Source organism: Myxocyprinus asiaticus, chromosome 49 (assembly GCF_019703515.2).
Source record: "Myxocyprinus asiaticus isolate MX2 ecotype Aquarium Trade chromosome 49, UBuf_Myxa_2, whole genome shotgun sequence".
Lineage (NCBI taxonomy): Eukaryota > Metazoa > Chordata > Actinopteri > Cypriniformes > Catostomidae > Myxocyprinus > Myxocyprinus asiaticus.
Window position 1 is genome coordinate 24,499,048 of NC_059392.1, and position 121,896 is coordinate 24,620,943.

Here is a 121,896-nt window from a genome sequence, read left to right on the forward strand (position 1 = left end):
CAGCATTGAAGGTCCCAATGAGCACAGTGGCCTCCATCATCTGTAAATGGAAGAAGTTTGGAACCACCAGGACTCTTCCTAGAGCTGGCCGCCTGGCCAAACTGAGCGATCAGGGGAGAAGGACATTAGTCAGGGAGTAACCCGATGGTCACTCTGACAGAGCTCCAGCATTTCTCTGTGGAGAGAGGAGAACCTTCCAGAAGAACAACCATCTCTGCAGCACTCCACCAATCAGGCCTGTATGGTAGAGTGGCCAGACGGAAGCCACTCCTCAGTAAAAGGCACATGACAGCCCGCCTGGAGTTTGCCAAAAGGCACCTGAAGGACTCTCAGACCATGAGAAACAGAGATTGAACTCTTTGGCCTGAATAGCAAGCATCATGTCTGGAGGAAACCAGGCACCGCTCTTCACCTGGCCAATACCATCCCTACAGTGAAGTATGGTGGTGGCAGCATCATGCTGTGGGGATGTTTTTCAGTGGCAGGAACTGGGAGACTAGTCAAGATCAAGGGAAAGATGAATGCAGCAATGTACAGAGACATCCTTGATGAAAACCTGCTCCAGAGCACTCTGGACCTCAGACTGGGGCGAAGGTTCATCTTCCAACAGGACAACGACCCTAAGCACACAGCCAAGATAACAAAGGAGTGGCTCCGGGACAACTCTGTGAATGTCCTTGAGTGGCCCAGCCAGAGCCCAGACTTGAACCCGATTGAACATCTCTGGAGAGATCTGAAAATGGCTGTGCACCGACACTCCCCATCCAACCTGATGGAGCTTGTTTTATGTCCTATTACATGTCTATTTATACTCTTTATACTCTTTTAATATTATACTAATTTAATCAACTAAGAACTAAGCTATAAATAACTGAGGGTTAATTTATACCAGATTCTACCTGTAGAATGACCAAACACAATTTAGAATTTGGGGTGGCAACAGGGGTGGCCAATCAAATTCTAGGGGGGCCAGGGCCACCCCATGCCCTCCATCTGGACACGCCCCTGTTTCAGCCCATGAGGAGAGTTAATCTTCTGTAAGCCACACACAGCTAAACAATCTGTCACAAATCATTCTCCCCTGCAGCAGTGAGATCATGATCACATCATTTTAACTTGAACATCGACTGTGACCAAAGCCATATAATAATAATGTCAAACAATTGGGCTTTTAGCAGTGTTGGCCTTGTAAGTGTAGGTCTTGTAAAATATGTCATACATTTATGTTTCTGCACTTTGGTTCAGGAGACACTGTGTTTTGTTTCCTCCCTTACCACGTAGGAGAGAGATGACAATAAAACCACTTGACTTGACATGACATGTTAAAGATTTGCTAATGTGTAACTTCTCTTATACATCTAAACTTTTATTTCATACATTTTGTAACACTTTACAATAAGGTTGTACTAATTAACATTAGTTAACTAGATTAGTTAACATGAACAAACAATAAACATCTCTGTAGAGCCGAGGAGGGCTGGGCCAGGCTAGAATGACGCACGCCCAGTCCCCAATCAAACTGATGGGGCGTGCGAGGGATAAAGGCGGCAGGGGACGACAGTTCGAGAGAGAGAATTACAGGCAGCTGTACTGTGTGTGTGTGTTTATGGTTGTGTGGTTTTGTTTAAGTTTATTATTAAACTATTATTTATATTCTCAAGCCGGTTCTCGCCGCCTCCTTTCCACTGAACCCCCTTACAATCTCAGTTACGTACTTAACCTCGGTTCCCTGAGACGAAGGGAACGAGACTTGTTAATGCATATGGGGGAGTGTCCTTCCACACGACCTAGTTGAAACCTCTCTACAATAACGGCAATATTCTAATATTGGCTATGGTGTTTGAGTCCTGCCCTTTTTGGCACGAAGCTGTTCACTATAAAAGCAGGCACGCAAACATCATTCCTCAGAATTTTCTCACTGAGGTACAAGGAGCGCATCACTCACACCTCAAAAGAACTCTGAGTCTTGTAGTGCAGCCAGCGTTGGCAATGTCATGCTCCCATCGTCTCAGGGAACCAAGGTTACGTATGTAATGGAGACGTTCCCTTACGACTCAGTACACTTGATATTGCGTTTGCTAATGCATATGGGGAAAATAATCCCATCACGCCGTAATACACGACATAATCTTCCAGGGAGGAAACAAGACGCTGCAGTCCCGGAGTATGCCGCAAGTGAGGAGGGGAGCACTCAGAATGAATATATGAACTATAGTCATATAGTATGAATTAACCCCTTCACGAACCCAGTCGGGAAAGGAGTTTATTTATAATGAAAGAGCTTGTGACTTTATGGTAAATTACAATGGCCTGAATGCAGGCGGTTGTGTAAAATGATGGGGAGCCCGTACTTAAAGGGAGGAGCATATGTTTGGCAATGGAAATAGCAAGCGCTCTAAACAGAGAGGACTTTTGAAAAGAGAGACATTACGTCTAGGTTGTAAAACCTTGCAAATGTGTTTTGAGAATACCATCCTGCTGCAAAACATACACTATATTGCCAAAAGTATTTGCTCGCCCATCCAAATAATTGAATTCAGGTGTTCCAATCACTTCCATGGCCACAGGTGTATAAAATGAAGCACCTAGGCATGCAGACTGCTTCTACAAACATTTGTGAAAGAATGGGCCGCTCTCAGGAGCTCAGTGAATTCCAGCGTGGTACTGTGATAGGATGCCACCTGTGCAACAAGTCCAGTCGTGAAATTTCCTCGCTACTAAATATTCCACAGTCAACTGTCAGTGGTATTATAACAAAGTGGAAGCGATTGGGAATGACAGCAACTCAGCCACGAAGTGGTAGGCCACGTAAAATGACAGAGCGGGGTCAGCGGATGCTGAGGCGCATAGTGCGCAGAGGTCGCCAACTTTCTGCAGAGTCAATCGCTACAGACCTCCAAAGTTCACGTGGCCATCAGATTAGCTCAAGAACAGTGCGTAGAGAGCTTCATGGAATGGGTTTCCATGACCGAGCAGCTGCATCCAAGCCATACATCACCAAGTGCAATGCAAAGCGTCGGATGCAGTGGTGTAAAGCACGCCGCCACTGGACTCTAGAGCAGTGCAGATGCGTTCTCTGGAGTGACGAATCACGCTTCTCCATCTGGCAATCTGATGGATGAGTCTGGGTTTGGCGGTTGCCAGGAGAACGGTACTTGTCTGACCGCATTGTGCCAACTGTGAAGTTTGGTGGAGGGGGGATTATGGTGTGGGGTTGTTTTTCAGGAGCTGGGCTTGGCCCCTTAGTTCCAGTGGAAGGAACTCTGAATGCTTCAGCATAACAAGAGATTTTGGACAATTCCTTGCTCCCATCTTTGTGGGAACAGTTTGGGGATGGCCCCTTCCTGTTCCAACATGACTGCGCACCAGTGCACGAAGCAAGGTCCATAAAGACATGGATGAGCGAGTTTGGTGTGGAAGAACTTGACTGGCCTGCACAGAGTCCTGACCTCAACCCAATAGAGCACCATTGGGATGAATTAGAGTGAAGACTGCGAGCCAGGCCTTCTCGTCCAACATTAGTGTCTGACCTCACAAATGCGCTTCTGGAAGAATGGTCAAAAATTCCCATAAACACACTCCTAAGCCTTGTGGAAAGCCTTCCCAGAAGAGTTGAAGCTGTTATAGCTGCAAAGGGTGGGCCGACATCATATTAAACCCTATGGATTAAGAATGGGATGTCACTTAAATTCATATGCGTCTAAAGGCAGATGAGCGAATACTTTTGGCAATATAGTGTATGTCTTGTGCATATGTTCGTCTATGCCCATGAGGACGCCATGCCTCTAGTTGAGTGTGCTTTAAGACCAATTGGGCAAATCTTGCCCTGCGACTTCTAAGCCAGGGCAATCGCAACAATGATCCAGTGAGAAAGTCTATGCTTGGAGATGGACATTCCTTTTGTGCATCCTCCATAGCACACAAAGAGCTGATCAGACAGTCTGAACTGGTGGATGCACTCAACATATGCTTGTAGCACCCGCACAGGGCATAACAACTGCAAGGACTGTTCCTCATCTGAATTAAATGGAGGAGAGAAGGCGGCTTGAAGGTGAACCACCTGCGCTCTGAAGGACGTGGTTAGAACCTTAGGCACATAGCCTTTTCTGGGTTTGACTGTGGCTTTGAAAGACTGGGCCAAACTCCAGACATGAATTGTCAATTGATAGCGCACGTAAGTCACCGACCCATTTTACTGAGGCCAGAGCCAGCAGTAGTGCAGTCTTAATGGAGAGCATGTGCAAATCAACAGAGTCCAAAGGCTCAAAGGAGGGCCCTGTGAGTGCTTTTTAGGACCAAAGTTAGGCCCCAAGTCAGGACTGTAGCCGGCTGAGGTGGATTTAATCATCTTGCTCCTCTAAGAAACTTTATGATTAAATCATGTTTGCCTATAATGGTGCTGGCTTCAGGTGCGTGATAGGCAGATATAGTCGTCACATAAACTTGTGTTGACAGAGTGTCGAAATTCGGGTGTCCATTACACAATGCGCCCCAACCTGTGTTGGATGCATTTGTGGTCAGCACTTTCCTTCTGAAACTTGACCCAGCATAACACCTTGTTGGTGGCTGGCACTGTCCATGGTGCTAGAGCAGCCAGACAGTGGCGAGGTACGCTTAATGCACATGAAAATGAAATGACTTCAGTGGTTGTTTTTTCAGTTTGAACTGAAACAGACAAAGATCTGTACGTGGGCTGTACACGCTCGTTCATGAGGTCAAAAAAGATTTACTGGCTGGGGAAAAGTGTGCTTTTTGCCCAGTTGACATTAGACCAGATTTTCTATGTGGCAAAGCAGCAAGTCTCTGTGTTCGCTCAGTAGTACCTCTGATTGGCTATTAATAACCAATCACTGAGGTAATTCCAAAACACACACACACACACTGTTCATTTTCAATGGGGCGAGCGCCACATCGATACATTTTGTGAACGTGCGGGGAGCCAGAGACAGACTGAAATTAAAGGACTTTAAATTAATATGCAGTTCCCTCGAATGCGAATCTAAAAAGCTGCCTGTAGCATGGTGCAATTGGTACATGAAGTACGCGTCCTTCAGATCTACTGACGCAAATCAGTCCTGAGGATGGATGTGCGAGAAGATCAGTTTCCGAGTTAACATTTTGAATGGGTGCGTCAGGAGCGCGCGATTCAAGCGTCTCAGAACTAGAATGGGCCGAAGCCCGCCGTCCTTTTCCAGAACGAAGAAATAACGGCTGTAAATCCCGCTGTGTGTGTCGCAGTCTGTGCACATCGGTCGGACCACAGATTGTGCTCAATCGTTGTAAATACCAGCTCTGACACGCCCATGAGGACTTGCCATGCATTCGTGCAGTGGGACAGCAGGCTTATTAATTCATATGTAACAACCTCTATTGGATTCTGTGGCTTGCGCTGGGCCACGGCTTGTGTGGCTTTACCAGCGGCTCGTCGGCGACATTTGGCAGCGCTGAGGCAGCTGGTGTGGGGTTTTTAGCTGGGTGCTGGACCGAGACAGAGCAGATTAGCAATTCCATTCACAGAGTCTCCGAAAAGGCCGGCTGGCGACACTGGAGCATCAAATAGAGCAGCTTTTCCTGTGTCACGCATTTCCGTGAGGGTCAGCCAGATGTGACGATCCAAAAACAGCAGGTTGATCATTGACTTGCCAATGGCCTGTGCAGTGACTTTAGTGGTTCGCAGTGCTAAGTCCATTGTGGTGCAGAGCTTTTTGAATGTCTCTGGATTGTAGCCTTGCTGAGAAACGTGGAACCTGTGGAACGGTCATTAAGGTCACCGTTATAAAAACTTAGGACACTAAAGAGACCTTTCTACTGACTCTGAAAAACACCAAAAGAAAGATGCCCAGGGTCCCTGCTCATCTATGTGAACATGCCTTAGGCATGCTGCATGGAGGCATGAGGACTGCAGATGTGGCCAGGGCAATAAATGACAGTGTCCGTACTGTGAGACACCTAAGACAGCACTACAGGGAGACAGGAAGGACAGCTGATCGTCCTCACAGTGTCAGACCATGTGTAACATCACCTGCACAGGATCGGTACATCCAAATATCACACCTGCGTGACAGGTACAAGATGGCAACAACAACTGCCCGAGTTACACCAGGAACGCACAATCCCTCCATCAGTGCTCAGATTGTCCGAATATAGGCTGAGAGAGGCAGGACTGAGGGCTTGTAGGCCTGTTGTAAGGCAGGTCCTTACCAGACATCACCGGCAACAACGTCGCCAATGGGCACAAACCCACCGTCGCTGGACCAGACAGGACTGGCAAAAAGTGCTCTTCACTGACAGGTCATGGTTTTGTCTCACCAGGGGTGATGGTTGGATTCGCATTTATCGTCGATGGAATGAGTGTTACACTGAGGCCTGTACTCTGGAGTGGGATTGATTTGGAGGTGGAGGGTCTGTCATGGTCTGGGGTGGTGTGTCCCAAGCTCAGTTGATGATGCTGATGTCATTGCAAACAATATCAACGCTGTGTGTTACAGGGAAGACATCCTCCTCTCTCATGTGGTACCCTTCCTGTAGGCTCATCCTGACATGACAATGCCACCAGCCATACTGCTCGTTCTGTGCATGATTTCCTGCAAGACAGGAATGTCAGTGTACTGCCATGGCCAGCCGAGAGCCCGGATCTCAATCCCATTGAGCACATCTGGGACCTGTCGGATCGGAGGGTGAGGGCTAGGGCCATTCCCCCAGAAATGTCCGGGAACTTGCAAGTGCCGTGGTGGAAGAGTGGGGTAACATCTCACAGCAAGAACTGGCAAATCTGGTGCAGTCCATGAGGAGGAGATGCACTGCAGTACTTAATGCAGCTGGTGGCCACACCAGATACTGACTGTTACTGTTGATTTTGACGCCCCCTTTGTTGAGGGACACATTATTCCATTTCTGTTAGTCACATGTCTGTGAAACTTGTTCAGTTTATGTCTTAGGTGTTGAATCTTTTTATGTTCATACAAATATTTACACGTTAAGTTTGCTGAAAATAACAGCAGTTGAAAGTGAGAGGACGTTTCTTTTTTGCTGAGTTTACAATGTCAAGTGTACTGAGTCGTAAGGAAACAATACTTTTACAGCACTAATTAATCTTGGTTAATGTCATTTCAAAATATACTGGCTTAATACATTTTTACAGTTTAGGTATTGTACTCATTAACATTAGTTAACTTTAGTTAGACAGAAAATGAACAATACTTTAACAGCATTTATTAATCTTGGTTAATGTTAATTTCAGCATATACTAATATGCTTTTTATTATTAAAATGTTGTACAATAACATTAGTTTATGATTTATGAACTAACATGAACTAACAATGAACAAATGTATTTTCAATACCAAGAATAATTTATGCTGTAAAAATATTGTTCATAGTTAATGATATCTGATGTATTTACTAATCTTAACAAATAGAAACTTGGTATACCATTATCAACAAGTTTTGATTTTATGACTACTTAAAATAAAAATGTCAAGTGGTGTAACCACAAAGTTAAAAGTAATAATTTTTTTCTTACATATTTAGTGTTCACATTTAAATCATTTTCAAATCATGAATGTGGAGTTTTATTAGGGTTATACCATTTGACAACCTGAATTTGCCATGTCATAAAAAGTTCAGTCTGATATTTTAAGAAATGTACTGACCTTGACATACAGTACATGGGGTACTCTTTGTGATGTAATTTCACATTTTGCTATTTTCTTGTCAGATGACAACAAAATTCATGCATGCAGGTTGGTTTAAAACAAAACTACTTTACTACTTATTTTAAGAAATAATAATAAAATATTTTCAAACTTCTTAAGAAGTTTTCATTACATTTCAGCATAAAGGTTTTACTTTTTTGTTGTTTATGTCCTTAGAGGATCATACCATATTTAAAAAAAGTTTTTTTTTAATTTATTTATGCTCCACAAAAATATTATTAAAAAAAATGACACAAGACACAAACAATTAGCATCAGGTTACTGTCCCATAACTAGTATGAAACACAGTCATTCAAAATGTTAGCCGTGCTACTGATTGGAATTTAATCTGCTGCAATGTCTGCAAAACAGGGTTTTAAACAACAACCTAAAAATACAGATTTATAAAAAGACACTACGAATTCCCATCAAACATCTCTTCTGTTAGTTCCTGTTTTAATCGTGCTCATAATTATTGAGAAGAGCCTTGTTTTTGTGCTAAAGAGTAAACCCCTAGAGATGAAACTATGTGCTGAGGAAAGTCTAATTAACCTCTCAGACAGCACACACACTTGATAAATCAAGAAAAAAGCCTGGCAACATGAGAATGCTGTTAATGAATTGCTCAAGCTGTGTTTGACTGTCATTAAATCAAAGACTTCAACCAAAGACAATTTTTTTACAAAGTACCGTTGATTAGAAACCATATTTGAAATCAATTCTCAAACCAGAGTGAACATTTTCTGTATACAGTGAACTATTATTCCATATTCTGGTACTCTCAACAGCCAGAGATAATGGAAACAGGAAAGAACAGAAAGAAAGGGGGAACTGGATTATGAAATGCCAGATTTGAACTGGGGTCTTCCATATGCAGGAGCACATGTACTACCCACCAGGCTGAGATGTTTTAAAATGCAGAGTTGCAATCATGTCCATTTAATGAAACTGCACGTTGGCGTAAAAGCTTTTCCTTGACATCCAGGATGAACTCCATCAGAGCACAGAAGCCTCTTGCTTAACTAGAGATTAATAAATTAATCATTGAATTGATATAGTGATTTCTTAGTGAAGCGAAGTTTTGAAGAGGTGTTGCCGATGTTGTGGTTGGTTGTAAGGGCATTGCTAGTTGGTTGCTTGGGTGTTCTGGGTGGTTAAATTGGTTAAAACCAAACTTTGTTCCTCAATGGATTGATGATTTAAAAAAAAAATAAATAAATAAAACTTGCAGCAAATTTACCACTCATTATTTTCACATGCAAATGTACTTTGCGGCAAACTCTTCATTGTTGCCAAAGGTTTGCTGCAGGTTCACCACTACCAAAGAGCTTTAAACTTCTGGCAGTAATTTGTGGCGAATCACAAGCTCATTTTCATGTTCAAATAATGAGTGGAAAATTTGTGGTAAGTTTAGCAGAACTCTAGATTTTTGTAAGGTAGCTCTTGCCACTTTAGCATACAATGTGATCCATTGGCAGTCATTGGGTAATGTTGATACTTGGCCGGCACTGACCAAATATTAGCTGTTAGCTGCAAAATGGAGGAGAGATTTAGCCGGGAAATAATTATATGGAGCTATTTTAACCCTGTGATGCTGCTCACTGTTGTAATATTACAACATCAATTTTAGCTCTACTAATATAAACCTGCACATGATTTTTTTCTCTATCTAAGACCACTTTTACACAACTAATAGGTCCTATTGTTAAGCCTTGTAATGCTATTGGATGGTAGATTTAGTAAATAGGCCTGTTCACCTGGCCATGAACTCACACAACCTGCAAACTTGCCTTGAAGCACATCATCTTGTTTTACTGGACTGGATAAATCAACATTCAAGTAAGTAAAATGTCGATTTAGTAATATGTCTAGATCATGCAGATATTAAGGTACTGTTGAATGCTTTGATCATATTAGATTTTGAGCTTGTTATGTCAAAGTTGTAATTTTACAACACTGGGTGAAAGGGGTGGCACAATTTGCCTGTGCACCTTGCACATTACATGGATGAATTGTACTTCTCACCTGTTCCATGTGAAAAAAAATACTAATAGAAATACTATTTTTGATCATTCACAAATTTAAAATGTCTTCTTTGTTACCATTTTGAGTTTCAATCAAAATTAAATGATTATTAAATGATAAGTTCAAGCTGAATTAAAGAATAAATTATTTATTTGAGAATTTGAAAGTATTTGTGTAGCAATATTTGAAACTATCTGTATCTTATCATTTATAAAATATACTTAACTGGTCCTGTTTTCTTTTCTGGGCATTGCTTGTTTTCCCAAATATCTGCTCGCTTCATGAGGGACAGGTGATAATGTTCTGGAATGTGGGGGTATAAGTGCTATTAGCATGATAAGTAGAGGGCACAATAAGATAGCCAGACAGTATTGTGTGAATTCTGTGGAATGGGTTAATTCTTTAAAACGTGTAAGTATGATTGGGATTTATTTGCATTGAGATTATTTTGCCTGGAAAATAATCAGTGATTTTTTTTTACATTTCAGAATGCCACCAGCCAGGAAAGACCGTCTTATCTACAATGTGTATGATGTCACTGATGCCATCCTGAATGGGAACAGTGACTTTGAGAAGGACTCTGATACAAGTGATGAAGAGGAATGTGGAGATGCCTGTGAACTGGAAAAGGAAAATAAAAAACCCAATGACCGCCCATCGGATGATTATGTTGACATCATGCCAACAAAACCAAGCCATTCAAGAACACAGACCATGCCCCGAGACAGGTATCGTTGGCTGAAAAAGGATTTTATCAGTCCCAACACTGATTTTTCAGGTCAGGGCTATGAACAGAGCTAAACATAGTAAATGCCAAAGTTTTCATTCAGTTCATCAGGTTTTGTAAATACAATCTGAACATATGTTTATAATAAACAATTTTTCATAAAAATATGACTTGTCTGATTATCGTTATTGTGTGATTATTAGTGTATAGATATATAGGCTACTGTTATGGGGCTACATAAGCAGTACACCCTGCAAATGAACCATTAGATGTTCTCTACATTTGTTCAGACAGTGAGTAAAATCACTGAAATTCTGCTACCCAACAGGCCCAATGTTGCAATATTACAACATTTCCCTAAAAACATACTAAAATGTAAAAAATGTAAAAACCCATTTATTTCTGCATTAGAGGCCTCCTACAACAACATATAAAAGGTGAAAAAAAGTTTCTATATTTGGGTCTCACAGGGTTAAACAAGGCTATTTTGAACCAGGATAATCAAAAGATATTGAGGTTAAAGCACCAGCTCTATGTGAGGGAAGCCCCAGGACTTAATATCCTTAAAGCCAAGGCATCTCATTTAAAGATCAGACTGGTCAGTTATTGTGCAAGTCAAGTCTAAAATGATTGATTTTGAACACACGATAGTAAGCAATCATTTAGCATATACTTCTATCCAGTTATTTACAGGGACGATCCCCTGTAATAAAGCTTAAGAATCTCGCTCAAGGGTACCAAGATGCTAGTGTGTTGTTCAGGATAGTTGCTAGGTGGTTGCTTACTGGCCCAAGTCAAAAGAGCCCAGCCCAAGTCTGTACATTTGGCTAGATATCCCTAGATATGGCTCGGGTCCCTCTTTCAAATGTAAATCTGTTGGATTTGTTTTACCCATTTTATTGTAAATATAATTTATCATTAAAGTAATAGGACAGAAAGGTGTACTAGTACCACACCAAAGGTTGTAGTTTAAGGCTAAAACTTTTTGTTACCACTAGGCCAAACAAAAGTTACAGGAGGTAGTCAACCAAAATGATCCTCACTGCCGCGTGCAGTCCCACTGCATTAACACTGTGAATTCTCACATGTGAGACTCATTCACACTGCGATAGTGACCAAGTCCTTGGGGTTGCCTCTTACGTCATACTCCATGATTCCCCCAGAGCACTTGAGCGCAAACGTGGATGCGAGGGACAGTAGTCAATTTTTTGTTGATGTGTTCTGGTGATTTGTTTGGACAGTTCATATAAATTAACCAGTTAAAATATATATTTAAAAAAATAAAATAAAAATCACAAATGCACTTGAGCCCTTGCGTAAGTCAACAGTGTCTTAATTAAAAAATAATAAATAAAATTGCAGCCGTTTACCATGTCTGACACATTTACAAAATGTTTTTGTGTTTTATTACTTTTATATTTAATACTTTTTTTTTTTTCAATTAAAAGTTGCTACTCTAATCGATCATGTTTGATTTTGCCTGGCAACTTATCACCGCCAATGCAATAAAATATGAATCCAACACAAGATGCAGGGCAATCTGGTCTTAATAGAGCAGAGGCGATCATATTGAGGGATGCGTGTACATTTTATTCAAAGCTTTAATTTGTGTAAAATCCCAGGTTTTCCTGATCCACAGAACCATATGAAAATCCAAACAAGTCCAAATCTCCTACGGTCATTTGCAACCGGAGTGTCACAACCCCCCACGCAGCACCTTTTTCACCACAAAGATCGAAATAGCTCCCTCCCCCACATTGGGCAGGCAAAGGCAAATGGTAAAATGTTAAATCACTGACAATGAGTGTGTTTACATGCACTTTAAAAGTTTGATTTCAGTGTCAAATTTTAGATTTTAGTCCGACCGAAATCGTACAAGTCAGCTTTTTGCTAGTCAAACTAACAGACCTAGATAGTGTGATTGTAGCTTGGCTTCGTATAGAATTTCCCCATACATTTTTTGACTGAACATTTAAAATGTGCATATCTGCTAAAAGCTAATTTAATCTACTAGCATATAGGTGGCTTCAAAGCTAACAGACCATTTTCATTGGTCTTTAAATGGAGGAAATGTAAAACCAAATATAGTAAAGCCAGTACAACTTTCTAAATCAACAGTGAAAGCTACACTCATCTTTCACAATCGTACTACCATAGCAAAACCTTCTGTTGCGAATGTTTTTTCTTATGTCTGATAAACTTACTGAGCATGCAACTCTGATGAAATACACTATTATCAGTTTGCATTTTGGCTTTCAATGTGGTTTATCCAATCAAAAATGCCCACTTGCTAAACAGATAAAGTTTATATTCTTGTCACTATTTGAATATCTCCACTTAAGACGGATAGAAATTAAGCATCTTTTCAAGGGTGGGTGGATCTGGAGCAGGAAAAAGACTGACTCCAGTTGTCAATGCTGCTATGGCCCCTCTGGCAAACTTCTGACAAAATCTCAGGTTTTATTTTTTGGAGGCTTGATCTATTTCAGCCCTTATTCACCATGATGATGAAAACAAATTCTTGAGTGGAAGGCTGAATTTCAAACCACCTCTATGGCCATATTTACACCTGGTATATAATAGCTGTCTCTTAATATACACACAATTCGATTTGCTTGACATCAGCATGCAATGACACGACAGATCATGTGAAACACCATTTCTCAACTAAAATAATAATGAACAGTCTTCTCAAAATAATAAAAAGTGTGCTGTTTTTTTTTTTTTTATCAACATGCAGTGACACTACTGTCCACTTGTGATGGGACGAGATGGAACGGATGTTAATACAAGGTGTAAACAAGGCCTACTAAACCTTCCCTCACTTGTAAGAAATTAATGCAAACATTTGACTTGCAGAAGATATTAACAAATCTACGATGACAAAATAATCACAACAGCATTAAACATGGTGTGTTAAAAGGAGGCAAGTTTACTAAAGCTTTTAAAAAGAAGTAGGTCACAGCAAACCATGTACTACCAAATTAATTCAACAAGTCTGCAGAGACACTTTGCTGTCGTAAACTGCTCCAGCTTTCCAAGTAATCCTGTCAAAGATATCTGACAAACTCTCAATTGAAAATGACAGAGACAACTGAGGCATTAAATGAGAGAGCACACGCATAAGGAGAATCTGCAGGCACATAGTAAAACACATCAACCGAAAGCACAAGTTTAAATATGAACATAGCGCCACCTTGTGGTGATTGACTGCTGGAGCACCTGAAAAGGCAACTTAATTTATTTGCAAAAAAATAAATAAAAAAAGCCTCACAAATGTCCAGTTTGCATTAAGTCGGCATGATGTGTGTTTCAAAAAACATGTTGGGGAACTCCATATACTAAGAGTAAACCAAATGGACAAGCAAGCAGAATGGTAAAATAGTTGATTTCTGATCATATCAGCTGGAAGTAATAAGAATGATTGCTGGGTTTTGTAAACTAGATGAATTTGTGTGTCCTACACAGATGTGCCTGGTGACACATTATAGTGCAGAGGACACCCAGAAAACTAATTGGAAAGTGATTTTATCTAATGCAGAGGCTTCTTGATACTTAATCTTGTCCAACAGCACACCAGAACTCCTAAAGTACGAAAGGATAACAGTTCTCTTCTGAGTGCACTCCTATAACATGGTCCACATAGGCCACATCCACACTAATACTGTATGTTTTAGTTTAAGAAGGCATTGATTTTGCTACGTTTACTCCTCTCATCTACACTGGAACAGTGTTTTCCTCAGCCGGAGACTTTCAAAAACATTCTCTAGGAGGCCTAGAGTTAAATTTGGAAAACTATGATGTTATTAAACGTAATATTGAGGCCACATCCACACCAATGCATATTCGTTTGAGAAGGCATTGATTCCAAAGTGCAATCGCTGCGACAGACACAAGGTCAAATATGACCTAATGATTACTGTATTCCACCATGGAAGATCTATGGGGACCCCGTCTCCACCATCAGTGTTGTGAGGGTTACTTTTGAAATGTATTCCACTACAGATTACAGAATACATGCTGTAAAATGTAATTTGTAATGTATTCTGTTAGATTACTCAAGGTCAGTAATGTAATCTAAATACTTTGGATTACTTCTTCAGCACTGGTAGATTTTTTCTCTTGTTTTGACTATAAAAACTCTGCCAGTACAGTAAGACAAAATACACATGTTAAAAATACATTCTCTGAAAAACCGAACAGACTGTTATCAAGTTTAAATATTGAATATGATGATAGTCAAGTCAAATACATGTCAACACGTCAACTTCTGGCTAGGGTTGCAACGGTATGACATTTTCACGGTACGATAACAGTCTCAGATAGATTCTACCTTTACATTATTTCATATGAAACTATAACATTTAGTCAAAATGCAAGTTACTTTTACTCAGGTAAAATCGTGAAACAATTTTGTAAAGGTGATGTATAATGAAAAAAAATTAGCACATAGCACAGTGTTGCTCTTTTCCTCCTCAGTGCTGTTTGGCATGTCAGGGCTGCCTACAAGGTTCGACTTGACTTTCTCCATAATGCTTTAAACTAGAAAAGTCTCGCTATAATTGAAATTGGTCACATCAGTTTTGAGGTCTGCGCTACGCAATATCGAGGGAAGCCCGGTTGTTGCACGCGTACATCGGAGAGAAGACCAGATCATGATCGTGAGCTGGTTCCGTTACACTCCTGTGAAAGTGCAGATGAGAAGCCTTTAGCTGATTGCGAGATTATCATTAAATCTGCCTCGGCAGTCCTAAATAGGCTATCACTTGGACGGCCGCCGAAATATCTTCAATGGGAGAATCATGGTATTGTTCTTTCCCTGCTGTCCGCGAGCCAGTCCGAATAGACCTGTGACCCACTTGTTAAGAAACACTGCTTTAACTCACTTATGTCAGACCCCTCGCCTTGCTTCTCTTTGACATTTTCTCCGCTGCATGTGTGTGTGTGGTGGCGCAAGTTGACGAGTCTGACAGACAGTCGAGGAGGAAAGGAGATGCGCATGCGCAGGTGAGATTCTCCGTGGTGGCACTTTTTTCTCAATACCGTTGATAAGCAAATGTACATGGTATGATAACAGTCAATTTTCATACCGTGGTATACCGTGAAACCGGTATACCGCTGCAACCCTACTTCTGGCTCAACCAATGACATGAATTTGAGGCGGGACTATCCGTTTACTGACCAATGGCAGAATGAGGGAATCATTTGGAAAACTGCGTATGAAAATTCACTAGCTTAGTCCCGATTTGCATAATTCAGTATATGTCCTGGATTTCATCTATAACTTATTCCTTGACTACTAAAAAAGTAGGTTCTTTAGGTATGCAGGTATGTAATATAAATATATTTCTGGTCATACTATACCGAGGAACGTGGGCAATGTGACACATACAGTATTTAAGGATTTTTTTATAGTACAATTTAACCTCAAGGAACAACTTTCTTGTTATATATAATAATATCCTGTATAGTAGTAGAGTATAGCTGAAAAGAACTGCCAACTCATGCCGTTGAATACCGAGGATTCAGATGCCCTACTCATTTCATACAATTCAAAAGACTACAACAGCACGATACTGCGAGCTGATCTGAACAGCCCGCGGCGACTCGGACCGTAAGTGCACTGAAGTGTGCAGTCATCTGTGTGTCTCTCTCCCACTAAAGGAAGGAACTCATCAAAGTGGAGATTAGCAGTACGGCCCTGATTATTCTGGGTGCTGTAATATAACGGTTCAAAGGTGACATTAATCTTCATGCTCAGATGCACATCTCATTTGCAAGAGTCTCCTTTATTCACTCACAAAGAGAGACCATTCAGTGTTTGCTAAATTGCTTTTTCACTCTGCGGCTCTAAACAGACTCATCTAACGACAGTAACCTTCTCAATATTAAGCCCACAAATAAATAAAAATACTGAATACATTTTAATTATTCTTATGTGTGTGTGAAGTATGCAGATAGTATTTTATTATAGTATGCATTGGATATGTATTAGCATACAGTAGGTAGTCAACCAGTAGGACCCTTACCACCACTGTAAATGTGCTGTATATGTACATGCAAAGGTACAGTGGGGTCTAAAATTCTAAGAACAAGAGTGTAAATGCTTTCATTCTGCAATTTGTTTTTATTAATATAATTAAAAATGAAAAGAAGACACTTTTATATATATTTGTTTCATAAAGTTTAATCATGGGCATAAATCACAACAACCCACTTCAACATCATATATGACATAAGAGCGCACCCTATTGGTCAGTTGTGATTGTGTATTTGACTGACAGGGTTTCTTTTACTGCCATTCATAAAACAAATGCCCTCCAGGGGTGACCTGAACCCACAATTGCTCTGAGCTCCTGAAAAATTAATCAGCCTGTTAACACATCAGGCTTTGCTTTTGCTATCCAAATCATATGCATCATTCAAATTCCTATATATGAAATGTCAGAATGGAAAATCTCTTAAAACATCATACTGAGCATTTTTGTAAGCAGAGACAAGAATATGTGCATGTATAAATGATGTGCATTTGTGTGTATACATGTGAAGTTTATGTACAGTATATGGATCCAGTAATGGAATACATTATACATTCGATTCATTAGCATGCATTAACAATTCACACAAAAGATTACATTAGCTAAGCGTTGCTACTTAAATACTCTACAGTGTTTTAATATGCTGAATACGTTTTAATGTGTTATATAAACAAACATTTCAGAGTTTAGACTTTTCAGTACTGTAGTACAAATGTGGTAATTTGGACCCTATTACTTCAGCTTTCAGTTTTGTAGAGGATTCCTATAAAGAAAATTGAGTTTGTGGTACCAATTTACAGTAAGATTTTATTTGTTAACATGAACCAAAAAAAAAAAAAAAATGGTTGCACTTTATAAGGTTACATTTATTAACATTAGTTAACATTAGGTGTCAAGAATTAACAATGAGCAATATATATTTTTACAGTATTTATTAATTTTGTTAATGTTAGTTAATAAAAATACAATTGTTCATTGCTAGTTCATGTTAGTTCATAGTGCATTAACTTATGTCAACATATACAACTTGGAAATGAACATTAACCAAGATTATCTTTACCGTAAGGTTCCATTTGTTTACATTAGTTAACAACATTAGTTAACATGAACTAACAATGAACAATAGTATTTTTATTAACTAACATTAACAGATTAATAAATGGTGACACTAACATATTGTTAATTGTTTGTTCATGATACCTAATGCATTAACTAATGTTAATGAATTGAACCTTGTTGTAAAGTGTTACCATAAATGCTGTAAAACTATTGTTCTTTGTTAGTTCATGTTAACAAATGTAGCCTTATTGTAAAGTGCTACCAGTGTAAACAAAAGTTAAAGTTGTTATCATTAGTAAATGCTATATGAACTAACATGAACAAACAATGAATAATTGTATTTTGATAAATTAACATTAACCAAGATTTAATATGGGATTATGCAAGACATTAGTAACTAATTGTAACTTAGACATAAGTTTTGAATATTTAGTTATTTGGACACATTTATGGTGAAGTTGTCTTTACTCAACCAAGAAAAACTCTAGAAAACTCAAACTCAAATAAATAAATAAAATAAATATTTATTTATTTTAAATATTCATTATACACTTTTTTTTTTTTAAGCTTCAAATGTAAAAAATAAATAATTTTACGTACCCAAGAATATATGCAAAACAATATGAATTTAAGATTTTTAGTTCATAAAGGTGATGTAATTTTATTAAAATACTTTCTTGTTTCCCATCTGAATATGGAGAGTCAACTGTAAATGAGCTGTTTATGGACTGACTGGTCTGAAAATTGTAATACTGTGGCTCTGAGGTAGGTAGGTTTGCCACTTTTGAAGTTATAAAATAAGGGACACTGAGTTATTGCTGGCTGAAGTTTTCAGACGGTCCCTTAACACCCTTCCCAATTTTAGCACAATGTGAGGAATTTTCAGACAGTCACTTACCTACCATAGGCACAATTTCTAACGAATATCAAGGTTAAATTAACAATCTTGAATGATTTCGCCGTGACGCCATTGGACTGGCTTAAATACGGGACAAATCACGTCCAAACAGGTTTTGCTGAGAAACAACCCGAGTGCATGAGAGAAGCACCTTCACAGTGGAATGTGTGATTACGCAACATATGAGTCACTATGAACGAGTTTCTTCCATAGCATATAAATTAACAATTATGATAGGATTTTCATTTTTGAGTGAACCATTCCTTTAAATACAAGCAGAGCGAATTTCTGTGTAAATCTAAAAAAAAGTTGTCTTAAGTTGTTAATGTAGTAAGTAAAATTGTAGGTGAGACACGGAGGCAGCTAAACGATATATTTATATCCAAAGTACAACAAAAAGCTTTGGCGATTACAGAGGATCTTACCCATCCTCTACACAGTCACTTTCAATTTTTACACTCAGGAAGGCGTTTTAGGCAACCGCGGGCTATCAAGAATGTGTATCAGATGACATTTGTGCCAACTGCAGTCAGATTATTAAATACGTAGCTGTATATGTGGGTAAATATGTGGGTACGTATTTGAATATGCCTGAAAAGGGAATACTTTTAATGGATTATATTTATATTTTTATGCTGTTTTATGTGAAGTGTTGGAGTTTTTTTTTTAAGCAAACAAAACTTTTTGAATTTCAATGAGACCAATCAGCTTTCACAGTGATTGATGCCAACCAGTTTGTTTGGTGACCTGCACAATACACCACTGACATTGCAGCTAATAACCATGCAAAACCCTACATGCTAAATCTGCTCTATAATCTGAGCGTTAAATATCCCACTCTCTACCACGTCCCCATCAATGTAAATGAGTTCTGCTTAAAAAAACAGAAATTGTACCCAAGGTATTGTTGAGATATTTCAGGAAGCAGTGAGCGTTGGTGATAATCTCTTACCCCCTCAAAGACACATGCTAGAATAGAGCAATAGAAGCGTGGCTGCAGGTTTAAGGGTATTAGAAGACCAACAAAGGCAACTTTGTTCACATAAGAAATCCCAATTTTTGTCTAAGAGTGAAAGAGAGGATAACAAATCCATCAGTTAGGTGGCTGTTTACAGAATAAAAGAGAGAAAGAAAAAACAACAACTGCCTGACAAATTTCCACGGTCGAAGGTGTGGGTGGATGTTGAGCGTGAGTGAAACCAGCAAAAAACGAATGGCCAAGTATCCTTTTTTTTAATGCTATGCTTTACACTCTGTGAGAGTGAAGTTAAAAAGTAACACCATTAAAATGATATCCTTGTCCATTGTGAATATTCAGTGTAACTGTATACGAAGCACCGCCCACACAGAGGTCAATGCCAAACCAAGCAACGTCCTATTAATTACCGTGGTGAATTCACCTGCCAGAGTTCACCAAACTTGGAGTAGAATACAACCAGCCTTTGTGTTTTACTCAAATATAGTGAGTAATAGCTACTGCAAATACATGTCTTTGACATACATGCTACAAGTAAACAGGTGTTGCTTATAAGTTTATTTTTCGCTTATGACTTCACGAAAAATAAACAGAACATATAATATCACATAAAATTACTTAGAGGAGGAGATTCCCGTTAAACAGAGCCCACACACAACGTATTTGAATGCATAGATCATTCGATAATCTACACGAAGTACAATGTGCACAAAGCACATAATGTACTATCTGGCAAAAAACACATTTATTGATTTATTTACAATGAATTATGTTAACTGTGCTGGCGAAGACTGGAGATCCCAGCACTGGCTGCAGTAGAGGGAAGGAGTCTTGTGAATGAGTGAGCGCCGTAATCGCACAATGGGCAGATATGTGAAGAGTGTGTTCGTAGACGAGTGTGTGCGTTGTGGAAGTCAGGAGCAGATCCATAGGAATCCTCTGTAGAAGCATAGTGAGGTGCAGAGAATAACGTCCAGCAGATTTGAAGCTAATCGCATTCCCGACACGCAGGCATAGACGGGCAACCAAACAGATACACGAGACAGGATCAACTAGGCAGAGAGAGTGAGGTAAGTTACTTCACTTTAAACAATAATCTAGCAAAGACTACTGAGAACACGAAGGGTTTAAGTAGGGAGTGAATTAGAGAACCAGGTGTTGCTAGCGCACTAATTAGTGGCATGATCAGCATTCCCCTGGGGACAATCAATGCTCCCATGGAAACACTGATCATGCATGCTGGCTTTGCCTGTGAAACATGAGGGAGAGAAAATAACAAAACACAGAATAAACCAACCAACTCACCAGAGCTGTGACAGTCAAAATTCAGTGCAGGTGGAGGTGAGATCCGTCAGAGGAGTGGCTATTTGGCTGTAATTTCTAATAAACCTCTGATAAATGTTAGTGAACCTCAGAAACCTCTGCAATGCCTTGTGAGAATCTAGGGTTGGCCAATTGAAGATGGCTGTGACCTTAGCAGGGTCCATGCACATTCCCTCGTACAAAACGATGAACCCCAGGAACGGAACCGACTGTGCATGAAAAGCGCACTTCTCTGCCTTGATGAATAGCCGATACTCTAGCAGTCTCTGAAGCACCTGACTAACATGCTGAACATGGTCCTGGATATTCTGGGAGAAGATCAGAATATCATCAAGATAAACAAACACAAAACGATCTACCATGTCTCTAAGCACGTCATTTACAAGCTCCTGGAAGACGGGGGGGGGGCATTGACCAATCCGAAAGATATAACCAAATATTCAAAGTGCCCCTTATGGGTGTTAAAAACAGTCTTCCACTCATCCCCCTTCCTAATACAGACAAGGTGATAAGCATTGCGTAGGTCCAACTTTGTAAAGACGGACACTCCCTGCAAGAGTTTGAAAGTGGAGGACATCAACGGCAAAGGTTAGCGATTCTTCACCGTGATGTCATTCAGCCCCAGATAATCTATACAGGGTCTAAGCGAGCCATCCTTCTTCTTCATGAAGAAGAACCCCGCCCGAGGAAGGGCGAATGAGACCGGCTGCCAGAGAACCATTGATATACCTGTTCATGGCCTCCTTCTCGGGATCCAAGAGCAAATACAGCCGTCCCCGAGGAGGCAAAGTGCCAGGATTCAATTAAATTGCACAGTCATACGTGCGATGGGGAGGAAGGGTCGCAGCACGGGACAGGCTGAACACTGCCCAAGTCTTGGTTTGTCAACGGTACTCCGGATAAATCCGCCGGTTCATCCTGCAACAAAACACAAGACTGGACAAGGGAGACAGAATTAAGACAGTGTGACAAACAGTAAGGACTCCAAGCATGAGAGAGGGCGGAGCAAAGAGTAGATTCCTCAGCTGGGTTCATACTTGGCTAGATTATTCTGTCGGAGAGCGAGACAAAGGGACCCAAAAGCAGAGGAACAGTTCAAGAGATTTATTTACAATAAATTATAATTTTAACTGTGCTGGCGAAGACTGGAGATCCCGGCACCGGCTGCTGTAGAGGGAAGGAGTCTTGTGAATGAGTGTGCGCCATAATCGGACAATGGGTAGATCTGTGAAGAGTGTGTTCATAGATGAGTGTGTGTGTTGTGGAAGTCAGGAGCAGATCCATAGGAATCCTCTGTAGAAGCGTAGTGAGGTGCAGAGAATATCACCTAGCAAATTTGAAGGTAATCACATTCCCGACACGCGGGCAGAGAATCCTCCGTTGAAGATCCATACGTGCAGAGAACAAGCGCACAGCAAGCTGGAAGTTAACAACACTCCCGACACACAGGCAGAGACGGGCAACCAAACAGATACATGAGACAGGACCAATAATCTAGCAAAGACTATTGAGAACATGAAGGGTTTAAGTAGGGAGTGAATTAGAGGAGAACCAGGTGTTGCTAGCAAGCTAATTAGTGGCATGATCAGTATTCCCCTGGGAATGATCAATGTTCCATGGAAACACTGATCATGCATGCTGGCATCGCCTGCAAAACATGAGGGAGTGAAAATAACAAAACGCACAGAATAAACCAACAAATTCACTGGAGCCATGACAAAGCTTTCCTGAATCCGATGGCTTGATTGGGAATGATGTAATATGTTATCCCGCACCATGGAATGTTAAACCAATTGTATTAGGATTCAGATCGCTGCAACCAGAGGTGTAAGTCATCCAAATATGGGCAGAGAGGATTGTTCTCTCTAATAAAATATTGCCACCAAGAGAATGCGCCAAGTATATGACACAGACTCAATGATGGCTCAGATGACACAGAATGGAACTGAATGAGATATCGTTACTCATGCCTGCATGCTTTGGAGAACTTACCATTAGTCAATGTTTTATTTGCATGTGTAAGATTAGTTTAGATATATTAGATATATTACTTTTGTAATGCTATATGTTTTGATTGCTTTTTCATATCATTTTAATCAGTTACAGTTAACATGATTGGAAACAAAAAAGATGGCTCCAAAAAACTGCTTATTTACAATCTGAAATATATAATGTAAAATCAGAAAAAATCTGGAATAAGTACATTTTTGGCTCAAGGTTTTTTGATGTTTCTAAGGCTGAAGGTCTCATAATTTAACATAATATATATATCATTACAAATTTTGAAAATTTTCCCTGAAAATGATACCAAAACAATTTACCCTTTTTTTCTGCAGTTATAAGCCTTTAATTTTGGGCATGCCACTGAAACAGAAAATCTTTCAAAACACTTTCAGAGCTTAAAGGGTTCAGTAATTTGCAAATGATCTTCATAGGACAAAACGCTCCATTCATTCTGCTGAAACAGTGTGAAAATCCAGGCTGATGTCTTCGTTCCTCAGCAGACCTGACAAGGTGGAATCTAACAATTGGCCTTAAGCAAACATTTTGAAACACTTTGAATTCAACCTTGTAATATTTGTTCTGGATCCATTTGACTGCATTTTCTTCCATTCTTCCTGTAGGGGACATGTTGTTTAAATTTAAATAATAGTAGGCCCTGAGGTACAATAAAATTCAATTTGTGGTCGACATTGCTTGTGTGTGAACAACTCCACATTGAGTAGCATTTAATTTCATAAACGGAAAGAGCAAAGACTGTATTTCCACACTGTGAATGGGCTGCAGGGATTACCCAAAGATCCTCTCAGTGGACAAAAATAGCAGCCGAAACCTGCAAACAGGAAAGACTGAGGAATGTTCATGAAAATGTGAGGAGCTGGATGAAATCAATTGATGTCTTAAAACATACAAAGTACAATTGAACCAGGATATTGTGGTTACTTTTATCAGTAAAATCTAAACATGTCCATTGGAGCACTGATCTGGCATTGGTCATTACAGGTATCGCCACTGGTCATTTTTAGCCTTATTGGAGTATCACGCATTTGATATAGTTGACATTGTCTTTTAATTTCTTGGGCATTTTACCTTTTTTTTTTTTTTTATTGATAGCCTTCAACACTGGAAGGAAGTTCCAGACCAGGACAATGTTTTCTACAGTGCATTCAGAAAGTATTCAGACCCCTTCATTTTTTTTTCCCACATTTTGTTATGTTGCAGCCTTATGTTAAAATACTCTAAATTATTCATTTTTCACATCAATCTACACTCCATACCCCATAATGACAAAGTAAAAACCATATTTTTGATAACTTTGCAAATTTATTAAAAAGAAAAAACTGGAATATATCACACTGACATAGTATTCAGACCCTTAAATCAGTACTTAGTTGAAGCGCCTTTGACAGCAATTACAGCCTCAAGTCTTTTTGGGTACAACGCGACAAGCTTTCCACACCTAGATTTGGGGATTTCCAGCCATTCTTCTCTGCAGATCCTCTCTGTCAAGTTGGATGGGGACCGTCGGTGGACAGCCATTTTCAGGTCTCTCCAGACTCCAATCAAAGTGTAGAAACATCTCAAAGATGATCCAGAGAAATGGGATGCACCTGAGATAAATTCCAAGTGTCATAGCAAAGAGTCTGAATACTTATGTCAGTGTGATATTTCAGTTTTTTTCTATTTAATAAATTTGCAAAGTGATCAAAAAAACTGGTTTTTGCTTTGATATTATGGGGTATGGAGTGTAGATTGATGTGAAAAAAACAAAACAATTTAAAGCATTTTAACATAAGGCTAAAACATAATGTGAAAAAAATGAAGGGGTCTTAATACTTTCTGAATGCACTGTATGTTCAACCTTATCCAAAACAAATAAAGATCTACTTAACTACCTAAAATTAGTAGTCAATTAATTTGAACTAATTAATTACATGATTTGATATGTAATTAATCGAATTAATTGCAATTAATCACATATAATCACTATGGTCGTAATAAAGTCTTCTGCTGTTGTAGCCAATCCGCCTCAAGGTTCGATGCTTTTTGCACTTTGAGATGCTATTCTGCTCACTACAAATGTACAGAGGGGTTATATGAGTTACCGTAGCCTTTCTGTCAGCTCGAACCAGTCTGACCATTCTCCGCTGACCTCTCTTTTAAACCAGGCATTTCCATCTGCAGAACTGCCACTCACTGGATGTTTTTTTGTTTTTGGCACCATTCCGAGTAAACTCTAGAAACCGGTGTGTATGAAAATCCTAGGAGATCAGCAATTAGAGAAATACTTAAACCAGCCCCCCTGGCACTAACAGCCATGCCACGGTCGAAATCACCAAGAACACATTTTTTCCCCATTTTCCCAGCTCCTGACCCAAATGTGCATGATTTTATGCACTGCACTGCCGCCACATGATTGGCTGATTAGATAATCACGTGAATAAGTAGGTGTACAGGTGTTCCTAATAAAGTGCTTAGAGTGCGTAGTGTTTATTTCCATACTATTAATACATATCATTGCCTACATTCCACAGCAAACTATTTAGGGCCAAGCACTGAAAGTGCAAAGGCCCTATTGTTCTTCTAAGGATTATTATTGTTATTAGGGCCCAAGCACTGAAAGTCTGGAGACCCTATTGTTCTTCTAAGGATTATTATTAGGGCCTAAGCACTGAAAGTGCAGATAGACCCTATTGTTCTTCTAAAGATTCTTCTTCTTTTCAAGGTTCCTCTGGGCAAAAGTTAGCACATGGGCATGGCTGGGGAGCTCTGTAGCACCACCTTTTGACAAAAGTGGTGGGGTTAGTTTCTTCTATGGTCACCATACTTGCTACATATATTGTTCTCATCAAGCCGGACAACTTTCAAAATTACAGTCATTAGCTCCGCCCAACAGGAAGTCGCCATTTTTGATTGAATGTGCATTTTTTAATTTTTTTTATTGCAGGCCCTGAACTTCTGAATAATACTCCTAGGGGATTCATGTAACTGGTACCAAACTTATGCAATATTATGCCAAGACTTTGAAGATGCTAAATTGTGAAAGGATTTTTGATATATTGAACAGTGTTGTCATGGTGATGCAATCAATTAAGGGCACTATTGTGAAACAGGAAGTTCCTTGTATCTTCTGTGTGCATTGTATGATTTTGATGAAAATTAAGCTGTATGTATGGTAATGGGGGCTCATCACATTTATGTAGCTTTTATGGGTCACAATCATAGCGCCACCGACTGGCACCAGGAAGTAAGGCAATTTTATCAGACTTTGAAATAGCCCTCGTGTTTACATGAATTGCTTTAACAGTCTTTAGAATAATGTCAAGACACTGCTGATGTAAAATTGTAAAGGGATATTTGATATCTTAAATACTGTTGCCATGGCAATTTATTGAGCAAGTGAAAGCGGGTTTTAAAGTGAAATAGTAAAATGCTATTGAAGTTTAAGTTTATTGTACTGAAAATGTACTGCACAAGCTTTACATTGGTGAATGATTCCTAAAAAAAACATTTGCACAACAGACCTTTTTCACAGACTGTGGCTGTGTCTCGTTTGGAAGGCTGCATGCTAGGTAGTACGCATCCTTTGAAGGCTGCAGTATACCGAGTGTCCTCCTTTAAACAAGCCTCGTTTAAACAAGACAGCCTTCGTAGGACAAACGGAAACTGAACATAACATGGTTGCTATGACAACACGCCACTCTTTAACAAGCGCCAGCACTTTGAGTGAGAAGGTAACAAAGTCACTTTAGAAGTGAATGTATGAGGTAAATTTAAGGAGAGTTATAAAGATGTAAACAGAAAAGAAAATAGATTTTACAGGTGTACTTTTAGTCTAATACTTTATTTTAATTATATATTAATATAACTATACATATTATATACTCTGCACTCATCTACTGAGGTACTTCAACTTGGGAATTAATATTACTTGTGTTTGAACATCATATTTACGGGCAAATCGGTGTTATTTTTTTTTTAGACATTTCCGTTGAAGCAAACAATTGTGGGTTGTGAGTGCCCATGAAGGATACACCTCATGCATCCTCCGAATTCCCGTGAAAGAAGGTCGCATTCAAAAGGCTGCATCCGGAGTGTCCTACTCGCTTTTATGAAACGAGGCAGCCTCGATGACGTATGCGGCCGAGAAATGCGACCTCCGTAGGACACAGCCTTCCAAATGAGAGACAGCCTGTGATGAAGCGTTTCTGCCTTATCAGCATAAATCTCGCAATTTTTTTATATTATAATTTTTTTTAAATATTGAGTTTAAATTTATAACATTATGCTTATTGTTAGATTACCCTGAAATTAGTTTTAAAAATTGAATTACCATAGCTGTGAGGGGGTTTTGATGACAGCTGCTTAGAGAGGGACTGTAAATGTGTCATCTTCTCCCATCCGACTTGCTTAATCCACCACTCTATTTTTTTTTTTTTTTTTCCTCTTCTGGAAAGTCATTCAAATGGAATAGTGGATTTTTTCTTTTGGTCTTGGGGCAAACAGGTAAGTGAAAATAATATTTGCTGTGGTCTCCCATTCACCGCTGTTGAAGTTTACCCTGCAAATGTTTACTTCTGTGTTCCAAAACCCAGAGCGTGAAAAAGGTCTATTATCTAGTAAACACGGCAGGAATTGGCATAAAAACACAAAGGAACCAAAGCCACTTGTCTGACCATGTCCTGATATGAATTTGAGAACAATCAGTGCTTGAAGTAGGGTGATACACAATACCTGCACTTCTATAATTTACTCTACAGCGTAAATTATAGACATATGCTACCAACGCTATAATCTATAATCTCCGTCTCCAGGCAGGGTGAGTGAGATACTGGAGTCGACTCGAGTGCAGGCAAGACGTAAAGAGGAGAATGTAAAAGTTTCACTGTTCCATATCATTTGTCTTTAACCACATACATAGTTATGGCCTGATAAAATGATGTGTGGAAAACCGTGCCGGCATTCTGAGTGAGTTTGATTCATATATTGATGTAACGTTCATCTTGTTTAATGATATGATGCATTAATATGAAGGTTATATAAAACGCTCTCCCCTGCAGAATGTGCATTTTTAGAGGCAAAAGAACTGATTCCTTGTCAAATTAGTATGATATCTTAGTTTTATCAGCAGTATCATCTGTAAACAGCATTTCAAACACTACTATGGCCAGTTGTGCAGTCCACCAATAACGTCAGAGCGACAGCAGCAGTAGGAACGCCCACCAGCGACACAGATTGCTAAGTCTAGTGACATGCCGCCTGCGGTGTGAACGAGGCTTTAATCAAAACCTATTTGTTAGTTGAGGGTGTGAGGTCATGTTTGTTCTTCAGCCAGATCTTAAGGAATGTTAACCCTTGATACCCCTTGTAATGTAATACCATACTATTTTAATGTAAATAAATGCATAATATTAACAGTTTTATTTGTGTGTTAGGTAAGAAATTCCCCCCATCACCAGCCCTCAAGGAGAGTACCTGCACTTTTTTTCTTCCACTTCAAGCACTCAGAAAAATAATACAAAAAGTTCAGTTATATGAAAGCTTTTTATAAGGACAGGACTAGGCTTTATATATATATATAAGACATAATGGTGGGACAGTATGATAAATAAAGTTTGGGATCTATACAGAACTAATGTTAGAAACACCTCTCAAACCACATGTGAAGTGACAACATTTTATTGCACACATTATGCAAGACGTTTCCAAGATTAGAAATAATATAATAACTTCTAAAATAACTGGTTACAATCTAAGTGCTGTTAGCAGTAGGAGCCAGCAACTATTTTCATTTTCAAAAAACATATTATATTTTTCTGCCATAAATTATACAAGATAATTCCTCTGAAACGCTTGAAATGATCACGTGGTTTATGTCGCTTTCTAAACTGAGAAAGGCCAGCCCATGTAACCATGGAAACCTCACACTATTGCCTAAACAGAATGAAGATTTATTGTATTAATATATTATTTAATAAGAATAACAAGTAAGGCCTAATGCCCGATTGCATAAACACCTTAAGTTTGTCCCTTAAGTACAACACTTAAGTGTAATTTTCCCTTACCTAACGAAATGACATGAGGGTGTTGCATTTAATCCCTTACACACTTCTCTTAGCTAAGGGAAACCATTAAGGGATTTACTACAGTGAGCAAGGTTTTACCATAATAAAATTCTACTGTTACCATGGATACAACATGTCCCTACCTACTTTCAGAAGATCAGAAATGTCCCGACCAACATATGGGCAATTTTACCACATAGAAAATACTTTAACTTTATACTATGTTTTTATTTTCATTTAAATGACTATTAATAATGATAGTGAGAAAGTTTAATATGCAAATTATTGTCCGACCTCTTCTGAAGCAGCGAATAAATGCACAAGGGGAACATTGTCACGTGACAACTTTTCCTTTTCTTGTCGTTTTGCAGAGGAATGAAAGATTTTTTCAAACTAATTTCTAGAGGAAACACGGGCGGATTTCCATTTGTACGATGTACAATCCTGGAAATGAATAGATTCAAACACTTTGAGTTCAAATCTTTCCTGTGTAAGTAACAAAAGTTTTTTTGCATGCAGACCAATTAATGAAGGATTCTGCTTTTACAGCCAGTAAGAGCCCTCTTGAGAAAGGCACCTCTGAATTGTAATGACTGTGCCAGGTAAGGGGTGGATGGTGGTGCAAGATGTTAAGATGCTTGTTTAACTGGGCAGAGAACTGATTGCCATCCTAAATTAAGAATATTAGTGGTGGTCAGTAAAACTGTAAGATATATAGCCTATATACATATTTGCGATATATCGCAAATGAACTTGCGTCATGATTTTAATGCATCCATTTATACAGTTTATATACATGCAGAGAGCAGAAAATACTAGACACATTTCTGTGTGTGTGTTCCTATTAGATCACCCTCCAGCTTGTTGGCGATTTCTCTTATGTGATGGTCAAATATGTACTCCTGCAATAGTTTTTCTATTGCAAAATAAATCGCCTTAACCTACTGTACTCTTCAATTGGTTATATAAACTAAGCCATCTTGTTTTTTGAAACCTTCAACTTCCCAACCTTAAGGTTTACTTAGAAAAATGGCACTTAAGGGGCTTTATGCAACACTTAATGTGTTTTAAGGGCGTTAAGTAAAAAATAAATACTTAAGGGAAACCGAAAGGGATTATGATGTTTTATTATAAACCCCTTAAATAACACTTAATGGTTATTTTCTGCAACTCCTTTAATTTTAAGGGAAACTTTAGGGCATTCTTAAGGGAAAATTACCCAAGTATTGTAAAAGTTCATATGTGACGTTGTTTCTGTGACAGCCCCAGAGCTCCGATGCTCTGTGTATATGTCAGAGTCCGAATTCACTCATTTTGTTCAGTCAATGCTGAGATATAGTGCACTCACTGCCATTCACTACATAGGAAATAGTGAATGAGTGAACAATTTCGGACACAGCGGTCAATTTTGATAGCATAAAAATGAATTAGTGTCAATATTTTGTGGAAATCATAAAAACATAACATAAAAATAGAGGATCAGTCAGGTTTTTTGCCCATTTACCCCCAGTTTTTGATGTTTTGGATAAAATGGTTGAATCCATTTTCATCAGTGGACTCTCATGTTAGGCTCATTTGAGATGCCAAACGCCTCTCCTTGAAAGTAGACGAGAGCAAGCTGGTGCACTCTGGGGAGGAGTGAAATAAGAGCTGTCAAGTCGGACAGTTCTCACTTCTCATAGTGGATCAGCCGCTACGAGATCAAAGACAGATATCGTGTGATTCACCTTCAAGTGCTTTGTTGTTAATAAAGTGGATGCAATTTCAATTATGTTGCTTAATGAAAAAAATATAATGAACAAAACACTCAATGTACCTGTTATTTAATTCCCCCCATAAGACATGTCCTTTCATACATTTTTAGATTAATAAAAAGACACCTATTTTAGATATTTCAGAAATATGATCCCAATCACATATCCCATACAGTGATTGCTCTGTCAGAATGTTGGGAATATTCACATATCATTTATAATCAGAAACAAAAAAAATCTAACATTTTAAGAGAACAAAACATCATGGATGTTTAAGCCTGTGTCGTCAGCAATTTATTTGCGATCGTGCTTGCAGTTCACGCAACTCAGAAAAAGCAACTGCGCCGCCTGTCTGCTACAACTGCGGCCGCTTTGCTCTCGTGGGAGTATTTTTGACATACATGGTCATGATATCACAGCAAGTCAGACAGATTTCTAACCGGCATGCACCTGTCGGTGATCACCGGTGACTAGCAAGTTCTGCACAGAACCAATCTCAAATGAGCCTAATGAAATGCATGCTGTTTTTTCTTCAATCACCGGATTGGATCATAAGCAGAGGACATGAAACATAAGTAGCCTACTGTCGCTCACATGTTGCATGTTTTAAAAAATGCACTCTTAACATTTTAATATATGTTTTTCACTATAATGTTCTAATTGCAAAATAGACTGCAGAAGATTTTTAAGCTTTCATTTGATACCAAGTATGTGAATATTGATTAAGGTTTTGATATAAAACAAAGCAATTGTTAGCCACACTCAAACGGCCCACCTGTTGTCAAGTGACAGTTAAAAGGTTAAAAATGGGCATGTAAAACGGCCTTTGTAGCACCCCCATTTTCACCTAGTCACCAAAATTGGTACATATATACACAACTTTCATAATTACAGTCATTAGGTCCACCCAACAGGAAATCTGCCATTTTGATTTTTTTGAATAATGCAGTCTCTGAACTTTTAAATACTCCTCCTAGGTGATTCATGAGAATGTTACCACATTTAGACAACATTATTCCAAGACACTGAAGATCCTAAATTGCAAACAGATTTTGATATATCGAACAGTGTTGCCATGGCAAGGTATTAAATGGCAAAAAAATGGGAAACAGGAACGGTCTCATATCTTCCGAGTGCAATGTGTGATTTAGATGAAAACAGAGATGTATATTTAATCTTGGGGGCTAATCACATGGATTTGACTATTTTGGGTCACGGTCATAGTGCCACCACCTGGCAGCAGGAAGTGTGGCCCTTACAACAGACTTTAAAATAGTCCTCTTATATTTACTCAAATTGCTTCAAAATTGTTTAGAATAATATCAAATGCCAAATGCATGTGTCACCTTGCATTGTTTTCCGAAAGCTACCGGATGAAAATGGACCAGTTGTGCTTGGTCCTGTCATCGCTGCTTGCAGTTATATATTTTGCAATTGAATTTGTCATTCTGTCCAAGGTAGGCTTATTATAAGGGCTTATTTAAGGATGTGTCTATGTATACATGCATCCGGCAGTGCTTTTGGAGCATTTTATTTTGGCTGCATCAAGAGAGAGGGGAGAAAAAGACTGAATTGTTTGACTGATTTAAGGCCTATGGGAAATCCAGTCTACTGTCATAACGCCCACAAGGAGACAGACAACTACTAAAGGACATCAGTGTCCCCAGAGACACCCAAACGCATACAATCTACAGTATGTGAAAGAACGGAGTTCTCCATAAAGGAGTGAACGTCTGAAAATGTGGAAAGGTGTTTTTACACCCTGTGAGAGATGTACAAATAAAGAATAAATTGATTAAACTATGCAGTATCTTCTGGGGAAAACATCTCTGACATCAGCAGTTCATTATCAGCAAACTGAATCTCACTTCATCATTATGCAGCCTTCTTAGATACCTTGTTCATGTGGTAGGTTTAGCAGAGAAGCCAATTCCAGAATACTGTCAACAAAATTGACAACAAATATGCTCCGATTTCATTTTATGCTTTTATTCTTATTGGAAAAATCACAGAGATAGCTTTGCAACGTTGCTAACATCAAACACAATTGGAATCAACTGCGAGCTGAGTTTTGTGTGTGATTCACATGTTGAAGCAATTTTTTGTGTGGAAGGAAAATGAAACAAATGAGAATGAAGAAACAAAGGAAAAAAACAAAACAAAAAGTAAAATGATAAATGAAAAGGAAGAAAGGAAAGGAGGAAGAAAAATGAAAAGGAGGAAGTAAGGATGGGCGATATTTCTACAAAAATTGTATCTCAATATTTTTCAGCCAATTTACAATATTCAATATGTTTATCTTGATAATTATGTATTTACTCTGAAATGAATTAGCAGTTCTTTAAATGGCAAACTGAATCTTTCAGTTCATCGTGATGCTGCCTTCTAAGAAACCTCATTCATGTAGTAGCTTCTGCAGAGAAGCCACTTCCAAAACGTTTTTTTTTTTTTACGAAATGACGACTACAAATATGCTCATATTTCATTCAACACTGAAACTTATCGATAAAACAGTTAATTCTGAATCAAATTTAGCCAGTTTACAAACTATTGTGTATATCATGTAGTTTTATGCTTATTGGAGAATCACAGTAATAGCTTAGCAACATGCTAACGACAAACCCGTTCCGAATGTTTCAAACCCAACTGGAATCAACTGCAAATCAAGTGTCCTGTGCGCGTCACGTGTTGAAGCTATTTTTTGTGTGACACACTAAGTTGTTGCTTATAAACATAATTCCAAATCAGTCACTTATGAGGTTCCACTGTCCATGTATCTAAAAAAATTCTGCACATACTGTGTTGATAATGAAATTGGCATCATGCACACTGTGTGCAAGAAGTACCGACATGTGGAAAACCGAAGTATACTATGGCCTTTAGGGACCTATGTCCAAACGCGTTCTTAAGACAAGTTCTTTTAACTTGACACGGCATCTTAAAAACATGCCGTTCCATGCAAGACGCAGAAATAACAGTGAGAAGTGGCGCAATGGTCAAACACGTCCATCTAGCACGTTTATATAGATAACCAAAAACACAATCATTTGCAAAAGGCCCCTTAGAACTTAGCTGCCTTTGTAGACGGTAGAGAGCAAGGCAGCTCTCTAGAATTTGGAACAGAGCCGTAATTTGGCCAATCGTGGTATGTGTTGCATGTATTTTGAATGTCAAGCACTCACGAATGCCCTGAAATGTTTCACTGCAGGGTCAAATATGCTATGACTCTAAGCTCTTTTGGCATGGAAGGGAATGAACTGCATTTTGTAAGGAAAGATTAAGTTGTGCTCATGGGCTGTTGAGTAATAGGCCAGTGGAGTGAGACAATGATCATGAGTAACATTCAAAGGGCATGAATAATGATGACAAAACCAAAAGCAGCCTACCCAAAGTCATCCACTCTTCTGGTCATTAGCATAGATTTTCCAGAGAGCAATTTCCTATTGTTTGATCTCAGAATAATAAACTGCTTTCATTTAAATGGCACCAAAACCTGGAAACTGCATCAAAATGAGGACCAGCCAATAAGAGGGTACAAAATAATTAAATAATGTATGCAAGGTCTTTTGTGTACTTTTTCTAGTATATATTTTGACAAAAAAATTTCACATTTACAATAATAGTTGGAAATTTGACAGCTATGATGCAACATTGTGACAGCTATAAACTTCATAAACAGTTTTTTTTTTGGGGGGGGGGGGGATTATGACATGCTGCACATTTTCAAACCATTTTAACTGCTGTTTCCATGACTAATCACAAGTTAGGCCTACTCTTGCAATTTTCACAAAACCACATCTGTCAGACAGCTAGATAATGTTACCTTGGTGACATTTAAATCAGCAGAATTAGCAAAACAACAATGTTCAAAACATGATAGAAAACCAAATGTTTAAAAACATGATCAAAGAATGGTGGAATGTAAGCATCAATACTCGCAGGCCCCACATTTTAAATACATTTTAATACATTTGAAATGTTAATTCAGAAGCTCTGCTTAAGCCTTGAATATCAACAAAACCATTGGTCTTTTAAATATTCACACATTTGAGCTCTAAACATATAATGCTGAATTTGACTGCCATTTGTAAAACTGCTTTTATTGTCTCTCCAAAGTATGCAAACGATTAGCTGAATAAAATAATTGCAAGGCCCAACAAACTGGCAAATAGATACTTGGCTGTCACTCAGCTGTGGAAATAACATTAGGAGAAAAACACAGGGTGAAATAATAAATGGGATAAAAAGCTGGTACTGACTGAGGAAAAACAGTGCAAAATGAGGCGATCTGTTAACATGGAAAGATATTTGAAATGAAAAGATATTTCAAAACTGCAGGGTGCGCCCTACATGAGCACTCTAAAATTCATTAGGCATTAATTCAACAAATAAATTATTGATTTGAAAACAAACAAAAAACAAACAAAGGGAAAAATAGAGAAATAACATGTACGTTTATGAATTTGGCAAAGCTATAACAATGTATTGAAGGTATACACTTTACCAGTATGTGTGTTCCTTGGAAAAACATGGCTTTGGAGTTGATATCACAGTGCTCTACAGGTTGAGCCAAAGAAACAGTACATACAGATATTTATAGGCCACAGGCATTGTGATGCAGATAATCACAGCTGTGCTGATATTCAGTACAACAGCACTTGCTTGTGTGATACTGCTTTTATACAACTGTTCTAAAAGTAACTTATATTTTAGACACGATATGGCCAGCTATTTTGTTCACTTTTTTCTCCACTAACAAAAAAAGTTCCAAAAGAAGCCAAAGCAGGATCAACAATTGTGTGTCACTGAGCGCTGCACAGACTGACAGCCTGTCTGGAACACAGTGAAGCGTTCCTGTGCTGTTACACTAAATATCAACACTGAATGTGCTTTCAATCAGATTAACAGAAAAAAGAAAATGAAACAACATGAAAAAGGAGGAAGGAAGGAAGGTTAAACAAAATGAAAAGGAAGGAAGATAAAACAATTAAAAGGAAGGAACATGAAACAGACTTAAAAGGATGGAAGGAAAATTATACAAAATGAAATTAAATGAAACCAAAAGGAAGGACGGATTTTTTAAATAAGAAAAATATTTTTTCTATAAGATGGCTGGTACTGAGAATTACCGGTATCTGACAATACTGATATAAATAGATTGGGATGCAAGTAATCGGGGTCTCCCATTATGAATTTAAATGGCCCAGAGTGCAACACACAGCCCAAATTTACAAACTGATAAAAATTGATGTATAAAGGTGGAACGGAAATTTCACACTTGACGTATGAGCAGAATTAATTTTATCTCACAATAAGCAGACGAAAAATCAGCTTGTTTTAGCATCCCTAAAAAAAGATTAAATCAACCATGCAACAGACTTGCCAGAAGCCCAAAAAAAAAAAAAAAAAAAAGGCTTTAGTAGAGACAGTCTGCAATTCAGTCAAAACAGAACGCAGCCATTCAAAAGGTCAAACGTTCTTTAAACAGAGCTTAGCCTGAAGAAAGACATCCAGATATATCAGTGTTTGTACAGAGATAAACCCATATTTAAATTGACTGAGGGGGTTATAATTGGCTATGAAGGCAAGCAAGAATTGGTTGTCAGTGTTGCTATATCTTGCTAAGCTTTAAAAACATAAAAGATGGTATGCTGGTCTTAGCTGGTTTCAGCTGGTCACCTAGCCTGGCCAAGATGGTGTTCAGCTGGTTTAGATGGTAGACCAGCTGGTCTCCTAGTCTGACCACCTCAGAAGTGCCAAAGTCCAGAAGTGCCAAAGAACAGCAACATTAGTCTCCATCCATCACTTAAAACACAATCGAATTCAGGTTTATACTGTCAGTTCAAATCAAATCCCATGGACAAATTTAGCTGTCCATTTGTCACAGAAGAAATGCAGCAGATAGTACGAACACTGCTTTTCCAATCTTTTAAAGTGGAACATTCTTGTGGAATTGTATTAGTTGAAAATATGAGATCATTGTCAATATAATGCTACAAGCACAGATAAGCGTCAAGTCATCACATGGCTCTCCCACTATCAGGAGCCCGCAGCTGTTTGGAAATGTCGAAAGAAAATAAGCTTTCCTTTATTCTTCACTCCAATGGCTTAAAATTTCATTAACACCTGGTAGCGAGAGTAGTTAATCTATTTTGAGTTGCCACGTTCAATGTTTGCAGTACTATGTGTTGTTTTTTTTTTTAAATGCAAAAACAGGACGATTTAGGACATCAAGCTCATTTATAATAACAAAGAATTTACTGAAAAGCTCTAACATCAAGTTACCAATAAACAGCCACCCAACAATGTTGATTAGAACTGGAGAGAACCCCTCAGACCTTTGTGCTAGAATCTGTTCAGTCAGTGACAGTAATGTATAACCTCTGGAAAGGAGTGCTTCAACTTGCCCATCAGACCTAAAAGCAGGGCTTTAGCAGGACTAGACCTGGAAAAAACAGAATTAGATTTGGCATCTCCAGAATTAGATCTGGAACCTATTTTAGTGGATCACCCACCTCATTCGTCTTCAAATATATTCTGATGTTTCAAGAAAAGTCAAGTATAATAGATTTTTACATTTTACTAGGGGATTCTGGGTGGTTGCCTACTGGCCCAAGTAAAAAGAGCCCACGTCCAAGTCTCTAGGTCGATAATTTGGTCCCTAGATACGGACAGGTCACTCCAATGTACTGCGCAGCTCGCAATCCCTGTAGACAGGGTGTCAATAGCCGCGTTTCCACCATCGAGCTAAATGAGGGCATGCTAGCGAGTGCCAGGGCCAGTTGCATTCACACCGTCACTTCCGGGCTTCACCGTGCCTCCTCAAGGCTTTCTCGGGGCCAACGGCCAGCGGTCTTTGGTCCGCCGATTACCCTTGTGCCAAACAAGTCCAACCAGGGATTGAGGCAGGTTCAATGTCAAAGGTGAAATTCTGGCGAACTACACAGATTGTGTATCCAGCACACAACGGTACAGCTTCGGGAAAAAAAAAAAAAATTACAAAAATGTGGGCACAGTACAAATCCATTAAAACACCCAATGGACAAAGCGGTGCCCAAAAAAAAAAGACTTTCCATGGTTCGGTGAACTTTCATAGACAGTGTGAAAAAAACATCGTCCCGCTGTTAGTGGAGAGACCACTCAAGACACCACGGCAGTTAAAGTCGATGAGTTGTCAACGCCAACTTATCTTGCCGTTTACATTCGATATAAAAAGCTCAATATTCTAGATAACTAGATAACATGATCCCTCTTGCTTGTTTAATGGGTGAGATGTGTGACATGGCACCGCAGCAGCATTTTAAAGGGGGGGGGGTTGGGAAACGCTGCAGAGTTATTGGGCCGATGGTGGGAACGCAGATCGATTTTGGTCTTTTGGCTCGAGGTCCGAGGCTATTGGCCCAAGCCGGCCAGTTGATAGCCCTGGCTCGCACTAACCCAACAGTGGAAAAGCGGCTAGTATGTTGAGTATTCTAACTACTAGGCCATGACTAAAACAAATACTGTCCTGATTTGTCAGATAAATTAGGTGGAGTTTCAGTAGAGTAATCATTATTAAGTTAAAGGTGATGTTGTAGTTGCACATACAATGATGTGTTTTCAGACCCTCCTGCCTGTGGGACCCGAACTGACTGACATTATTCCCAGGCATCCATGTGGTACATTAAGTACTAGTGGTGCTCATGTAACCGCACTGGCTCCCAGCGGTGCAAACATGCATGACTGACCCCAGAGAGTGCAGCCATATTGTGTCCATGAGAGGCTACTGACAGTCACCACTAACATGTTACATCTGAGCATTAGACTTCCGCCTCTACTGCCTGGACTCCCAGGAAGTGCTCAGTTTGTAAATTATGAGGTTGTGCAACAAGGGTTGTGCAACAATCTGAAAACAGATCTGGCAGGTTGGTTGTGGAAGGGGGAGGTCACATATATGAACATTATATATGAAGGCTACATTTAATAAAAGAGCCACAGTGGCTTCAACATTTCTATTTTGCGGCAATTTCATCAGAAGTAAAAAAAAAAAATTTTTTTTAAATCCACCAGAAGTGATGCTGCTTTATTTGCAATTGTTTTTGTGATATTCCGATTTTGTGCGTAAAATAAATTCAGAACTTGGATGGAAACATGACTAGTGGTATTGAGTTTCCAGAGTTTTCATGGGGATATTGCACATTATTAAAAAAAAATATTCCGGGTTTAATACAAGTTAAGCTCAATCAACAGCATTTGTGGCATAAAGTTGATTACCACAAAATACATTTTCGACTTGTCTCCCATTTTCCCTTAAAAAAAAAAAAAAAAAAAAAAAGCAAAAATTTAGGTTACATTGAGGCACTTACAATGGAAGTGAATAGGGCCAACTTTTGGAGGGATTAAAAAAGCAGAAATGTGAAGTATATAATTTGATAAAAGATTTAAAAAATCTAAATACATATTTCTGGTATTCAACATTATGCCACAAATGCTGCTGATTTAGCTTCTTATATTGAACCTGTAATATTAATTTAAGAATAGATACTGTAAGAATAAGGCAAGAATCATTTTTACTCTTGCTCATACTTCAGTATGGATTAATATACTCAAATGTGTTATATGCCAAAAAGGCACCTTATTATGTCTTTAAAAATAAAAATAAAAAATTGGCTTGGAATTGTTGGCATCCATTCATTACAAACCCCAGTGCCAAACTACAGACATTTAGAAATTCTAATTCAACTCTTTCGAAAGGCTATATAAAAACATCACTACCAGCATGAACTGATTTGGGTGACCCACTGTGAAAAATTCACACCAGTGAGGCATTTATTGGATTTCTGTATAGGGGAGAGAACAGCGTAACCGAAGGGGCAGGATACAAAAGGCAACAGACATGAAGGCCAAGTCCCTTAACAACAAAGCCCTGAAGAGTAAAGTAGCTTTTGTTGGTTGAAGAAAAAAAAAGCAAGAAGGGACAAAAGCAAAGGCAAAATAGAAAAGACATTAAAGTAAATATTCATGGCCAAAGAAATCCTTTGTCAGCAGTTAGTTTCAATCCAGAGTGAAAATTGCTCGAGACTTCCAAGAGTGAAATGAACGGCGAGGGCTTTCAGTCAGAATAATTGATATGATGGCAAATAGATTGTTCAGACGAGCACTATTGATTACATAAAAAGTTGAAAGTTTGAGAGCAATCATCTGTCATCTTCCTTAGCTCTAATCTGGCTTGGCGAGAGATGGCTCAGTAATCACAGGAATTGGAATGGATACTGTGTGTCTACATGACACATCCTTATCTTGAGCTAAAATTTCTCTTCTACAGAGTGAAATCACACACTACAAAAATGCATTTGTTTTTAAAATTGGTGTTGAACATTGGGCACGTTTGAGCTCCAGTTTCCAAGTGAAATGTCCACAGAGTGGCGCCAAAGGAGAGTTGTAGAGTTGTTTTTAGTTGTAAAGGATGTAATGCAGTCAACAGGCATGCATATTGTATGAACCATACAACCCAACCCCCACCCTTAAACCCAACCGTCAGTGGAGCAAAAATGTCATTTTAGAGTGAAAACGCGGTCTCCATATCGTATTATTTGAACGTGATTACTTCCTGGTTTCTTCCTGTGTCTCTGAGGCTGCTCGTGTGACATGCTATCAGTAGTGCCACAGGAAAAGGCAAACACTTCTGATGGGGGATGCCGCTTTTCAGTAACTCGGCAGAATGGGGTCGATATCAGTGTTTGGGAGCAACTAGGGCAGTCGATTTAATGCGTTGATTCATTGCAATTAAGTATATAAAAAATAAAACATCAAAAAGTTAATACAATAATCATTCCCCTGGACCGTAATAAGGAACTGCTTGTAGTACAAGCTTGTTTTACAAGTCACTGGCAGCAGGGGGCAGTAAGTACAACTCCAGCTGTACAGGCTATGCGCACCTGCCTCACTTTACTGGCAGCAGACAGCACAAATGAGGATACAGTCTTGCATTCAAAGATGGTCGGACCACAACTCAGAATGCAGGTGTCTTGAGACGTTTTTCTAAGTTTCAAACTGCACACACACCCAAAGTTTTGAAACACTTATTCTTTATTATAATTTATTTTCACATTTTAGAATAATAGTAAAGTCATTAAAACTATGGAATAACGTAAATGGAACTATGGGAATTATGTTGTGACTAAACAAAATCCAAAATAAATCAAAACTGTGTTATATTTGAGCATCTTCAAAGTAGTCACCCTTTGTCTAGAATTTGCAGACATGTACTCTTGACATTTTCTCAACCAACTTCTTGAGGTATCACCCTGGGATGCTTTTTAAACAGTATTGAAGGAGTTCTCATCTATGTTGGGCACTTATTGGCTGCTTCATTACATTTTAAAAAATTAAATTTTAGTTTTATAAAGGAAATAAATTAATATGGTGGCACAATTATATTTTTGTCTACAAAACTAATTTCAAACATTTAAGCATACGCCTTCAGATCAAAAGATTTTTAAGATCATGAGAAACATTTCAGGCAAGTGTTTCAAAACTTTTGACCGGTAGTATATATGTGTATATATATGTGTGTATGTATACACACACACACACACACACACACACACACACACACACACACACACACACACACACACACACACACACACACACACACACACACACACACACACACACACACACACACACACACACACACACACACACACACACACACACACACACACACACACACACACACACACAACGGTGAAACGTCTTAGGCACATACGATGCTTCACAAAAACATTTGTCTTAAGATGGTTATTCATATCTTCAGCTTTAGTGTGTCAATAAGAAAAAAAAATGTTAGACTTCCAAACATTCCTTTTGCAAGTAGAAAAGGATAGAACAGAAGAACAGGGAGCCCTGCAACAGATGGCATGGCCCCCACAGAGCCCCCCACTGCACATCGAGTCAGTCTGGGATTTCATGAAAAGACAGAAGCAATTAAGAGATCCTAAATAGATAGAAGAACTGTGGTGAATTCTCCTAGAAGCTTTGAACATCCTATCTGCCTACAACCAAGAAAAAAAAAAAAAGCTCAGATGTGTCCAGGTGTACCTAGGAGAATTGGTGCCGTTTTGAAGGTAAAGGTGGTCACACCAAATATTAATTTAGCATTTTTTATGTTTACTGGACTTTGTTTGATGATAACTGATAATGAAAACCATTAATGGCATTATTTTCGAAGAAATCCTCACTATGGAAAAATGTTCACAAGTGCCCAAAACTTTTGCACAGTACTGAGATATATATATATATATATATATATGTATGAGAATTGTGCCTCATACAGACCCATTTCTGTCTTTAATTTAGATTATAAGCTATATCCTTAAATTTTAGCAAAAAGTGTTGAAGCTATTCTGCCAGAACTTATTGGTTTTGATCAGACCGGTTTCATTAGGGGCAGATAAACCCAAGACAATATTAGGTGGACTCGTTGCATTATTAATCACATTCAGGATAGTAACTTACAGGCAGCACTTTTAAGCCTAGATGCCGAAAAGGCTTTTGATTCAGTTAATTGGCTTTTTCTTAGTAGGGTGCTAACAAAGTTTACATTTCATGATAAATTTAAGTTGTACAAAACATATATTCTAAACCGTCTGCAAAAATTAAAATAAATGGCGATTTGTCAGGGACATTTATACTGGAGTGGGGCACAAACCACGGGCGCCTTCTGTCTCTTCTTTTTGCGTTGTTTATTGAACCGCTAGGCCAATGGATTAGGCAGAACCTCAAAATAAATGGAATTAATATAAAAGGAGATGAGCATAAAATAGCATTATTTGCAGATGACGTATTAATGTATCCAATAGACCCAACACATTCATTTGGTGGACTCATGGAAACATTAAAAGTCTTTGGATCTTTTTCAGGTTTCAAACTAAGTATTCCAAAAACACAAGTATTGACCTTCAATTATAACCCTCCAAATGAAATGATAAAAGGAACATAATTTAAACTGGCAAGGAAAATGCATTAAATATTTAGGAATAAATCTCCCTAAAGATTTAAAAGACCTAAAAATGGTTAACTATGGACCAATTAATACAAAAATTAAATCAGATATAGCAAGATAGGATATGCTCCCCTTTTTTCAATTTGGGATCTAGAATAGACTCAATTAAACAAAATATACTTCCACGACTACTTTACCTTTTTCAGTCCTTACCAATAGTTTTTTTAAGTTTACAGAATGGGATAAATTAATTTCCAGATTCATATGGCATGGTAAAAAAAAAACAAGGATAAAATTTAAAACACTCCATTTGAGTAAAGAAAAAGGTGGAGTGGCACTACCGTGTTTACAGAAATATTACTATGCAGCACAGTTAAGGCCTATTTGTTTGTGCAATCCTGATTATCAAGCTAGATGGAAGGACATAGAGATTAGGTGGTTTGGAGAGATTCCTACACAAACAGTTATTGCTGATAAAAGACTAATAAAAAAGAAAATCAGTGGATAAAGGTATCATTGGAAATTTGGTACGAGATTATTAAGACATAAAATTGAGGATTCAGTTAAAGTACTAAAATGGTGTACATTTGACAGATTTTAAACCAAACACAATAGATAATTGCTTTAAAACATGGGCAGAGAAAGGGCTTACAGCCTACTGTACTTTTATGAATACAGGAGAACTGCTCGACTTCCAAACTCAACTTTCCAAAGACATAATCTTGAATCAAAGGACTTCTATAGACAGCATTTTATCAGAAAAAACAAAATAAAAGAAAAATTGTAGCAGACCCAAACAAAAATGCCATCATAAAAATATTTGCATCAGTTTATAATTCCCAGTTGACAGAGAAGATCGTCTCCAGATTGTATAAAGGTATGACGGGTTTAGATGTAGACTCAACCTCATATATTAAGGAGAGATGGGAAAAAGAGAGTGGTGCTGTAATAACTATGGAGGAATGGGGAAATATCTGTAAGCTACAATGGTCAACCTCTCACTCTTCATACTGGAAGGAATTTTGCTTGTTTCTTTGTTACTCCGAAAAGTAAATTCTTAGGTAATTCATTATGTTGGAGACAGTGTGGGTCTCAAAATGCCAAGCATCACATATTTTGGGACTGTCAGTATCTTGAGATATTTGGACAAGACATACAAGGCATTAGAAAAGTTCTTGGATATTTTGCTTGACTTCAAATTTGAAGTCCTTTATCGGTATGGTACACATGGACACATGGGAAAGTCGGAATAAATATATGTATAAAATCCTTCTTGCGTCAAGCAAGAAGGCTATAACTAGATGTTGGTATAAACCTAATTCTCCACAAATAAGCGACTGGATCGAAGTCTTAAAGGATGTCTTCACTATGGAAAAAATAACATTTGGTTTGAACCTTCCGAGAGAGAGATTTATTAAATATTGGATTAAATGGATTGAGTATGTAACCCCTATTGAACCAAATGCATTTTTGTTGTAGATTGACTACAGTAAGAGTATTTTTTGATTGATGTGATATCCTCCCTCACTTCTGTAAACAGTTTTGTGTTGGGATAACAAACCGCTTAAATATAGTACATTGCTTAAGCTAACTGGATATTAAAGTATGTTCAATGAAGACTTAAAATATGTTGGAAAAGCTGTATCTGTGGCAAATGTTGTATCCAGATGTTGTCAATTCTATCTTTTCAACAATAAAAACTAAATAATTAAAAAAAAAGAAAGAAAATCCCTTATGAGTACACCTCATACAAATTAATTAGCAAAATGGATTGCTGTGGACTGTAGGCCAATTATAGGCTTGTGTTATATGATATGGAAATAAACAATGAATGGCCTTGCATTGTCAAATCAATGCTTTCCTCATCTGCCACAATAATTTACTGTATTTTAATTATCTGAATTATTATACAGATTACATTTATAATTATTTAAATATAATTATTTAATCATTATATATTTACTTATTTTTATTTAGGGGCTTTTCTCAGCAAATATTGATATACAATTCATTCAATTAATTATTCAGTCATTATGTCATTAATTCATATATCATTATTTTTTCCGATTGACAGTCCTAGTAGCAACATGTTGATTTCGCATGTGATCGTGTTGGTCACTGCAAGCTAAAGCTGAGAATTTTTGCCGCAATGCACTCTTGACGTAGCCATCTGTTGACCAATACGAATTTCAGAGGGGTGGGTCCATTTGTGCTTTCGGAAATCCAATTTGTTGTATTCCCGCTTGATTTTGAACTGACTGCGAAAACAAATTGTACACATTTCTATTTGTCAAATGCTACGCCATAGCTTTCTCTAGTGTATATAGTCACCATAAACACTTTTTTTTTTAAATCCCTAAATGCTCTTTTTCACCTTTCGCAACAATACGTTGGAGCCTACTGGTGCATTTTAGTTAGGCTAAGAAAGCTACGCATCCAGAAAGATTGCTTACGCTGCAGTTTCCGTGGCCTCCTGCCAGTTTCACACAACGGTGAATGGGATTTGACGCTTGCAGTCTCAACACAAGCTTTCATCTTGGATTATATTCTTCATTTCACCGAGTGGATGTCTGCTATGGCTGCCCTAAAGCTTTCTTTAACATCCGCCCACCACCACATAAAAAAAAAAAAGAGAAAAGCTCCCCACAGACATCTCTCTTGTGAATCATCACGCTGATAATTGTCCTGCTCAGATACCTCATGTTCTACTTGTGTGGCATGGGGCAGATCAGGAGAGCGTGAGTGCTCACAGCAGACAGATCTGCCAGTTTGAGTCAAAGGTTGAGAGGGAAAAGATCCTTTCACACTCCAATGGGCCGCACGGAAGCTTTGCACATATCATAAACCGTTAAAATCAAGAGAGCTATGATGTATTACAATGTTTCTCTGGTAGCATACCTGCAATGTCTCAAAGTTTTATTGGAAATTAAATTTTGTGGCTAATCATTTGATTACCAGGCGTGCAATGGATTAACCAGAACCACCACTAACAAAAAGGAAAAAAAAAAAAAAAAAAAAAAAGTGTGCTATTGTAATACCATAGTCTGTTTTTGGACATCTACATTTTATTTTGTTATTTTTATTTTATGAACATCCACCATAATAAAACCCTGTTTTTGGACATGTACCATGTTAATACCGTGTTTTGTTTTTATGGACATGTTGAATAGACTAAAGTAACTGCTCACCTTTAATTTCGAGGTGCAAGTTATGGCATAAATATATACAGGAAAAAAAAAAAATAACTCCAAAACTCAAAATACAAGCTTATTTAGTAACAGACGTTTCAGCTAACCAGCCTTTTTCAAGGTTTTTTTTTTTTTTTGGACATGGAATGCATACCAGGGTGTGCCAAGATCCTGAAAGTGGAGCTGTACTTTTTTACAGTGTATTTTTTCTTTGGTGTAAGTTTTTTTACAGTGGACAACGTGCACATTAAAAGCTGAAAGTATAGACTCGGCACAATTGAGAAGGAACAAAGAGATGGAGATAAAGAAACAAAAGACAGGAAGGGGATATAGACTGTCTATAAATTTACAAATGGAGACATTTATTGTCTATGACTGACACCCAGTGTCATTGGATTTGGTCGCTGGGGAAACTCATTTCTCCGCAGATAAATGAACTGAGGCAAACTTACAGAGCCATAGAACGTGTCAAGCATTAGTATCTGTGTTTACTATATTTCACAGTGTCCTTACATGAGATAAGTTTCTAGCCATTGAAAGTAATTTGTGCACACCGAAAGCGAAAATGCTGAGCAACACGTCAAAATCACAGTCAATCAGAAAATATTAATTATGAATTAATTTCTTAAAGCAGAAAGAAATGGTAATAGTACTACAGTATTTGACTGCACTGTAAATTTGGCAACAATCAGTCAAAAGTGCATACCGAAATTTGAACCTCTGCCCCCCCAGTGGCCGAAGCTGGAAGTGTTGTTGAACGTATGGGCACGTATGAGCTCCAGTTTCTGGGTGAAATGTCCACAGAGTGGCACCAAAATTAGAGGTCTGCAACCTGACCCAAGCCCGACAGGACCAGAGAACAAAAAGGGTTTCGGGCCGGGTTCGGGTCAGTTTTTCCAAGTAGGTCTTTGGGTTTGTAATTAATGAAAAAATAAACAGGCCTACCGAACAGACACGTGCAAGTTAGGGGTCGTTCACACCGAACGCGTTTTTGAGCATGTCTGTTCTGTTTTCCCATTGCTTTAATATGTAAAACACATGTTGGACGAATGTTTTTGACTGTTGCGCCGCATCTTGCTGTTCCTTCAGCATCTTATGCAGGACCGGCACATATTAAACATCGTGTCCAGTTAAAAAGAACTTCACATTTTTAAAAACGCATGTCGAGACACCCGTGTTCTGTTTCATTCGTTGTGTGGTGCCTAGATTCAAGTTGGGGGGCCTGGGTAGGTCTCCTAAGCAACCAAATTAGCCTGGTTGGGTAGAGTCATGTGGGGTAACCTCCTCGTGGTCGCTATAATGTGGTTCTCGTATTATAAAGAAGAAATTATAAAGACAGTGAGTGATTTCGGGTTCGGTCCTCAAATCTGTGGGGCCACGTGTCTCGGGTACTGGTCGGGTTCAGGTTTCATTTTAAGGCCCATGCAGGCCTCTAGCCAAAAGCAATATGTATTTTAAGTTGTAAACGATGTAATACAGTCAACAGTACTGCATATTTTATTAACCCTACCCCCGAACACAAACATCAACCCTAAACCTCCCCATCGTTAATGTAAACTCGATTACTTCCTGGTTTCCACGGGACCAGAACCCAATGGGGAGTTGGACAGAACAAGTGTTATGTAATGGTAAAATGAGGAACCTTTTCTTTACAAAGAGAATAAAAGCATCAAATCGTAAGAGAAAACATTTTAAAAGGTCAAACGCTGTGTCTCAAATATAACTCAACATAAAAGGCTGCAGACGTCGCAGCGAAAGAGCACAGCCATATATTCTTGAACTAGCTCAACCCCTGATCTCTGACAAAGTGAAAAACACCAGACTGTCTTTCACAGGAGCTGCCCTCCCCGTGGTCGTCTGCATTCACAGGCCACTGCACCTCAGAGCAATCAAGTCCCAACAGGCTTTACTGCACAAAACCAAGCAGGCCAAAAAGCGCATGCTTGAAGACACTGTGTAGATCAACCATCGGGGTCACTCAGCACAATGTCATGTACAAGTCATAGTGAGCAATGTTTACTGTCAGGAAATATTTTGAGTACCACACAAAATCTCTCATGGGTAAGAAATGGGAACAATCTCTACAAGAACCAAACATTCACAGGGTTATAGAGGAGGCCGGGGCAAGTTGTCACTCTTTTTTACTCCAGTGAATATTTCTTACAAGGGATTTGAACTAGGTGTTTGAAATCAAGATACAAAACCACATCTATAGAAAACACATTTTTATGTCAAAGGACTTTTGACTAGGAATCTATAGTTAATCTGTACGTTGAAGGCCCAGATATACGTCATATGAAATCGAAGAACGAACGGGTATGACCTCATTTAGAACAAAATCTGGCCAAAAAGAAGGTGTTTTTGCGTTCGTTCTAGTGATTCGTAACAGCTCGCCTAGGCGAACTTTTAGGAAAAATTCGTTCTGGCTGCTAATCATCTTACTGCCATTGGTCCATGTCATCGGTATGTGTGACCTGAAGCTCCACCTACTACTTTGTTTATGCGTTTCATTCAGTATTCAACTGGCGTGCAAGACCATGTCATGCAATTTCTTAGTATAATTAGTCTACAAAAAGGAATCAAATCCACTCAAATACTCTCAAGTGCCCATTCTCAAGTGTGCCCTCTGCAGCGAAAGCCATTCACACATCTGCCCATTCTTTTGTCTGTTTTCCGAATATTTTGAAGTATCATTGTTATCATAAATTACAATAACAGTGTAATTGGTGCATATATGGCCGCTTATAGCATGTTAGCGTATAAGCGTTTCTGAATTCAGAATGTAAACAAGACAAATTAAACATTTTATACTGCATATATATTACTTTAAATCATCATCGAGTGGTTAACGGAGCTTCTTTTATTGACCTCATGTGAATTCTACTCATAGAATGAGGCATAAAGTGATTGATGACATATTTTAATGTCATATTTGTTTAGGTTTTACATGTAGCGTCCCCACAGCCATATGACCAGTGTCTGAATGTTCGCAAACAGTATACTATTGCTCGGCTGTTTAGAACTTTTTACCCCTGAACAAAGAACGAAGAACATCATCTCCGGAAGTATATCGGGGCCTTGACAGTACATACACTTTTAAAAGTTCGATTTCAGTCATCTTAAAACATCAATCCATCTTTTTAAAATGTCATGTAAATGCTTTAGTCAGACTGAAATCGTACAATTTTTGTGAAGCCGGATGTGACGAGGAGGGGGGCATGGCCGGATTCAGCTGATCAGCGGGAGAGCGAGATAAGGGAGAGCCAGAGACACCAGTTCGAGAGAGAGAGACGCACGCTGCCGCATTGTGTGTGTCTGTGTTCATGTTTGTTTTATATTGTTTTAAGTTGAGTTATCATTAAAATTTGTTTAATGTTCAGCCGGTTCCCGCCTCCTCCATGCCCACCTTTACCTGTTACAGTGGTGCCGAAACCCAGGAGGGAGGAGGGATGCGCTGTCACGGAGTCCTCGCCGCTGCCATCCGGCAGGGGAGCAGCCGCGGCTGTCTGCCTGGAGACGGAGGGGGTCGCTGCCGGCCACTGGAGGAACCGCTGCCGTCCGCCGAGAAGGAGATGAGCAGTTCCGTCTGCCAGGGGTCGGAGGGCTCGCTGCCGCCGCCAGGGGAGGAGCAAGCTGTCATCCACCAGAGGGTGAAGGAGTGTTTGAGGACCGGGCGACAGCATGTAAGGGAACCGGCGAGCAAGTTTTTCTCTCTCTCTCTCTCTCTCTCTCTGTGTGTGTGTGTTTCTCGCTCGCTCTTTCCCTCTCCCCAAGCTTTGTCTCTCCCCCAGTTTCTCAGAAGGTGGGGTGGACCACCGGCCGACACAACGGCCGGAAGTGCAGCGTCTCCCCTCCAGAGATGGGGGGGGGATAGGTCAGTCCGGTGGTCCCCTGGCCTGAATCGGGTGACGAGGAGGTGGGCGTGGCCGGGCTGTGATGGTGCACGGCCAGCGCTGAATCAGCTGATCAGCAGGAGAGCAAGATAAGGGGGAGCCGGAGATGCCAGTCCGAGAGAGACACACAAATTCATGTTGGTTTTATATTGTTTTAAGTTGAGTTATATCATTAAACTTTGTTTACTGTTCAGCCGGTTCCCGCCTCCTCCATGCCCAGCTTTACCTGTTACACCGGACTAACCGACCTTGATAATGCACTTGTAGCTCAGCTTCGTCCAGCATGTTTACACGTAAATCTGACCACAATTGGCCTCGGCTCTAAAAGACATGACGGTGACGCACAACTTATATTTTAAAACTTCATCAGCTGACATCCTTCTTTCAAATATTTGATTACAATTTTGTCATGCATACTTGGACAGATCAAGACTCGACTACCAAAAAACAAAGCAGATTGATTATAACTTTGCATGTGCACTGAAATGTATGCTACACTTGGCTTGTTCTGCATAACACACAACTGTGGCATTCTTCTGAACATAAGATATGGTGAGAGAAAATGAAGCTATTTTTTTCTGCTTTGGTGAGTCATCAAATCACATTACCCACATTTCCAATGAGTGACCTAGATGAAGATTCACTAATGCGCTGGCACACGCGTCACTTAACATGGTCTCGTGGCAAGCTGCATTCAGCTGACAACAATCTGTTTTGAGGTTGCAGACATACAGTATACAGCCTCCTCACATCCTATAATGCACTGAAATAAGCATGGATGTATAAATAAAATTAAGCTCAATGAATTTCTCAGAGTTGCTTGATGATCCCAACTGTTATCTGCTTGATAAGCATGCAAGCGGCAGCAAAGACAATCTGCCAAAATGCCAGGCTCAGGAAAAACCAGCCAAGAAAACTAATTAAACACTTTACCACATGCTGAAAAAAAAAAAAAAAAAAAAAACTAATATGATTAGGAAGATTCTGGCCAAGATCAATGTGAATATGGTAATTAAGTAAAAAAAAAAAAAAAAGTCTAGCTTTTCCGTTCACATAAAAAACATGATATAAACATGCAGAGGTGTAAGAATGATCCGAAAAGGGTGAAGGGCAAATTACAACCCTATTAATGTTGTCCATCAATATTAACTGTGACATTCACCCAGTAGTCCTACTTGATTTGTTGTAAGATGTACATTGGTAAATAGGTGCTAGCCATTGTGAGATTGTAACCCATTGTAACCCTGCTGTTGAGCACAACATCACCATTCAGCTGGGTTCATCTACAATAACACCATCCAAAACAGTCAGAAATGTAGGTGTAACCATCGACATCCAACTCTATTTCACTGACCACATCTAAAAAACAGACTGATCTGTTGAGAGTTTTGCACTCAAAATCAGAAAGATAAGACCCTTCCTCTCTAATCATGCCACACAACTCCTTGTTCCGTCTCGTCATACACTATATTGCCAAAAGTATTCGCTCACCCATCCAAATAATTGAATTCCATGGCCACAGGTGTATAAAATGCAGCACCTAGGCATGCAGACTGCTTCTACAAACATTTGTGAAAGAATGGGCCGCTCTCAGGAGCTCAGTGAATTCCAGCGTGGTATTGTGATAGGATGCCACCTGTGCAACAAGTCCAGTCGTGAAATTTCCTCGCTACTAAATATTCCACAGTCAACTGTCAGTGGTATTATAACAAAGTGGAAGCGATTGGGAATGACAGCAATTCAGCCACGAAGTGGTAGGCCACGTAAAATGACAGAGCGGGGTCAGCGGATGCTGAGGCGCATAGTGCGCAGAGGTCGCCAACTTTCTGCAGAGTCAATCGCTACAGACCTCCAAAGTTCATGTGGCCTTCAGATTAGCTCAAGAACAGTGCGTAGAGAGCTTCATGGAATGGGTTTCCATGGCCAAGCAGCTGCATCCAAGCCATACATCACCAAGTGCAATGCAAAGCGTCGGATGCAGTGGTGTAAAGCACGCCGCCACTGGACTCCAGAGCAGTGGAGACGCGTTCTCTGGAGTGACGAATCACGCTTCTCAATCTGGCAATCTGATGGACGAGTCTGAGTTTGGCGGTTGCCAGGAGAATGGTACTTGTCTGACTGCATTGTGCCAACTGTGAAGTTTGGTGGAGGGGGGATTATGGTGCGGGGTTGTTTTTCAGGAGCTGGGCTTGGCCCCTTAGTTCCAGTGAAAGGAACTCTGAATGCTTCAGCATACCAAGAGATTTTGGACAATTCCATGCTCCCAACTTTGTGGGAACAGTTTGGGGATGGCCCCTTCCTGTTCCAACATGACTGCACACACCAGTGCACAAAGCAAGGTCCATAAAGACATGGATGAGCGAGTTTGGTGTGGAAGAACTTGACTGGCCTGCACAGAGTCCTGACCTCAACCCGACAGAGCACCTTTGGGATGAATTAGAGCGAAGACTGTGAGCCAGGCCTTCTCATCCAACATCAGTATCTGACCTCACAAATGCGCTTCTGGAAGAATGGTCAAAAATTCCCATAAACACACTCCTAAACCTTGTGGAAAGCCTTCCCAGAAGAGTTGAAGCTGTTATAGCTGCAAAGGGTGGGCTGACGTCATATTAAACCCTATGGATTAAGAATGGGATGTCACTTAAGTTCATATGCGTCTAAAGGCAGATGAGCGAATACTTTTGGCAATATAGTGTATCTAGACAGGACTACTGAAATGCTCTCTTAGCCGGCCTTCCTGTATGCGCAATTAGGCCTCTGCAAATGATCCAGAACGCAGCATGGCTGGTCATCAACGAAGAGAGAGCATGTTACACCCCTCCTTGTCTCTCTACACTGGCTGCTAGCTGCTGTACATATCAAGTTCAAGGCTCTGAAGGTGGGATACTGAACAGTCACTGGGTCTGCGCCAGCTTGCCCAAAATCATTCCTGCAAAGCTACATTCCCACCAGAAGGCTCTAGTCTGCAAATGAGCGGCGCTTTGTGGTACCAAAGAGGCACCAAATCACTTTCCAAAACTTTCGCCTTCACTGTACCTCGATGGTGGAATGACCTTCCCAACTCCATCCATGAAGCAGACTCCCTCTCTGTCTTCAAAAAAACGGCTAAATACACAACTTTTTCGTGAGCACTTGATAATACATTCAAAATAATAATAATAATAATAATTAAAAAAAACAATACTAGTTGCACCATAACATCTGTCTTGGCTAGTACTTTTCTAACGCAATTGAAACTTAGTAATGCAGCACTTTTAGTGTAACTGTTTCCTTAAGTTGAATCGCATATGCTGTATCCTTCCTCAAATTGTAAGTCACTTTGGATAAAATCTGCTAAATGACTAAATGCAAAATGTAAAATGTAAGAATTAAAATTTACTTAGGGCTGCACAATTATTCAAAAAGTAATCGAGATTGTGATTATGGCTGCAAAGGTTAACGATTACAGCATTCGATTTAAGTCTACTCCTGTTGCATTAACGGTTTCTATTCACAATGTGTTTTTACAGTGGTTGGGTATTCTAGACATGCCCATTTAGCAATGAAATGGCAATGGCAAATCAGAGATGCTTAAATTAGTCTATAATCCTCAGTAATGACAATCGATCTAAGTTTTAAACAGGATGATCCCCAGATGCTTGCTTTACATTGCACCTGTTTCAACTGACACTCAAAAACTAGCTTTAGAACAGAAGCGAAGTAATTTGCTTAGTCTGTCATTTGAAATTTTTTCAGATTTGTAATTTGTAACAATTTTGAACAATTAAAATAAGGTTATTTACCAAAAACTGGGGTGAATGACCAATTATAATGATTGCTTGAAGTGATGTCACTACGAAGAAAGATTGCGAGTCATTACACCAATGGACATAAAATTGACCATACACATTCTCATTACTGTTTTATCGTTTCAGCTAAACTGATTAGCCTATGTGAATTGCAGTAAAGATTTAAACTGGGGAAACTTGAAAGCTTAATGGATGAGACTGTCCAACAAGAATCCAGAATTAGACCAATATCCTCAAATTCAATATAAGACAAGCACAGTTTAAGAGTAAGGGTTAGGATTAGGGTAAAACCTGTTAGAGAAGAAAAACTGCTGTATTCTGCTTGTACTAACCACCCTGGTAATATTTTACAGAAGATCTGCGAGATCGGTTTACGTGCTGAACTATACCAACCATGCTTTAAACGCCAGCCTTTGGGGAGCGTTTCATCCAAGGCTATCTATTTAAAGCATCTTCCGAGGAGCTCGTCAAACCAGAGAATCAAGATATCCCATTGTCACCCATTTTCATTAAAAAATAAAATAAAATAAATTCCGTGCAACACATCTCTTCATTACTGCTTCTGCGTGTCCCAGAGATGCCCCAGAGTCATCAGCATTCCCAGAGAGTGACAGCAAAGCTCGGAAAATTATTTTAATGGAACATCAAGTGCTTCTGGAGATGAGTTGAACAAGTGGAAAATCTAGCTTAAGATAGTAGCTGTGTTTTGAAACATGGTAGGGGGTTTCTAGCTGGTCCAAGCTGATAAACCAACTTGAACCAGCAACAAACCAGCAACCAGTTGGTGATATACTGTAGCTTAAGGAACCAGCTACCATGTTTCAAAACACAGCTGCCAGCTTCAGATGGCTTGAGGGGCAGCAATAATTCAGGTGAAGCCAAGTGGTTGCTCGTTATCAAGACAATGGGCCTTATTCATGAAAAACAAGCAGAACACTTGGATCTCGCATTATCAGAACTTTTACTACTGTTTCAAATAAAACTCAAAAAAGAATAACCTTATTTGACTGCCCTCAAGTCTGCCCTCATAATAACATTTTCATTACACACAAGAAACTGTGATGACTTCAGACTTCAAAGGGTCATGGCTTGACTTAAACAACGTTTGCTATGACTGGACTTCAGCAACGGGCCACATCCTTTGATATTTAACATACATGCAATTCCAGACTGTTCTAGAAATAGCAGGAAGAAAATTACGGCTGTATGGCAGAGGGCTAATGAGCAGCATTCTGCTCTTAGAAACATGCAAGAGAAATTATTTCTGAACCTCCATTTCAAAAGAGTACTGCATACAGAGCGTAGCACTAATTTATTAGAAAAAGACTTATAAGATGCTTATTATAATCCCTAATAAGACTGAACTCAGAAAGTTATTTTCTTAAAATACAAAAAAGTATAAATTGGTTATTTAAACCTCTTGTTCTGTTTAGGGTCTAGCAGTACACCAACAGCATTTTCAAACTGACCCCAAACAAAAACAATATTAACACATTGGATAACAGTCACCTCTCTGAAAAGTACACGCCTATTTCATGTTACAAGGGAGTGCAGTTTTGAGTGTTTTATTCACTTTTCATTCAAAACCTGGTCAAATGTTCTTCCGGCGCATCCGTTTTCAATGGATGCTATAAGCGATGTCTGAGATGTGCACGACTCATATGGACTACTCTAATGGTGCTTTTGTGGTCCTTTTATGTTCTTTGGCTTGATGGTAACAACCATTACTCCAAAGGGGTATCAGAATTAGGATCGGGCTAGTCGGACCTTGCCCCAAATTTAACATTCAAATGAGCTTGCGATTCGCTGCAAATATTTGCCAGAAGTTTGCAGCTCTTCACCGGTAGTTGTGAATCTGCAGCAAACATTTGGCAACAATAAAGAGTTTGCCGCAAAGCTCATTTTCATGTGCAATTATGAATGCCGAATTTGTGGCAAGTTTGCCAAAATTCTTGATTTTTGTAAGGGTTAAAAAATGTCAGTATTAATGCCGATAGCAATCCAGGATCGGTGTATCTCTAGACATTGGCATCGGCTATTAAAAAGAAAAAGAAAAAAAACATCTGTCAATCACTACAACAGTGGGTTAAATAATGAAAATAATATGTTAGTTCAAAGTTCCTTTCAAGGCAAGTCAGTCCACTCGGTGGCCTTCTTGGGAACAGCTATTTTCTATGGATACAAGCGGCATAAAAGTGCAGCTCCTATCTAGTTAAATGGGGAAAGACTGAAAACTCCAAAACGGTTAGTCAAGAAGATCATGATCAAAGAATACATTTCAAATCAGTTGTAAAATCTGACAACAATGGTAGTATAATTTGTTCTTTAGCTGCGCCTGCATGTTGTTGAGTTGACTGAAATGTGATGTCTGTATCTAAAAGTTGATTGGTTCTTTCACCTGTAAGGCAGTACTTCCTTTTCTACACCCGCCATATTGGGCATTCCAATTTCTCCCATTCATTTTAATACAAAAGTGCTATGTCTCGGGCTTTATAGTCTCTGGTTAGTTTCAAAATTAATTACATTATTGTACACAGAGCAACATAAAGACAGTAAATTACATCTCAATGGAACATGTGGTTTAAAAAGCACCACAACTGCAAAATAAGGAGCGCATAAATGTTATTTTTAATTTCTTAAAAATGTAAAAGGATACATTACTGGCTGATGATCTGCCTTGTTCCTAGTTTCCTGTTACTGCTTTACTTTCCAGTCTGAAAAATGTTTCCACATCAGCTAAGTGAGGACAATTTCCAAGAAGTAACTTGCACTTTCAGTTCTCCCACTCAGAGAAGGAGCCAAGGTGAAATGTTCAGATATAAAGATGTGTGTTATCTTTAAGGTTCTCCTTGTCATTTTTACTATAGTAATTCACCAGCTATTTTTGTAACAGTTGGAATCAAAGAGGTTTTCTTGGAAAGTGTTGCTCATCACAAGTGTCTTTGAAAAGGTTCACCCTCGATTATCAAAAAATATGACTGATATATATGTAAATCACAAACTCACGTCACCATAGGATCACAATGATTCTTGAAAAAGTTTACCAATAAAACATCACTTGAAAAGATAGGTGCCTGATCAAATCAATACTTTTGACAGAAAACCAATTAGTGCCTCTTTTCAAATGTAGCCCCTGCTGAAAATGCAGCTTAAACCAGTCCCGGCCAAGATGGTGTTTAGCTTGTTTAGTTGCTCAGTTAACTGGTTTCCCAAATAGATCAACTGGCAAGTGCTTAAAACCCCTCTAAAACCATCAGAACAGACTAGCCTAAGCAGTTTGGCAAGGCTGAGACCAACTTTAGCTGGTTTAAGCTGAGGTTATATTTCCACCAGGGATAGGAAATATTGGACATTACTGCTCAGAATTAGGAAGCCAATGGCTTAAAATCTGGTGCAGAAATTCTGCTCAAAGTCTTGAGTCATGCAGCTACGATCAATCGTGCTGGAGCCAAGCGAGGGATTGTGTCCAGATATACCGCAGCAGCCACTACAAGATATGATCAGCCAAGCCTCTATCAGTACTACAACTTCCTCTAAATGCACACACACTTGGCAAACTGCAAATTCATCCCGCTTTTCGAATGTATCTCGGTTCTTAAGATTAATGAGATCTCCTGTCTTTGAGCTCAAATTCTGATAAGGAAATGGGATGTGCTTCTGAGTGAGCGACTGAGCATTTTTGCCTTGTTCTGCTGATTCATTGCAAATGTTTCAATTACACTTCCAATACAAATTAACTTTTTGTCATGTATGTGGAAAGCGTCCCCTGATAGTGGCCAATTTCCAATTTTAAAGGGATGGTTCACCCAAAAATGAAAATTCTTCCATTATTTTCCCCGTTTACTTCTTTCTTCCACCACAAAAAGGGGCATCTTGAAGAAGCTTTGCACAGTTTGTCCAAAAAGGACAAATATGCTCCATGAAAGTTGTCCATACTACTCATGCACACTATTCCAAGTCTTTTGAAACCATAATGCTTAATGCAAGGGAAAGACCAAAATGTAAGTTATTTTCCCACTGTTAATCTTCACCTCCGCCAAAGCACCGAAAGTGTTCAGATTTGAAAATGCCGCCTTATAAAATTGAACTATTTTACCATCCGTGATGCCAAAACACTGTTGTTTCTGGCTCTGCAAGTACTAGGATGTGATCTTTGGTGGGGCACTTATATGTTTAGGGGGGGAACGCTGATTGTTTCACTGTCAGTCAGGACGGGGGCATACAAAGCTTCTAGGGGGGCTCGAGACAAATCTAGGGGGTCCATGCCCCACTTTAAGCCCAAAGTATAATTTGATTTTGACGCGAATACTCAGCGTTTGCGTACAGTCGAACACAAACCTGTCAAAGTACACTTCATATGACTGTGTGTGCATACACAGGTGGTTGGCGCATGAACGCTAAGACTGATATTAGACACCGGACTATTTCTCTTCAGGAGTTTAGACCCATAAAGATGCCTTTATAGTCCTTCAGACTCGAGTTATACAAATGCAGGTATCTCCTGACTTCCTCTCACACGCGCTCTTGACTTGCACATCCACTGTTGTTGTCGTTGTTTTCACCTTCATCTCCTGAAGTTTAGCTGCAATTTCATCTTCTATCACTTCTTAGTGACAGCAATGCTCAAATGTGAGTGTTGCTACCTTGTGGAACCACTAATTAGTGCACATAATTCCAGGTGCATGCGCATTCTGCGTGTTCAAAGACACGTGGTTACAATAATCTTGCTGTGCACGTTCAGTGCTCGTGCACTGCTGATGATGACAGTTGTGTCATGCTTTCAGTACATGAACGCTCAGCGTTCGTATCTGACTGAAGTATACTTTCGGCTTTAGACTCTTCATGGTTTCTAGCATGTGTTGTAACCGAAAGCAAACGTAGCAAATTAGGTATGAGATTTGAGAGTTATTGGGGTTAGTTTTTTGGGAAATAATCTAAATTTCAGTCTGTTCCTCACACAAAGCTATCATATGAGTCTTCACAAACCTTATGACATAGTTCATGAGTCATATGGACTACATATATGGTTCTTTAGTTGTGTTTTTAATCTTTTATGGAATTGACAGCCATGTTCACTATGAATTGTTGTTGTATGGGTGATGACAGAATTTTCATTTTGGGGTGAAATATTTCTTGTTAAGTAACTGTGCTGCAATGTTTTCACACAATGCCTTCACAGCATGACAATCACTTCTACATGAACAATTCACGAGATCTTCTATGAATAGAAGATCAGAGATATTATTTAAACAATGGCAAGAAAATAACTAACAGGATGGAAATAAAAAGCTAAAATTAGCCATTGCTCAGTGTGGGATTGAGAGTTAGCTTACATGAGGAGGTCAGTTTGAAGTTAATTTGGATATTTTAGCCTCACTCCCTTTTGAAATGTTGAAATTATTTGACAGATTTCTGTAAATCTATCAGAGAAGATGGGATGTTTAGGAGACAACCCAACTATCTAATACCACAAAACATCACTGAATACGTCAAATCAACCGAATAATCGTGCTGATGTTTTCCCACCTGGTCACTTCCTGGAGGATGATGTCATTAAGGTTATTATCATTTATTTATTTATTTTTTACAAATTGAATTACATGGTGTCATGTTAATTTATATATATATATTTTTTATTTATTTTTTGTACAAGATACTATTGATGGTTAACATATTTTTTAATAATAATAATATATATATATATATATATATATTTTTTTTTTTTTTTTACTTAGAAAACATCATATTCATGTGAAAACAAAATGGGCTAAAGCCAATCCAAATTTTCAATTTTTTTTTAAAGAATTTAATCAGTTTGGCTCTGCTTTGAATGGAATTAGAAACAAAAAACCATGAAAAGACTTTAAAATTATTGTCAATTTTATTTTTACCCTCGGCATAAAGTAAATATATGTTCATTTATATATGTATGGTTTACATTTGGTGCGAGTTGTGAGTTTGTACAAACCTTGCATATGTATTTTATTAATACAAATAAAATAAAAATAAAGGGATATTACACATGACGGATGGAAAGTAATATTGAGTATTAAGGAGAGAAAAAAAAAAAAAAATATATATATATATATATATATATATATATATATATATATTACCAAAACAATATTTGCAATAAAATATGTTTGGTTTAAAATATATAAATTATAGAAAGGTGAAAATGAATACAACACCAGGAATATTTCTTGATAAACTGCCAATTTTTTTATTTTAGAAGTTAGTTCCAGAACATTTTTTTTTTTTTAAAGTCACTCCTACGTACACTTAATTGTGATAAAAGAAATCAAACGAATATGATTTCCATCTTTAAAACGGTGCGTTAAACATGATATCCAATATATAAATGTCCAGTACACCTCTTTCCCTCACATCATGTTAGTCAGGTGAGTACTTCATGGCTTCAGTATGTTCTAGGGCACAACTCATTTAGCCTAGTCCATCATTATACAACCCATTATATTCGCAAAACAAAGAAAAAAAAAAAAACACATGCCACCTAAGAAACACGTGCGTTGGAGCACCAAACGCAGTCGCACGTGGTAAATTCCCATGCCTGATCCCTGTTACGCACATATTTGCGCACATATACTACGCGTATATGCAACCGACCCTCGATGTAAATCGCTTCACTTACCTTCATCGTGCATTCTCTGCAGACAGAAAGTCAGGTTTCTCCTCCAGCTTGGCATTGCAAACAAGTAAGAGTAATGCGTTATGCGGCGCGAGGCAGAAACAGGCGTTCAGATATAATGATGGTGATGGATACGGAGGACGCAAGAGATGTCTTGGTGATCAGGTGTGTCGTGGACAAATCCTGTAGTGTTCATGCAATGGTCCATGAGCGGGGATCAGCTGTCACTCCGTGTCCGAGACCAAAGCGCAAACGACTCCAGGGGTTAGTTGTCAAGAGGGCTATATCTCAGTAAGGGTTTGAGTCAAAAGTTCAATAACATAAACGTTTGCTTTAGCAGGGGTTTTGTGCAGTATGATTGATACTTGGTTTCAAACACACAGTGAAGTAATTTCTGCACCACTAGCTTAAACAGACTGCTTAGCATCACTTGTTTAAAAAACATATTCAAGAAAACTACCCCAGTCTGTCATAGGTTATCCAAACAGATCACGCCCCAAACACACACCATTGGTCAAGATGTTGCTGTGTCAGCTGTTTTGGACGTTTAAAGGTGCACTCAGTCATTTTTTTCCTCATAAAAAAGTTTTACTCCTTAAGAAATGAATAGTTATTTTGAAACATATGTATAAAACCATGAGCACTCACATGAGATGAAGACTCCAGTCATATCAGTAACCTCATAAAAGCTGTTTTATTCTACATGGAGAGGGTCCCCTCATGGGGGCGGCCATGTTAGGATCACATGACCAGTCGAAAACTACTTCCTTAATCACTGTAACCACCCTGTCATTGGACACTCTTGGATTAAATTAATCATGAATTTCTACAATGGCACCTTTAACTGAAAACTCTTGCGTTTGGATGATGCTGCATCCACACCACTTGGTGTCAGTGTCAGTCCAATACGACATGAACCAAAACCTTTATACCTTTAAACCTTTTTATAGTGCCACACAGAAACAGTGTTTGCAGTTTTAAAAACATAAGCCTACAAATGGCTTACTTCTAGATGCCCCTACATATTAAGCTGGGATAGGAGAAAGTATGTTAACAGTGAAAAAATTACTCTCTTCATCAAAATTATTCAACCCTCTTGACCAGCAATACATTCTGGTGAGGTGAATTAAAACACATCAACTAAAACCTCAGTAAACAGTCACAGTATGTTTTTAATACACATTTGAGTGATTCTGAGAACAGAGTTCAGTTTACCCAGATTTTAAAATAAAAAATAACTAATTCTCTCCACAAATGTCATGTCAAAACTATTCAACCCCCAAAGTCAATCATTTGCGGAGCATCCTTTACCCTTAATAAAAGCAAATAAATGTTTCAGGTAAGTGTTCTCAGGCTTCGGACACCTCTCTATTGGAATTTTTACACATTTCTCATGAGCAAAAGCTTCCAGCTCATTGACATTCTTTGGTTTCTGTGCTGCCACTGCAAAGGTTTGCAATGGGATTTTAATGATGGACTGAAAGGGCCATTTAAGGACATTCCACAACCTATCCCTGAACCAGATTTTGGACAGCTTGGATGTATCCTTTGTGTTATTGTCTTGCTGGAAAGTCCAGTGATCACGAGCTTCAATTTACACACTGAAGGCATCACATTTTTCATGCCAAAATGGCCTGATACCTGAAAGAATCCATGGTGTCAGTCACACAGTCAGGATAGCCGTTTCCTGCAGCCGCAAAACACCCCCATAACAGGACTGACCCACCTCCATGCTTGACTGTGGAGATGGTGTCGTTCTTGTCATCACCTTGTCATCTTACTCCAGACGTACTGCTGACCCATAGGTCTAAAACTCATTTTCAGTTTAGTGTCATACGTCTATAACACCTTCTTCCAGGAATTCACAGGTCTTTCCTAATTACTTCTTGAATATTCAAGTCAACATTTCCCTTGGTGAATTTTGCTTTCTTCCACAACCCAAGAAGGTTGCTGTTGTACCATATTTAAAATATGTATGAATGGTGCTGCCAACTTTGTCTGCTGGAAATTGAAGTGCCTTGGAAAGGTACTTTTAGCCATGACCTTTCTTGTGTAATGAAATTATCTCCTCTATTAGCTTTTGAGACAGCTTATTTTTAATTGCATTTTTTGCATAGAAATACATTTTTGCTTACAACGCTAAACTTACATTTTAAAACTTAAATAAGTGCCATTGCAGATTGATGACTTAATTTTGTTTTAAAACAGTTACTTGAGTAGCCTTACATATTTAAGAAACAGCTACATGCAATAGGGGTTGAATAATTGACATGGATGTATTTAAAAAATAAATCCTGCTATTTAGAAATATTAGGTTATATATTCACACTATGACTTTGAATGCATCACTCAGCTGATATAGATGTAAAGTTTACAAATTCTGGGTCATCAGAAAAGCTTACCTTTGTAAATCCTTACTGTCTTGGGGGGGTTGAATTATTTCAATTGCAACTATATATATATATATATACTGAGTGATTTGGCTCTGTGATATGAGTTAGATATTAGTCGTTGAAGTTTTTGGAGTAGATGTGCAAACTTCACACAATTGCAAGTGCTAAGCTGATGTGTAACTCATTCTGTAATACACATTCCTCAAAACAATAAATCAACACATTAATCTTGGTGAAACTTCACTTGCATTTGTTAGAGACTGGCACACGCGTTGTTTTCATCATCCCATATGTGAACACATAACTAAAGGCTGAGAGGAGGTTGGCAGGTCTGTGCGTCGATCTTTTGAACCCTTGAGCCACTCTGTCAAGCCTGTAACTGAGAGAGAATTTTATGCGACAGCAATGGAAAAAACTGCCATAGTGCATTCGTGCTAGCTGTTTAGATGGCTGTTAATTTAGCACAGATTATTCAGGTGATGCAAGCAATTTATTTCATGGTTTCAATGTGTTATGATCAAGGGAAAGAAGAAATTACGTTTGTGTGGACCTCAATAAAAATGGATGGGCCGAGTTTTCTGCAAAAACAATTTTTTTTACCAAGTTGTCTTTGACAACAGAGAACCGGCGCATTCAAATAGTTCTTTCACACTTTCAGAAATCAGAATTTATGCTAATATATATATATATATTCTAAATATATATTCAAAGTCAAAGAATAATCTCTAATATTATGGGTGCCCACTAATATTATGCCCAACCTTGACTACGCCACTGATTATGATACTCTAGGAATTAAATGAACAGTTCCTCCCAAAATGTAATTCTGGGAATATAGCGTACAAGTTATATGGATCACTTACTGAAAGCTTCAGTGTCAGGTCATTGTAAACTGTTTTTAAAAAAGACCACAAAAACATCATAGAAAAGAAGCAAAACATGTTCCATACCATAAGGGCATGTAATTACATTCATTTGGGTTTCATTGGCATATCCAAAATTAAAGGCTTATAAATCAATAAGAAAAAATAAATAAATAAACAAACAAGGAGGGTCAAGTGTTTGTTATAATTGTAAAGAAAACTTTAATGATATAAATTATGATAATTTCTGAGACTCTAAGACCCTAAGAAACTGCTGCAAATCACACGAGTAGCTTTTTTTGTATTTTTCCTGATTTGACATTATATATCTCAGGGTGTAAATAAGGTTGCTTCGAAAAACTGCTTTTGTTTTTTTCTCAATCATGTCAACTGCAACTGAGTAAAATTGTGCTGATACGACAAAGCAATCAAAAGTTATAGCATTACAAAAACAATTTATCCTGGTGTCCAAAACATCTCAAAGTGTCCAAAAGCCTCTCCAAACAAACAAAACATAATAAATGTACATAAGAACTAATTACACTTGCAAACACAACAATGACTGAAGGTTTGCATAGCATGCAGACATGATTTTAGTTGAGATATCACAGAATGAGTTTCATTCTGTGCCATATGAGTCATCATTGACTCTGTGTCATGTACTTGGAGCCATCTCCTGGTGGCCATGTGTAACAGTCACCAATCACGTCTCTCTACCCAGATATGGATAGCTTTTTGCATCGATCTGATTCCAATCCGATTGGTTTAGCATTCTATGACACTACCTCGTTTCTGATATTTTTCAGCCAGATTGCAAGATGCCAGATAGCCAGATGCTGTGTGCACTGTGCACATTGTGCTTCGTGTCAATTATCCAATGATCTATGCATCTGACTACCTTTTGTTTGGGTCGTTTGAAACATAATCGCCTCTGAGTAATGGTATGTGATATTTTATGTTCTGTTTATGTTTCGTGAAGTTATAAGCAAAAACACAGCATGAGCAACACCTGTTCACATGAAACAAATGTCAAAGACATATACTTGCTATATTTTCACCTCTGATTATTCTACTCTTTGAGAGCTTTCCAACAACATCTGACACATAGCTATTTGATGAGTCTGATGTTTTTACTGATCATAATATGTACGGTGCAAAATTTTTAATAAATTGTCAAAATAGAACACTTCTGACTTGTCTGCAAATTTCAAAGCACTTGTTTGAATCGTTCATATTCAGACTAGGAACGTACATTAAGAAAGAAGGGTCCATTTTGGTTTAATGTCGACATTATCAGTTTATTTATATTAAATAAATGAGAGTTGTTGTATATGCTTTTAATATGGTGCATAACTAAAAATCACAGCTTTTTTATAGTTTAGTTTAGCTAATTTTATTCAATGGTTTTGCGGATCTTGAAAAACTGCGATTTCCACAATTGCCAACATATTTGGATCATGTTTGTCCATTTTGTCCTAGATCTTTATCAGCACACATTAAACAACTTCTCCATGAATTATTTCTCTACATCATTTCACATGTTAAGAATATTTTTACAAACTTCAGAAATCATCTCAAACCTCCTTTTTTAAATAAACTAAAACAACATAATTTCATTTTGGTTCGGCAGCCTGGAAATCCTTGGGAGTGAGATGCACTTCAACTTTCAAGAAAAGTCTTTGAGGGTACGGCGATGTCACCCTTTGCCGATTGGAGGTCCTCTATCCTGGGTGTCTGATCGCTATGGGAGAAAGTACGAGACGAGCTTCACTGCTCGCTCTGTTGGGTGTCTGTGATGGAGGATACAGCCCCCTGGCCTTTGTTGACATCACTGATACACGCCCACTGTCCATCAACAGACTCTTTCCAAAGGGTCACCTGTGAGCAGAAATCAATGGAAACATCAAGGCAGCAAACAGGTAAACTTTAAGATCATGTATTATGGATAGCATGTTACATTCTGCTTCAAAAAATTGTTCATAATAATAATAATAATAGTTCAATAATTCATGCGTCCTTCTCAAAGACAAATCTGCCTGATTCCAGCCTTGCTGAAGCACCCTCAGATCATCATCGGTCCTCCACCAAATTTCACAGTGGGTGTGAGACACTGTGGTTTGAAGGCCTCTCCAGGCCTAACCATTAGACGACCAGGTGGAGGATTGGTCATGATCTGGCGGTGCTTCAGCAAGGCTGGAGTCGGGCAGATTCATCTTTGTGAAGGACGCATAAATCAAGCCATGTACAAGGTTATCCTGGAAGAAAACTTGCTTCCTTCTGCTCTGACAATGTTCCCTAGCTCTGAGGATTGTTTTTTCCAGCAGGACAATGCTCCATGCCACACAGCCAGCTCAATCAAGGTGTGGACGGAGACCCTGTCATAGCCAGCCCAATCTCCAGACCTGAACCCCATTGAAAACCTCTGGAATGTGATCAAGAGGAAGATGGATGGCCACAAGCCATCAAACAAAGACGAGCTGCTTGAATTTTTGCAGCAGGAGTGGCATAAAGTCACCCAACAGCAATATGAAAGACTGGTAGAGAGCATGCCAAGACGCATGAAAGCTGAGATTTGAAAATCAGGGTTATTCCAGACAAATATTGATCTCTGATCTTCTTCCATCTAGCATTAAAACATTAGTATTGTGTTGTTTATAAATGAATATGAACTTGTTTTCTTTACATTATTTGAGGTCTGAAAACACTGCAACTTTTTTGTTATTTTGACCAGTTGTAATTTTCTGCAAATAAATGCTCTAAATGACAATATTTTTATTTGGAATTTGGGAGAAATGTTCTCCGTACTTTCTAGAATAAAACAAAAGTGTTCATTTTACTCAAACACATACCTAAAAATATTAAATCCAGAGAAACTGATCATTTTGCAGTGGTCTCTTCATTTTTTCCAGAGCTGTATATACAACAGTTAGATCTGGTCAACAAATCTGATTGGACGAGAGATGTTCCATGAGCACTGATTGTCTCATATCATCAGCACTCCGACACTTCACTGTGTGTATCAATCCACTTGTGTTTGTACCATTCTAAACAAAAGTGTAAGAGCAGTGCATATGTGTTAAGAGCTATAGCTTTCTCTTTACCTTTAATTTTGTGACTTTACACATTTTAGCCAGCAGGTGGAGGCAAAAGACCATTTGTGTGTATAAAATGAGCCAGTTTGTTGACCTGAAGTAAGTGTTTTCATTCATCAGCACTACATGATCGCTCGTATTACTACTGCACTACTAAAGCTAGGAAATACCTTTAAACGGCTTTAAACTAACAACTTCAGCATTAAGGCTCATCACAGCTGAAAGATATAACAGACTGATTCATTAAACAAACTCAAACTCCGGAGTTTCTACACTGGAGAGGACATACTGATCAAAATGGAGGAGGAGATTGCGGTTTCTATAGTGAATGACTCTTGTGCACCAGCTACTGTGAAATAGGGAGGAATACTGGCTATTTTTCCGCTGAGAAAATAGGATGAATTTGACCAAAATGCCATTATCTTCAGAAAGCTGACTAACACACTATAGCATCTATGCTTGGGAGTGACAACAGGTGATCTCTCTCTCTCTCTCGCTCTCGTCTCTCTCTCTCTCTCTCTCTCTCTCTCTCTCTCTCTCTCTCTCTCTCTCTCTCTCTCTCTCTCTCTCTCTCTCTCTCTCTCTCCTCAGTCAATCATGTGGCAGCAGTGTAGTGCATACAATCATGCATATATGGGTCAGGAGCTTCAGTTAACGTTCACATCAACCATCAGAATGGGGAAAAATGTGATCTCAGTGATTTGGACCATGGCATGATTGTTGGTGCCAGACGGGCTGGTTTAAGTATTTCTGTAACTGCTGATCTTCTGGGATTTTCACACACAGTCTCTAGAATTTACTCAGAATGGTGCCAAAAACAAAAAACAACCAGTGAGTGGCAGTTCTGTGGACTGAAATGTCTTGTTGATGAGAGAGGCCAACGGAGAATGGCCAGACTGGTTGGAACTGTCAAAGTCTACGGTAACTCAGATAACCACTCTGTACAATTGTGGTGAGAAGAATAGCATCTCTGAATGCTATTCTGAGATGCGGGTTGGCACTGTTTTGGTGGCACGAGGGGACCTACACAATATTAGGCAGGTGGTTTTAATGTTGTGGCTGATCGGTGTATATACTGTATAATATATATATGAATGAATAAAATATATTAAAATATATCAAATTTATTAAAAAGTCAGTGTAAAACCCACTATATGCAAGAATTAGTTTTCATCATTTGGTAAAAGACTGCAGAGGACAGTTAATCCAATAATAATTGAATTTCTTATTTTCAAATGTGTCTTCCTAAAAAAATTCTAAATGAATCGTTAAAGGAATCGTAATCGTTTACTTCCTTACGTTTCCCATCCCTGCTTCTAAAGCCATACGATACCTGCAAATCTTGCCCCTCTTTGGCGTAGCACATATTCAAGTATGTTGTGTGGAGATGTGTCGTGCCTGGTTTGAGGTCAATGGACTTTTATTATACATTTATGGTGTTTTTTGTCCTTGTTTTTTTGGGGGCGGATTAACTATTCATTTAAAAATCTCAATTAAGAGATGATGCATTTTGATGCTTGCCATGAACGTGTGAAGCATAAGAACATTAGGAAGAGAAAAACATGCCATCTTCCAGCTCCAGTGACTGCAAAACAATCTAAAGCTCATCTAGGTGGCATAAGATAATTACACCAAGCTAATGAGTCACCCAAAGACACCTTCAAGAATCACTACAATCGCATCATTAACGATAATGCCAAAATAATGCCAGCTTCAGCAATCTGAAGCTCCCTTTAACCACCCAGTCTATTTAACCTGTGCTTATTTTCAAAGCCCTTTTGCATTATTAAGCTGACAGATTGCATCTGGTTTATAAATGCATCAGCTAATGGTATGTTCATCTGCGAATAAATGGCTCAACCCTGTGCCTGCCGTTTTGAATAATTACAAGGCAGAGCATGTCACCAAAAGCACAACAAATCATTTGAGTCTTTTTTAAATGAACGGTGATGGTAAGAACAGATTTCCTCACGCCATGCCAAGTGCTAGGTGAAACAATCTCAGTCATTAATTCATGACCCTGAGAGTGCTTTATTCGCAGCTCTGTCGTGCTATAAGCTGCTTCCATACTCAAATTATAGCATTTTTGTTCATTAATCCGACAGGGATGAGAGCCAAAGACTGTCAACATAAGTTTCAAGGTAAAACGTGTATGAATCAATGGAGTGTCCTGTTGTTGGCGACTGCATTTAAGGGTTGCCTTCCTCTAATCTCACAACACAAAGTGTCAGAGCTGTGACCTAGCGGTTAAATTGTATTTTGCTCCAGATTCAAACTTGCAGCACCCGCATGAACATCATAAGTGAAAAACAAAAATTTCAAATAAATGACGCATTGTGATCGTACTTTGTTGTCCCCGCCGGACACAGCCAGGATGTTTCCAGTGATGGACCAGCTCACGTGCCACACCACGTCATTGAATTTGTGGAGAAGTTTGGCTGTCCAGGTGTTGCCCATTGGGTCGTCACATGTCCAGATAAACACACGGCCGTCCTGTGGAGAGATCACAAAAAAACATGCATGTTTTGTTTAGCTGTTTGCCAAATGAATTTAGAATCACAGTTGAGTTTTTTATCAATCAATATAGCATACGCAAAGCTCTAATTGTGAATCCTGATTGAATTTATTTGGCTGATTCTGATAAAGCACGCCAAGGTCAAATTTCACATCTAAATCAAAAGAAAAATAAATTAAGCATATTTATAGGACCACTAATTGCCGGGTTAGCGGTTCGATTCCCGGCCCACATGACTCCACATACCGAAGTGTCCTTGGGCAAGACACTGAACCCCAAGCTGCTCCCAATGGCAGGCTAGCGCCTTGCATGGCATGTGAGTGTGTGTGTGAATGGGTGAATGAGACACAGTGTAAAGCGCTTTGGAACCGCTAAGGTTAAAAAAGGCCCAATATAAGTGTAGACCATTTACCATTAAGATTTTTTGCATTATTATTTTCATGACAATCAAGCACATTTTACAGTTTTCTTGTAACTTCTGTTATTTTCAATGGTGATTCTCATAAAATTTTCATTACTGCAATGCAGTAAGCTTTTTGTACTTTATTATAAAGCTATAATACAAATAAAAAAAATCTGCATAAATGAAAGGCAGTACAAACACTACCATTATGTATAAATCCGTTTTATATAAATATATATATATATATTTACACTGATCAGGCACAACATTAAAACCACTGACAGGTGAAGTGAATAACATTTATTATCTCGTTACAATAGCACCTGTCAAGTGGTGGGATATATTAGGCAGCAAGTGAACAGTCAGTTCTTGAATTTCATATGTTGGAAGCAGGAAACATGGGCAAGTGTAAGGATCTGAGCGTCTTTGACAAGGGCTAAATTGTGATGGCAAGACGACTGGATCAGAGCATCTCCAAAATGGCAGATCTTGTGGGGTGTTCCCAGTATGCAGTGGTTAGTACCTTCCAAAAGTGGACCAAGGAAGGACAACTGGTGAACTGGTGACAGGGTCATGGGTGCCCAAGGCTCATTGATGCGTGTGGGGAGCGAAGGCTAGCCCGTCTGGTCCGATCCCACAGAAGAGCTACTGTAGCAAAAATTGCTGAAAAACTTAATGCTGGCCATGACAGAATGGTGTCAGAACACACAGTGCATCGCAGCTTGCTGCATATGGGGCTGCGTAGCTGCAGACTGGTCAGAGTGCCCATGCTGATCAATGTCCATAGCCGAAAGCGCCTACAATGGGCACGTGAGCGTCAGAAGTGGACCATGGAGCAATGGAAGGTGGCCAGATCTGATGAATCGCGTTTTCTTTTAGATCATGTGGACGGCCGGGTGCGTGTGCGCCGTTTACCTGGGGAAGAGATGGCAGCAGGATGCACCATGGGAAGATGGCAGGCCGGTGGAGGCAGTGTGATGCTCTGGGCAGTGTTCTGCTGGGAAACCTTGGGTCCTGGCATTCATGTGGATGTTACTTTGATATGTACAACCTACCTAAAGATTGTTGCAGACCATGTGCATACCTTCATGGCAACGGTATTTCCTGATGGCAGTGGCCTCATTCAGCAGGATAATGCACCCTGCCACACTGCAAAAATTGTTCAGGAATGGTTTGAGGAACATGACAAAGAGTTCAAGGTGTTGCCATGGCCTCCAAATTCCCCAGATCTCAATCCGATTGCTGGTCCAACAAGTCCGATCCATGGAGGCCCCACATCGCAATTTACAGGACTTGAATGATCTGCTGCTAACGTCTTGGTGCCAGATACCACAGGACACCTTCAGAGGTCTTGTGGAGTCCACGCCTCGACGGGTCAAAGCTGTGTGTGTGTGTGTGTGTATATATATATATATATATATATATATATATATATATATATATATATATCAGCCACAACATTAAAACCACCTGCCTAATATCGTGTAGGTCCCCTTCGTGCCACCAAAACAGTGCCAACCTGCATCCTAGAATAACATTCTGAGATTATATTCTTCTCACCACAATTGTACAGAGTGGTTATCTGAGTTACCGTAGACTTTGACAGTTCGAACCAGTCTGGCGATTCTCCGTTGACCTCTCTCATTAACAAGGTGTTTCCATCCACAGAACTGCCTCTCACTGGATGTTTTTTTGTTTTTGGCACCATTCTGAGTAAATTCAAGAGACTGTTGTGCGTGAAAATCCCAGGAGATCAACAGTTACAGAAATACTCAAAGTAGCCCGTCTGGCACCAACAATCATACAATGGTCCAAATCACTGAGATCTGAAGATTGAGATTTTTTCCCCATTCTGATGGTTGATGTGAACATTAACTGAAGCTCCTGACCCGTATCTGAATGATTTTATGCACTGCACTGCTGCCACATGATTGGCTGATTAGATAATCGCATGGATGATTAGTTGATGCCAGACGGGCTGGTTTGTGTATTTCTGTAACTGCTGATCTCCTGGGTTTTTCACACACAGTCACTAGAATTTAATTAGAATGGTGCCAAAAACAAAAATACATCCAGTGAGCGGCAGTTTTGTGGACTGAAATGTCTTGTTGATGAGAGAGGCCAACAGAGAATGGCCAGACTGGTTTGAACTGACAAAGTCTACGGTAACTCAGATAACTGCTCTACAATTGTGGTGAGAAGAATAGCAAACGGGTTGGCACAGTTTTGGTGGCACGAGGGGGACCTACACAATATTAGGCAGGTGGTTTTTATGTTGTGGCTGATCGGTGTATACACACTGGCAGCCAAACGTTTGGAATAATGTAAAAATTTTGCTGTTTCGGAAGGAAATTGGTACTTTAATTCACCAAAGTGGCATTCAACTGATCACAAAGTATAGTCAGGACATTACTGATGTAAAAAAACAGCACCATCACTATTTGAAAAAAGTAACTTTTGATCAAATCTACAGAGGCCCCATTTCCAGTATCCATCACTCCATCCATCCATTACCTTGAGTAATCATGCTAAATTGCTAAATTGGTACTAGAAAATCACTTGCCATTACATCAAACACAGTTGAAAGCTATTTGGTTCGATAAATGAAGCTTCACATTGTCTTTGTGTTTGTTTTTGAGTTGCCAGAGTATACAATAGACCGGCATGTCTAAAGGTCAATATTAGGTCAAAAATGGCAAAAAAGAAGCTTTCTCTAGAAACTCGTTAGTCAATCATTAAAAAAGGGGGGGACATAAAATGCGAAGGGTCTGCTAATAACTGGTATGCTTTTCACAAAGTACAACATTCACAGTTAGAATACATGGTGCAGTTCAACTGTAATATTACCTGTGAGCAGCTAGCGATTGTGCTGGTGGGCAGACCAATGGAAGGAGCCCAGCCGACATCTCTCACCCAATCACTGTGTGCCTCCAGCTTCTGGTCCTCTTTCCATTGGCCATCCTCCTCTCTGAAAACAAAATACCAAGTCAGCATGTTATTCTTCAAGATTTTCATTGACTCAGTTCTCCTAATTTCAATTATCAGTTCAATCAACAAATTTAATGAGACAAAAATCTCATTCAAAGACCAGCAATCAATTAGTATACAATGCAGAAAACATGAAAACAAAAACAAAACAAACAAAACAAACAAAAAAAAACAACACAAGTTTTGTGTAGGCCAAGTCATAAGCAGCTGCCATTTGTCATTTGTTCAACTTTCAAATACTGTTCATTAACTTGAATGATCAGAGCTTCTGTACAGCTTCTGCTTTTAGTGTCTAACATAGAAGCATTGAAATGTTTTGGTCCCAAGAGTGAAAGATGTTGAGAATCTTAAGTGCAGCATAAGTGATGAGGCAAAAGCTGACAGCAGGTGACCAGAGGCAGCGAGCGCTGAAAAGTAAGGGCTGTACTCACTTCCACAGCTTGACCAGATTGTCACAGCCTCCAGACACAAATCTCTTGATGTAGTTTGGCTTCTGTCCTGTTGGCTGCTCAATCAGACTCCCTGGAACAACAGCTGGGGCCCAACTCACTGCATTACAGCCAATCTGCCATTCAGAAGAGAAAAGTGTGGAATTCACAGACCTCAAACTGGAGTTTTACATGTTTTGTGTGTATTTTAAGATTGTAGATGCAAATTCATTTTGTGGTCTTTTTTACAGGGAATACTCACTGTATGTGCATTGTTGATCTTCTTAATGTCCCAGTGTCCATCACCAGAACAGGTCAACACTGAAATCGCACCATCTGAGCTGCCACAGGCCAGAATCAAACCAAAGTCATATGGACCCCAGCATACAGAATTCACTGCAGGAGAACAGATCACGTGATTATCCACAGCATGCTTAATTTCTATAACTCAGCACACTTGCACACTAGAGCTTTTGGTGCGTATCCGAATCTGTATGGAGTTTGGTTCGTTTAGATAGTGTGCAAGCATATTTCTGTACTTGGGTGCTAAGCCTGTCAGGAAATCACCTGTCGGATATACATATACAGTCATGAGAAAAAGAAAGTACACACTCCTTGAAATCTATGGTTTTGCATATCAGGACATAATAAAAATAATCTGGTCCTTAGCAGGTCTTAACATTAGGTAAATACAACCACGGATGAACAACAACACATGACATATTACACCGTCATGATTTATTTAACAGAAATAAAGCCAAAATGGAGAACCCATGTGTGAAAAACTAAGTACACCTTATGATTCAATAGCTTGTAGAACGAACTTTAGCACCAATAATTCAAGTAATTGTTTTCTGTATGACTTTATCAGTCTCTCACATCGTTTTGGAGGAATTTTGGCCCAGTCTTCTTTACAACATTGCTTCAGTTCATTGAGGTTTGCGGGCATTTGTTTATGCACAGCTCCCTTAAGGTCCTGCCACAACATTTCAGTCAGGTTGAGGTCTGAACTGGGCTGTGCCATTGTAGTGGAATTGACTGGGCCATCGTAACACCTTGATTCTTTTCTTTTTCAGCCATTCTGTTGTAGATTTGCTGGTGTGCTTGGGATCATTGTCCTGTTGCATGACCCAATTTCGGCCAAGCTTTAGCTGTCAGACAGATGGCCTCACATTTGACTCTAGAATACTTTGGTATACAGAGGAGTTCATGGTCGACTCAATGACTGCAAGGTGCCCAGGTCCTGTGGCTGCAAAACAAGCCCAAATCATCACCCCTCCACCACCATGCTTGACAGTTGGTATGAGGTGTTTGTAATGATATGCTGTGTTTGGTTTTCGCCAAACGTGGCGCTGTGCATTATGGCCAAACATCTCCACTTTGGTCTCGTCTGTCCAAAGGACATTGTTCCAGAAGTCTTGTGGTTTGTTCAGATGCAACTTTGCAAACCTAAGTCATGCTGCCATGTTCTTTTTAGAGAGAAGAGGCTTTCTCCTGGCAACCCTTCCAAACAAACCATACTTGTTCAGTCTTTTTCTAATTGTACTGTCATGAACTTTAACATTTAACATGCTAACTGAGGCCTGTAGAGTCTGAGATGTAACTCTTGGGTTTTTTGCAATTTCTCTGAGCATTGCACGGTCTGGCCTTGGGGTGAATTTGCTGGGACATCCACTCCTGGGAAGATTGGCAGCTGTCTTGAATGTTTTCCACTTGTGAATAATCTTTCTCACTGTAGAATGATGGACTTTAAATTGTTTGGAAATGGCCTTATAACCCTTCCCAGATTGATGGGCAGCAACAATTGCTTCTCTAAGATCATTGCTGATGTCTTTCCTCCTTGGCATTCTGTTAAAACACACCTGAATGCTCCAGACCAGCAAACTGCTAAAACTTCAGCTTTTATAGAGGTGGTCACACTTGCTGATGATCAATTAATCAAGGGCATTTGATTAGCAGCATCTGGCTACTACTTAGCCTCTTAATTCCTATGGAAGCAGTAAGGGTGTACTTAGTTTTTCACACATGGATTCTCCATTTTAAGATCATGAGAAACATTTCAGTCAAGTGTTTCAAAACGTTTGACCGGTAGTGTATATATATACACAGTTGAAATCAGAAGTTTACATTCACTTAGGTTGAAGTCATTAACACTCATTTTTTTAACCACTCCACAGATTTCATATTAGCAAACTGTAGTTTTGGCAAGATGTTTAGGACATCTGCTTTGTGCATGACATGAGTAATTTTTCCAACAACTGTTTACAGACAGATTGTTTCACTTTTAATAGACTATATCACAATTCCAGTGGGTCAGAAGTTTACATACACTAAGTTAACTGTGCCAACTGTGTGGATGTATTTTAAGGCCTACCTTCAAACTCAGTGCCTCTTTGCTTGACATGGGAAAATAAAAAAATCAGCCAAGACCACAGGAAAAAATAATGTGGACCTTCACATGTCTGGTTCATCCTTGGGAGCAATTTGCAAACACCTGAAGGTACCATGTTCATCTGTACAAACAATAGTATGCAAGTATAAACACCATAGGACCATGCAGCCAACATACCACTCAGGAAGGAGACGCTTTCTGTCTCCTAGAGATGAACGTAGTTTGGTGCGAAAAGTGCAAATCAATCCCAGAACAACAGCAAAGGACCTTGTGAAGATGTTGGAGGAAACAGGTAGACAAGTATCTATATCCACAGTAAAACAAGTCCTATATTGACATAACCTGAAAGGCTGCTCAGCAAGAAAGAAGCCACTGCTACAAAACCACCATAAAAAAGCCAGACTACAGTTTGCAAGTGCACATGGGGACAAAGATCTTACTTTTTGGAGATATGTCTTTTGGTCTGATGAAACAAAAACTGAACTGTTTGACCATAATGACCATCGTTATGTTTGGAGGAAATAGGGTGAGATTTACAGGCCGAAGAACACCATCCCAACCATGAAGCATGTGGGTGGCAGCATCATGTTGTGGGGGTGCTTTGCTGCAGGAGGGACTGGTGCACTTCACAAAATAGATGGCATCATGAGGAAGGAAAATGATGTGGATATATTGAAGCAACATCTCAAGACATAAGCCAGGAAGTTAAAGCTTGGTCGCAAATGGGTCTTCCAAATGGACAATGACCCCAAGCATACCTCCAAATCTGTGGCAAAATGGCTTAAGAACAACAAAGTCAAGGTATTGGAGTGGCCATCACAAAGCCCTGACCTCAATCCGATATAAAATTTGTGGGCAGAACTGAAAAAGCGTGTGCGCACCAGGAGGCCTAAAAACCTGACTCAGTTACACCAGTTCTGTCTGGAGGAATGGGCCAATATTCCAGCAATTATTGTGAGAAGCTTATTTGACCCAAGTTAAACAATTTAAAGGCAATGATACCAAATACTAACAAAATGTATGTAAACTTCTGACCCACTGGGAATGTGATGAAAGAAGTAAAAGCTGAAATAAATAATTCTCTCGACTATTATTCTGACATTTCACATTTTTAAAATAGTGATCCTAACTGACCGAAGACAGGGAATGTTTTCTATGATTAAATGTCAGGAATTGTGAAAAAAAAATAAAATTTGTTTAAAAGTATTTGGCTAAGGTGTATGTAAACGTCTGACTTCAACTCTGTGTGTGTGTGTGTGTGTGTGTGTGTGTGTGTGTGTGTGTGTGTATATATATATATATATATATATATATATATACACACACACACACACACACACACACACACACACAGTACTGTGCAAAAGTTTTAGGCACTTGTGAAAAATGTTGCATAGTGAGGATGTCTTCAAAAATAATGACATAAATAGTTTTCATTTATCACTTAATGTCATACAAAGTCCAGTAAACATAAAAAAGCTACATCAATATTTGGTGTGACCACCTTTGCCTTTAAAACAGCACCAGTTCTCCTAGATACACCTGGATACAGTTTTTCTTGGTTGTTGGCAGACAGGATGTTCAAAGCTTCTTGGAGAATTCACCACAGTTCTTCTATTTCAGCTGTCTCACTTGCTTCTGTCTCTTTATGTAATCTCAGACTGACACGATGTTCAGTGAGGGGTTTTGTGGGGGCCATGACATCTGTTGCAGGGCTCCCTGTTCTTCTATTCTAATCTTTTCTATTTGCAAAAGTAATATTTAGGAGTCTAACATTTATATTACCTATTGACACACTAAAGCTGAAGATATAAATAACCATCTTAAGACAAATGCTTTTGTGAAACATCTTATGCACATGTGACTTGATTTCATGCGTCCTTCACAAAGATGAATCTGCCTGATTCCAGCCTTGCTGAAGCACCCCCAGATCATCACCGATCCTCCACCTGGTTGTCTAATGGTTAGACAGAGACCTGGAGAGGCTTTCAAGCCACAGTGTCTCGCACCCACTGTGAAATTTGGTGGAGGATCGGTGATGATCTGGGGGTGCTTCAGCAAGGCTGGAGTCGGGCAGATTCATCTTTGTGAAGGACGCATGAAATCAAGTCATATTCAAGGTTGTCCTGGAAGAAAACTTGCTTCCTTCTGCTCTGACAATGTTTCCCAACTCTGAGGATTGTTTTTTCCAGCAGGACAATGCTCCATGCCACACAGCCAGCTCAATCAAGGTGTGGATGGAGGACTATCATATCAAGATCGTGTCATGGCCAGCCCAATCTCCAGACCTGAACCCCACTGAAAACCTCTGGAATGTGATCAAGAGGAAGATGGATGGCCACAAGCCATCAAACAAAGCCGAGCTGCTTGAATTTTTGCGCCAGGAGTGGCATAAAGTCACCCAACAGCAATGTGAAAGACTGGTAGAGAGCATGCCAACACACATGAAAGCTGAGATTGAAAATCAAAGTTATTCCACCAAATATTGATCTCTGATCTCTTCCTAAGTTAAAACATTAGTATTGTGTTGTTTATAAATGAATATGAACTTGGTTTCTTTGCATTATTCGAGGTCTGAAAACACTGCATCTTTTTTGTTATTTTGATCAGTTGTCATTTTCTGCAAATAAATGCTCTAAATGACAATATTTTTATTTGGAATTTGGGAGAAATGTTGTCAGTACTTTATAGAATAAAACAAAAATGTTCATTTTACTCAAACACATACCTATAAATATTAAATCCAGAGAAACTGATCATTTTGCAGTGGTCTCTTAATGTTTTTCCAGAGCTGTATATATATATATATATTTTACACTGCTGGCCAAAAGTTTGGAATAATGTTCAGATTTTGCTCTTATGGAAAGAAATTGGTACTTTTATTCACCAAAGTGGCATTCAACTGATCACAATGTATAGTCAGGACATTAATAACGTGAAAAATTACTATTAAACTACTTCAAAGAGTTCTCATCAAAAAATCCTCCATGTGCAGCAATGACAGCTTTACAGATCCTTGTTATTCTAGCTGTCAGTTTGTCCAGATACTCAGGTGACATTTCACCCCACACTTCCTGTAGCACTTGCCATAGATGTGTCTGTCTTGTCGGGCACTTCTCACGCACCTTACAGTCTAGCTGATCCCACAAAAACTCAATGGAGTTAAGATCCATAACACACTTTTCCAATTATCTGTTGTCCAATGTCTGTGTTTCTTTGCTCACTCTAACCTTTTCTTTTTGATTTTCTGTTTCAAAAGTGGCTTTTTCTTTGCAATTCTTCCCATAAGTCCTGCACCCCTGAGTCTTCTCTTTACTGTTGTACATGAAACTGGTGTTGAGCGGGTAGAATTCAATGAAGCTGTCAGCTGAGGACATGTGAGGCGTCTATTTCTCAAACTAGAGACTCTGATGTACTTATCCTCTTGTTTAGTTGTACATCTGGTCTTCCACATCTCTTTCTGTCCTTGTTAGAGCCAGTTGTTCTTTGTCTTTGAAGACTGTAGTGTACACCTTTGTATGAAATCTGCTGGTTTTTTTTTTTGGCAGTTTCAAGCATTGTATAGCCTTCATTCCTCAAAACAATGATTGACTGACGAGTTTCTAGAGAAAGCTGTTTCTTTTTTGCCATTTTTTTTACCTAATACTGACCTTATGACATGCCAGTCTATTGCATACTGTGACAACTCAAAAACAAACACAAAGACAACGTTAAGATTCATTTAATGAACCAAATAGCTTTCAACTGTGTTTGATATAATGGCAAGTGATTTTCTAGTACCAAATTATGAATTTATCATGATTACTCAAGGATAAGGTGTTGGAGTGATGGCTGCTGTCTAGATCTGATCAAAAATGACTTTTTTCAAATAGTGATGGTGCTGTTTTTTACATCAGTAATGTCCTGACTATACTTTGTGATCAGTTGAATGTCACTTTGGTGAATTAAAGTACCAATTTCCTTCTGAAACAGCAAAATCTGTAGATTATTCCAAACGTTTGGCTGCCAGTGTATACACTTTAATTTAGAATGGCACGAACACAAGCGGAGTGATACACACAGTGAAGTGTCCGAGTGATGGTGGTGTGAGACCATCAGCACTCATGGAACGTCTCTCATCCAATCAGATTGTAAACGAGTATATATATATATATATACACACACACATACACTACCGGTCGAAAGTTTTGAAACACTTGACTGACATGTTTCTCATGATCTTAAAAATCTTTTGATCTGAAGGCGTATGCTGAAATGTTTGAAATTAGTTTTGTAGACAAAAATATAATTGTGTCACCATATTAATTTAATTCATTATAAAACTAAAATTTAATTAAAAAAAAATTGTTTTTGAAATTGATGACTTGGACCGAATTATTAAGAAAAGCAGCCAATAAGTGCCCAACACAGATGGGAACTCCTTCAATACTGTTTAAAAAGCATCCCAGGGTGATACCTCAAGAAGTTGGTTGAGAAAATGTCAAGAGTACATGTCTGCAAATTCTAGACAAAGGGTGACTACTTTGAAGATGCTCAAATATAACACAGTTTTGATTTATTTTGGATTTTGTTTAGTCAAAACATAATTCCCATAGTTCCATTTATGTTATTCCATAGTTTTGATGACTTTACTATTATTCTAAAATGTGGAAATAAATTATAATAAAGAATGAGTAAGTGTTTCAAAACTTTTGACTGGTAGTGTATATATAAGCAATATCACACGAGCAAGAGTGTGATATGGCCCTACATCAGCACTGCTGTGATTACCTAAGGCCTGCGCCCGAATAACAGCAGTGCTGATGTAGGGCCATATCACATTCTTGCTTGTGTGATATTGCTTTTTTTATATATATATATATATATATATATATATACACATATATAAATAAATACATTATATATACACAAGTGTGAAAACAGCCTCAGTTTGATATGAGAAGTAAATATGTGAAGTTACCCGAGGAGTCGTGGCCAGTGTATTCATACATCTTATCCCAGGTGCCGTTCTCCTCTTTCCAGATGATCACCTTCCTATCATACGAGCAGGATGCCAGAATGTTGCCATACATGGGATGAGCCCACGCCACCTGCCACACTGGACCCTCGTGACTGCAGAGAAACACAGAGAATTACATACGAGTCATGAAGAGGCAAACCAAGAGTCACCTTTAAAACAAGCGCACACCACAAGACTGACAGTTAGTGAGCGCTGAGCGCTTCACTCACCCCCTCAGATCAGCCACAAGGATCTGTCCTCCGTTTTTGACATCAAAGATCTTCAGAGAGCGATCAGAGGAGCAGGTGGCCAGTCTGGTCCCGTAGTAATCCATCTGCGCATCATGCTGGAGGTAAAGATAAAGAAGGCAGGTTGGAGACTGACTCACTACTTGATTACGAGAAGTAAATGACAGGATATGAAAGTTGAAATACTCACAATCATGTCCTCATGTGAGGTGTCCACTGTGTTTATTACAGACACCTAAAAAACACAAACCCACAGAGTCAAAAGAGTTCAACTTTAATATAAAGTACAGATTAAACTGAATGACATCCAGGGAAATTCTGACATACACAATTTATCTGAACTCCTATACAAAAAATTTAATAAATAAATAAAATAAAATACAAATAAAATACAAATACTCTGGTGGTACAATGGTACAGTGTATGAGATATCAGATAATAATACCATGGTACTATTATGTGTGCACTGTTATAATATGTTATAAGCAGTTAAACAGTTCATGAACTACTGTGTTTGAAACAAATATTTGGCATTAATCAATGAACAGTCAATAATGTAAAACTCACCATTGTTCAGTGTCACTCAAACGGACTTCTTTAATACAAAAATGCTAAAAAATGGTGTAATTACTCTTCAGAGCTTTAGAAATGAAATTATTGATAATATTTCAGACGTGGCGAACGGACCGGCCGGTGCGGACTGTACCGCTTCTAAACTGTCCGGGTGAAAACGGGGGAGCGTAAACGAGGTTCCGATCATGCAGTTCACATTTATTCCAACAGGTGGCGACAAATCTCGTTCAATGAATGGCGCTCAGCTCTATTTATAACCGTCTGACAGTGTCATGTTTCCCAGTTTGTCCGGGCTGCCAGGCGCTATGATCTCCATTAAACTCAACTTCTAGAATTAATTTTACAGTGACATTTTATATCAGTCTTGGTTGCGGTGTTTTGAAAAGTCAAGATGTCGAACGTCACCTTTTATATTTCCAATCTATTGGAAAAAATGACATCTACTGACAAAGACTTTCGGTAAGACAGTGTGTGTTATAGACGCATGTTTGAGCTGAAGACTCATGACTAATACATGTCTAATATTAGTAAAAATAGGTCAATGACAAAGCAATGGCCTGCAGATTTATATACAGCTCAGAATACAGTTATAGAACTTTAAAACTCTCATTGCAAAAAGTGAACTTTCAAACATTGTCTGGTTAATTACTGTTAACTTTAAACCTTAGAATAGTCATGCCACTGATGTGAAACCTACTTTTAATAACTGTTGTTGACATGCTGAGACATGACATGATTTGCTCTTGGGGTGCTTTAAGTCTATTCTCTTCTATTCTCTTCTATTCTGTTGTTGTGCTTTTTTCTGTTCTTTTCCATTACATTCTGTTCTGTTCTGTTTTGTTGTTCTATTCTATTCTATTCCATTCTATTATGTTGTTGTGCCTTGTTCAATTCTATTCCGTTCTTCCATTCTATTCTATTCTATTCCATTCTATTCTATTCTATTCTAATGTTGTTGTGCTTTATTCTATTATATTCCATTCTCGTTTTATTCTATTCCATTCCGTCATTCTATTCTATTCTATTCTATTCTATTCTATTCTATTCTATTCTTTTATGTTGTTGTGCTTTGTTCTATTCCATTCTGTTGTTCTATTCTATTCAATTCTATTCAGTTCTATTATGTTGTTGTGCTTTGTTCTATTCCATTCTATTTGGTTGCTCTATTCTATTCTATTCTATTGCTCTATTTTACACATTCCATTCTGGTATTCTATTCTATTTTATTAAATTCTATTCTATTCTATTATGTTGTACTTTGTTCTATTCCATTCTATTTTGTTGCTCTATTCTATTCTATTCTATTCTGTTGTTTTATTTTACACATTCCATTCTGGTGTTCTATTCTATTTTATTAAATTCTATTCTATTCTGTTATGTTGTTGTACTTTGTTCTATTCCATTTGGTTGAACTATTCTATTTGATTCCATTCTGTTGTTCTATTCTGTTTAATTCAATTCTATTCTATTATGTTGTTGTGCTTTGTTCTATTCCATTCTATTCTTTTGTTCAGTTCAATTCTATTTTATTCTATTATGTCATTGTGCTTTGTTGTATTCTATTACATTATGTCCTATTGTTTTCTATTCTATTATGTTGTTCTATTCTATTCCATTCTTTTATGTTGTTGTGCTTTGTTCTATTCCATTCTGGTGTTCAATTCTATTCAATTCTATTATGTTGTTGTGCTTTGTTCTATTCCATTCTATTTGGTTGCTCTATTCTATTCGATTCCATTCTGTTGTTCTGTTCTATTTAATTCAGTTCTATTCTATTATGTTGTTGTACTTCATTCTATCCCACTCTATTCTTTTGTTCAGTTCAATTCTATTTTATTCTATTATGTCATTGTGCTTTGTTGTATTCTATTACATTCTGTCCTATTGTTTTTTATTCTATTATGTTGTTCTAGTCTATTCCATTCTTTTATGTTGTTGTGCTTTGTTCAATTCTATTTCATTCTTCTATTCTGTTCTTTTCTATTTGATTCTATTATGTTGTTGTGCTTTGTTTTATTCCATTCTGTTGTTCTATTCTGTTCAATTCTATTCAGTTCTATTATGTTGTTGTGCTTTGTTCTATTCCATTCTATTTGGTTGCTCTATTCTATTCTATTCTATTCTATTCTATTATACACATTCCATTCTGGTATTCTATTCTATTTTATTAAATTCTATTCTATTATGTTGTTGTACTTTGTTCTATTCCATTTGGTTGCTCTATTCTATTCAATTCCATTCTGTTGTTCTATTCTGTTTAATTAAATTCTATTCTATTATGTTGTTGTGCTTTATTCTATTCCATTCCATTCAGTTGCTCTATTCTATTATATTCTATTATATGGTTGTACTTCGTTCTATCCCATTCTATTCTTTTGTTCAGTTCAATTCTATTATGTCATTGTGCTTTGTTGTATTCTATTACATTCTGTCCTATTGTTTTCTGTTCTATTATGTTGTTCTAGATTATTCCATTCTTTTATGTTGTTGTGCTTTGTTCAATTCTATTCCATTCTTCTATTCTATTCTTTTATATTCAATTCTATTATGTTGTTGTGCTTTATTCTATTATATACCTTTCTGTTGTTTTGTTTTGTTTTATTCTATTCTGTTACTCTCTTCTATTCTGTTATAATGATGAGTCAATGGAGTTTAGATCCATGTGCAGCTTTAATAACAGTAAACGTAGTAACACAGACAGGCAGGGGTCAATCACCAGCAGCAGGAATATCAAAGGCAATCCAGAGGGGTAGTCAATAAACAGGCAAGAGGTCAGGGCAGGAGGCAGACAATCACAGGTTATATCCAGGTAAACAAGGCAGTAATAGTAGACAGGCAGCAACGGTCAAAACAGGGTAAAATGTCCAGGATCATACACAGGTAATTCAGAAAACTCAGAGAACACTCAGAAATGTCAACCAGGGCCAAACAAGACTTCGTAGTGACAGAGAGTGAGTGAGACTTAAATAGCTGAATAAATGAGGGACAGGTGAGCAGGTAATCAGTGCCAGGTATGGGGATTATGGGAAATGGAGTTCAGAGAGTTAAAATCAATACCTAGGTGATAGAGCCCTCTGGTGGTGAGTGGGAGGAACTACAGAGGTGGGATTCATGACATCTATTATGTCATTGTGCTTTGTTATGTGTGTATATATATAGGCTATTCTATTATTTTATGTTGTTGTTCTTCGTTCTGTTCTATTTTATTCCATTTCTATTATGTTGTTGTGCTCTGTTCTGTTCATTTCTATTATGTTGTGCTTTTTTCTATCCCATTCTATCCTATTCTTCTGTTCTATTCTACTCTACTAAATCATTAATCATCATTAAATCATTACTCTCATGATTCCTACATAACAGAGTTTCAAATTTAATTTTAATTCTTTCCAAACAGTTTTATTAACTTTGGATCTGAATTTAATAAGCTATCCACTAACAAAACATATAACAATTACCCTAATACCATGTTTTTGTACATGGTGCCATGTTAACACCATGATATTCTTAGAAATACTGCGGAGTCCATGTAAATACTATGATACATGAAAATGGTATCAAAGAACCATGTTATTACCATCTCATACCTGTACTAAATATACCACAATATATTTTTTGAAAGGATCAGATTTACAGTATTTGTAACATATTTAGCTGCTTATATATTCTTAATAAGACAGTTAACATGTTTGCTGTTATTAAATACTAATAATCAATAAGTTTAACTGCTGTCAGCATCACCTGTATGTGGGTAAATATCTAACGGATACGGAATATACCAATGTTACATAGTAACACAATTATATGTTCATAGTGAACTTGTCAGTTCTTTAGTGTTCATCAGGCATGTTGAATTTGATTAAAGTGAAGTACATGGAAACTGATGCAGACTATGGTGTAAATTTTGATTGCTCCGAAGGTTTATGGCCGCCAATGATCTGATGATGGAGCTGCAGAAGGATTCGATCAAACTGGATGAGGAGAGTGAGAGGAAAGTGGTGGCCATGCTGCTCAAACTTCTGGAGGACAAAAACGGAGAGGTGCAAAATCTGGCCGTCAAATGGTAAAATATAAAAGTTTTGTTTTACAATGCTTTTATAAAGTACCTGTTTAACAAAATTAGCCATAAAATGGCATGTACAATATATTTATTGGGGTTCCTGGGTTGACTGAGAGTCTGGGTTGGTGTGTCCCTGCATCTGTAAACGTTGAAACCCCCACATGTTGCATTTCAGTGCAGCTTTAACCATTGCTATCATGCTTGTGATTTATGATGGTTTGTGCAGTCTTGGTCCTCTGGTGGGGAAAGTGAAGGAGTGTCAGGTGGAGACAATGGTGGACACTCTCTGTTCCAACATGGTGTCCAATAAAGAGCAACTGAGAGACATTTCCAGCATGGGTCTGAAGACTGTTATCGCTGAACTTCCCCCATCATCTACAGGTACAAATTTTACGTTATAGATACTGCACATAATTAATTTCTCAGAAAAGCCAAGGGCCTAAAGGGTAAGTTCAGCAAAACATGACAGTTCTGTCATCATTTACTGACCCTCATGTTGTTCCAACCAATAGCAGAGGGAGCTAGTGTTCAGGAAACTTGTTCTGAAACAGGCACTATTAATTTTTTGTTTGGCGCAGCTAGTTGCAAAAAAATCACAGTGGAGCTTTAAAAATATTTCAAAGCTGCAGGAGAAAAGTAAAATCAACTCGGGGCAAATCTGATTGGCTGATTGAACTTCTGCGAGTAGACGCACACAGGACGTTTTATCAGTCCGCCCAGAAGCCGAGTTGTGTTCACAAGGTTCCACGTTGATAGAATGCACACTTCTGAGAATGAAATAATCACAGAATTTGCCCAAGTTTGCCAGGTTAGTGACATCAGATCTTTTTTTTCACCCAATTTGGAATGCCCAATTCCCAATGCGCTTTTAAGTCCTCGTGGTCACGTAGTGATTTGCCTCAATCCGGATGGTGGAGGATGAATCTCAGTTGCCTCCACGTCTGAGACCATCAACCCATGCATCTTATCACGTGGCTTGTTGAGCACGTTTCCACGAAGACGTAGCACATGTGGAGGCTTCACGCCATCCACCGCGGCATCTGCGCTCAACTCACCACGCGCCCCACCGAGAACGAACCACATTATAGCAACCACGAGGAGGTTACCCCATGTGACTCTACCCTCCCTAGCAACCGGACCAATTTGGTTGCTTAGGAGACCTGGCTGGAGTCACTCAGCACCCCTGGGATTCGAACTAGCGAGCTAGCAAACTCCAGGGGTGGTGGCCAGCGTCTTTTACCTCTGAGCTACCCAGGCTGGAGCATCAGAAAGTGAAGCAGATATCTACGAGCAGAGCTGCATTTTCAGCTTTGTTACGTCTGTGAAATTCTCTATAATGAGGTTTTCTGTGCTGTACTTAGACTCTCCACACATTTTCCACAATTCCCCAATGTTTTTTCTGGGCAATCGATTGCGGAGACTCGCGGGCCATTATGTAAATGATTTCCCCCCATGCTGGTCTTTTATTATGGCATGATACATCTCTGATAACTCTGCCCCTAAACATGCCGTAATGACAAAATCGACTGTGAGTGGTCGCTTGACATGTCAGTTAGATGGCTTTTCCTGTCTAAATGGCTGGTTCTTGGCCAATTGAAGCAGCTACAGACACCTACGTGAAACTAGGGCACATGTGAGCTCCAGTTTCCAGGTGAAATGACCACAGAGTGGCACCAAAAGTGAGTTGTTTTTAGTTGTGAATTATGTAATGCAGTCAATAGGAATGCATATTTTATTAACTCTACACCCTAAACTAAACCTTAAACCTTCATTGTTGTACAAGGTTTGAGCCTTACAGTCAATGTCTGTAAGAAGATCACATCTCAGCTGATTGGAGCCATGGCAATGCAAGACGATGTGTCCATTCAACTGGAGTCTTTGGATATTCTCTCTGATATGCTGGGCAGGTTAGTCATGCTCCCTACAACACATCAAAGCAATTGTGTGCCTGCATAGATGCTCATGACCTTTATTCGAAAATCATTAAATAAGTTTTACATTGTACAGGTTGAGCACTGTTCTTGTGAGCTTTCATCAGTCAATTCTAACCAGCCTCCTATCCCAGCTCATGAGCCCTCGTATGGCTGTAAGGAAACGTTCTATCATCGCCCTGGGTCATTTGGTGCCCAGTTGCAGTCCTGCACTCTTCTCCCAGCTCATTGAACGCCTGATGGGCGAGTTGTCCTGCAGACCGCCCACTGCCAACATCCGCACTTACATCCAGTGCCTGGCCACAGTCAGTAGACGAGGAGGACACAGGATTGGTAAGAGCCAATTTTAAATTTCATGTCATCTCTCTCTAATGTAGGGCTGGGAAAACCAAATAATTTAAATGAATCGGTTCTTTCTGACAGTTCGTATACATGAACCGGTTAAAATAAACAATGCCCATATACAGTATATTCAGTGTTAGTAAGTCTGTTCTTTCGGACAGTTTATGTAAATGAAGTAGTTCACATAAATGATTCACTGATTCATTTGAGCCCTGCGCAGCCTTAAAGGGACTTTGCCTACTTTAAGCAGAACCAATGGTCGGTGTGGGGGTGTAGCCACACTTCTTAAAGACTGTTTTAAATGCAGTGTACTCCCAGTGGAAAAATATTCAAGTTTTGAGCTACAACTGCTTAAACTGGATCTGACTCACATAGTGTATTGTGCTTTGATCTACCGCCTACCCAAATATGACTAGGATATTATACAAGACTTTTCGGATTTTCTTTCTTTCATTGTTCCCAGCACTGACAATCTCCTGATCATTGGGGACTTTAATATCCATGTGTGTTGTCCATCTAAACCACTGGCAAAGCAGTTCTCTGAACTTATGGACTCTTTTAATTTGTGATGCTACTCACAGGCATGGTCACACACTTGACCTGGTTTTATCCATGGGTTTATCCATCAATAAAGTGGTCATAGAGGACAGTTATCTGTCTGACCTTAAACCTTATTTAATGTCAAACTTCCTACTTTTACATCTAAGAGTCGATTGGTTGACTGTCAATTTCGATCTGTTAATGAGTCTACAGCAAAACATTTTTGCAGAGGCTTATGCAGCATGTTCAGTTTCTACTATTATTGAGACCCCAGAGCCCTCTCTAGGTACAGAGGAGCTGACTGTACTGTTTAATTCTACACGCCTGGACATTATGAATGGTGGTGCCCCACAATAAACATCACAAATCTCAATCCCAACCATGGTTCAATAATGAGACACGTGCTCTTAGGCAGATCTCTAGGAAAGCTGAACGCCGGTGGAAGAGAGACTTCAAATTTCTTATGAAATGTTAAGAGACTCACTTAATAATTATCAGCGTGTGGCCAAAGCTGCAAGAACAAAATACTTCTCAGACTTAATAAATAGAAATTCTCACTGCCTAAAAGTCCTGTTTAGCACCTAAACCCGGCTATCACACCCTTACATTCAACTCCAAATGCTTGTGAATTTTGTAAATAAGATTGATCTTATCAGATCACACATTACTTCCTCTAATATTGAATTATCGTCTCCCATCTCAAGTTCTTGGATATTCAACCATTTTGATCCTGTCTCTCTTCCAGAAACTGACATCCAGTCCTTTGGATCCTATCCCTCCTCGATTTGTGAAAGACCTGTTTGACATTATATTTATTTTATTGTCATATGGTTCCATGTCATGTGATTTCCTGTTTCAATGTCAAGTCATGCAATCATCCTGTTTCCCTCCATGTTCATGTGTCTTGTTTTCATTGGTTTATTGTCTTGTTAACTCGTTATCAGTTTTAGTTTGTCATTGGTTTAAGTTTATTAGTCTTGTTATCTTGTTTATAGTTCTGTCTGTTCATTGGTTGTCTTGTTACCCTTGTCCATGTATTTATACCCTCATGTTTGCCATGGTCCTTTGAGGTATTGTGTTTTTTGTAATGTTGGTTCCACGTTTGTTATAAACTGCACTTGGTTTCTTCACATCCTCTCGTCTTCATCTGCCTGTCATTGCCTTGCCAGCCATCGTTACAATTGTAAACAGCTCTTTGATTAATGGTATTGGCCCGCCCTGTTTTAAACAAGCAGCAGTTCATCCTTTAATAAAAAAAACAGGTCTTGACCCCACAGTGCTGGAAAATTTTCGTCCAATCTCAAAATTACCATTTCTCTCAAAAGCGTTAAAACAACCTTCAACAACCATTCTTTTTTTTTTTTTTTTTTATCAGAAAATGACATCGTAGACATATTCCAGTCTGAATTTAGAGCTGGTCACAGCACAGAGACTGCCCTGTTAAAAGTTACAAATTATTTATTAGTAGCTGTTGACTCTGGGATGGCTGTAGTGTTAATTATGTTAGACCTCAGTGCAGCATTCAACACCGCCGATCACTCGATTCTCTTGGAGTGTGATATTGGCATCCGAGGGACTGCACTGAAGTGGTTTGATTCATATCTTCATGATAGGTCATTTTCTGTGAACACATCCTCCTCTGTTACCCTGAAATATGGCCTCCCTCAAGGCTCTATCTTGGGTCCAATTCTGTTTTCATTATACATATGACCTCTAGGATCTATTTGCTGCCGACATGCCATTTCTTATCATATTTATGCAGATGACACACAGGTGTATCTACCTCTGAAAATTGGGAATGATCAGTCTCTTAAGTCCCTGATGGTCTGTCTGGAAGAGGTTAAAAGCTGGTTGTCTAATAACTTTCTCCAGCTAAATGAAAACAAGTCAGAGATTATTATATTTGGACCTCCTAAATATACTGAGAGGATAGCCAGTATTCTTGCTCCCTTGGCGATAACTGTGAAAGATAAGGTGAGAAATCTCGGTGTCATAAATGATTCGGCACAACAGATCATTTCTGTTGTTAAAAACAGCTTTTACCAGCTCAGAATGATTTCTAGGCTAAAACCCTTGCTCAGTTTCAAAGATTTAGAGACAGTTGTTCATGCTTTTATTACCTCGAGACTAGACTATTGTAACTCTCTCTACACAGGGGTCTGCAGAATGCTGCAGCCAGGCTACTCACTGTTCCGGTGTGCTACAGAATTGATTAAGATTTTATTATTGGTTTTTAAAGCAATACACAATCTGTCTCCTCAGTACATTAGTGATCTCCTAAGCCTCCACAAATCTTCTAGGCTACTGAGATCTTCAAACCAAATGCTGTTGGCTGTCCCTCGGTCCAAGCAAAAATCTAAGGGGGATCGAGCTTTTTCGGTAGTTGCCCCTAAACTATGGAATAATCTTCCCCTTCATATTCGTTTGGCCCCATCTGTTGAGGTCTTCAAGTCTCAATTGAAAACGTATCTCTTTTCTCTTGCTTTAGAATCTAGGGAATCTTAAACTGGAGTTATGTGCACATACACTGTCCTTTTTAATATATAGTTTTTCCTGTTGAATTTATATTGTTTATATGTATGTTATGTGTGGTGATGTTTCCATCATTCTTAGTCTCATAACTGTTTCTAGATTCTTTGGTCAACAAAGTTGTTTTTAAATGTGCTATATAAAAAATACATTGATTGATTGATTGATAAGCAAACTATTTAGTTAATTGCTGCTGTTTATCACTATATTTCAGTTCAGTTATATAAAATAGGGTGTTTTTCAATTGTATTAGTGTATATTAGTGTAAGTATATATTTACATTCAACTTAATATTGTCACCATATTTGTTTAACCCTTAACCACGGTTTTACTATAGTAATATTGTAGTTACTATGACTGTAGTAACTATGTTATATCTATTTTTCTATCTTAAGTTTTCTGTTGTTCTATACCCTAATTAAGTGTATAACTATCAATTGATACATTTAGAACTTCTGATTACAGAATTAAATAATATCATCCGATTGTTATAAATCTTAAAATATTTTCTTATTTAAATAGCTTCAATTTAGTTTGCTACTTTTTATTAGTAGTTTGTAATGTAGCTTACTACTTTTTTTTTAAAGAGTAGCTTGACTGTAGTTTAGCTAAGTCTTGAGTGAGCTTCAACACTGATAGTTATATGGAGTCTTATGATCTAAAGGTGACCATCTGGAGATGATTGTGCCCATGGTGGTGAAGTTTTGTAATGTGGAGGACGATGAGCTTCGCGAGTTCTGCTTTCAGGCTTTTGAAGCTTTTGTTAGCAGGTAAAACTATTTCTATGTTATTTTATCAATCTAAAACCAAATATTCAAAACAGTTTGTTCTTTTTTTAAATACTTTTTGTCACATTGATTGATGTACTGTGTTTACTTTTTATGTAATGTGTAAATATAGTAATATACTTACAGTATGTGTCATATATAAAACCAAATAACCTTTTAGAAAAATTTTGCTTTTTTATTTAAAGATGTCCGAAGGAAATATCCCCTCATATCCAAACGATTATTGAATTGTGTCTGAAGTACATCACCTATGACCCCAATTACAACTATGATGCTGATGATGACCAGGATGACAGTATGGACGTTGAAGACAGAGAGGATGAAGATCAGGGTGATTTAACTGACCTATATCATAGTTACACATGAAATTTAACTTTAACCTGGTTCTCACTTTGCATCATTTAATGTTATCTTATTGGAAAGAATGACAATTTTATCAAATTATACCTACAAAATCAAGTTTATCTACTTTATTTAAGGTATACGAGATAAGGCAGATCAACAACATGTGTACCCCAAATACAATGCATTCACCATCCTTATTTTCACAATCCTCTTCAACTGATCTAGAGTCTGATGATGAATACAGTGATGATGATGACATGAGCTGGAAAGTGCGGCGTTCCTCCGTCAAATGTCTGGAGGCGATAATCAATAGTCGCAGGGACCTTCTGGTGGAGCTGTATGGATCTGTAGGCCCAACCTTGGTTTCTTGCTTCAAAGAACGAGAGGAGAATGTTAAGACTGACATTTTCTCGGCTTTTGTGGCATTGCTCAGACAGACCAGGTACTGTCATGGTCCTGCTTTGGACACGGGGGCTAAAGAAGAACCAGCGATCACTCTCTTGAGGAAACAGGTACATTATGTAGAGCATGTTCATTCACAGGTATTGAGGAGACCCACCTGTAGCATCTGGTGCATACTTCCTGAAAAACTCTTACTTGCTCTTACAGGTACCGACAATAGTGAAAGCCTTGCATAGACAGCTAAAGGAGAAAAGCATGAGATGTAGGCAAGGCTGTTTTAGCCTCCTAACAGAGATGGCCAATGTACTGCTGGGTCAGCTAGGAGAGCACATACCAACCATCATTCCAGGTTAGATTATACTATAGTACTTGAAGATTATACTGTACTACTTGCAGTCATAGTAACATGCCAGATACTGGACAAAGCCAAGCTACAATCGCTTTATCTAGGTCTCTTAGTCCAATTTCATAAAAATGTATTAATGATTTTGAATGCACTAAATCAAATACAACTTAAGTCAGACTAAAGCGTTTGCATGACATTCTAGTAAAACAAATTATTTTTTTAGTCCGACTGAAACCGAAATTTTAAAGTGCATGAAACATACTGACAGTCTACTGTGTTGCCATTAGGGTCTTTCGCAATGTTTTTCTTAGGAGCGCTTACTTTCAACCAGAACCAGAACTCAACATATTACCTTTAGCGTAGACATTCATCTAAAATTTGATCTCTCTTTAGGTATTATTTACTCCCTGACAGACAAGTCAGCCTCTTCAAATATGAAGATTGATGCCCTTACTTTCCTCAATGTTCTCTTGAGTAACCACAACCCTGAGGTCTTCCACCCATACATCAATGTCATCTTACCACCTGTCATCCAGTGTGTCGAAGATCCTTTCTATAAAATCACATCGGAGGCCCTCAAAGTCACCCAACAGATTATCAAGATAATGCGGCCACTGGATAAGCCCATCTCTTTTGACACCAAGCCTTATGTAAAGATTGTATTCTCATGTTCCCTGAAGAGATTAAAGGCAGCTGATATAGACCAAGAGGTAAAAGAGAGGGCAATATTCTGCATGGGCCACATTTTGAGTCACCTAGGTGACCAGCTTGGAGATGAACTACAGCCCACCTTGCAGATATTTCTGGAACGGCTCAAAAATGAAATCACAAGGCTTATAGCGGTGAAAACTTTAACCCTCATTGCTTCTTCTCCACTTAAAATTGATCTAAGGCCCATTTTAACGGAGGGGATCCCAATGCTTGGATCCTTCTTGCGGAAGAACCAGCGTGCCCTTAAGTTAAACACGATAACAGCCCTGAACGTGATTGTCACAAACTATAGTGACAGCTTCAAGCCCCCAATGATAGAATCCATTCTGAGTGAGGTACCTGCTTTGATTCAGGAGAGTGATATGCATATCTCACAGGTAGCCGTAACACTCGTTACCTGTATGGCGAAGGTTTGCCCATCCTCCTTGAGCAAGACTGGGGGCACAATCTTGCCGGAAGTGCTTAACTTAGTTCATTCTCCACTGCTTCAAGGAGCTGCTCTCAATTCAATACTTGAGTTCTTCAAGGCCCTGGTGGGAACCAAGGCCAGCAATGTGAGCTATAACGACCTACTGAAAGCCTTGAGGGGGCCTTTCCACGGGGCAAAGTCATTTGACTCCATGTCCATCCATAAGCAGTCCTACTACTCTGTGGCTAAGTGCGTAGCAGCACTATCAACAGCCTGTCCCAAAGAAGCTTCTGGAGTGGTCACCAACCTCATTCAAGAGGTAAAGAACCCAAAATCATCTGAGCCAGTGAGGATTCTGTCATTGCTGTGCCTAGGGGAAATTGGCCGCTTTATGAACTTTGAAGGTCAGAAAGAGCTAAAGGGAGTCATAATGGAGGCCTTTGGTTCCCCTAATGAGGAAGTGAAGTCTGCCGCATCTTTTGCCTTGGGAAACATCTGTGTTGGAAACTTAGGGGAATATCTGCCTTTCATGCTCAAGGAAATTGGCAGCCAACCGAAGAGACAGTACCTGCTTCTACACTCCTTAAAGGAAATGATCTGCGCTCTATCAGCCGAAAGTCTCAAACCTCACGTGGAGAGCGTCTGGGCTCTGCTGTTTAGACACTGTGAATGCGCAGAGGAGGGCACTCGCAATATTGTAGCCGAATGTTTGGGGAAACTTACACTGGTCAATCCATCGGAGCTTTTACCAAGACTAAAGAAACAACTTTCCTCAGGTAATAAGAACTGAATCTTGACTGTCCTTAAGATAATTGGGTGTTGTTCCATTCACACAAATACCCAAAATGTATTTTTATAATGTGCTTTTAATTGATATAACTCATTAGCCACTTTTCCACCATCAGGCCAAAGGGTTTAGACCAAGGTAACAGTACTAGTAGCATGGTTAGTTAACCGTACTCAGGACAGAGAACTGCGCTGGTGGAACGGCTTTAGTGAAGGGGAGACTCACGATTGGTCGCTTGCTCGGTCAATCCATTCCCATCCTGATTTTGCAGTACCACAAAGGAAAAAGAAACTATAACTTTGTCAACAAGCCTGTATCAGTCCAGAACTGCACCGTTTAGCAAAGATAACTGTTTAACCTGATGGTAGAAAAGAGCCTATTTATTTAATTAAATGTGGAAGAGGAACAGGCCTAAAAGGTGTTCACACTAACAGCAATGAAATCTCTGGAGGTCGCCAAATCCCTGTACTGTTGGTTGCTAGCCAGCATTCTTACTTGACTGAAGTATCCAACTGTATTAGGAGATGAATCACATGAGCTGTACTGTGTACACTCCCATTGGTAATCGGCACATTGCGTTACTGCTCATTTGCATAAAGTCTAATTCTACTCTATTTTGTTGCATCCCCAACAGTATCTGTCACCTCAAATTGGCAATTCTCATTGAAAATTAATGACTTCCAGTTGCTTTGTTGCTGAAAATTGCTATTAGTGTAAACACCATATGCATTTTTTAATTAGCTGACATGTTTTATACACATTTGTTTATCCATAAGATTATAATTGGGTTGCTCAAATAAGAGCAATAGAGATCTAATGATGTGATCACTTATTGATCGTTTCAGGGTCTCCTCTTTCACGCAGTACAGTTGTAACTGCAGTGAAGTTCACCATCGTAGACCATCCCATGCCCATAGACTCCCTCCTTAAGGAATGCATTGGTAAATGTCTATTTTAACTTAGATTCTATTTTTTATGTGTACCTTTATGTGCACAATATCTGTAAATAATACTTCTCTTGGTAAATACATGACAGATATCTGTATAAGATGCAAAGATGCAGTGAGATTTTTTAATCATTACTGATCACCACTTTCTTAAACCAATTAATCGCCTAGTTTGCAATTCTTATTAGGTGACTTCCTGAAAACCCTCCAGGACCCTGACCTCAATGTTCGGCGGGTGGCTTTGGTCATGTTTAATTCGGCTGCCCACAACAAACCCTCCCTGATTCGTGGGCTTCTGACCTCACTCCTTCCACGTCTATACAACGAGACGCAGATCAGGAAAGACCTTGTTCGAGAGGTACAAATTACAAACAAACTGCAATTGCAACTAAGAACAAACAAAACTGGCCCTATTCAGTGTTGTAGTTTGGAAGTATTGGAAATGGTTAAATACACAAAGTCAGTAAAAGAATTGGAATTCTCTGTGGAAATTTACTAAGATTTTAAAGATCTTACAAAAGTAAATGATGACATCTTTATATTGTGTCTCAGGTTGAGATGGGCCCCTTCAAGCACACAGTAGATGATGGGTTGGATGTCCGTAAAGCTGCATTTGAATGCATGTACACACTACTGGATAGCTGCCTGGACTGTTTGGATATTTTTGAGTTTCTCAACCATGTTGAGCAAGGCCTTAAAGACCACTATGACATTAAAGTAAGTGTATTTCCCTGACTGTCCTTTTACATTGCCCTCAGGTTAGATAAGAATTTGCTCTATCCTTACCTTATGAAAATAATGGTAGATATTTAATGTAATTCAACAACAGTATGTAACACTTTACAAGGGTTTAAAGACAGCGTGAAGCAATGATAACTAGTTTCACCACTCATATGACATGTATGTGATGCAATATTTATATTTCTGTTGTGCTTCAGATGCTGACCTTCATTATGCTTGCCAGACTCTCTAAACTGTGTCCAGCTGCTGTGGTACAAAGGCTGGACAGGCTAGTGGAACCACTTAAAGCTACATGCACTACAAAGGTAAGATCTAACTTGCTATTATGTGGGGAGTATAAAAGATGTGATCCAAAACAGGCATTTCCAGGCTGCACCTGAAAAAAAAAAAAAACAGCTCTAAGGACAGCTTTTTACAGATTGACTTGTAACCTCTTCAGGGTTCCCGACTCTTGGCCAGTGACTTTCCATGATATACAAATGTAATTAAAATTCAGACCAATTCACAGATTTTAACCATTTACTTGGAGAACCACTTAAAAATCAGATCACAATGAACCTTCGGTCTACACAAAAGCTAAATGCAGCCCGTGCAATATTTGTGAACAGGCCATAATTGGGAAAAAAAAAAAAAAAAACAATTATATTCCCACGTAAGTTTTTTAAAGATTCTATTAATGTCTATGACTACTCCAGGCCTTGAAAACAATTAAAAAATGTACTGATATTTCCAGGTTTACCATGACTGTGGGAATCATGAAAATTGGCATTTAACATTAATACTACAGTAAATCTCATCCGTTTGTGAATATCAAAAGGTCAAAGCTGGCTCCGTGAAGCAGGAGTTCGAGAAACAGGAAGAGCTGAGGCATTCTGCGATGCGTGCTGTTGCTGCCCTACTGTCCATCAGCGAGGTGGAAAAGAGCCCTGCTATGGCCGACTTTGCCAATCAGATCAGAAGCAACGCAGAAATGGCAACCATCTTTGAAAGCCTTCAAGGAGACCCCTTAACAGGAGCCGTAGAATCCATGGACACTAGTTAGGGCTCTTAACTACAACTTTCACCGTTTTGTGTGGTTATGGAAAATGTGATGGACCTTTACAATTTTGTTGTAAAAAAAATAAAGACCTAAAAACTGTCAAAGCTTCAAATTTGCATTAATTAGACAAAAAGAAATTCCACAGATACACATGCATTTTGTGGTTTTACAGTTTTCACTTTATTGAAACAACAAGACACCCAGATTATTCGTTCTCCTCGCTGCGCAGTCTGGCGTTGGGATTTGTGACCTTAATGGCCAGCTGAGCGGCCCTCTCCACAATGAGCTTCCTGTTCTTTGATGACACATTGTGGGCGATTTCTGCACAATGGCTCCTACAGAGAAAGAAACCTTAAGGTTACCATGTCTTATTTAAAAACACTTTTCATTCAAAAACATTCACGACAAACTCAAGTTATACATTTACATTCAAGTCTTATAGAACCCTATTCTCAGAAAGAGGTCCGAACACAAGCGCTAGTCACTTGTTGCAGATTATCTTCCACCTTCTGGCTATGGAGAGAGCTAGAGGTGGAATGGGCATTTCCTCTGCCACGCTTTCCCTCCAAATTCAACACCTGACAAGAATACAGTCAATTCAGCAGGTATGATCCTGGAGCTATAGATATTTCTAAACTTTACAACACTATTAGTTATGATTATAACCACACAACTAACCATATCCTTTCATTTAGGTGGTAAAATGAAACCACTATGAAACTTTTTGCTCTTACTTGTTGCTCATCATGAGGACTTCAAGTTCCTTGATATTGTGGACCAAGAACTTCCTGAATCCAGTGGGCAGCATGTGTTTAGTTTTCTTGTTGCTTCCATAACCGATGTTGGGCATCAACATCTGACCTTTGAAGCGCCGGCGCACTCTGTTGTCAATACCTCTGGGCTTTCTCCAGTTTTTCTACAAAGCAATTGCATATTATATCCCATTTTTTTTTTTTTACAGAAGACTTAATCAACTACCAGTTCACTTCTAAATGCAGGTGGTTGAAAATAGGGCTGGATATAGACCTTTTCCACACTCCGGTAAACTTCGAGAACGATTAATGGGAGTCAATGGGAGATCACAGCAAATATTTTCACTTACCCATTTGCTCCAAGATCAATATAAAAAAAAATCCACTATTATGTTTGAAACTTTCCAGAAGAAAAAAAAAAAATAGAGAGCGGTGGATTAAGACAGTAAAATGGGAGACGATGCCAAATTTACAGTCACTCACTCAGCAGCTAAAATAGAAATCCCCCCGCAGCTGTGGTAATTCATTTTTTTAAACATACATAATGTTAGAAATGTACAAAAAAATTATTAAAGGCAGAAACGCGTCATCAGTCTGTGAAAAAGGTCTACTGCCTGGCACCTCGCGATACGTATTGCAATACATGTCACAATTCGATATATTGTGATACATCACGATTTCATAATCGGATTAGTCTACAAATTAATTACAATTTCAGTTCATTTGGGTATATTCCAGTTATTTACTGATGTCACTCGAAACATCAAGTTTTTGTCTCTTTGTGAGCTCATTAAATGTATTCAGACGTAAGTGTGCTGATATGAATAAACATAGTTGAAAAAATATCGATACATGGATCCAATAATGATATATATCGATATTTGATCGTATCGACACAGCCCTAGTTGAAAAGTACGCAAGCAAAAGTGCTTTGCATATCAACATTTTGTACACAGTGTTCAGCATACTCATCGCTGTGCCAAAGTCACAAGCAAGTATATTCATTTTAAAACTTTGACCGTGGGAATCCCATTTCTTACACTGATCTTGACATAACGATCCGACTGATGTCTGATGAACTTCTTAGTCCTTTTCTTGACGATCTTGGGCTTGGTGAGGGGCCTGAGTGCTGCCATGATGACTACATAGTGAACAAATGCAGAAATGAATGAGAAATTACATTTAAATTATTTAGGACAAAACATACTATAATGCATAAATGTAACCCTTGTGCGACCTTCGGGACATTTATCTTTTCAATAATTTTGCCAACTGCATACATTTTGCCAAAGGTGTGTATTTTGGGGGGAATTTTGATATTTCAACCTCAGTTCCTGTAATACATCTATAATAAACTTTGTACACAAAATAGTTACACTCAGGACAAAAATGTCCCCACTGAAACTGCAATATTTGATCCCAGTGCCATTAAAGCATAAAATCATGAATTCTATGATATTATACGTTCATTCCGGAGCCCTGGCTTCAAAATGTATTTATTTTCCACCAGATGGCGCCATTTTTCTCATGTTTAGCCTATGGAGCAAATACATGCTTTTTTCCTATTTTCTGTTTGCTGTATTATAGAGCACTGCAGGACAACTGAATAAATGATGCAGCTAAAATTGTGTGTGTGTTGGTATGGATGTCAGAGTGTGCATTGTGAAATTTGTGTGTGTGTGTGTGAAGAAACAGTGGCATTATATAAACAAACTGGCATTTAATGTGTTAAAATACTGAAAATGAATGAATATTTGGTAGTTATGATCAGGACTAATGTTGGTTAAAAAACACTCATTTAAAGTGGAAAATAATATTAATAAATAATATTATGGCAGTTTATTACAGGGACATTTTTGTCCTCTTAAGGACATCTGAGTAACTTTTTATTGACGCACAAAGGGTTAAAGAAGCCGGTATTAATCAAAGACTCACATCAATACCTTAATTTATCATCTGGTAATTATACTTTATAATAAATGCTTTGCTTAGACTGGCTAAATCAAGAAAGAGCATATAAACTATGTAATTAATCAGAAACGGAAAGCTGGTTAGAATTTAAACTCAAACATGCATGCATTCAAACACATGCGCCCAACACCATATCACCATACCAATTACCATACCACCAATTATTTAATGTCAAACAAACTACATAAAATTAAACGGACTTTGTTGTAAAGTTAAATCGACATGACTGTTTCACACACTGCAACACACCGATGGCCGCCAAAACAGACAGTGGGTGACATTTCATATGAATATTTTATATGCGCTCGCTTTATGGCTAAAAATACCAGCCGAGACGAATACAATTAATACTAATACAGTATCATGCCTCCAAAACAGTTTATTTTAATAAGCGATTGAAAGGATGAAGTGAGATTTTAATTCCGCTCACCGTTCAGCCTGTCTCCACAGAAGACAGTCCTGAAGAAAAGAAGGAAGTGACGCAGCAAACACCCGGAAATAATATCAGGAACGGAACGCTCTCAAATGCTTCCGTCTGCAACAGCACTGCTGTTGAATTTCATTTACAATGTTGAATTTTTGTCTTTATGTTTTGTTTGTTTGTTTGTTTTTGCTGCTGCTCTGTTTCTTTGATACTTTGTGATGAAAGCTTTATTTGTAAGGCCTGTTTTGTACTGTTTGAATAAAAAATTATAAAAAAAATAAAAATAAAAAAAAAGTTGGACGTTGCCTCTAAAGCATGATATAACTAATAAAGGAAATGTTATTTAAATGATTACATAGCAAAAAATACTTATTTAAAAGGTTTAAAATAGATATAAATTCACACTGCAATTTTTGTGGTACTCCAATAATATATATATAAAGATTTTTGTAAATGTATTAGGTTTGCTTTTTTATATAACGTTAATAAATTAAAAAGTGTAGTATTTTATTATTAATCATACATTGTTACTTGTCAAATTTCATATTCACCAAAGCAAATGTATTAACTAAAAACCTAAACCTATAGTTTTATTTATTATTATTATTATTATTATTTTTAAAACAAAAAGCAGGATTTAGAAATAAATTCTTTAAAAAAAAATGTAGCTTTTTTCTGACTGAATATTATATAATTAACTTTTTCTTTTTTTCTTTTTTTTTTAGATAATCGTATGTTGTTTCTGGTACATCGTTCAACTCATGCTAAATATTGGAATCTAGGTAAAAAATAAATAAAACCAGAAACACTTGTGGAATGGAGAAACCAAGATAAATAAAATGTGTAAGAACTCTACATCGTTAATTTCTTCCTTTACAAAACAGTACCATGGTATTACTATTGTGTTTGTTTTCTTGGGCTTTGGTAGAGCATGGCGTTATTGACGCCTTAGTCATGGGTTCGATTCCCAGGAAATAAAGGCTAAATAGATAAATCATCTATTGTCTGGATTTTGTAAAAAAAAAAAGTAACACAAAATAGATTAACATTATGATGACATATCTTTATGACATGTCAAAAGTCTTCTGAAGTCTATGAATAGTTAGCAACAACTCTATGGAGTTACATACGTGCCACAATTCTGCACGTGCAATATGATATTTTAAGCGCACAAAAAATGTTCTGCATGCGCAATATGATATTTTGAGTGCAAAAAAATAAAAAAAAATTAAATAAAAAAAAAAAAAAAAAAACGATCTGCCTGCGCAAAATGATATTTTGAGCGCACAAAAATGTTCTGCATGGACAAGATGATATTTTGAGCATACAAAAAGTTATTTTGCATGTGCAGGATGATTTTGAGTGCAAAAAAAAAAAAAAAAAAAAAACATTCTGGATGCTCAAGATGATATTATGAGCACAAAAATTTTCTGCACACGCAAGATTATATTTTGAGTGCACAAAAAAAAAGAAAAAAAAACTTTCTGCACAAGCAAGATTATATTTTGAGCGCACAGAAATGTTCTGCACGCACAAGATTATATTTTGAGCGCACAAAAAATGTTCTGCATGTGCAAGATGACATTTTGAGCACACAAAAAGTTATTTTGTATGTGCTTGAACTCAGTTTTGTAAAGCAATGTAACTTCTTGCAAAGATAAATTAATTTTGAGAAAACAAAAATAAATTTTGCGCTTGCATACATTTTATTTGAATGTGAATTGTGCTTTCTCCTCCTACCCACTCTGCGTGCAAAATACCTTTTTGCGTGCTCAAAATATAATCTTGCGCACGCAGAACATTTTTTTTTTTTTTTTTGCGCTCAAAATATAATTTTGTGCGCGCAGAATTGTGGCACAAATATAACTCCATATATCTCAGGTCACACTGAATCGGGTTGTTCCTCTTTAACTCTCGATTCTCTGAAAGCGAAAGTTAAACTCAACACGCTCGCGAGGATGGACAGGACGCAGTTACTGAGGTATTTATGACAAAATTAATAAAATGATAAGGAATGCAGCGATTTAGTGAGACATATAAGACACTGTCCTAATAAATACTAGAATCTTTATCGGCGTGAAAAGGTGTTGAAATGTCTTGTGACATATCCCGAACAAAAGATGACAAACTTTATAAAAAAGTCATTGGCAGCTTAAAATACAGATTTTGACGTGAAAAAAACAAAACAAAACACACAGTTTAAATAAATACATTTTTAGAGAATAGGCATTGCGATGCTCTAATATGTACTATAACATTGTTAAATTTCATATTTCTCATATTATTATTTTACAGTGACCAGGATGAGGTCCAGGCAGTTGAATCCTGCCCTGCTGCATCTTATTTAGGTGATATATTTATTGAATAAGTATTTTAGTAATTATACTTGATTAGAGTAAATATTTACCATTTTAATGAGGTTTCACGTAAAAATGTGAAAGGAATTGTTTACCCAAAAATGAGAATTCTCTCATTATTCACTTTACACTGATGCCATCCTAGACATGTATGACTGTCTTTCTTCAGCAAAACACAAATTAAGATTTTTATAAGAAGACAGAGCTCTGTCAGGTCCTTATAACGGAAGTAAACAGGTGCCAGCACGTTGACGGTCCAAAAGTCCTATTTAGGCAGCATAAAAGTAATTCACAAGACTCCAGCCGATCAATGAATGTCTTCTAAATCGACACGTTTATGTAAGAAACAAGTCGATAATTAAAACATTTTTAACTTTAAATTGCCACTTCCATCCAGGGCTCTGATGCTGTTTAAAATGGCCGAATTCTCGCATGACGTTCCTTCTTCTGTTGTAAATAAGCGCCGCTTTAGAATTCTGAACTTACCTCATGCGACGCGATGCGTCAGCTGCTGGCAAGAAGTGCTTTTTAAAAGTTAATAACGTTTTAATTATCAATTTATTTTTTACACCAACATAGCGATTTGCTTCAGAAGACATTCATTGATCAACTGGAGTCTTGTGAATTACTTTTATGCTGCCTAAATAGGACTTTTGTACCGTCAAAGTGCTGGCACCTGTTTACCTCCATTATAAGGACCTGACAGAGCTCTATCTTCTTCTAAAAATCTTCATTTGTGTTCTGCTGAAGAAAGACAGTCATACACATCTGGGAAGGCATCAGGGTAATTGAATGAGAGAATTTTCATTTTTGGGTGAACTATTCTTTTAAATGTGAAGTATGTCATTTCTGCTCTACTAGTGGCACCAAACAGAATGACAAAAATGTTTTTCAAACAACCTTAGCCAACACCCAGACTCATTACACCCTTTCACACTCTCTGATTCCCTATGAACAAGTAGGCCATACTAAATAAAAGGTGATAAATGTTTAACGTCGTAATGAATAACATATACTCTACCGGTCAAAGGTTTTGAAACATTTACTCATTCTTTATTATAATTTTTTTCTTTCACATTTTAGAATAATAGTAAAGTCATTAAAACTATGGAATAACATAAATGGAACTATGTGAATTATGTTGTGACTAAACAAAATCCAAAATAAATCAAAACTGTGTTATATTTGAGCATCTTCAAAGTAGTCACCCTTTGTCTAGAATTTGCAGACATGTACTCTTGACATTTTCTCAACCAACTTCTTGAGGTATCACCCTGGGATGCTTTTTAAACAGTATTGAAGGAGTTCCCATCTATGTTGGGCACTTATTGGCTGCTTTTCTTAATTATTTGGTCCAAGTTATCAATTTGAAAATGTTTTTTTTTTTAATTAAATTTTAGTTTTATAATGAAATAAATGAATATGGTGGCACAATTATATTTTTGTCTACAAAACTAATTTCAAACATTTAAGCATACAACCTTCAGATCAAAAGATTTTTAAGATTATGAGAAACATTTCAGTCAAGTGTTTCAAAACTTTTGACCGGTAGTGTACACACCGGACAAAAAGCAAGGCAGAGGAATCGGGTTGTCTGTTAACATTGCCAGATTGAACAGCAGCTGTGTGTGCGGGGTATACAGCACATGAGGTAAGATGGTTCTTCTGTTTACTATTAAGCTTAACGATACATATTCTGAGTATTTTATGAATTTATCTGGAGCTTGACAATAGTGAGCGAACTGGTGTGGCAATACCTTGAGTGTAGCTTATTTGTCGAGAAGCAACTCAGGAAGTTTGCCATCTCCATCGAACCCCAAAAATTCCCTCAAAGTCCTCCACCTTGTTAACTCAACGCCAATGTTCACTCTGTTCTCTGTCTCTGTCTTTTAGTATGTCTTCAAATTTTGGCGAAGCTAAATTTATTTTCGTCTGTACACGTCTGCCATGGATGTTCATATTCTCCCAGATGAACAGCTTACTACAGGTAGCCATGCCCAAAGCTCACGCTATAGGTTGAGCTAGAAATAGATGCATGGGGCTGAGCGGGCTGCTCAAAATATAAACAGCAATGTTGTGATGGTACCTGGGAGGCTCAGTGTTTGTACTTTTGGTGGATGTAAACCCTTGAATAGCTTACTTATAGTTGTCAATGAACAAAACACTTGATAGTAGAATGTATTTTGAGATCAAAAAGGTTACATACTTCACCTTTAATGCCTGTTTAAAGAGTTCTATAATACAATATTATGATGAAATAAGTGACCAGGTTGTGATTTATACATTACACAGATCAGGACCTGGCTGATGATGGGGCATCGGCCCCTCCAGCGGATTTAATGCCTGTTGTTCCTGGATATGAGAATTTGGGACCTAATGGTGAGAACAAACTTCACTGTTTTGCAACAACCCATGTTGACTAAAAAGTTAGTAAATTACTCATGTGAGGTATTATTATATCCACAGTTATTCCACCATCAGATTTTGGACCAGCGGGACCACCATATCCACAAGCTCCATCCGGCGCTCCAGCAAGACACTTTGAGTAAGAGTTCCAGCATTTATATGATTAAATGATTCATGACAACAATTTCACATATGATGGATGATATATGGACAAAGAGTCCTATTTGAACAGTTTTGGGGATTTTTTTTTAGATGTTTTTTAAGTTCTTGTTCCTTGTTCTTGTCTCATTTTTGTTCTCTGATAATGGATTTACCAGTTCTTATGTATTTATAATTTTCTTGTAATGTTTTACATTAACAAAGGAATCTTGATTGATTTACTGTACTTAGATTACACCTGGGATCTCGGCTTTGTGTCAGTTAAAACTACTGTACTTTGGTGCCAATTAATCTTACACTTGGTGAAAGCAACAGTATAGGATGCATGGACAGGTTATGTTTGGAAAAAGAACTTGAACAAAACTATGCAGAGCACATTACATGGGTTTGCAACATGATCACATGGGAAATCGAAAATCCAGTATACCTACATCGACACCATTCTGCCAAGTTACTGGCAAACTGCATCACCAGTCAGACATTTTGCATCAGTTGTGTTAACTTTTTCCTGTGGCGCTACTGCATGATCAGCCTCAGAAACTTGGGTTCTTGTCCCATGGAAAATAGGAAATAATCGTGTTAACATAAGCAATGGTGAATGTGTTTCGAAGGTTGCATTTTACTAAAATAATGTTTTTACTCCATTGGCTGTTAGGTTTAGGGTTGGGGTTTGGGATTAAGGTTAATAAAATATGTATTTCTCTTCACTGTATTACATAATTTACAACTAAATACAAAATGTGCCGAAACGTTCAACAACTCCAGCTTTGGCAACTGTGACCATTGGTTTACATTTCGGTGAGCAAAGAACGATTTGAACTTTCGACCAATTGTCGCTGAACTCACAGTGAGATCAGTCTGGGTGTTCAGCATTTTAATGAGCCAATTCAAGTGTGGATTGCAGTGATAGAGTAATGCTAATAATATATAGTCACATAAAAATATGCCATATATTGGTAGTGTGCTGCATTCTCCGCAACCTAGCAATCAAAACTGAGCTGCAAGTAGCGTACATTCATTGCATTCAGCACTAACATTTTGGGCGTATTTGGCTTATTAGCTGGTACCTGATTTGCATAATTAATTAGTTAAGCCTTTAGTTATTCTGGTGTGAAAACAACTCAAGGTGCGAAAACAACGCAGACAGCGTGTCCAAATAAACAATGCTATCAGTGGGCGAAATTCATCCTTAGTGAATCTCCCCGTGTTTGCTGAGAAGAGCTATAATAGTTTTGAGCAACACTTTTGTTAGGGCTGCACGATTATAGCAAAAATCATAATTGTCGATTATTGCCCTTGATATTGTAATCGCGATTATTAATGTCGATTAAAATATTAAATTACCGTGATGTCACAAAATAAGTAACCGTGCGGTTCTTCAGAGTAACAGATTTCAATGGTGGATATGAGCTGCGCTCCAGTTTCTTTTAAGCATTAAATATTGTAATAATGTTTGTTAATGTTAGGACAAAAACAAATATTTTAAATGGATATCTATGGTATCGAATAAATTTAATTATTGCTAATTCACTGCTTAAATTATAAGTCCACGTACAGTAACTAATATGACATATTAAATATTTAAACTTATTAACAGCCGATTTAAATTGACCAAGTTACTCTGTTCAGTAAGCCCTTTGGTGGCGAGATAGGGGACCATTCATCCCGTTAGATCTTTAATGATCTTGTTTGTGTAAGATCATCGTTAGATCATTTTTGGCCTCAGTGGTTGCACTTTGGAAATTATGCAATCGGAGTTTGTGCGATTTGTGAAAATGTTAAATCTACTAATACCAGCTGCGTGGCAAATGGGTCTTATTAGAGCAGACTCAATGACAATGACGGTGATTCCTGAAATATGCTATTCATGCCATATTCTTTATGTTGGCTACACCTCCAAAACACACTTAGAGCAATTAAGCTGAATTGTTTTATTGCTACTTTGTACAAATCAAATTCACATTGGCCCAATTACTAACATGACAAACAAAACTGTTATTACATTTTTAATAAATTGTACACAGAAATCGAGCAACACGACAAACTGTCCCATTACAATCAATGCTGTCACTCACTACAGGTTTACACTGTTTGAGACCTGCATTTCTACGCAAGCTCAGTGACGCTCCGCACAAAGTTCTGCACTCTCGCTAATGCTCTCATTAAAAACAAAGCTGTCTAATCAGCATAATAAATCAGTTATTTACACCGCATCTATGCCTTGATTAGAACGGGAGCATTTTAGTTTTGTCGTGTTGCTCATTTGCAGTGTATTTAACATCTACGTTCAAAGCGAGCGGTGCAATATGCAATAAATGAATCCAGAATAATTCCAAGTGCTTTTTGCTCTTGTTCTACAGTTTCTTTTCGAGTGTCAGGTGATGTTTCTTCAGTATTAATTTTTATGTGACACCGCGACAGAGGTGGAACATAAAGCAAGCATCTGGGCATTCAGACGGTTTAAAACTTACGCATTAGGATCAATTGTCATTGTTGATAGGACGGAGGACTAATTTAAGCGGCTCTGATTGGCCATTGACGTTTCATTGCTCATCGGACATGTTAGCGATTGGTTAGAATACTCAACCGCTGCTTAAAAACATGCTGTAAATAGAGACCATTGAATTGAACGCTGCAATCATCAGTTTTCACGATTACATAATCGTGGCAGCCATAATCGTAATTGCAATTAGTTTTTCGATTAATTGTGCAGCCCTAACTTTAGTACACAGTCCATAATTCACAATCAATTTTTGAAAATTATAAAATCTCCTAAGTGACAGCTGAAAAAATATTGGGACTCTTTCATTAAAAATTGCATACAGGATGTGTACTTATTTGCGCAAAAAAGGTTCTCACACAAACTTTTCTTCCAGATTCTTAACACCTTAATATTTTTTTACCCTCCGTTTAGTATTGATAAATCCGGATTTTTCTAAATAAGGCAGCATGTGCCCTCAGTTAGTGATTTGCAGAAAACACACTCATAGTTTTATTTGGTTCTAAATTTTAACTTTAAGTGTGAACTTACAGACTGATCACACTGTACATTTGGCAACAGGAGGTCGAAAGTTGTGCTGCTGAAATCAGTCTGTGCTTATCAGAATTTTAACCACTGCCCCCAGTGGCCAAAGATGGAAGTGTTGAGAAATATCCACAGGATGGCATCAAAAGTGAGTTGTATTTTTAGTTAAATAATGTTATGCTGTTAACAACAGAAATGCATATTTTATTAACCCTCTGGGGTCGACAGATGCGCCGGCGCATCCTACTGGATTTTTTCCTCATAACAGCGGAAACAACTTAAAATACTCTTTTTTTTGGGCATACAGATAAGTGTATGACATCATTAGAGACTATAAAGGGTCTACTTTTATTTGTGTACACTCACAATAACAACAAAACCTTGTGTTTTTGTAAAATAAAGAAAATATACAGGGTGCGCTTTCAGCCGTCTCTGTCTCCACAGCACCTTTCTGAAACACGTCACAAAAATGAATTGAAACTCTGCGAATACTTATCACACAAACATGAAACATATGTTTAAAGAAAGCTTAAAATGTCTACTTTTAAATAAAACAATTCAAATTTAAAACAAATATTCTCCTGCAATGTAATCTGTATGAAACCAAGCGATGTACAGTTTCTCCTGTCTCAGCTCATTATCTATAATGAGATTACACCCACCAGCAGAGCGCACTATTCATACAGTAATGTGCTGAGGCGATCAGTGCAAATGGTAAACGCCCCCAACAGTGCCTTAAAAAGCATCAAGTTCATTCACTTTCCTGTGCGTTTGGAAGATGGCACGCTACACAGGTGAGGAAGCTCTTCAGATGGTCCTGGATAGTGACAGAGAGTTCACATTTTCCTCAGAATAAGAGCGGGAATCCGACAAGAAACGATTGCATTTTGAAGAGCGACTTGATCCAGCCGAGGATACAATTTCGGATGAGTAAGTCATTTAGTTTTACGTACATTAGTTGACACGCTATTTTATATAAACATGTACATCTTTTACTAGTTGGACTATTTCCAGACTTGCCAGCCAGGATTCAGAGTATTGAAATTTGAAATATGTCCTAATAGGCAAGTTTTGTTACATTTAAATGTTGTTTTGGCTAAAGCAGGTATTTAAATTGTATCAGAATCAGAATAAACTTTATTGCCAAGTATGCTTACACATACAAAGAATTTGTCTTGGTGACAGGAGCTTCCAGTGTACAACAATACAAAAACAATACAAAAACAATACAAAAACAGCAGCAAGACATAGATAATAAAAAATAAAAAATTAAACTAATTATACACATACGTACAGACACACACATACATACACACATGATGGATCCATTCATGAGATGGATAGCCTGAGGGAAGAAACTGTTCCTTTGCCTGACGGTTCTGGTGCTCAGAGCTCTGAAGCGTCGGCCAGAAGACAACAGTTCAAAAAGGTAATGGGCAGGGTGAGTGGGGTCCAAAGTGATTTTTCCAGCCTTTTTCCTCACTCTGGAAGTGTATAGTTCTTGAAGGGGGTGCAGGGGGCAACCAATAATCCTCTCAGCAGTCCGAACTGTCCTTTGTGGTCTTCTGATGTCTGATTTCATAGCTGAACCAAACCAGACCCTTATTGAAGTTCAGAGGACAGACTCAATGACTGCTGAGTAAAACTGTATCAGCAGCACCTGTGGCAGGTTGAATTTCCGCAGCTGGCGAAGGAAGTACAACCTCTGCAGGGCCTTTTTCACAATGGAGTCAATGTGGGTCTCCCACTTCAGGTCCTGTGAGATGGTAGTGCCCAGGAACCTGAATGACTCCACTGCTGCCACAGTGCTGTTTAGAAGGGTGAGGGGGGTCAGTGTTGGGGTGTTTCTCCTAAAGTCCACAATGATCTCCACCGTTTTGAGCGTGTTCAGCTCAAGGTTGTTTGACTGCACCAGACAGCTGTTCAACCTCCCTTCTGTATGCAGACTCATCGTCATCTCGGATGAGGCCGATGACAGTGGTGTCATCTGCAAACTTCAGGAGCTTGACAGAGGGGTCCTTGGTGATGCAGTCATTGGTGTAGAGGGAGAAGAGTAGTGGGGAGAGCACACATCCCTGGGGGGCACCAGTGCTGATTGTACAGGTGCTAGAAGTGAGTTTCCCCTGTCGCACAAGCTGCTGCCTGTCCATCAGAAAGCTGGTAATCCACTGACAGATAGACATGGGAACAGAGAGTTGGTGTAATTTATTCTGGAGTATGGCTGGGATGATGGTGTTGAAAGCTGAACTGAAGTCCACAAAAAGGATCCTTGCATATGTCCCTTGTCTGTCCAGATGTTGCAGGATATGATGCAATCCTATGTTGACTGCATCATCCTCGATAAGCAAATTGAAGGGGATCTAGAAAGGGTCCAGTAATGTTCTTCAGGTGGGCCAACACCAGTCTCTCAAATGATTTCATGACCACAGACGTCAGGGTGACAGGTCTGTAGTCATTAAGTCCTGTGATTTTTGGTTTCTTTGTGACAGGAATAATGATTGAGCATTTGAAGCAGCATGGGACTTCACACTGCTCTAGTGATCTATTGAAGATCTGTGTGAAGATGGGGGCCAGCTGGTTAGCACAGGATCGAAGACACGCTGGTGAGACACCATCTGGGCCTGAAGCCTTCCTCGTCATTTGTTTCCGAAAGTAGTGGCTCGCATCATCTTTACAGATCTTAAGTGCAGGTTGAGTAGCAGGAGGGGGGAGAAGGGGGGTTGCAGGAGGTGTTGGTGTTTGTGTGAAGTGAATGAATGGGTGTGGGGTGTGAGATTGGGCCTTTCAGATCTGCAGTAGAACACATTCAGGTCATCAGCCAGTTGTTGGTTCCCTACAGGGTTGGGGGCAGGAGTCCTGTAATTCGTAAGTTGTTTCATTCCACTCCACACTGATGCAGGGTCGTTAGCTGAAAACTTGTTTTTCAGCTTCTCAGAGTATGTTCTTTTAGCCACTCTGATTTCCCTGTTCAGTGTGTTCCTGGCCTGATTGTACAAGAATTTATCCCTACCCCTGTAAGCACCCTCTTTGGCCTGACGAAGCTGCCTGAGCTCTGCTGTAAACCACGGTTTGTCATTGTTGAACTTTAAGTAAGTCCTAGTAGGAATGCACATATCCTCACAGAAAATGATATATGATGTCACAGTATCTGTGAGCTTGTCCAGGTCTGTGGCTGCAGCCTCAAAAACACTCCAATCCATGCAGTCGAAGCAGGCTTGTAGTTCCAGCTCTGCTTCATTGGTCCATCTCTTTACAGTCCTTACTACTGGCTTGGTTGATTTTAATTTCTGTACATTTTTCTGTTCCATGTCTGTGATTTGATCAGCCAGCTGTTGCAGCGCTGTGTTGAAACACGCGTTTGGTGTGATATACACACTCTTCAGAATAAACGAGGAAAACTCCCGCAGCGAGTAGAAAGGCTTACAGTTAATAAAGATCACATCCAAATTAGGACAGCACATCCACCGTAACGTTGTTACATCTGTACACCAACTTTCATTGATATAAAAGCATGTTCCACCGCCTCTCGTTTTCCCCGTTAACTCCGCGATGCGATCCGCTCTGAACAGCTGGAAGCCCAACAGATGTAACGCGCTGTCCGGAATGGCTTCACTCAGCCAGGTTTCTGTGAAGCACAAGGCAGCAGAGGTTGAAAAGTCCTTGTTTGTGCAAGTGAGGAGATGTAGTTCGTCCATTTTGTTAGGAAGAGAGCAGAGATTCGCTAAGTGAATACTCGGCAGTGCTGTTTGAAATCCATGCAGATGGAGTTTGACCAGCGCACCGGCTCGTCTCCCTCGCCTGCGTCTCTTGAACAGCAGAGCTGCGCCTCCAACCAAAATGTCTAGCAAAATGTCTGAATATTCGAAAACCGGGAAAAGTTTGTCTGATACATGCTGTCGAATGTTCAGCAGTTCGTCTCTGTTAAAACTGACTGGAAAAAGATTACTAAACACAGGACAAACAAACAAAAACAACAAAAGAACTGAGGAGCTCCACACCAAGGCAGCCATCCGTGGCACCATCATGATGAGAATCATGGAGTTAGGATCGTATGCTGCATGATATAAATATGATATGTAATATGATATAAAAATAATATGAATGTTTAGATTATATTTTAACTAGTGTTTATGCTGCCTCATTATCATCAACGAAGCTTGTGCTTGCAAATATCTGTTCAGGTATAAATGTGTAAAATGTGCTGTAAATATGCCCATATTAGAAAATCAGCATATTAGATTGATTTCTGAAGGATCATGTGACACTGAAGACTGCAGTAATGATGCTGAAAATTCAGCTTTGATCACAGGAATAAATTGCATTTTACAATATATTAAAATAGAAAAGTTATTTTAAATTGTTAAATTAAACAATATCACTGTTTTTGCTGTATTTGGGAACAAATAAATGCAGCCTTGGTGAGCAGAAGAGACTTCTTTTAAAAACATTAAAACATCTTACAGATCTAAAACTTTTAAATGGTAGTGTAGGTCTAAAGTTTAGAAAATGTATAGTCAGATTACTTCTTTTAAATTAAACTCGATTTTGTGAATAAGCTACAAATAATACATTCAATCATTAAGTCTCCTCACATTCATTCTCTCTCTGGGGAGGGGTCTTTGTCTCCTTAGGTGTGAATCACATCAATATTCATGATCATCCACGCCTTCTTGCATATGGCCTTTCTAACACTAAAAGTGTCTTACAAAAGTTAAATGACTATATTGTTTTGTATGAATGAGTGATCAGGTTGGTTTTCACATCATTGTATAGCAAAAACTCTAGGCTACAAGATCCAGTTCTCAAAAGTCTTGTGAACAAATGTTTAGTATGTGTTATATGGCCTTATTTCAGTGACTTAATATTTTTGTTTTTTCAAAAACCACGCATAAACTTTATTTTCTCAAAAATACAAATATGGACAACGTTGTTCACATATTATTATAGCCCAGTTTGTGCTGAATACAGTGTTATCAGACTTTAGCCATTAATATGTTTTTAAGCAACTGAAAAAAGCACAAATGTCAAGGCATGTCAAAACTTCTCCAAGGCCCAAAACACCTTCAGACCCCAGAGGGTTAACTCCACTCCCTAATCCAACCCTAAACCTAACCATCAGTGAAGTAAACATTTACTTAGAGAGTGAAAATGAAGCCTCAAAACTGCACTCACCATTGTTTACGTGAGCAGGATTTTTTGCTGGTTTCCATAGGATTATAGCCAGTGCCTCTGAGGCTGCTCAGTAGTGCCACATGCAATCATGAATACATTTGATGCAAACTTGTCTGATCGGGGATGGAGCTTGTTAGTAATTCGGCAGAACATTCGGAAGTAGCATGTTGATTTCTTGTGTGAACATGTTAAAAATGATTGATAAATCATGAGTTATTTGGGAAAAGTTTGCATTAAAGTTTCACGTCACTTGCACGCGTGAAAATGCATGAAATGTGAATGAGGCCCATTGAGGCCAACTAAAGTTTATGTTCATGTCTACAGCATTCCTGCTGTCAATGAAGAACTCGCACAGGAGGCCTTCATAAATTATGCAACCAGCAAATGCTGTTACAGCTCTAAACCAGCCAAAGAGATGATATTCACAGACCTGCAGTCTCTCAACACATATCGGGTCAGAATGAACTTTAACACAACACAAGTTTTCCCTCAATTGTTTCTATTTGCAGGTGCTCACATATGGATGCCTGTTTCTTCCTATAGTACCGATTGGAAACTTTTACCGAGTCGAGAACAACTCAGTGGGCCAGTGAACCATACAATGGTGTGTCAAGATCTAATCTGTCTTGTTTACAGAAAGAACAGACTGAAAAAATGAGATGAATAAAAGTTATTAATTACCATTTTAACTTTATCAGGTCAGGTGGTCGATGGATTTAATGGAGTGGCCCCTCATCCGTGGAGCATTCCTGTGCCCGTCCCTGCCCTCTTCCAAGACTGCAAGAAAGCCGTTCGTGTTCCTAACACATCCACTGTCAAAGTAAAAGTCCTTGGAGACTTCCATTCAACATATTCTTATAAAATACTGATCACACTGTGAATTCGGCAACAGTAGGTCGAAAGTTCTGCTGCGAAATCGATCTGTGCTTACCTAAATATAAAACACTGCCCTCATTGGCCGAAGCTGGAAGTGTTGTTGAGGTGAAATGTCCACAGGGTGGCGCCAAAAACGAGTTGTATTTTAGTTATAAATTATGTAGTACAGTCAACAAGAATGCAGATTTTGTTAACCACACTCCCTAACCCAAACCCAAACCTAACTGTCAGTGGAGTGAAAATGTAATATTAGAGTAAAAATGCCTTCTGTTTTTTTTTTTTTTTTTACTTTCTTTTTTTCATGGGATCAGAACACATCTTACATTTACATTTATTCACTTGGTAGATGCTTTTATCCAAAGTGACTTACAAAAGAGGAAAACATAAGCGAATCATCTCAAGGAGACAGTGGTACGAAAAGTGCCATATTACAAAGTTTCACTAGCATCAGAATAGCATTCAAAACAGATTAAAGTGCAACTGGTTAAGTGCTCATTGAAAAAACTCACAGTTTTTTGAAGACAGAAAGTGAGTCAGCTTCACGGATGGAGTTGGGATGGTCATTCCACCAACGTGGTATGATGAAGCCGAAAGTTCGGGAAAGTGTTTTGGTGCCTCTTTGTGATGGTACAACAAGGCGACGTTCCTTAGCGGACCGCAGGCTTCTAGTGGGCCCGTAGCTCTGCAGAAATGATTTTAGGTATGCTGGAGCAGACCCAGTGACTGTTCTGTATGCCAGCATCAGAGCCTTGAATATGATACGTGCATCAATTGGCAGCCAGTGGAGAGAGATATGGAGTGGTGTAACATGCGCTCTCTTTGGTTGAAGATTGGAGATTACTCATGCAACACACTACAAGAAGTGCTACATGTTAAGGTGAATGCATTTGAATTGATTAAAATTTTTTCCAGAATGTCGATTCCCAGTGTGATCATGTTGCAGATGACTATATGATTCCGTTTGATTGATTCATTTTTAAATTGTTGAAACTAAATTTCAGGGTTGTCATTCATGCTTGACTCTCGGAAGATCAGCGTGCAGAAGATGTGTAAATTCAGGCAGGGTAAGCTGAGATGTTGATTTTCTTGAATCCCTTCTGCTGTATTACCCCATCACTTTTGATTTATGATATTTTCTGCTTACAGACTCGTTGTGGAGCCTGTAATGGGACAGGTAGGATACACAATGGTGAACGCTGCCGCTCATGTCAAGGAAGTGGCATAATGAGGTAAGGGGTCTATCTAAACTCAGCTGAATATTTTACATGGGTCAGTGTCACAACCAGTGTCAGATGTAACAATCAGCTGCATTGACTGCATTACACAAACTGAAAAGAGGGTGTATGAAATAAAGGAAACAATAAACAACAAAATGTAATTCAACTGAGGTGTATTTATAATATGTACAGTGAACATACAATACTTTTCAATATTTACAAATGACTCTTACAGTCTGCAAAAGAGTATAGGCTCTTTACAATACCCCAACAGTTCTTGTGAGTCCAACTGTTAGTGCAAAGTGTTCCCCAGTGTATATACAGTCCAAAGTGCAACAATCCAAATGTGATGTGAGATCTCAGAAAGGTAAGTATAATAGCAATACAATCCACTAGTTGTTTACTCCACAATGAGACACCCAATGATCATCGGCCAAACAAACGTAGGCCTAGTGAACCATGCTGCTTCCTTATATACAATGAAGTGGGACTAACACTTCCTACTTCCTGTCATGTGACCTCCAGTGACAGGAAGTTAAACAGTTTTAAAAGAAATTTCATACACTTTAAAACAGGAGTTAAAATAGACAACAGGAACATATAAAAACAAATAAAACACTAGCACGTTTAAAGTCAGGTTATGCATGTTAGGCTATGCTTTTTCCATTTGGGGCAATATTTGCCCCCTGGATTTGATTATTAGGGGCATTGTTTTACCTTTATAAGGGCATATAATTTCCAATCATATAAAAAGTAATGTCAAATATTTCAATATAATCAATTTATTAACATACGATTATGTTTTATGAAATAATATGTGTAATAATATACACTGATGAGCCAAAACATTATGACCTATGTATGCTGCTAATATGCTGTTGGTCCTCCGTGTGCCACCTAAACAACACCGACCCACTGAGGCATGGACTCTGAAGGTGTTCTGTGGTATCTGTCACCAAGACATTAGCAGCAGATCCTTCAAGTCCTGTAAGTTGCGAGGTGGAGCCGCCATGGATCGGATTTGTTGCTCCAGCACATTCCACAGATGCTAAATCGGATTGAGATCAGGGGAATTTGGAGGCCAGGGCAACACCTTGAACTCTTTATCGTGTTCCTCAAACCATTCCCGAATAATGTGTGCAGTGTGGCAGGGCGCATTATCCTGCTGAAAGAGGCCACTGCCATCAGGGAATACCATTGCCATGAAGGGGTGTACCTGGTCTACAACAGTGTTTAGGTAGGTGGTACATGTCAAATTGATGTCCAGATGAATGGCCGGACCCAGGGTTTCCCAGCACAACATTGCCCAGAGTATCACACTCCCTTCCACCGGCTTGTCGTCTTCCCACAGTTCTGGTTCAGCATTCTGGTGCCATCACTTCCCCAGGTAAACGAAAAGGGACTCATCGGACCAGGCAACCTTCTTCCACTGCTCCAAGGTCCAGTTCTGACGCTCGCGTTCCCATTGTAGGCGCTTTCGACGGTGGCCAGGGATCAGCATGGGCACTCTGACCGGTCTGCAGCTACACCCTAAACCCAACCCTAACCCCATACACAATAGGGTGCGATGCACTGTGTGTTGTGACGCATTCCTCCCGTAACCATCATTAACATTTTCTGTGACTTGTGCCACAATAGACTTTCTGTTGGTTCGGACCAGACAGGATAGCCTTTGTTGCCCTTGCGCATCAATGGGCCTTGGGCGCCCAACACCCGTTTGTGGTTTGTCCCTCCTCGGACCACTGTCTGTAGGTACTCACCACTGCTGACCGGGAGCACCCCACAAGTCTTGCAATTTCAGAGATGCTCTGACCGAGTTGTTTGGCCAGAACAAATTGGCCCTTGTCAAAGTCGCTCAGGTCTTTACTCCTGCCCATTTCTCCTGCACTCAACATGTTGACTATGAGAACTGATTGTTCACTTACCATCTAATCTACCCAGACCTTGACATGTGGCCTTGTTAGGAGATGATCAAAGTTATTCACTTCACCTGTGAGTGGTCACAATGTTTTATCTCATCTGTGTATACCTATGCCCTAAATAGAATATTTAGAAATATATCAGATGTTAAAAATAAAACACAGAAAAACTCATTATGGGGGCATTTTTTGCCCTTACATTTAGAATTTTAGTGGCATTTTTGCCCTGAGCCCCCATTAATTTTTGACCCTGGTCATACTGCTCATTGACGCTCATAATTCTTTTGTCTGTATCTATTAATATATTTAAAATACATTAAAAATGCAATTAATCCAGACTTGAAAACATTTTTATTTTGATTTCCAAGTTTTCTATAGGCAAACACCACAAATCTAGTTAGTGGTATTTACTAAGGCAAGCATCAGTTTTACCATTGCTCAAACTTCGGGTTAGGGATTTGAACAAAGCCCTGACAAACACTCACAACACATGGTATGTTATGTAAAAATCCAATATTCACTGTATTATCTTTTTCCCAGATGTCCTGCCTGTGGAGGAGTCGGCTCACTTACCTGCAAAACCTGCAAAGGGAATGGAAAGTTGCTCTGCTTCATCAAGCTAAAAATTACATGGTAAGAAGACCATGGCTAACATTGTTTTACTCATACACACATTTTGTCACACTATCAAGCTGTTAATAAAGTTCTGTGAGGAGCTATTGTGAGCTAAATTGAGCGAATGTGCTAATTGTTTTAATCTGTTTTTCTTCTCTCTATTTAATCATCTCAGGAAAAACAATGTTTATATGGCTGTGACTGACAAGCGTTCAGGATTCCCTGTTGAACTTCTCAATGAAATTGCTGGAGAGATTCTCCGCACTGATATGGCTCCAATGGTGAGATCATTTTGTTTGCCCCAGGTGCTCATGATTTAAAGGGATCATATAATGAGGAATCAAATTTAGCTTGATCTTTTGAGATAAAGAGTTTATGAAAACACAGTGTGACTTTCAGGACTCTCTAATTCATTAAAATGAAAATTCACTAAACAGTTGCTGCCCTTTAGCAAGTGGTTTTTCAGTGCAAAAGCCTACATCTTATTCATCTTGTGTAATAGCATTGTGTTTTGAGTATTTAAATTAAGTAGTTGTCATTCCTTTCAATGCACCTTTTTATGTTAATTAGGCTTATTGTAGATTGAATTTTATTCACAAAACTCTGTGCTAATTGCCTGACGTAATAAACAATGCACTATTACCGCCCGAGGAAAGCAGGCGGTAGACTGAATTTGGACCTACTTTTTATTAGGTATTAGGTAACTACAATGTACTTAAGCATTTGACGATGTACTTAATATGTAAATATGTGTTGTTGCAGTGTACTTACATTTTAAGTACCTACATTAAATTACATCTGTAATTACATTGCAAATACACTGTAAACCTTACCCTAAATCTAACCCTAAACTTAACCCTTTCCCTAAACCCTAATACCTACCCCTAACCCTACTCCTAAACCTACCACTACCTCAACCACAGTAGCTCCAAATGTGAATCTTTTGAGAATTTTGCAGAACAACATGTAGTTACACAATAAATATATTGTATTGGATGTATTTTAACGTTAGTTCATAGTAGTTAAAGACACCTAATATAAAGCGGGACCCTGAATTTTATTTAAAAGAGATGTGTGTACATTTTCTATTAATCATGGCAGTAGCAATTCATCAAATAATGATCAAATGTTGTAGAGGAGTGTTATAACCTGGCATATATCCAGAAACATGGTGTAGTCAAGCATGTTGAAGAGATAAGAAAATGTATGATATGACCCCTTTAAATATTCTTCGGTAGGGTTCTTCAAATCTCATATGAATAAAGCAAGAGTTTTACAACATAACCATGTTTGTTTAGCTATGACTCTCCATTTCCTGTTGTTTAAATGTGTCAACCCCCACACACTGCAGGTTTATCCAGTTGTGGGTTTTCCAGACAGCTCTACGAATTCAGCATCTGAAAATGCCGTGAGGGAACATCAGGCTCAGTTCTCCACCACCTGCCATATCCTGCAACAGGTAGAGTATATTTCATAAATGCCAAAACAAATCAAACACTGCTTCTGATTGGTGGAACACCAAAGTTGCGCTTGTCTCTTTAAGGCCATTTTCTGCTTCTTGCTCTTGTGGAAGTTAAATAAATGACTTCTTGACTCACTGCCAGTTTGCATCTGAAGATCTTGTGATTTGGAGTTGTTTTAAAGTTGTGTTAAAATTCACAACTTGTGGATTGGGATCTAACTCTGCATTTGTTATTGTTGTTCCAGAAACAAACCATTGAGCTCATTCCTATCACTCGAGTGCACTACACCTGGAATGAGAAAACTCACATTTACTTTGTTTATGGAGTTGAACACAAGGTCTACACCAAGGATTATCCTGCAAAATGCTGTTGCTGCTCTATTCTTTAAACATATAGTAAACTTCCTGCACTGTAGCTGCTTATCTTTGAATTAGGTACATTATAGTGGTGGGTATAAATCTTTAAAACCCTTCCTTTGTTATTTCATATCAAGAAAACTGCAAGACAAGTAAAAAGGGAACATGCTCTATAATTCACTGCTATCAGTATGCATTTAAACATATGCTTCAATAATTTTCTGTAGGCATCTTTGTACATTTAATTTTTTTTGTTGAATCTCACAGAACATGAACATGTCCGGGTCATTTTTCAGCCCAAAATGAAAGGGAATACAATTATATATACTGTATATGTATATATATTAGTCTTTGATGTTTAAGGGCAAGACACTGCTTGTACTGTAGTTTTTTTTCTGTCAGATGTTTAAATTTGCTTAAATTGAACCACTTCTGTTCATGAGGAGGGAACAGAACTTTGAAAAACATTCTTTAATAGTGAATTCTTGAGACAGAGACCATGAGTCAAGTTACAGAAAGATGTGCAATTTGTTACTGTTGTTATAATTTTAATGAAATGCATCACTTTTTTTTATTCATTTGTCTATGCATATTTGTATGTACCAGAAATAATGTAGTCTACATGTAAAGGCTGACATTACAATGAAGCACTTGTAGTCCAAATTGCAGAGACTCGTTTCCATTTGTATGTCACGTATCAATCATTGAAATCAATAGATCGCATGGTTCACAGCATTGTTTCAGACATTAATATTAGGTATTTGGTATTCTGACTCCAGATTAGAATTTGATATAAGTTTGGCCACCAACAACCTATAACTATAATGTTAATCAAGCTTGAAATGCATATTACTAAATGACTTCCTTCAACACCACAAAAGTCACAAAAAACAGAATCTGTCAGACCAAGGACTTGTGCAGAAACAAAGGCTTTATATAAATGCTAATTAGCTAAAACATGGCACAAGAGAAATGGAAATGCTCACATTAAAGTAACACAAGAACAGAGTAATGGTGACCCCTAGTGCTCAACAGAAGCATTACTGTTTTTTTTTTTTTTTTACAGATGAGGTTTGTAATTTCTGCGCCACCAAACGGATTTGCAAAAAATAAAACTTTTCAAAACAGCTATCTGAAAACACACCCTTTCTGAGATAGTCCTGCCCCCAACTAATGCCATTGGTTGAGTAACTTGTTGGGGTGGAGCACTCAAAACAAACAGAGCAGTTTTCATAGCACCACAGAGACAGTGTTTATGGTTTACAAAAAAAAAAAATTCACCTATGAATGGCTTACTAATAGTTGTCTCTGCATATTAAGCTGGGATAGGAGAAAGTAGTTGAACACAGAAAAAGTTACATATTTCAGCTTTAAAGAAATAGCTCACCCAAACATTTTGTTGCTCACATTTTGTGCAGAATGTTAGTCACAGTTCACTTTTATTGCATGGAAAAGATGCGATGAAAATGACGTGACTGAGGATAAAATATTCTGCCTAAAATCTCTTCTTGTGTATTCCCAACATAGTCTCATGAGAATTCATCACAATACTACTTCATTTGTACGAAAACATACGATATATCAACCAATCAAATGCGCTTCATGAACACGCATTCGGAACACAAACGTGTCGCTTTCTTTCATATTAAACATCATGTTTACGCTCTAGGCACTTTAAAGGAATATTCCAGGTTCAGTGCAAGTTAAGCTCAATCATCAGCATTTGTGGCATAATGTTGATTACCACAAAAAATAATTTTGTCTTGGCCCTTGTTTTCTTTTTTTAAAGCAAAAATCTGGGTTACTGTGAGGCACTTACAATGGAAGTGAATGGGGCCAATTTTTTGGAGGGTTTAAACGCAGAAATGTGAAGCTTCTAATGTTATAAAAGCACTTGTGGGTATTTGGTAATACTGATGCTGTAGAAAGACCAGTATAATTTTTAATATACACTGATGAGCCAAAACATGACCACGTGTCTAATATGCTGTTGGTCCTCCACGTGCCACCAAAACAGCACCGAACCGCTGAGGTAGGGACTCTATATGACTCCTGAAGGTGTCCTGTGGTATCTGGCACCAAGACATTAGCAGCAGATCCTTCAAGTCCTGTAAGTTGCGAGGTGGAGATGCGGTGGATCGGACTTGTTGGTCCAGCACATCCCACAGATGCTCAATCAGATTGAGATCTGGGTAATTTGGAGGCCAGGGCAACACCTTGAACTCTTCATCATGTTCCTCAAACCATTCACGAACAACGTGTGTAGTGTGGTAGAGCGCATTATCCTGCTAAAAGAGGCCACTGCCATC

The 121,896-nt window shown here is 38.6% G+C and overlaps 4 protein-coding genes across 6 annotated transcripts; 2 read left to right on the forward strand and 2 right to left on the reverse strand.

Annotated features, from left to right (window-relative positions):
- Window positions 1-63,521: 63,521 nt before the first annotated feature.
- LOC127438201 (protein SEC13 homolog) lies at window positions 63,522-81,095 on the reverse strand. Of its 2 annotated transcripts, XM_051693593.1 has the most exons (9): window positions 80,956-81,095; window positions 80,579-80,623; window positions 80,371-80,486; window positions 80,102-80,253; window positions 73,012-73,145; window positions 72,753-72,886; window positions 72,181-72,301; window positions 68,762-68,908; window positions 63,522-65,201 (listed from the first exon to the last, which is right to left on the reverse strand). In XM_051693593.1, the coding sequence occupies exons 1-9, from the start codon at window positions 80,956-80,958 to the stop codon at window positions 65,091-65,093; spliced, it is 963 nt and encodes a 320-aa protein (XP_051549553.1). In that variant the 5' UTR covers window positions 80,959-81,095; the 3' UTR covers window positions 63,522-65,090. The 2 variants fall into 2 exon arrangements, with proteins under 2 accessions (XP_051549553.1, XP_051549554.1); XM_051693594.1 differs by lacking the exons at window positions 80,102-80,253; window positions 80,371-80,486; window positions 80,579-80,623; window positions 80,956-81,095 and adding exons at window positions 75,124-75,262; window positions 75,679-76,240.
- Window positions 81,096-81,254: 159 nt separating this feature from the next.
- Window positions 81,255-96,888, forward strand: LOC127438189 (cullin-associated NEDD8-dissociated protein 1-like). The gene is made up of 15 exons (XM_051693565.1): window positions 81,255-81,420; window positions 84,878-85,021; window positions 85,245-85,399; window positions 86,802-86,925; window positions 87,026-87,282; window positions 91,025-91,130; window positions 91,334-91,479; window positions 91,719-92,005; window positions 92,103-92,244; window positions 92,635-94,137; window positions 94,994-95,089; window positions 95,284-95,453; window positions 95,648-95,812; window positions 96,034-96,141; window positions 96,654-96,888. The coding sequence occupies exons 1-15, from the start codon at window positions 81,353-81,355 to the stop codon at window positions 96,876-96,878; spliced, it is 3,696 nt and encodes a 1,231-aa protein (XP_051549525.1). The 5' UTR covers window positions 81,255-81,352; the 3' UTR covers window positions 96,879-96,888.
- A 143-nt stretch (window positions 96,889-97,031) lies between these two features.
- LOC127438210 (60S ribosomal protein L32) lies at window positions 97,032-100,095 on the reverse strand. Its single transcript, XM_051693620.1, has 4 exons — window positions 100,029-100,095; window positions 98,668-98,768; window positions 97,610-97,791; window positions 97,032-97,210 (listed from the first exon to the last, which is right to left on the reverse strand). Exons 2-4 carry the CDS (start codon window positions 98,761-98,763, stop codon window positions 97,081-97,083), a joined length of 408 nt encoding a protein of 135 aa, XP_051549580.1. The 5' UTR covers window positions 98,764-98,768; window positions 100,029-100,095; the 3' UTR covers window positions 97,032-97,080.
- A 1,760-nt stretch (window positions 100,096-101,855) lies between these two features.
- LOC127438198 (protein SSUH2 homolog) lies at window positions 101,856-120,310 on the forward strand. Of its 2 annotated transcripts, XM_051693589.1 has the most exons (14): window positions 101,900-102,003; window positions 102,318-102,370; window positions 104,273-104,366; window positions 104,672-104,758; window positions 104,846-104,924; window positions 113,466-113,595; window positions 113,685-113,745; window positions 113,840-113,961; window positions 115,019-115,081; window positions 115,164-115,246; window positions 117,694-117,786; window positions 117,944-118,049; window positions 119,120-119,227; window positions 119,476-120,310. In XM_051693589.1, the coding sequence occupies exons 3-14, from the start codon at window positions 104,327-104,329 to the stop codon at window positions 119,617-119,619; spliced, it is 1,116 nt and encodes a 371-aa protein (XP_051549549.1). In that variant the 5' UTR covers window positions 101,900-102,003; window positions 102,318-102,370; window positions 104,273-104,326; the 3' UTR covers window positions 119,620-120,310. The 2 variants fall into 2 exon arrangements, with proteins under 2 accessions (XP_051549548.1, XP_051549549.1); XM_051693588.1 differs by lacking the exon at window positions 104,273-104,366 and having other exon boundaries at window positions 101,856-102,003.
- The last annotated feature ends 1,586 nt before the right edge of the window (window positions 120,311-121,896 follow it).

Bases quoted from the DNA above. Each gene is read 5' to 3' on its own strand.
- LOC127438189 (XM_051693565.1), top strand. From the start codon at position 81,353: ATGTCGAACGTCACCTTTTATATTTCCAATCTATTGGAAAAAATGACA. The intron at 87,283-91,024 runs GTAAGAGCCAAT...TATGATCTAAAG, and splicing joins ACGAGGAGGACACAGGATTG to GTGACCATCTGGAGATGATT. The intron at 94,138-94,993 runs GTAATAAGAACT...TGATCGTTTCAG, and splicing joins AAAGAAACAACTTTCCTCAG to GGTCTCCTCTTTCACGCAGT.
- LOC127438198 (XM_051693588.1), top strand. From the start codon at position 101,981: ATGGACAGGACGCAGTTACTGAG. The intron at 104,925-113,465 runs GTAAGAGTTCCA...TCATGTCTACAG, and splicing joins GCTCCAGCAAGACACTTTGA to CATTCCTGCTGTCAATGAAG. The intron at 113,746-113,839 runs GTGTGTCAAGAT...TAACTTTATCAG, and splicing joins GGCCAGTGAACCATACAATG to GTCAGGTGGTCGATGGATTT.
- LOC127438201 (XM_051693593.1), bottom strand. The intron at 80,487-80,578 runs GTGAGTATTTCA...CTTTACCTCCAG, and splicing joins CCTCACATGAGGACATGATT to CATGATGCGCAGATGGATTA. The intron at 73,146-80,101 runs GTAACTTCACAT...GTTCTCCTGCAG, and splicing joins CACTGGCCACGACTCCTCGG to TGAATTCTGTATGCTGGGGT.
- LOC127438210 (XM_051693620.1), bottom strand. From the start codon at position 98,763: ATGGCAGCACTCAGGCCCCTCACCAAGCCCAAGATCGTCAAGAAAAGG. The intron at 97,792-98,667 runs GTAAGAAATGGG...ATTGCTTTGTAG, and splicing joins ATCGTTATGTCAAGATCAGT to AAAAACTGGAGAAAGCCCAG. The intron at 97,211-97,609 runs GTAAGAGCAAAA...CTTTCTCTGTAG, and splicing joins GTCCTCATGATGAGCAACAA to GAGCCATTGTGCAGAAATCG.